Source organism: Barbus barbus, assembly GCF_936440315.1.
Source record: "Barbus barbus genome assembly, chromosome: 26".
Taxonomy (NCBI): domain Eukaryota; kingdom Metazoa; phylum Chordata; class Actinopteri; order Cypriniformes; family Cyprinidae; genus Barbus; species Barbus barbus.
Window position 1 is genome coordinate 3,108,114 of NC_136754.1, and position 144,179 is coordinate 3,252,292.

The following is a 144,179-nucleotide window of genomic DNA, read 5'->3' on the forward strand; positions in this document are numbered from 1 at the left end:
TCACTGTGTGGGTGTGGGTGTGTTCACTGTGTGTGTGTGTGTGTGGTGTGTTCACTGTGTGGGTGTGTGTGTGTTCACTGTGTGGGTGTGGGTGTGTTCACTGTGTGGGTGTGGGTGTGTTCACTGTGTGGGTGTGGGTGTGTGTGTGTGTGTGTGGGTGTGGGTGTGTTCACTGTGTGTGGGTGGGTGTGTTCACTGTGTGTGTGTGTGTGTGGGTGTGTGGTGTGTTCACTGTGTGTGTGTGTGTGTGGGTGTGTGGTGTGTTCACTGTGTGTGTGTGTGTGTGTGTGTGTGTGGGTGGGTGTGTGTGGGTGTGTTCACTGTGTGTGTGTGTGTGTGTGTGTGGGTGTGGGTGTGTTCACTGTGTGTGGGTGGGTGTGGGTGTGTTCACTGTGGGTGTGGGTGTGTTCACTGTGTGGGTGTGGGTGTGTTCACTGTGTGGGTGTGGGTGTGTTCACTGTGTGGGTGTGGGTGTGTGTGTGTGTGTGTGGGTGTGGGTGTGTTCACTGTGTGTGGGTGGGTGTGTTCACTGTGTGTGTGTGTGTGTGGGTGTGTGGTGTGTTCACTGTGTGTGTGTGTGTGTGGGTGTGTGGTGTGTTCACTGTGTGGGTGTGTGTGTGTGGGTGTGTGTTGTAAGTGAAATCCTTGGTTTGCTCACTGTACTTGTGGTGCTGATTTGGAACAATTTAATATTAAAATGGCTATAGGAAAAATTTGAATTTAAAGTAATTTCTTTGACAAATTAATTGATTTATACATAGTCACTAAATGCAGGAATAATCCTTCTGGACAAATGTTGGGTCAAGTGTCTTGCTGAATAGGACAGTAAGTGAATTACCACCATGATAAAAAATATTGATACCGTAATTCTATATAGTTTGGTTATTAATTTTCATATAAATCAATTCAATAAATTGAGCCGGGTTCGCAGCGGTTATACATTACTCTTACAAACATACACCTTTGTTTATGTCTGTGTGTTGCTCAGCAACTACTTGGTTGCAACCACAACCGTTTCTGAGGAACTACATTGTTTGGTGGAAGAATAATGTTTTTATTAAAATCATTACATTTTATTTGCTTTGTTTTATTTTGTGAAACCTTGCTAAAAATATGGAATAATCATTTTATAAAATCCCCATGAAGCTGTGGTTTACAGTGAATTTATAACAGCTCTGGGGGTTTTAGGCACTCTGCTTCACTGTTCACCACAGCTTCTTGCTTTTATTAGACCCTTTTCAGTCTCTCAGTTTAGTGCACAATAAACCTTCTGCCAGGAGTGGGGTTTGAAACCACATGGACATTTGTCTATTGGATTTTAAATATAACACATTAACCACTCAACCATTCTGATCCCATAAAGCTGTTTTTCAAATACTGATGAAATCAAAATGAAGAGGGCGAAATGATCTGAGCAAAACAGGGTGAAGTGAGACAGTCTTGTGCTCTTTAACTACATTTTCATCCTGGATCAACTTAAGTCTGAGGTTAAATCTCACGTTAACCCCGTTTTGATTGGCTTAAAGCTTGTACCAGGAGTGGGGCTCGAACCCACGAGGACATTTGTCCATTGGATCTTAAGTCCAACGCCTTAACCACTCGGCCATCCTGGTCTGAAAAATGACTTGTAGATGTTCGTCTTTCAAATGTAGAACAAAGCAAAGTAAAATAGTGAATTATAAAGTGTCCTTATATAGGATCACCATGTTCAAGCTGGTTGGTTTGGACCAGGGGTTCCCAAACACGTTCCTGGAGCCTCCCCAACGCTGCACATTTTGCATATCTCCTTTGTCTGACACAACCATTTCAGGTCTTGGAGTTGCTACTGAGCTAATGAGTTTTTTTGTTTGTTTTTTGGAATTGTTCTGGCTGGGCCAGAAGGCCTTTGCATGTCTATATGGGTAAGAGGTTTGGAGACCTGATGGATGGATGATGTTACGAAAGTTGGTTTGAGTTTTCTAATCTTTCTTTAAGAGTGTATCAAAGTAGATCTATGGTAATAATAATTCACAAAGTGCTCTTAACTACCCCTGTCCACATCTGATTGATCTGGACAAAGTGGCAGTACTGTTTTACATATATAAGTGTGTCAGAGAGCAAGTTTCCAAAGTGTTAAAGTCAGCACCTTGAGATATTCTATCATTAAAGAGTCAAAACTAATCAAGGAGATGACAACTTATAACGTTTTCTATATAAAATAAAACAATGTAGCACTTCATCTAAAATGTCAGATGAATTATGAAAGTAGGAAATGTTAAAATCACTCAAATATCACATTAAACAAAAATAATTATATATGACAAATGTGGATTAAATGTTGTTAGTTTTAAAATATATATATATATTTATGTACTATTTATTTATTTTTGTTTATTATTATTATTATTATTACTTTTTTGAAGCATTACATTCTCTATTAGCTGCTTTTCTTTAAGCACTGTACTTCAACCTGTGCCAAGCATTCCAGCTGGAGATCTGTGGCCCAAATCTCACAACGTAACTTTAGTCATTAATTATACAAATTCAGGTAACATTTATAAGTCTTTTTATAAACCTTTGCTTCCATTTGAACCCGGTTGTGTAATCTTACTGTCTGCTCCACCAGAGATATTCAACAAGGAATGAAACTGTGCCCAATCCTGGTCTTCCCTACAAAATCCCTAGAAATGGCTCAGTGTTTCTACCAATGCTGTTCAATTATTCACATTTAACAGGCGACACATTCTTTCCCCTGAAACATCTGCCCCCCTTTTTTAACAACCTAAAAAGTACTGTTATATTAAATAATGTGCATCATTAAAAATGTGCAAAAGTAACTTACTTCCACTGAAATCGTCACATCTCTGAAACGAGCATTCAGCATTTCTCCAGATGCATGTCACCAGCAGCTGCTCATATGTTCAGCTGTGAAACTGGGTTACATTTTAAAGTCAATCCGACTGCGCGCGCTCCACGACCCTGTGATGAGGACGCGCATCAGTCGAAGAGAGGATCGAGTGTGACTTCAGTCTGTCGAAGCTGAGCAGATCACTCTGTTTGAGGAGTTACAGGGGTATTCTGTGTTCTTGGGTCTTCACACACTCTTGGCTTTAATATGACTGTTCTACACCTGTGTTTATTCGCGACTTTTTGGAGAGCTGTAAGTAGGCTATTTAATGATACTACGTATTTAATTTATACAAGCGACCATTATATAAAACTAATTATAATAGATTTCTGTCAGAACGAACAGAACTTGCACCGTTGTTGTTAATGTCTTGCTCAGTTTTCTGCAAACTGAGTTGCGCGCATCTGTATGAATACATTTTAGACGCTTATGGTTTCTTGTAAAAATCCTAAAGGAGTCACATTTTTTATCATGACTTTAAACGTAGAATTCTGACAAAAAACCCGCATCATTTATTTTCCACTATAGACATATTTAATAAAAAAGAAAACTGTACCAACCGTTTGATTCCTATTTCATCCCATTACACTTAATTTGAACTGATTTCATATAATAATACAACATTCCTTTAGGTTTTTTTTTCCTGCCTAAAAATGTAGACAAATGTGACTTTATTTTAAGTCATATTGGGCAATAGAGATGAGAAGCATGACTTGTTTAAAATCAGTTTAAAATTGAGGGTTACTTTAAAAAGCTGATGATCCAATGTCCCCCACTCATGTAAACATCTTTTAATCTGGTCTGTAGACTATGCTGGTTACTGTGCATATAGATTCATATTTTTCCCCCCATCAGGTGCATGCTATCCATCCGGACTGTGCTATTATCGCCCAGCTCATACAAGACCAAGAGATCTGCATCCAGACTAGGAAGAGAGAGATCAAGAATCAGTCCCAACAAACAGGTTGTGACAACAGTATCACATATACAGTGTCTATAAAAAGTCTCCATACTCCTTATTTTTTCACATTTTGTAATGTTGCTGCCTTCTGTTAAACTGCTTTAAATGACTTTTTTCCCCACATCAATCTACACTCTGTGCACCATAACGGCAAAGCAAAAACAGGTTTTTAACATCTTTGAAAATGTATTAAAAATAAAAAACTTAAATGATTCCATTGCATAAGTAATCATACCCTTATCTGGGACAGTTGCAATTTAGCTCTGGAGCATTCATATTGCTTGTAGATGTTACTGCACTTCGAGTGAAGTTAACCTGTGGCAAATTCAATTGAAACCACACATCTGGGGAAGAGTTCAGAAACAAATTATGCTGCATTGAAGTTTCACAGAGACATGTAGTCTACGTTACCCTTAATGGAAGAAGTTTGGAACAACCAGGACTCTTCCTAGAGCTGGCCAAACTGAGCAACTGATGGAGAAGGGCTTTGGTTAGAGTGGTGACCAAGAACCTGATGGTCACTCTAGTTGAACTCCATGATCATTTGTCAAACATCACTGCAACATTCCACCGATCTGGGCTTTATGCTGGTGTGGCCAGATGCAATCCTCTCCTCAGTGAAGACATATGAAAACACACTTGGAATCTGCAAAAAGCACCTAAAGGACCCTCAGACTGTGAGAAACTAGATTCTCTGGTTTGATGAACCTCAATCCCAAACATCACGTTTGAAGGAAACCAGCTCTGCTCATCACCTGCAGAGTACCATCCCAAAAGTAAAGTGTGCTGGTAGCTGTTTTTTCGGTGGCTGGGACTGAGGGACTCATCAGAGTAGACGAAAAGCTCAATGCACCAAAATATTAATGAAAACCCAGTCCAGAGCATTCAGAACCTCAGACTGGGCAGAAGGTTCACCTTCCAACAGGACAATGACCCTAAGCACACAGCAAGAGTGGCTTATAGACTACTCTATTAATGTCCTTGAGTGGCCCAGCCACAGCCTGGGCTTGAATGCAATTAAATGTCTGGAGAAACCTGAAAATGTGCATCTGCCCCTATCCCACCTGACAGAGCTTGAGACGTGAAGAGATGAGGAGAAGAATGGTAGATTATTGCCAAATTCTGATGTGCAAAGCTTGTCGTATCATACCCAAGAAGACTTGAGGCTGTAAAGGTGCTTCAGCTAAGTACTGTGTTAAGGGTATGAAGACTTATGCAATCTACTTATTTCAGTTTTTTATGTTTAATTAATTTTATGAAGTTGTGACCATTCTGTTTTTGCTTTGTCATTATGGTGTATGGAGTGTAGATTAATGTGGAAAAAAAGTAATTCAAAGCAGTTTAATATAAGGCTGCAACATAACAAAACATGAAAAAATGAAGGGGCATGAAGACTTTTTACAGGTACTGTATGGTTCTTGTGGGTAGACAGATGGGGAGTTCATTGGTCAGCAGCTGATGTGTTCATGCTCAGCTTGGCCTTAACTAAAGATGATTATGTGTGTTTGCCATGCGGAAATCTTAACAGTGTTACTTTAATTGAATATAGTCAAGGACAGGAAGGAAATGGTCTTCTGAGCAGATCTACAGCATTTACCCACATTAAAGCTGTGTTTTTCAAATGGTTTTGTTAGAGGAAAAGGATTTATAAGTGCTTTCCTCTCCATTTTCCCAGCCAGTATGAGGTTAGTTCCATTTTATTATCTGTTGTTGTTGTTGTTTCTGACTCTTGTCAGATCAGACCATTTTTACTGTTTTATAGAAATACGTCACCCCAAAATTAAAATTTGCTTAAAATTTACTCACCCTCAGGCTATCCAAGATGTAGATGACTTTGTTTCTTCATGGGAACAGATTTGAGAGAAATTTAGCATTACCAATTACCTGCTCACCAATGGATCCTCTGCAGTGAATGGGTGCCGTCAGAATGAGAGTCCAAACAGAGTCCATCAATTAATGTCCTGTAATGTGGAAAGCTGCATATTTGTAAGAAATAAATCCCTTATTAAGGCATTTTAAATTTAAACTGTCTCTTCTGGCCAAAATATGAGGCAATAATCCATAATAACACTAAAAGTCTTTCCTCTATTGTCCTCTCACATCAAAATTCACCCACATATTTGTTTAGAACATTTTGGACTTGTCTCCATTGTAAACAATAGGCAGAAGAGGGTGAGAAAGTTATCAGCAAATTTTCATTTTTGTGTAAACTATTCCTCTGAGAGAGCAGTTCTTTAGTGTCATGTTAATAGATCATTACTAATAATAAAGTATTTTCCTTTATAATGTATAACTTTTGAATAACTGACAGACTAACTGAAAAATTGAATAACTGGGAATAGCTAAGCACTGTGGGAAATATCCCCGCAAACGCTCTTTAGAGCAGTCAAGCATACTCTCTGAAGTGACTTGCAGAGTTATTATTAATCTGAAATGAGTTTTGATTGGGGTTCTGATTGCGTACCTCCCTGAGACTTGTTTAAGTTCCATGAACAGAATTTTGTTGAATGAGACTCGTACAGCCAGACGGTTCAACCCACGGGACGGATGATAATGATGTTACGTGGCAGCTTGAACCTCCGGAGGTCTGTGTTCCTACAACTTGACAATGTGTGAGTGGCAAAGGAGATTGTGTGAAATGGTCTGCTTGCCGCTTCCTGCAGTATGTGTTCAGATATGCTAAAATTCAGCAATATTGTTATGCAAGTTAAGGAACCCATGCTGGTTTATAGGACATTTTCTATTCTCTGTTCGATTTCAAACAAAAAGCAGAACAGGAAAGCTTCACTGCAGGATATTCAATAAAAAATAAAACTGTGATTTGAAGGATTACAATTTAATCAAATTAATTACATAATTTTCCAATTAGTTAATCAAATTAATCACATTTGTACATCTTGTACATCAACATTTGCAGGAAAATCACCAAATAAGTCTTTAGGGGCTATTCACACATGACAAGTTCTTGCATGTAGCATTTTTAAATTACTGATCCATGTACACAGACTGACCGAATGTGACCTGCAGACTTTGAAAGGACATGTTTTCCTCTCAGCAGTGGCATACAGGAACAAAGCTGTCTATGTCTATAAGGTAATATGCAGTACTGTCTTAAAAAATAAAGCTTACAAACAACGTTGTCCAGCCTGATGAGTCATAAAATGACTTTTATAAGATTTTATAATGATATAACCCAGGAGGGATGCATTTTGCCTTCTTTAACAAATAGTACAGTGACCAATCAAACAAACAAACAACAACAACAACAAAAATTTTATCAAGAAAAAAAAAAAAAAATTTGTAATAACAAAAAAAGAATACAATTAAATTATAATAATAAATAAAATTGTATGCAAGAAATTAAAACAATTAAACAAACAAAGAAAATCTCTATAAAGGCTTTAAGGTTTGGTTGACCCCAGTAGCCCCTGCTGGTAGAATCACACCATCAGGTTTCAAAGAGTATCCTTATTGGCATTTATCACTAACCATTTTCAGAAGATCTTAAAAATGTAAAATAGGCATATAATTTTTTCCGGTCTACTGTTTTTCACGTTACAGCTCAGATAAAAATGGCCTCATTAATTTCAGAGAGCATCCACTAAATACTATCCAACACCATTCATACCTGCAATTTAAAAAAAAAATCTGCTGAAGACTTGCAACTGCAAAAACTGTATTCATGAGCAAATTTGCAATGCAGTCATGCCCTGAATTTTTTTTACCTTGTTTTTTTTTTCCCTCAAAGTATTGTCATACTCCCAAACTGAGTATAAAAAATTAATGATGCTATAAATAGCTGTAGGCATCTAGGTCATTCTGCAGCAGAGGTCTTGAGTGTCTTAAAGACGCTGATATAGTATAACCTTTCCCATTCTGTATTGCTCGACTTTATTGTTCCAGATTTACATCATTTTAATAGACTGGAATTTGTATTACATGAATGCATGCACATATTGACTAATATTGCTTAGTGACATTTCAAAAGTGGTTGCATGACTAGCTCATGAATATTTAGTGACATCATAAGGGCACTGATAGTTATCAAAAAGTTGTATTGTGTGCTGGAGCCTATATGTGTTGGAATTAATGTTTTACATGGACGTGCAGTGGAATGCTAATGCTTTCCTCCACAGCATGACAAAAGACACTTGGATGAACTGTAAATGAACCCCCTGTCCGTTAGATAATATCCATATGAACCAGTGCAGAACATATATTGTTGACAGTGTCATGACGGCTCCTCTGTGGTTCCTGTCTCAGGATGTGGGACAGATTGGGATGGGATCCACTGCTGGCGTTCTGCCAATACTGGACAACTCATTAATGTGTCCTGTTCAGACGTCTTCCAGCACATCTCCAACACTCAAGGTCAGACCTATCTATCTATCTATCTATCTATCTATCTATCTATCTATCTATCTATCTATCTATCTATCTATCTATCTATCCATCCATCCATCCATCCATCCATCCATCCATCCATCCATCCATCCATCCATCCATCCATCCATCCATCCATCCATCCATCCATCCATCCATCCATCCATCCATCCATCCATCCATCCATCCATCCATCCATCCATCCATCCATCCATCCATCCATCCATCCATCCATCCATCCATCCATCCATCCATCCATCCATCCATCCATCCATCCATCCATCCACTTATTCATCATTATATTCATCCATACATCTATATATCCAACCATCCATCTATATACCCACTCATCCATCCCTGTCCCTGTCTCTCTCTTTCTGTATTTTTTTTTTTACAGCCTCATTATCATTGCTGTCATTCCTTAATATCCGGCTGCTGTGACAAAGCTTTAGGCTCATGTCTGGTGAAAGGTTTGTCAAACAGCAGCAGACGAGTTGTTTCTTGAGGGCTGGTGCGCAGTAACCGTGGCTGAAAGCTGTCACACTTCTAGTTTACAGTTAGGGTCAGTGCGGGTCAGTAGTCTTTACAGTCACAGGGCTGTGATTCTGCTGAATGTTTGAATATGCAGACAGAAAGTCGCAGAGCCCTAGAGATATTGGGATTCAGCTTGCACTGAGATGACCTGTAAATATGTATGCACTCAAGAAAGGATTTTTGCAATAGGCTAAATTTTGTTAATTAAATTTGCTAATGCATCACAATTTTGAGCTTTTTTCACAGCTTAATTTAATGGCATGCAAGCAATTTAAATTCATGAAATGGAAATTTACTTAATCCATTTCCACTGGGAATACATGAATAATTTTCAGTGGCCAAAACTGCATATATGGAAATACAAGGCAGAGATTTAGTGCTTTACTAAATTAAAATAGATAATAACTTTTTCTTGTTGCATGTCAGAAAAAAGCAAATGCTTCCAAGGGACCAGAATTTGAACCCAGCTCAGTCCTTTACATTTTCATTCTGTGTTAAATGAAATGAAATGAAATGAAATCAATTTCATTTCTTTATAGAAATTAAATTGTTCATACAATGCATAATCATAATCATGTTTCAATTCAGTCTGCAAACTCATGGTATAGATTCAGCAGCGGTGTTGTGGTGGCACTGAGAAGCTGTGAAGGAAACAAGACCAATCTTTGGATTTGAAAATCGATATTGACATCAAATGAAGATTGCAATTTGTTAAAATATCTACGCAGTACCTTATATAAGACTGACCTTTAACTTGTTTCTTTTTCTGCTTGTCGTTCCTGCTTCCTTTAATGGCGCACAAAGAGGACGTTTTTTTTTAAATAATCCATGCAGTTTCATCAAAATTGTCTTACAAGAATGAATTGTAACATCTGTGACTGCCCCTAAAAACTAAACAACAGACAGTAACCTGAAATGTTGGATTAATCTAGACTCACTGGTTTTAAATTTTAAATCCTATGATTATAAATCCTTTGGAAGTGCTTACAGGTCAGAATGCTCAGATGAGTACAGTAGACACTTACTGTTCCAATAAAGGGAATGCATTGACGTCACTTTCCCGCCGGAGCACGGCCCCAAATGACATTTAATTTTGATGCAAAGTTGTGAGGAATGCACACAGATGCACACATAAAATATATAACAACGGCCCAAATCAAAATCAACACACTATGAAAAGCTAATGATTGTTGTATGAATTAATATTTAATTCACTATGAAATTAATCATAATCATGAAATGAATTCTCTATATTTAATTCATTATGAAAATCACAGTGTTTGTAACTGCCTTCCAAAATGCATACATATGTATGTGTGTGTGTGTGTGTGTGTGTGTGTAATTATTCTTAGACATATTTATAGACATTTCCAAAACATATAAAAAAAAAAAAAATCAACAAAACAAATTTTAAATATGAAAAAACAATAATCAATTATACTAATATATATATATATATATATATAGTCATGGCCAAAATATTGGCACCCTTGGTAAATATGATCAAAGGCGGCTGTAAAGATTAATCTGCATTGTTAATCCTTTTGATCTTTTATTTAAAAAAATTCACTTCATTGGAGAATAAGAATTTAAGATGGGGGGAAATATCATTATGAAATAAATGTTTTTCTCTAATACACATTGGCCACAATTAACAGCACCCTTTTATTCAATACTTTTTTAAACTTCCATTTGCCAGTTTAACAGCTCTAAATTTTCTCCTATAATGCCTGATGAGGTTAGAGAACACCTGACAAGAGATCAGAGACCAATCCTTCATCCAGAATCTCTCCAGACCCTTCAGATTCACAGCTCCATGACGGTGCTTCTTCTCTTCAGTTCACCTCACTCATTTTCTACAGGGTTCAGGTCAGAGGACTGGAATGGTCAGCAGAAGCTTGGTTTTGGGCTCAGTGACCCATTTTTGTGTTGTTTTTGAGGTTTGTGTTTGGATTATTGTACGGTTGGAAGATCCAAACATGACCCATTATAAGATTTCTAAAAGAGTCAGTCATTTTGTATCCGTTGGTATTCGTTAGAATCCATGATGCCATGTGTCTAAACAAGATGTCCAGGACCTCCAGTAGAAATATAGGCCCACAACATCAAAAATACAGCAGTATATTTCATTGTACACATGGGGTACTTTTTATCCCTGTGTTCACCAAACCCATCTTGAGTGTTTGCTGCTAAAAAGCTCATTTTTTTAGTTTCATCTGACCATAGAAGCCAGTCCCATTTGAAGTTCCAATCATGTCTGATAACTGAATATGCTGGAGTTTGTTTTTGGATGAGCTAGGAGAATTTTTCTTGAAACCCTCCCAAACAACATGTGGTGATGTTGGTGCTGTTTGACCGTTTTTTAAAGTTTTTCTGACCCCGAGACTCAATTATTTTCCGCAATTCTCCAGCTGTGGTCCTTGGAGAGTCTTTAGCCACTTAAACTCTCCTTCTCACCGTGCAATAGGACGATATAGACACACGTCCTCTTCCAGGCAGTTTTGTAACATTTTATGTTGATTCTTAATTATTGTCCTGATGGTGGAAATTGGAATTTTCACTGCTCTAGCTCTTTTCTTAAAGCCACTTCACTAATTTGTGAAGCTCAATTATCTTTTGCTGCATATCGGAAATATATATATATATATATTTTTTTTAGTTGGGCTTTGTTTTCCCTCCTGTATATATTTCTGTGAAACAGGAAGCCATGGCTGTATAATTTAATTTCATAATCACCCTGGAGTGCTCAAAATTGTGAATATGAATGGGAATATACTTCAGAGACATTTTACTCATAAGAATTCCTAAGGGTGCCAATAATTGTGTCCAATGTGTATTAGAGAAAAACATTTATTTCATAATGATATTTCCCCCCATTTTAAATTCTTATTCTCCAATGAAAGGTTAGATTTTTGTGAATTTTTTAAATAAAAGATCAAAAGAATTAACAATGCAGATTAATTTTCACAGCCTTCATAGATCATATTTACCAAGGGTGCTGATATTTTTGGCCATGACTATATATATATATATATATATATATATAGTCATGGCCAAAAATGTCATAATATATATATATATAGTGCCCTCCATAAGTATTGGAACAGTAAAGACAAAATTGCTCTGTTGGCTGTGGAGTCAAGACATTTGCAAATATGATTAAAAGACGAATATGAGACAAAACTACAGAATGTCACATTTTTATTATTAGCCGTTTCAACACATATGTTTTACCAAATAAAAAGAACAGCACTTTTAGAGTTCATCCCACTCATTGATGTGAGCATAAGTATTGGGACAGTTGAACATAAGGCAGATATAAAAGATTAAAAGCTATTATTTAGTTGCAGATCCCTTGCACACAATCACAGCAGTGAGTCTGTGACCCATAGACATCACCAGACTCTTGGTCTCATCCTTTGAAATGCTTTTCCCAGCCTTGACTGAACTGGCAGGGTGTTTTGGGTCATTGTCCTGATGCAATACGAAGCACTTCCCAATTAATCTGGTGGCATTTTCTTGAATATTGGTAGGCAAGATGGTTTTGTACCCTTTGTACCCAAATTCATTCTGCTCATTCTGCTTGGGGTGGTGATGGCGCAGTGGATAAGACACATGCCTTTGGTGTGAGAGACCCGGGTTCGAATCCACTGTGAGACACCAATGTGTCCCTGAGCAAGACACTTAACCCCCTAGTTGTTCCAGAGGTGTGCGACCTCTGACATATATAGCAATTGTAAGTCGCTTTGGATAAAAGCGTCAGCTAAATGAATAAATGTAAATGTACTGTCATCATGCGTTAAGTCATCAGTAAAGATGAGAGGGCCTGTTCCAGAGACAGCCATACATGCCCAACACCTCCACCATGCTTTACAGATGAGGATGTATGCTTGGGATCATTTGCAGTTCCCTTTTTTTCTTCACATTTTTGCTTTCCCATCACTTAGATAAAGGTTCATCTTTGTCTCATCGGTCCATAAACACCGTTCCGAAACTCTTCTGGCTCACCTTTGTGCTTTTTTGCAAATAATCTAATCTTGCCTTTTTCTAATTTGGTGCTGGTCAGAGGTTTGCATCTTGCTGTGTAGCATCTGTAATTCTGTGTCAAAGTCTCCTGAGGACAGTAGATTGTCAGAGCATCGCCCCAGCTTTCTGGAAGTTGTTGGTGATTTTACTGACATGTCTTTTAGGGTTCATTTTCACAGCTTTTATGATTTGTCTGTCATCAACTACTGTTGTTTTCTCAGCCGATCAGGTAGTTGTTGGTTGCTGGTGGTTTCCAAACTCTTGATTTCTCCATGCCCTTTATTTTTGCTATAGCTCTAATTGACTTCCTCTTTTCTTTAAGCATCAAAATTGCCTGCTTTTCTCTCAAAGTCAGCTCCCTCATCTTCATCCTGGTTTGTGTGTCATCATTGAATGCAAGATTCAGAATGCAGAAGTATTGGATATAACTGATACGACACATTCCCTGCTTTTAATATCTGAAGAATTAATGCAACAGGACACAACTGATCACTTAGAAAGACCTGTGAGGCAACTGTTCCAATACTTATGCTCTCATCAGATAGAGGCATGAAACTCTAAAAGTGCTGAACTTCTTAGCTGGTAAAACATCTATGTGTTGAATCACCCAATAATAAAATGTGCCAACAGAGCAATTTGGTCTTTACTGTTCCAATACTTTTGGAGGGCACTGTATATATATATATATATATATATATATATATATATATATATATATATAAGCATATGAGCCTTATAGCCATATAAGCTTTATTTACCTTATTTGTTGAAAGTCATTTAGTTAGTGTTGTAGCTGTTGGTCAGACTCTCTCACACTGCTGCTGAGGTTAAAGCAGGTGACTTGTGCACTTATGAAGGCTGAAGTGGGACACCTGTTCTGTTCTGCCACAGGAAATGCACCTAGCAGCAGCAGAACTGTTTTGTCCCAGTTCTAGCGCTCATGTTTTCCCCTAAGCATTCTCCAGGCGTCTGTGGGTATTTTTGGAAGTGTTATGAAGTTGGAATTGTGCTTACTGCTCTCTGAAATGAGGGCTTATCAGCAGGAGTCTTTAACAACTGACAAACTTGAGACATATTTGGCACTCAATCGTATGAGAGATTTTAATGACTGCTCATTATGTGATCAGGACAAAAGCCCTTTTACTGATTTTTAAGTGCAGTAGGGTTCTGTGAAATTTTACAAAGCAAATGTTGCAGTTTTGTCATCTTTAAACCATATGCTTTACTGTTTATTCGGCAGGTTTTTTATACAGGAACTGCACGTCTAATGGCTGGAGTGACCCATATCCGCCGTACGAGGAAGCCTGTGCATTTGAAGATGATTCAGAATCTGGGACTGTGGTAAATAATTTACCATAATGCAAACATATTTGACAGTAATGGCCGTATTTCAATAAATATTACTTGTGCAGAAAGGCTCAGTTTGATGAATGGCTTCCAGTGTATGTAGTGTGTACTTGAGCCTCCCATGATGACCACTAGTGGTCACTGTTTTGTTTCCGTGTAATGCTTTAGCTTTAACTGTTCTTCTTTTTGATTAAATCAAGAAACATTGTCTAGGATTAGTTAAAAACTAAGCAGGTCATTGACCTCTATGTTCCTGCTGAAATAAAAATCAAGAATAAAAAAATGTATGTTTAAGTATTTTTTCGGCTTTTAAGAACTGGAAGAGTTTTATATGGAAGCAGAATAATGACACTATTTTTTTTAAACATAAAGCATGCTGAATTCCACAAATCGAAAAAAAGATGCATTGCAATTAACAGTGCTTGCATTTGAATGCCGTGTATTTCCAGGGCTTGCATTTTTAGTTCCTGAAATTTAACATAGTTGTTTATTTAAACTGTGAATATTTCAATTCAAAATATTTCACACACATTTTCATATATAAAAATTCAATAATTCATATTCACCTTACAGAATTCACTTCCAAAATATCCAATCTGTTTAAAAATACAATGTATAATATTCGTCAGGCAAATTTCTGTAATTTTATTTAACTTTCCAAATTCGCTGAGAAATTCAGTGGTTAAAATTCGGCGGAAAATTCAGCAGTGTACATCCGAGACCGGCAGGAATAGCAGTAGAGCACCGATGCATGATCTCCAGCTGATGTCAGCCGCTCACCAGTAGGTGGCGCAAGCGGCTGTTGATGAAGGCCAAATGTGGATCAAGTGATTCATTTACAAAAACTGATTTGCAGAAATGGAGCAAGCGCCAAGTAGAAGTTTTGATTATCGGGGCCTTTATTTCGGTTGCTTATTTTCTGTAACTTTGTATCATGGCTTGTGTGACGCTGTGCTGTAATACTGGGGTTCCCCTCATACGTCACATTTCAGGATTCCCCAACGCCGCGTAACGCGCCTCAGTCAACTAATACAGTGATATAAGACCTCAGATCTCAGAACACACTTTACTGATGATTATGCGAACTATATACAGGCAAACAAATGAGGTCAGAAGAATGCAACGCACTGCATTTCCGTTGCTTTCCCTTACTACTGATCTATAGAGTCAACAGTCCTACAAATATATCAATACCACGATTAGTTTTAACAGTAAGCAACCACTTTATATCGACATAAAAAAGGAGTTCAAAACCGCCTAGGTGTATTGTTGCTGCAAATGTAAATCAGAGAAAGCATTGACGCGCTATCACACCCAAGGGGCCGTCTGACAATTCCACCGACTGGGTTAAAACGTCCAATGTATTTAAATTAAAATGACTTTTAACATTTAAAATAACACACTTTCAAATTGTAAAGCTTGTATTGCTCATAGTGATTTACTACAGATGAGATTTTGCCAATACCGCCCTTTGTACAGTAAAAAAATCTCTGGAAAGATTTATTTTTTTATTTATTTTTTTATCAGGTTCCAATGGTTGTAGTACGTTACTAGGTACAAAACTGACTTACAACAGGTTAGATTTGGCCAATATCTCCCTTATCATATGTACAGTACACAAATATATTTTTTGAAAAAACTACAAAAGGGTTTTTCATGTTCCACAGGTTGTAGTACGTTGACATTTTGCCAATATCTCCCTTACTGTATGTACTGTATGTAATTATAATTGTTTTTTTTTTTAAATCTGCAAGACCCCAAAAAGGAATTGTTCATGTTCCAAAGGTTGTAGTATAAAACATTTATTTACTTTATGTACATTAAGGGAGGTATTAGTAAAATTTCACCTATAGTAAGTCAGTCTAAGTCACTAGGAATGTACTAAAAACTTTGGAGCAAAAAAAAAAAAAAAAAAAAAACCTTTGTGAATTACAGTAATTTCTTAAGAATAATTATTATGCTGTATGTACAGCGAGGAAGATTTTGGCAAAATTTCAACTGTAGTAAGTCAGCCTGGTCACTAGTAACATACAACATTTGAAACACGAAAAATTCCATTTTGGTGAATTACTGTAATTCTTTCTTAAAAATATTTGTGTAGTGTACATACTTAGGGAAAGTATTGTCTAAGGCGAGATATTTGCCATATTTATCTAGTCAGTTTGAGTAAATTATTAATTTACTGTAAACATTAATTTGAAAAAAATATTGAAATTTTATAATTAAATTTAAATAACTAAATAAATTATTACTTCGTTTGTACTGTGAGATAAATTTGCAGACGGTCCCTAAAGCAGCCTAGGCGAATATGCAGCGAATATCAAACCTAAAACTACTGGTGAAACTTGTTGGTTGTGGGCTCATATTCTGGGCTCATCTGCTTAAATGTACATAATATACAGTAACAAATTTTATTAATTAGATACTGAATTTAATCATTTATTCTCACGGAGGCAACAAACCACGTTAAGTGTTTTCTTTATGGGAAATTAACGTGTGGTTTTGCGTGTTCAGTAACTTGCGTTCATATCCTCATCTGTTTGCATGATCAGTAAGATCTGAGTTTGGTCTTTTAATAGGCTTGTTTGGGATGAGCAAAATCTGCATCACCGTGATCACCGCGAGATGCATGCCAGTTAGAAAAGTGTCAGAGTTTTTTATTTTTATTTTTTATTATTAAACATATAACATTCACAGGGGAAATAGTCAAAGCAATAAAATACATACACAGCCAGAATAAAAAACAGTAAATACCTAAATAATATTATAAGAAAAAATAAATATAAAGAGAAAAACAAATAAATAATAGTTACCATAAACATCTTTTAAAATAAATAAATAAAAAGTGTCCGAGTTACGTCCGCCTTGTTCTGATGTCATGCTGACGTGAGCCGTGGGTGTGTCGGATTGCTCTCCACCGACTGTGCTGATCAAAAGCATGATGGGAAACGACTGACTGACGACACAGCTCATTGGTTCACACAACTGTGATGCTGTGTTCTCTGCTAAAATGTTTTATTTATTTATTTAATCTGATTTCATGTGATTGTGTATTTAAATTATTCTTGAATATTCCCAAACACTATGACAGTGCAATCTCTGTGTGAGATATGATTGTTGTCATATTTCTATAAAAATTTGTATTCAAGTAGAAATGGATGATAAATATGCCTTTCTTTCGTATGGGATTAAATAGCAAGCACTTTGAGTGTCTTGTTCATCATATAATATTCATATAAAAGCAACAGAACTCAAATTAGGCTATATCATGTTTATCAGCAGCACAGCACACGAGTGAGAATAACGCTATATCTGCCTTTGATCTCGTAGCTATCTGTTCTACTTCGAGAGGTCAGAACTGTCCGTCTTGACTGCGCTTAGCTTATTTCATCAGGCGAGGCAAGGCGCATCTCAAACAAGCCTAATAATAGCTGTCATTGTCATTGCGTTACGCGTCGTTGGGGAATCCTGGAGTGTGACGTATGAGGGGAACCCCAGTATTACAGCACAGCGTCACACAAGCCATGATACAAAGTTACAGAAAATAAGCAACCGAAATAAAGGCCCCGATAATCAAAACTTCTACTTAGCGCTTGCTCCATTTCTGCAAATCAGTTTTTGTAAATGAATGACTTGATCCACATATGGCCTTCATCAACAGCTGCTTGCGCCACCTACTGGTGAGCGGCTGACATCAGCTGGAGATCATGCATCGGTGCTCTACTGCTATTCCTGCGGGTCTCGGATGTGCACTGCTGAATTTTCCGCCTAATTTTAACCACTGAATTTGTCAGCGAATTTGGAAAGTGAAATAAAATTACCGAAATTTGCCTGACGAATATTATACATCGTATTTTTAAACAGATTGAATATTTTGGAAGTGATATCTTTAAGGTGAATATGAATTATTGAATTTTTATATATGAAAATGTGTGAAATATTTTGAATTGAAATATTCACAACTTAAATAAACAACTATGTTAAATTTCAGGACCTAAAAATGCAAGCCCGGGAAATACAAAGCATTCAAATGCAAGCACTGTTAATTGCAATGCATCTTATTTTCGATTTGTGGAATTCAGCATGCTTTATGTTTCAAGAACTATTGTCATTATTCTGCTTCCATAGTTTTACTATAGTCAGTTTTAATCCAAAGATATTAGATATTGACATATAATGAAATATAAATCTATTGAAACTTAAGCTTGACATACTGTTTTTTTAGGGATGTTAACTACTTTTCTCTCAGACTTTGTTTATTTATTTATTTATTTTTCAGACAACTTACTTATCAACCTTGAAACAGCTGTACACTGCTGGATATGCAACATCACTTATATCGCTTATTACTGCCGTTATCATATTCACATGCTTCAGGTACAGCTCTGTCACACTTATGTATTACAATGGCCTGCATCATATTCGCTGAATGAAATCCATATGATTGTATAGCATTTTTGCATTAGACAACGGCTTGTAAGATGAAGAAATCTTGTATTATCCCTTAATCAGCAGAAAAACTGCCAAAACATGATTTCTCTTGCTTTGAGCCAGTTGCCACTATTTGTTTAATTCTCAGCTGATTTTGGCATATGTGACATTATTTTATGCCTAAACCTGATGTCAAATGTTAATGTCAATTTTTTTTACATTAAATGTTCAAATGTATTTGAACATATTTTTCTGACCCTCTGCAGATTGCAAGTTAAATGATACCATTTGAATACTTGTTTTTATAATTGAAACCAACATTTTTGACATTTGGCTGCTTTTGATATATTTTGATAAGTGCATTAAAGGGGTCATATGATGTTGCTAAAAAGAACATTATTTTGTGTATTTGGTGTAATGCAATGTGTTTACGCGGTTCAAGGTTCAAAAAACACATTATTTTCCACATACTGTACATTGTTGTTGCTCCTCCATGCTCCGCCTTTCTGAAATGCGTCGATTTTTACAAAGCTCATCGTTCTGAGAAGCGAGGCGTTCTCTGATATTCAGTGCGTTGTGATTGGCTGAACCTCAGGCATGTGATGGAAATGTTACGCCCCTTACCATGTTGTGATGCCGTGACGAGACTAAAACAATAAAACCCATTATAAACGAGGCATTTGTTGCATCCAGTGGGGACATAATTACTGATTATAATGACTCATATGGTCTTTTTACGGTCTTTTTTTAAACATAACACCATATCTGCATTTGTGATCGTGGAAACGCCAAACAAGCACTACTCTACACTGCTCAAAACTCGCGTTTGGATAGTCAGTGGCAAATTCTTTAAATACTGAAACGTACTTACAGGCTGTGAGTCAGAAGCACCAGACTGTCCTTGCGATGTTGGAATTGTCCCACTTTATAGTGTTCACATTGTAGACTACTCTCTTCCAGCATCAGGAAACAGTCCTCCGTAAAATGCGCTGCACACACTTGAATATTTGCGTTGCACTGTTCTGGAACAGTGATTTAAATATAAAACACTGTATAAATATAAATATAAAATATAAATATAACTTAACCACCAATTTCTAGTTGTGTACTCATTTGGAAGGCCAAATAAAGTACTTTCGCTTTCACAACGAAACACAGCGTATCCTCTACATGGTGGCGGCAACAACAATACTACAGCAAGAATAAAAGTTACACCTTCATTCATTGCATATACATTTGGACAGTGTTATGCAAATCTTCCCACACCGTGATGTAGACATGTGGGGGCGTGTTTGAATGAGCCGAGGTTTGAGGTTTGAGACTTTAGTCTTTGCAACTTTACAGATCTTATATATGCACAAACAGCGTGAAACACTGGAGGAAAACCAGAAACCATTTCAAAGGAAAACATGAAATCGCATCATATGACCCCTTTAAAGCTGATACATATTTATAATTTGCAAAATCTGTATTCTTATTTTGTGTGTGTGTGTGTGTGGGGGGGGGTGTAATTATATAATATTAGGACTTTTTGGCAAATCAGCTGAATTTTCTTTTTCAAAATGCACAGCTGTGTGATAATGATATCAAAATGTAATTATGATACACAAAATGCATAACAAAGAGAATCAGAAAGGGTGAATGAAAATATCTGCATATTCAGTAGGCAATCTACAGTATAAGAATATGTTACGGTTATAAATACCCATGATGCTCTGTCATTACAGGAAGTTCCACTGCACCAGAAACTACATACACATCAATCTGTTTGTTTCCTTCATCTTGCGGGCAAGCGCAGTCTTCATCAAAGACGCCGTTCTGTTCTCAGATGAAACTCAGGATCACTGTTTAATGTCCACAGTGAGTGAGAGCGTCTGTATACAGAATTCAGTGAATTTCGCCTTGGATAAAAATACATGTAAACTTAAAGGGGACCTATTATGCCCTATATATTAAGTCTCTGATGTCCCCAGAGCGTATATGTGAAGTTTTAGCTCAGAATACCCCACAGATAAATTTTTATAGCTTGTTAAAATTGCCACTTTTAGGGTATGAGCCAAAACGTGCTGATTTTGGGTATGTTGCTTTAAATGCAAGTGAGCTGTTGCTCCCAGAGAAGAGGACGGAGCTTCAAGAGCTCAAGCTCTGGCATTAGCAGTGTTTTGTTTTTCACAGGATGCGTGCAAAACTGCTGTAACGTTCTTCCAGTTCTGCATCCTCACTAATTACTTCTGGCTGCTGGTTGAAGGCTTGTACCTGCAGACGCTCCTCGCCCTCACCTTCGTCTCGCAGAGGAAGTACTTCTGGTGGTACATTCTAATAGGATGGGGTTGGTACATCCTGAAAAACAGATTTCAGGAGAAAAGCTGTGTGTGAACATATTAAAAGATGAACATCGGCAGTCTGCCAAGATTTGAGTACTAGAGCAACTATGAGCATCTATCTCTTCTAAAAAATCTATTACAAATCTTGGTTGTTTTTCTGTGCATTTAGAGAAAGTGAACATGCATTGTCTGTTTTTTGTTTGTTTGTTTTTTTGTAGGTGTCCCATCAGTCGTGCTGATCGTGTGGGTGTTGACCAGACAATTCTATGATAACAGAGGGTATGTCATATCTTCAACATTAAAATTATCATGAAACAGAACAAAATTGACCATATTTCCTTTCTTAATGCAAATTCTTATTGCATGCATATTAAGTATTTCATCAAATAATATTTGGCTTTTTTAAAGTCGGGCTTGACATATAAGTATCATCTACATACTATTATAGTTGTTATTAATATTTGATTTTTTTATTCTAATGTTTTTGTGTATTTTGTCATGTCTTTTTGTCTTTATAGTTTTTGTAAACGTTTATGTTTTAGTTTGAGTTATTTTAGTACATCAAGATAAACTAAATGAAAATGAGAATGTTGATTTTATTTCCTTAGTAGTTTTAGATTTGTTTTAATAGTTGTATTTTTATTTCAGTGTTAGTTTTAGTTATTTTAGTACATCAAGATTAGCTAACTGAACAAAGAGAAATTTGAGATTGAGTTTAAGTAATTTTTTGTTGTGTGTTTTTGTCATTTTGTTAGTTTTTTAAAAATATAGTTATTTATTTTTTTGTTTTATTTCAGTTTTAGCTTGTTATTTCAGTCGAATGAACATAAAAAGTAGCTAAATAAAAATAAATTTAAGTTATTATTTAGTTAAAGTTTATTTTATTTCAAGTACAATTTTTTTATGGTTTAAGTTTACTTTTTACTTTAATTTTATTACATTTCAATAATTTTTCCTTTTTTTTTTTTTTACATAAATTTCTCATATTTGCAGATGTTGGGATGATACAGACAATATGAACATCTGGTGGATCATTAAAGGACCAATCACAGCATCCCTGTTTGTGAGTTATGATGTTATTGTATGTCATTTTTTTGAAAGTTTCATCACATTTATCAGTAGATTAAGTTGATCAGGAAACTTACATGAGACTTCCCCTGCTCTTTAGTAATCATCTTCCTCTCTTTGTCTGTCTGTCAGGCTAATATCATCATCTTCCTAAATGTGATTCGGATCTTGGTTCAGAAATTAAAAAGTCCTGGAGTTGGAGGCAATGACACAGGCCACTTCATGTGAGTCTAATGTGCAAGAAGTGCTGAAAATGAACCTTTGCTAGCCCTGTTAATGCTGCAAAAAATTACAAAAACTACAGAAAGTGCTGACATTATGACAAAGATAAAAACTATATTTTGGGGTTGTTAAGTGATTTACTGGCCCAGGTTAAAAGAATTGTTGCGCAAATATAATTGTTATTTGCTACATAGTGCAAGCCAATTCTAAACCCTGCATACAACACAAACCAGTTTTGACAAACAGTTTATGTAAGTTATGATTGTTCCAGATGAAACCTGGTTAGTCTAGAATCAGACAGATGGCATGTGTTAATGTCAGTGAAATGCATATATCTTCATTTCTCTGCAATGTCTGTTCATTAGGATACAGCTATACACACTGCCAGGTCGTGCTTCATGCATGAATAATATTTCTTTTAACAGTTCACGCTAGGGTGAGTTTCTATTTTAGGTTCTGTTGTGTTTTAATACCTGCATCTCCTGATAATGTGATGTACATACAAAGACAAAGAGAAATTTCATTTAGCCCATTATCAAGAGGCTTATTCATTTCTGAAAGGACAGATCTGTCTTGCCAATTTGATTCTGTGCCATTTAACTTGATATTTGAGGGATTTTTGCATTAAAATGAAATAATCTTTGTTTTAAGCATGTTACCTATTACGTACTCATCTGAAATAAATGAAATAAATCACTAAGATGATACAGATCTAGCTGTGCTCTGAATTGTTTGTGTGAAGGCATGAATTCGGATTCATGATCATTTTTGATAATCTCACAGGAGACTGGCCAAGTCCACATTGTTTCTGATTCCTCTGTTTGGGATGCACTACACTCTGTTTGCCTTCCTGCCAGAAAACACAGGCGAAATAGTTCGGTTTTACATCGAACTCGGTCTGGGCTCTTTCCAGGTACAGATTAATTCATTTCTTTATGTAGAAATGATCTGCTTAGTGTCCGTTTACAGATTCCATAATGAGGAAATGTCTTACTCTTTTTTTTTTCTCTAGGGCTTTGTGGTGGCACTCCTTTACTGTTTTCTCAATGGAGATGTAAGTATTCTCATAATGGAAACATTCAACATGACAGTTACTACTACTGTACATTTTAACAGTTCCCATTCAGGAACTCGAGCTGCGTCGAGACGCTATGGGAACGCCTCCAGCATGACCACGCTCTGAATCACATGTGTAATCTGTCCAATGGAAGGGCGGGTGACGTAATCGACCAGGAAGCATAAAAGCATGTGCGGTGGAACCGGCGTCAGCTTTTTGTCATTCAACCGCTACTCTGTGTGTGTCTGTCGATCTGTGTTGTGAGTCTTATTTAGTGTTGTTTGTCCCTACACAATCACTTGAAATAAGCTCCACAATGTCTAAAGTGCAGAGAAAACTAAAAACGTCGTATGATCTCGCGGTTCCAGTCCCGCCACTGCTGAGGCACGGCGGCGAGTGAGATCGCGGGCATCGCAACATGGATCTGGTGGACGGGTTGGAGACGGGTTCTCCCTATCTCCACCTGCATTACCCAGATCTAGCGCTGTCGCTCGAGGCTGGAAGCCCGCGTTGTGGTTCTTCCCCCCCTTTGAGTGAGAGCTCGCTGTTGCAGCACACGTTGCCGAGGCAATTCTCGTCATTACGTCATTCTCGTTCATTCTATGAATCCTTTTAATATCAGACCGTGTTTACTTGTCTGATTGGTTTTCTGCATTTAATTTTGAGGAATTAAATGGTCTATTTCATCTAACCAGGAGAATGTATATATATACATGATATATGCGTATATAGGAGCCTCTTGGGATATTCTCGAGTGAGAGAGGGGCTGCTGGGCGGAGCAGCCCCAACTGTGTTGCAGCTCCTCATTTAGGGAGCGTCAATTCTCGTACTCCTCAGAATATTGGAGTCAGAGTGGCGCTCCCAACGGAACGGTTCATTCTTATAATTCAGAAGCGGGGTCAGCACCACTTTTACCCAAAGATGAAACCCTGCCCTGGGCTTTTGCGGTGCCGAACTGGGGCCCATTCTACGTACGTCGCTTATTACATCTGAGATTATTTGAAAGATCAGGGGCCTGTACCATGATGGTGTCTGAACAAACTCAGGGTTACAGGATTAGTTTTGAGTTGACAAAACCAAACCAGTCCAATCTGGCTTTGTTGGTACCATGAAGCTGATCATCAACTTTCTCTGTCAACTCAGGCTTGATACTGAGTTAATGAAGCACGTGCACATGAAAGGGTGACTTTCTTATATTTAATATTTAATAATATAAAATAATTATAAAAATAATTTCTAAAAATCTGATGATTTTATCTTTAAAAATGTTTTACTATGTAGTGTCCTTTAATTTAAGGAAAGTGGAGGAGTGTCTTTATTGCGTCAGAGATGTGTCACTTTGCTTGAAGCTGATTGGTCAGATTTCGGTTTGAGATACCATGAAAGTGGTTTGGCTTTTAGCAGTGTTCATCGCCATAGTAACTTAAGCTCCACACCTTACCTGCTCCGGGGCAGTTTATGTTTTGGTTTAGAGATCTCAAACCGAAATATGATTACTTCCGTTTGGAATTCGCCCTTTTTAAATATCCAGGATTATTTTTTAACTCCGGGTAAATTATGAACAGTTAGTAACATGAAGCAAGATAATGCGTGGCTTTTACCAAGGAAATTACATTTAGCATTAACTATTTCAAGTGTGAAAAGCCCTTGTGTGTTATAAAATCAGCTCAAAAACATGTTTGATGTATATGGATTAGATGGATTTATGAAGCTAAAAAATCAGAGCCTGTGTCAATCTATACTATTTCTTGAGAAATTGGTTATCTCTGACTCCTCCAAATTGTAATTGTGGCAAAAATCTGGGGAAAAGGTTGTGTTATATATTTCAGGTTTAATGAGTAACACTCTTAAACAAAAGGTGCGAAACTTTCATTGTGGTGCTTTCAAAAGGTAGCCTACTAATATAGTAAATACACTCTAGGTAGTAATATCTAGAGTAAATCAGGTACAAAGATGCATCTTTTAGCTTTTCTACCTTAGGGATACCGTGCAAGTTTTTCTGAGAGTATCGCAATCAGTATAACCATTTGATATGAATGCATTGTCACTGAAGTGTGTCTCTTTCTCTTTCAGGTACAGGCTGAGTTGAAGCGCAGGTTGTGGACGTGGCAGACCCAGACTCATCTGAGCCCCAGTAAAAAGCATCGGGTCACTCAGATCATGATGCATGACTCCACTCATTCACAGACTGCTGTCTGCAACAGCTACATCACGTCTGTGTGAACACACCTGGATGATGCAGGTGGAAAGACTTGCAGAAGACTTCAGGAGCTTCACGTCCTGCTCTGGAGTGCGGAAGTCGTTCAAAGACGAGGAAATGGGTCATTGTACGGCATTATCAAGGTCATGCTGCAAATACCTCAGAGTTCTGTATTTGGCAGATGTCATTTGAGTTCAGTCAGCATGTGCAGATTTGCAGGTTGCAGAACTACAAGCAAATTGTGACACAGCCAGTGTAAGTGCGTGGAGGTTTGATTAAAGTACAGATTTGATTGGGGCCCATGCTGTAGCAAATGCTTCATTAACATTCTGGTTGTATATTAGATTTGTGGTGTGCAAAAGATATGAAATATTACAACTTTTTTTACATCCTCATTCCATCCAAGTACTAAGCAATTTGCCATAAATGGCAAAGTAACATGGTTCATCAGTTTGGAGGCATTTAATTTTAAAGTGATACATTTGTTATAGCTGATGGTGCGTCGTAAATATAGAGGATACAGCTTTGAATTTACTTATGCCATTGCTTTTTATAGCTGCTTTTAACTTAACACTTTTGAACAATTTGAACATAGATAGAAACTGAATAATATTGCTTCTCAGCAGCATATAGATGTATTTAAGTGGTAATATGGGATATGACCTCATTCATCAGTATGGGGTCACTTTGGGGTAGTAAGATTTTTCATGGATTTTTCATGCATTTTCGTTTTTGAAGGAAGTCTCTTATTCTCACCAAGGCTTCATTTATTAAATATACAGTGCAGTATAAACCATAAATATTATTACAATTTAAAATGTGTTTATATGTCAATATATCTTACAATGTAATTTATTCCTGTGATGCAAAGCTGAATTTTCAGCATAATTACTGCAGTTTTCGGTGTCACGTGATCCTTCTGAAATCATTCTAATATGCTGATTTGCTGCTCAAGAAACTTTTATTATTATCAATGTTGAAAATGTTTAGTGAGAAATGAATAGAAAGTTCAAAAGAGCAGCATTTGTTTGAAATAGAAATATTTTGTAACATTATAAATGTCACATTTGGTCAATTTAATGCATCCTTGCTGAATAAATGTATTAATTCAAAAAAATGATTAAATAATGAAAATCTTACTGACTCTAATCTTTTGAATATTATGTCTGCAGATATTACAGCTGAATAACAATAACTGGAGCAATCAGACTGTAAAATTAATGTAAAATAAAACGCAGGATAGCAATGACTTATTTTTTTAAAAGGGGATTTTCAACTGTTGTACAAGTTATGTTGTAATGTTACACCGAGAACAATGTTTACAGTTTAAAAAATTGTATTGTACTGTATCTGTTATATTAATTAAATTATTTGAACTTTGTACCCCTTTTAGAGATGCCGACAGTTCATTTTTGTGTCTCTCCTGACACTGTTTTTGTTTTCTATTAAATATTTATTAGATCAAATTACAGCTATTTTAATATGTAATATATATCTCTTTCATTCAAGCATGACACACACACACATAGAAAGAACTACATAAATTCCAGAAATTCAAGAGTTTTGTCAAGAATGGAATTCAGACGTACAAAAATGTTCACAGGTCAAACATGGACATCATCTCCACATCAAAGCAGAAGAAACAGCAGGCAGCTTTACAGAGCAGCTGAATGTACGATACAGTTGTTGTCAGGGTGTTACATTCAGATTGAAATGAGTTAGTCCAAAATATGAAGACATCTCAAAGACACAATGAAACATATCAGACCTACACAAGGGACACATCAAATCTCTGCGTTCCTCAAATATACAGCGCTCAAATATACAATCAAAGAAAAAGCGTTACCTACTGGCAGGCAGATGTGTTACAAGCACAAGAAAACACGTCCGTAACAGCTTTGAGACATGGTCGTTACCTTCTGAGCTCACACTCAGAATGACGGCTGGTGTCAAGAACATAGAAAGCAGCAAAAACTGTCTCTTTTTTTGTCTTTTTTCATGCAGATATATCTAGAAAGTGCCACAGAGGGAGCTCGGCCCCTCGTATATCCAAACACATATGAAGCAGTAAGGTCACGTAATCCAAGCAACATCTGGCGATCTCCGTTAGGATTTATTTCTACAGACAAGTTCACTATCACTGAGAACTTGTTCAAGATCATTAATATTTACAGTTTGAAAAATAAAGAACACTTTATTTGAAAATAGGCTCATTTTACAACTCCCCTACAGTTAAACAGTTGAGTTTTACCGTTTTTGGATTCAGCCGATCTCCAGGTCTGGCGGGAGCACTTTTAGCTTAGCTTAGCATAGATCATTGAATCTGATTAGACCGTTAGCATCTCGCTCAAAAATGACCAAAGAGTTTCGATAATTTTCCTATTTAAAACTTGACTCTTCTGTAGTTACATCGTGTACTAATAAAAGTTCCGATTTATAGGCCGATATGGCTAGGAACTATACTCTCATCCCGGCATAATAATCAAGGAAAGTAGTCCCCAGCTAGGTAACTAGTTATGATATAGCTGGGGACTACTTTCAGGCACTGCGTAATATCATTGCGCCTGCTGCACCCATACCCATTCCTAGCCATTTCGGCCTAGAAAATCACAACTTTTCATTTTCCGTCAGTCTTCCGTTGGTCTTGTAACTACAGAAGACACAAGTTTTAAATAGGAAAATTATCTGAACTCTTTGGTCATATTTGAGCGAGATGCTAATGGTCTAATCCGATTCAATGATCTATGCTAAGCTAAGATAAAAATGCTATCGCCAGACCCAGAGAGCGGCTGAATGGATTAAAAAACGGTAAAACTCAACTGTGTAACTCTAGGGGAGTTGTAAAATGAGGCTATTTTCAAAAAAAGTGGAGTGTTCCTTTAAAAAAAAATTTTTTTAATTTTTTTTTGGTCATCAATGATGAGAAATTAAGTGTTTAATTCCCACCCCACCGAGTGGATTTGCAAAAATAATAGGTGTGTTCGGCGGCGCTGCGCAGAATGATCAGTGTATGATATCAAAGCACCGCGAGAGCAATTCGAAAGCATAAGGATCCATCTGCTCTCTTATGCTCTTGCGGTTCTTTGATGTCATACACAGATCATTCTGCTCAGCCGCTTCCAGTCGAAGACACCCAGTGACTCTCCTCATTTGCCATTGGCCAAAAAAAAACAAAAAACAGATAGTACCGCCCCAAACTCACGCCATTGTTTGAGCTAATGTTGCAATTCGCAATGCTCAAACCAAACAAGCTTTTAGCACCAAAGAGCCACAGTGTTTACACGTTTTTTTTTAGAAAAATCCAGCTACGAATTATTTTATAATCGTCTCTGCATATTAAGTACAGAACCAGTATTTTACATCAGAAATATTTGTTTAAAGAAAAACGCAATCCGTCTCAACTAATTGGGCGAGGGGGCGGGGCTATGTTTAATCCGGCCAATGAAAGATGAGGAGCGTTCGAAACCTTCTGTCATTATTTTTGATGATGTTAGTAGCACACAAATTACACACTTCAACTTCAAAATAACAACCAAATGAAACACTTATACATTTTTAAAAAGATCTGTGTGATCTACACGACCATCATTTTACTGTACATTTCAATAATCACCTCAACTCTGCCATGTGATTCACCGACAACTATGAGCTGCAACAAAAGCATATTGCGTTTCAAAATTGGCACGTTTATAATCACAGAAGTTTTACAAACATATTTTATGACCGCAAGTGTTGAGTAAAGAGAGAGTGCTGGTACATCCATCATTTACTGGCACATGTGCATCTTTAACGTATACAGAGAATTTACACTGACGGCAGAGAATAATACTGTACTGGAAATAAACAACACTTTTAGCAGAGACTCTTGCCACTTTGCAAACTGGTGCACGTTATTTTTGCGATCAAACATGTAAAATGTGATTGATGATAACTAATTATGATTGTCAGTCAGTGGTGATGCAGTAAATTTGGTTGGATTCATAGATTGACATCAGATATTGTACTTGTAAAGGGTTGGGGGTTACCTGTCTCTCAAGTATTAAAAGCTTTCACTCAAAAATTAGGCTAATCAAAACCTGTCATCATTTACTCATCTTCATGCCATTTCAAAACTGGCATACTTTACTTGTTACCACGCAACATATAGTGATCACTGGCTGTGAAACTCTAAATATGAACAACAACAACAAAAAGCATCATAAAAGTCATTCATATGTTATGAATTCATATTTCATTTTGGAGCTTAACATTCTTTATCATTGTAAAAGTACAAACATTTAAAATATCAGGTTTGGTATGACATGAAGGTGAGTACATTATGACACACTCAACATTTTTGGGAGAAATATCCTTTTAACACTTTCACATCTCGCTCAAACGTCTCATTTCTCTCACAGTTGAACATGTCAGCCCTAAAAGCATTTATAATGCACCTGATAGTAATGTAATGGCATTGATTGCGCATCTCAAAGCTCTAGAAATGTCTATATGCACTCTAATATTGTGTATAAATTAAAATATATAAACTTGAACACTGAATCTGTCAATCTACACTACAAAATGACTAATAACTAAATCAATACTGCATGGCACTGGTTGTTTAGAGTAGATCCATCAAAGCTATTTTTGTGACCATCAGGCACTTCAGAATAAATCAGAGGGAATTGTGGAATAGCCTCCTCGCTCCGGTAATTGTTTACGGAACTGTTTTTTGACAATCCTTCATTTGCTGATATTGGCTCTGTGTAGTTACAAACCATTCGCATGACAATAAGAAAACACCGGCCAAAAGCTAAATCACAAAACCATAACAACATTTACATATAATCTAAATTCATGAGTCATTCATAAGTCTTTATATTGTTGACATACTCTGTACTTACGGCTGATTGTAAAAAAATATGTTTTACAATCTCTCTGTGGAGAACATTTAATCAAATACACAGCATCTGAACGAGCAACACGAAGTCTGTACATTTTCTTTTAGTGTACTTCTGCTAAACACAGTAGCTTGCAGATAAAACGATACTGAAATATTCATGTTTTGGCACTTTATATTATTATATTTTATCGTAACACTGAAATGTAACCCGTCTCTCTCTCTCTGATATCTTATTTACACTTAAACTAGAAAGCAATGTGCTGTTGGATGGATTGATGTTTCTCTGACTACAATCTAACCACAAACCGTTCACATTCTCTATGGCTCAAAATGCGATATGAAAATTCACTCTAATTTCCGCCGCAATCTCATTTTGGCATTGCGGTGTGACTCATACAGCCCCTGTTCTGCATTATAAATAACATTCTTTTATGCTTGTATTGTTATTTACTCATTAGATTAATTAGAAAGCCTTCAGAAAGTTGAGTTATGCTTAAAGCTTCCTAACCTGAATTGCAGCTTCTAAGCTCGAAACAGTTTTGGCACTATAAATATTTCCCTGGACGAATCGTTTCTAACCGATAATGGGTGACACGTTCTGGATCTTGTTTGGAATCTTTAAATACTATCCAGAGATTTCATTAATTGTTAGCCTACTAGTTCTTCTCTAATTGTGATTGGTCGGCCCTACTGCAGGTGAAGAGGGTGAGTTGGAGGGCGGGGCTTATGGACGGACGGGCCAATCAGGCGCTCAGGTGGGCAGGTTGAGGTTGACCGTCTCGGCCAGAGGGCTGGACATGCGTATCTGTGAGCTGCTCTTGCTGAGGATGGACAGCTGCGTCCCCCCGTTCACCCCACTGCTCGCTAGCGAAGGGTGACGCTGCTGCTTCAGGTCCACAGCAAAGTACCTGTTCACCGTCCAACTCCTCCATTTCCTCTTTATCTCCGACTGCACCTTTAGGGAGAAACTTGAAAAGGTCATTTTTTTAATGTACTCAGCTGTAAAGGTGCACGCGTTCTCCACCAGTCCAAGCTCTCTCTCATGCTTTACACCATGTCCAAGCCAGACGTGACACGTTTGCAGACACAGAAAACAAAATACTGCACAATAGAATAGCCAATCAGAGCATATATTTGATGCTTTATGTTTGGACCAATGAGATTTCATTGTGGGAGGGGCTACTTTGAGCAATGCAACACAAAATATGTCTTGTTGCAATGTGCAGTTGCCTCATTTTTGTGTGAACTATTGCTTTAACGTGGAAGAAACTGATTGTTTATTGCTTAATCGCATCCCACCTGGTCAGGACATTCCTTGGCAGTAACTCAAAATTATTTTTCATGTTGCAATATTGGATAAAATATTGTGGAAACATAAGCTGATTGCATGCATTTGAGAATATCAAAACAAAAGATCTTACCTCTCCATTCAGAAAGCAGTACAGCACGGCAACCACAAACCCCTGTATGTGGTGAAGTGGATATCATTTTAAAGTACTGTACAGTTCAAAAGTTTGGTAGAAATCAATACTGTTATTCAGCAAGGATACATTCAACTGATTAAAAGTCACAGTATAGACATTTATAATGTCACTTTTCTATTTCAAATAAATGCAGCTCTTTTAAACTTTTTATTCCTCAAAGAATCCTAAAAATGTACAATGGCATCTGAAACTCTTTCTAACATTGATAATAATAAGAAATGTTCATAAACAGCAAATTCTGAAGGATCATGTGACACTGAAGACTGGATTAATGGTGGCTTCTTTTACAAGAAAATGTATTAAAAAAATACAAATATATATATATATATATATATACATTCAAATATGAATCAGCTACTTTAAACTGCAATATTATTTCACTAATATTTCACTAATTGTATTTTTTATCAAATAAATGTAGCCTTGGTGAGCGGAATATACCTATTCATTTAATCGAGCTCCAGAACCTAGTGAGCTGCAAAAATACGTCCCAATACTGTGTTAATATGAAGTAATTTTTCATATTAATATTTTATAGATGTTTTAGCTGGATTTTGAAATAGTCATTGCATTGCATTGTGTTTTATGGGTTGAAAGTAAATTTAATATTCTGTTAGAACATTAGCCATTTTCTACTGATTTTTTTTTTTTTTACAGAGTGCCTTGCTCTAAGGCACGTAGGCCTTGACTATGAAGTACCGGCTGTAGAACCCGGACTCTCTTTCATGAGGAGGAACCACCTCGATGGCCTCCTTCCCTAAGAGAGTATCTACTTCTCGTTCCATTACCAGAGCCTGCTCGGGGCCCACCAGAGTGAAATTCACCCCGTTAAATCTAGGCGGAAGAGAACCGAACTGGATTCTGTAGCCTTTCTCTACAGTACGCAGGACCCACTGTGACACATTCACCAGTAGTTTCCATGCTGCGAAATAGTCTACTAAGGGAACCAGTCTCTTGAGACTGGCCTCTGGTGTAATTGGAGCAGCTAGTTCGGCGCCCTGGAACGGGACACCGGCAGATTGGCAGATCAACCTCCTGAGGGCACTGGGGCGAGACGGGCACCGTGTGCTGTGGTGATCGCCGCTCTTCCCCAGCGGGGAACACCGGTTTCACCGCACGTGCTTTTGTACCAGCTGGTAATTACGTCACCTCGCCCGTGACGTCTCGCCCATCCATTGGACAGATTTCACTTGTATTCAGAGCCGGTTACGCTGAAGGCGTTCCCCAAAGCGTCTTCGGACGCAGCTCGAGTTCCTGAAGAGGAACTAGAGTTGACTGCAACAGAGCTTAACATAAGCATGGTGTTAAGCTAATGGCTTCAAACAAATGCGTCATACACTAATACTGGTTGTAGATTTTTATTCAAAACTGGATACTGGATCTTTAGTACTGAATAAAATATGCTTTCTTTTGAATGCCATTTTGAAATAAACTATTCACTAGGATTTTTGCAATGCATTCTGAAGTTGTCTAATCTACAAAAGCTTATATTCTAGCAGCTTTTAATATTAAAGCCCTATGTTTAGAACAGCCCTTGTGTTGGGATCACACCTACTGTATAATGCCATTTCTGGCAGCTCACTGGTTTGGAACAGAGAAATTGTGTCCATGGAGGTGTTTCTAAAATACAGCGCTAAAGTTGCTACTATAAAAGCTGACGCTCAGTACCTGGAAGGAGCCCAGGCCCAGCTCAAAGACCAGTCGCTCCCGCTTGCTGAAATCCTCTGGGGAGAAGGCAAAAACAGTGTAGTGGATTCCGAACAGAGGGATGAGGAGCAGGGTGGAACGTGCCAGACGCCTGTCAACACACAGCACACACAGCAGCGCTTCAAACAGCTGATTACATCTCTCAACATGTCAACACACAGTAACTGTAATGCACTGGAGATCAGAGCCCTCCACAGCAATCCTGCTCCACAGGAAAGAAGGCCTCTTTGATTTATCTACTATTTCTTCTGGACAACAGAAGAGCAAATAGAGACCTTCTCAGATGCTTCTCAGATTTCTCCTGAGCAACAGAACCCAATAATCTCTCACAGTCTCTTCAGAAGAGATTTCAACAATGTCTGGCTGTGCATTACGAAATAACAAAGTCTGCAATTAAAGTGTAGCCTAAGATATGAAATAATAGTCAGAGATATCTATTTTTTTAAATGGAACAGTTTATTAAAACTGTAGACATAATAATAAAAAAAATAGTGGGTCAATAACAAAAACTGCTTGGATGATTAACAGCTGTGCTATAGTCCACCCTGCTTTGATACCAAAATCTGGCTCCAAACAAATTCCAAAATCTGGTTCCAATTTTTTTTATTTTTAACTCAAATTTTTTTTTTTTTATCCAAAATGTATTTAGTGTATGAATAGTGTATGAATAACACTTAAAACACCCCCAAGTTTTGTAAAATATTCTAGTAAATATTATGTTCAATAAAAGTTTTTGTGAAATAAAAAAATATTAAATTAAATGGCATCATCCTTTTAAAACCTGTTTTGGTCTCAGCAGGGCCCTAGGCCAAGACCAAGACTAACTTCCCAGCCACCTAAACCAGATTGGACCGGCCTGAACCACCAGTTCCAAAACAAAAAGGCAACTGTAAACTGGATTTTCCAGCAGGTAAAACTTAATAAAAGTTGTTTGGTGCTAACAACATCAGGGACATGAATTCAGTTCCCAGAGAAAGCAACAGATAGTAATACATTTAAATATGAGTGCAAAGTACTGTAAATCACTTTGGATGAAAGCATCTAAAAAGTGTGTGCATGTAATAAAACTACAGACAAGACCACAAAAACTATGTGCAGTGAATATTCACAGCCTTTTTTCCTCAATGGACAGTTAAAAATGAAAAATGCACATTTGTTGGCCAACACAGAAGCAGATGCACACACACATTCACACAAACACACACACTTACAGCGTGATGGTAGAAAGCTCTGACATCCTGCACGAATGCTGGACGGCCTGTGTGGGCTCACTGAAGCATTTCTGTGCACAGCTGCTAAACACGACAAAGACAACAAACACTCTTTAGGACAGAACACACACACACATACACACACACTCACTCACGCAACTGACCACACACACAACAGACCCCACCATCGAGAGAACTCAAGGACTTCTAATAGCTCAAGCACATACTTTGCATGGTACTGTTTTCCATGCAATTACACTAAATAGCCTTCAAGCTTCAAAAAGGATGCAAAAAGTGGTTTATACAGTACATCTTGTGCGCTAGATTATTTAGGCTATTTATACTTGCCTAAATAATGCTTGTCCAGAAAAAAAAGATTTTTTTTATTTTTCACTGCCACAGAAACCAAAAAACCCCAAACGTGTTGTCTTGATCAACACAGAAATGATTGCATCACTCCTGGAATCAGCACACAACAGATTTACTGAACATAAACTGCAACCATTCTAACAACAATTAAAAATAAATAGATCTGTATTAATAACACATTCTATTGTTACATCCCAATCATAGTGTTACAAATTTTGATGGAAATTCCAAAAGGATTCCTGTATTCATACAAAATTAATGCTTCCACTTATCCCAGTTAAAAAATTTTAGTTACCAGAACAGGAAACCTTATGGATAAATAATAAAACAAAACCTAAAAATAACCATTAGCGAACACTCTTTCTAGATTCGATCTAGGTTTTCACAAAAATCCTCCCAGCAACATTAGTTTTTGATTACAACACTTACAGAGAACATTCCTATATTGTTATTCTTTAGTTCCCAAAAATAATAGAGAATGTCCAATTAAGTTCTATTTAGGTTGTCACAAAATATTCTGGCAAGATTAGATTTTGGATACAAAACCTACAGAGAACGTTTCTAAAATGTTATTATTTGGTTCCTAAAAATAACCAAATGGGAACCATATGTGGCACTGGACTACAAAACCAGTCATTTTTTTATTTTTATTTATTTTTTTTAGATTTATACATCATCTAAAAGCTGAATAAATAAGCTTTCCATTGATGTATGGTGTATTATGTATGTTAGGATAAGACAATATTTTTTTTTAGATGGGACAATAGGAAATGTACAAAATACCTTCATGGAACATGATCTTTAATGTCCTAATGGTTTTTGGCATAAAAGAAAAATCAATAATTTTGAGCCATACAATGTATTTTTGCCTATTGCTACAAATACACCCCAGCGACTTCTGTCATCATTTACTCACCCTCAAGTAGTTCCAAACCTGTATGAATTTCTTTGTTCTGCCGAACACAAAGGAAGATATTTTGAAGAAAGTTTGTAACTAGGCTGTTTTAGGGCACCATTGACTTCCATAGTAGGAAAAAAATACTATGGAAGTCAGTGGTGCCCCAGAACTGCTCTGTTTCCCACATTCTTCAGAATATCTTCATTTGTGTTCAGCAGAACAAAGACATTCATACAGGTTTAGAACTACTTGAGGGTGAGTAAGTGATGACAGAATTTTCATTTTTGAGTGAACTATCCCTTTAAGAGTGGTTTTGTGGTCCAGTGTCACATATGTTAAAGTTAGGTGAACGTTCTGTGTTTGCTTGGATACTATCAAGAAGACTTTCATTTCATTTCAGCCACCATCATGTGATACATTGTATCGACTAATCAAACACAACACAACAACATCACTCTGTTTCCATGGTGACTGAGACTAACACACTCACAGGTAGATGCTGGACTCGTTCCCGCCGATGTCTGGAGACTGCAGCTTCTGCACCAGGATTATGATGATTCCAATGAAGAGGACAAAATTAATCTGAAAGGAAATGCATGCATTTATTATAGTATGGAACATGGCTCCATTCACATACAGTACATCAATTAATTCATATGTTTTATTCATCCACCTTTTAGCTCTAAAAACTAAAACCTGTTTTTTTCCTTACCATGATTGATGCCACAACGGGTCCCTTGATCACCCACCAGAGGGCAGTATTATCATTCATGTCCCAGCAACTGCAGAAATACAATTGATTAACTGCAAGACTGCATGCTTTTGAAAGAAAATAGCATTCAGTGTGTGCCAGATGCCCTACTGCATTTGTTGCTCTTTTTTCAATGAACTTAAAAGGCCTTTTACTTAATAAAAAATTCTAAATTATCAATCAGATGACAGAAAGCATGTAGTAGTTTGTGTACAAGAATTTGTTTAACAAAGTTCGATCATGTTGCCAATTTGCATGTGAAATACGATATAGATTAATAGATGCTCCTGGTATTATTGTGCATGATTATATCACAATAGTAATGACATGTAATTAGAAATGTATGAATCACACCTTTTCATGTTGATCACATTCAACTCGTTACTGACTATTTATGTAATCCAACTCCCAAAAGACAAAACTGGATTAAACCATATGTATTTCTGAGATGAGAAGCAGTTGGCACCCGAATTAAACATGCAACATAGTGAGGTTATGTAACAAAGCAGTGTTTTCTTATTTAAAACATTTAAAAAAAAATAGCATGTAGTCCTTTCCAAACATAGTCTCATTCTAGTGACTAGTGACAATGAAGTTCAGTGCCAGCATATTGCGTATCAAAGCAACAAATACAGTACATCGGTTTCTGTTTATGCGGCATTGCACGTACCCAGAATCATCAAAATGAAGGCGCAGAACGGCCCATATGGTCACACAAATGGTGGGCGTTCCTGAAAGCGCGAGAGGAAGAGGAAATTTGTCAGACCTCAAAGCTGTTCTCCAGTGCATTTAGACCATCAATATGAATGCATTACATATGCCAGCATAACAAATCACATCATAAAGAGCCAGTGGCCAGTTAATACACAAACGCCACACTCCATTTCCCACAATATCTATGACTGTGACACATAATCAATCATAAACATTCCATTTTTTCTATGTTGCATCACTGTGACATACCCCAGCCGATGATGGTGTACCAGTAGAAGTAGCGTCTCTCGGGAAAGAAGGTTTCCACCAGGAGCGTGAAGAGATAGAGACCTTCGATGAAGAGCCAGAAGTAGTTTGACATCACACAGTAATGGAAGAAGACCATCACTGCCTTACACCCCACCTGAACACAGAGAAACACATTCAGGTTTGCTTAAAATCCAGTGGATCCCATTATAAGTCCATTTTACATTCACTCTTAAAAATAAAGGTTCTTTATTGGCATCTGTGGTTCCATGAAGAACCTTTAACATCCATGGAATCTTTCCATTCCACAACAGGTTCTTTGTAGTAAAATTTTTAAAATAAGTAAGATTATTAAAATATTCCTCACAGTAAGAAAAAAATATATTCTCACTGTTCACTGAAAGGTTCTTTGGGGAACCAAAAACAGTGGTTCTTATCACAATGCTGTGAAAACCTTCTTTGGAAAAAATAAGGTTCCAAAGAAGGTATATATATATATATATATATATATATATATATATATATATATATATAGTGCCCTCCATAAGTGTTGGAACAGTAAAGACAAAATTGCTCTGTTAAATGTGGAGTCAAAACATTTACAAATATGATTAAAAGATGAATATGAGACCAAACTACAGAATGTCACATTTTGTTATTAGCCGTTTCAACACACAGATGTTTTACCAAATAAAAAGAACAGCACTTTTAGAGTTCATCCCACTCATTGATGTGAGCATAAGTATTGGGACAGTTGAACATAAGGCAGATATAAAAGATTAAAAGCTATTATTTAGTTGCAGATCCCTTGCGCACAATCACAGCACCAGACACAATAGACATCACCAGACTCTTGGTCTCATCCTTTGAAATGCTTTCCCCAGCCTTTAATGCAGCCAATTCCAATTGTTGCTTGTTTTGGGGAGTTTCTGCCTTTACTCTCCTCTCCAGCTGGTGAAATTCATGTTCAATCTGATTTAAATCTGGAGATTGACTTGGGCAATCTAAGACTTTCCATTTCTTTACCCTTATAAACTCATTGACTGAACTGGCAGGGTGTTTTGGGTCATTGTCCTGATGCAATATGAAGCACTTCCCAATGAATCTGGTGGCATTTTCTTGAATATTGGTAGGCAAGATGGTTTTGTACCCTTCAAAATTCATCCATAAACACAGTTCCAAAACTCTTCTGGCTCACCTTTGTGCTTTTTTGCAAACTCTAATCTTGCCTTTCTATTTTTGGTGCTGGTCAGAGGTTTGCATCTTGCTGTGTAGCATCTGTAATTCTGTGTCAAAGTCTCCTGAGGTCAGTAGATTGTCAGACCATCACCCCAGCTTTCTGGAAGTTGTTGGTGATTTTACAGACATGTCTTTTAGGTTTCATTTTCACAGCTTTTATGATTTGTCTGTCATCAACTACTGTTGTTTTCGCAGCCGATCAGGTCGTTATTGGTTGCTAGTGGTTTCCAAACTCTTGATTTCTCCATGCCCTTTGTTTTTGCTATAGCTCTAATTGACTTCCTCTTTTATTTTAGTATCCAAATTGCTTGCTTTTCTCTTAAAGTCAGCTCCCTCATCTTCATCCTGGTTTGTGTGTCATCATCGAATGCAAGATTCAGAATACAGAAGTAATGGATATAACTGATACGACACATTCCCTGCTTTTAATATCTGAAGAATTAATGCAACAGGACACAGCTGATCACTTAGAAAGACCTGTGAGGCAACTGATCCAATACTTACGCTCACATCAGATAGAGGCATGAAACTCTAAAAATGCTGAACTTCTTAGCTGGTAAAACATCCATGTGTTGAATCACCCAATAATAAAATGTGACATTCTGTAGTTTTGTCTCATATTCATCTTTTAATCATGTTTGTAAATGTCTCCACAGCCAACAGAGCAATTTTGTCTTTACTGTTCCAATACATTTGGAGGACACTGTATATATATATATTTAATTATCCTTAAAAGTAAAAAGCTACGCTGATTACTTGGTCGCTCAACTATACCACAATATGAATAACTACAGTAATAATCAACTAAACAATAACAATTGCAAAAGTACTTTTTTGGAAAGCACATAATTTAAAATGACCTTAAAATGCAAAATAATATGCTTAAATAATACGATAAAGACAAAATATATTCAATTGTGAAAATGAACATATTAGTTATTAAGATAGAAAACGTTAAATAAATGTTAAAAACAGTTTTATAATATGCTCTCATATTTCTTTGATTATGTTTTTGTAAATTGTGTATAATTTGCATAATTGTGCTATAATATAGTATATATAATATACTATTTTGATCTGTCTGCTATTTGCAATTTTCTATTTTTCATAGCGTGATTTTTGGTAAATGGTATTAATACCAGTTAGGCTCAGTTTGACTTGCAAATGTCATACTATTATAATAAAATTATGTTAAAAACACAATTGAAAACAAAAACATACAAAAATGTCTTGTCCTCATTTTTTAATTCCAAGATTATAACAAGTGACATTTCAATGATGTTTTGACTACTAAACTGTTGGAAATGTCTCTGGTTTCTATTTCATGAATCTAGACACCTTCATTTTGCATTCCTATTCTGACATATTTTATGAAACAGTTTATAATAAATGACAGGACTTCATCCAATAGGAAATGATTTAAGTACAAAAACTGACACTGGCTATTTGATGTATGAATGAATGCAAACGGAGAGATTTCTCTTTGTATTATAGACCTTCTTGGGTCAAACCAGTATAAGCTGGTCAAGCTGGTTTTTAGAACATAGCTGCTGATTTGTTGCTGGTGCATAGTAGTCTGCCAGGTAGTTTAGCTAATCAATCAAGCCTAGTGACCATCTTAAGCCAGCTGTAAGTATCCATGATATATCCTTCTGTCTGACAGACTTCATGTTTATTTCCATTCACAATTTCTTGCCCGCTGTGTGTCAGAACACCCTAAAGTCTTTAACCATGTTCATCAATTACCCTCTGATCCAATTCGGTGCTAAGTGATGTCATTAACATGGCCTCTGATTGGCTGGGAGAAAGAGCTCAGAGCCCTCATTCAGGTGTATAATGAGAGCGTGCACATTTTTATAAGCTATTCATATGCTAATACGGAAATAATGGAATATTTCCAGAGCGGCTTCATGATAATTATGGCTGTTTGTCAGGCACAGACGGGGAAAACAGAACGTGTTGCTGTTGAACGTGGGGCGAAGGCTTGAACATAAACGGAGGGAGTTATTATTAGTCTCTGGATTTCACATGCAAATAGCATCCAGCCAAACTCCGGCCCTACAAACAGTTTCCGTTTATGGGTGATTCACTCTGAAAGCAAAGCCTATAAAAAAACTTTAAACCACACACACAAAAAAACAACTATTACCAGATTAAAACCAAATAGTTTTATATGCTGATGGTACCATAAAATATAAAACTGTTAATATTTATAATAGTTAAATAAATAAATAAATAAATAAATAAATACTGAAAGAAATATAACATAATATAATATAATTTAGTAATAGTTTATTATTGTAGTATTGGTATATTTAGTATTTAGTGGTATTATGTTATATATTTTATCAAAAAATATGCATTATATGCAAATCATATATATATATATATATATATATATACACACACACACACACACACACACACACACTACATGGAACATATTAAATTAATTGAATTTAAACAATTTTTAATACATTTTCTTCAGGCATAAAAATAAAAAGGTTTAGTGAAGCTTTAATCCAAAACAAGATATGTGCATTGGTGCATGTGCATTACTCACAGTATGAATGAAGCAGTGGTCACTGTCCTCCTCAGCATACAGGACCCCGTCTTTAATGAACACAGAGATGGCTCTCAGGATGAAGGACACAAACAGGTTCATGTGGATGAAGTTCCTGGTGCAGTGAAGCTTCCTGTTGACAGACGTTCAAAGGCAGGATTAGGGTGGTGTTAGGAGATTGAAATTCTAATGTGTTCAGGTGGGCAGCTGAGGGTCTGTATCAATGTGCAAACACTCATCAATGCTTCTTTGAAGCTCTCAACATCTTATCATAATGTACATCATACACAGGTTCTTCAGATAACTCTAAAGCACCACTACACAGATGCTTTTCTAAATAACTAAAGAAAACAAAGTACTCAAAAAGCTTCTTCATTTGCATCAGGATGTAAAATCCATTTCATTGTAATTGGGAAACTGTACTACAAAAAGTTAAGAGGCCAATCTCATGTCTGGGTGATAATACACACCAAAAAAGAAAAAAAAAAAAAAAAGAAAAAAAATATATATTTTATGAAGAAAATTAATTGGCAGTTTTGTACTGCAGTTAATATTTCTAGTAAAATACTCCTTTTTCCTAACATAATTAAATCACTGCCAATAAAGTAACAAAAATGACATACCATGTTTTGACATGCATCATGTACAACCCGAATTCCAGAAATGCTGGGACGTTTTTTAAATTAGAATAAAATGAAAACTAGAAGACTTTCAAATCACATGAGCCAATATTTTATTCACAATAGAACATTGAGAACAAAACAAATGTTTAAATGGAGAAATTTGACACTTTTATCCAATAAATTAGCTCATTTCAAATTTGATGCCTGCTACAGGTCTCAAAAAATTTGGCAAGGGGGCAACAAAGGGCTGAAAAAGCAAGACATTTTGAAAAGATTCAGCTGGGAGAACATCTAGCAACTAATTAGGACATCAGGTCTGTAACATGATTAGCTATAAAAGGGATGTCTTAGAGAGGCAGAGTCTCTCAGAAGTAAAGATGGGCAGAGGCTCTCCAATCTGTGAAAGAGTGCGTACAAAGATTGTGGAATACTTTAAAAACAACGTTCCTCAATGACAAATTGCAAAGGCTTTGCAAATCTCATCATCTAAAGTGCATAACATCATTAGATGATTCAGATTTCTCTGAATCTAAATTTTAGAGTTTTAGAGCAACATATGTTCCCCTCCAGACGACGTGTATTTCAGCAGGACAATGCAAAACTACATACTGCAACTATTACAACAGCATGACTTCGTAGTAGAAGAGTACGGGTGCTGAATTGGCCTGCCTGCAGTCCAGATCTTTCACCTATAGAGAGCATTTGGCGCATTATTAAATTAAAAATACGTCAAAGATTTATCTGAGTCTGAATTCTTCAGATTCAGAGAAACTGGAGAAATCTCTGTGCGTAAGGGACGAGGCCGAAGACCTTTGTTGGTTGCCCATGGTCTTCAGGCCCTCAGACGACACTGCATCACTCATCGGCATGATTCTGTCACTGACATTACTAAATGGGCCCAGGAATACTTCCAGAAACCACTGTCGGTAAACACAATCTGCCGTGCCATCTGCAGATTAAACTAAAGCTCTATCATTAAGAAAGGAATGCCTTATGTGAACATGGTCCATAAGCACCGTCGTGTCCTGTGGGCCAAGGCTCATTTAAAATGGACTGTTTCAAAGTGAAATAGTGTTCTATGGTCAGATGAGTCCAAATTTGACATTCTTGTTGGAAATCACGGACACTGTGTCCTCCGAGCTAAAGGGGAGGGAGACTTTCCAGCGTGTTATCAGCATTCAGTTCAAAAGCCAGCATCTCTGATGGTATGGGGTTGCATAAGTTCATACAGTAGGGGCAGCTTGCATGTTTTGGAAGGCACTATGAATGCTGAAAGGTATATAAAGGTTTTAGAGAAACATATGCTCCCCTCCAGATGACGTGTATTTCAGCAGGACAATGCAAAACCAAATACTGCAATTATTACAACGGCATGACTTCGTAGTAGAAGAGTCCGGGTGCTGAATTGGCTTGCCTGCAGTCCAGATCTTTCACCTATAGAGAGCATTTGGTGCATCGTTAAACGAAAAATACATCAAAGATGACCACAAACTCTTCAGCAGCTGGAAACCTATATCAGGCAAGAATGGGACCAAATTCCAACACCAAAACTCCAGAAACTCATAACCTCGATTCAAACTGTTTTGAAAAGAAGAGGAGATGCAACACCATGGTAAACATGCCCCCGTCCCAACTATTTTTAGACCTGTAGCAGGCATCAAATTTGAAATGAGCTCATTTTGTGCATACAATTTTTTTAATTTCTCAGTTTAAACATTTCTTATGTTATCTATGTTCTATTGTGAATAAAATATTGGCTAATGTGATTTGAAATTCTTTTAGTTTTCATTTTATTCAAATTTAAAAAAACGTCCCAACATTTCCGGAATTCGGGTTGTACTTAAGAGTTTCATCAGTATACGTTAAACTTACCGGAAGCGGCACAGAATGACCATAGCTGTGGTCAGAGACACCAGAGACGTGCTGTAGCCCACCGTATAGAGAGCTTTCACAGACGCATAGTACATGTCCTTGGGAAGGGAAGGGAAGATAAAACTACATTAGTCTTGGTTGGCAGCAGTTTAGCAGAGCTTTTTGCTTTCTTTCATTTCTGTTTGTGCAATACTTTGAATGCTTTTTTTTTCGACAAGAAAAATAAACATAAAAAAGGTAACTGTGACTTTTTATCTCACAATCACAGTTTTGCAGTTCTGAGAACAGCAAAATATAAACTCACAATTGAAAGAAAAAAGTTAGAATTGGGCAAATCGAGACTAAATGCTTGTTTCTGCAGGGAATAAAAAAAATAAAAAAAAGGTAATTGCAACTTTATCTCACAGTTCTGACTTCTCAAAACTTCGTCAGGTTAAAAACTTGCATTTCTGATTAAAAAATACTTGTGAGTTTATATCTTCTGGCTTTTCATCTCACAATTTCGACTTCTTGAAATTCTTTGAAAAAAAAAGTCAGAATTGCAAGATATAAACTTTGAGGTATTAACTTTTAATTTCAAGTTTATAATTCGCAATTGTGAGATATAAACTTGCAATTATGAGAAGAAAAGTCAGAAATTGCAAGAAAAAAGTCTCTGTCTATGTCTCATTATGTCGGAATTATGAGATAAAGAGTCGCTATTGCCTTTTTAATTAATTTTTTTCTTGGAGGAAATCAGTCAGATGCTGAAAATCCAGCTTTTTCCCCTCACAGGACTGTTAATTAAAATAAGTCAGAATTGCGAAAACTTACAAACTTTTACAATTTTAAGAATCTGTCATATTGGTGGACCATTAATTACAATTTTTATTACTCTTGTAATGACGATGGTCTCCTAAATGACTACGGTGCTTATGACCCTCATATTCTCTCAGTATACAGTTGTTCTGAGCTTGTCTCCAGATGATTTATATCATTAGTAGTTCAGTCAGATGAGATACTCACAGGCTTGGTTGTGTTGTAACCATTCATACAAGCATCAACATAGTGCGGATACGGTTCAGACCAACCGAACTCTGTACAGTTTCTGCTGATCTCGCCGAGTCCTGAAAATCAGCCAAGCAACAAGTAGAACAACGATAAATCAAACATGTTTTCCGCTTTAAACATACTGTAAGCAGCTGCTGCAATATGCTGCTGTCAGCAGAACCGCAAGAACAAAAGAGTACATACATCACATGTACATTTATAATGACTCATGATCTCATGTAAAGCCTCTGTGAGATCTCAGGCTGAGCTTACGCCTGCTTCAACAGTGTTGCTGTTAAACCTGAATTTTAGATTATTTATTTCTCTCAACATACCAAGCTCGCTAAAAATAAAGTACCATGGTAAAACCATGTTTTTTTGGGAGATGTTTCATGGTCGAACACAGAGATTCTACTGTCTGTTTGTATATGAAGGATTTCTAAAGGATCATGTGACACTGAAGACTGGCGTAATGATGCTGAAAATCCTGCCTTTTCCCTCACAGGATAGTTAATTAAAATAAATTATAATAAATAAATGCACTAAAAAATATATTAATAAATATATTAAAATAAAAAGTTATTTAAATTGTACATTTTAAATGCAATAATATCTCTCTCTCTATATATATATATATTTCTTTCACTGTATTTAAAATAAACACAACAAACAAATAATATAATATAAATAATATTATTTAGTATTTAATAAATACTAATGTCCCAATAAGGCCTGCATTAACTAACATTAAATAAATACATTTGTTACAATACTTATTGATCTTTGGTAACATTAGTTAATAAAAATAGAATTGTTAGGTACTGTTAGCTCAGGTCCATTAGGTAATATTAACCGATACAAACCTTTGAAATGTATTAGTAAATGTTCAAATTAACATTAACAAAGTATTTGTCATTGTTAGTTCATGCTATTGCTAATTACTTGTGGTTAAGAAATATTAACAAATGGAATCTTACTGTCAAATGTTACCAATACTTTTAATTTATAATTAGTTATGAATATAATTAATTATAATACTATAATAATTTATTAGCAGGAATGCATTATAAATGTCAGCGTGCAATGTCTCTCACCCTCCTCTGGACTCATGAACTCGAAGAGCTCGGGACAGCTGACCTTCACGACCTCGCCGACACTGGCCGCCTGCCAGCAGGTCAGATTGTCCCACTCCCACGGACACTCTGAAAACAACACCACCACCAAACTCAGATTAGTACACCTCGCATCTCACAGCAGTTAGGTTTGTCTAGCAGAGATTTGAGTTACTATGGTTTTATTTGAACTTCCTTAGAGTGCCAATTGAATAGCACGTCATAGAATTACAATAATAATTCAAAAGCATATGGAATATCATGGTATTGCCAACTGAAACAATATCTGTACCACAGCACCGATAATATCCTCTTTTGCATATAAAATAAAATCTCATAAAGCCAAATTACATCTATACTTGTGACACTATAACAGATGTCTCCGTTTAATTCTCAATTATACTGAAGTCTTTCTAAGATTAGCCTGCGAGAGGACGCCAAGAGGGGCGTGACTGTGACCAGCAGGGGGCGTGAGCAGCGGTTCCTGCACGAGGACTTCAACATGATCAATAGGTGATATGGATCAGAATCCATCACTTTCACAATTGCATTTGACTCCTCGTTTCCCTCAGCTCATTACAGAAATGATTCTGGAATTAATTACAGAAATGACTCTCACTCAGTCTGGTGGCAACCAGCAAAATGATGCAAAAGATGAATGAAAGAATGTGGAGATACCTGATCGCGTCAGAACATAAAAAACAGATTTTGGGCAGATTTCGAGTACAGATGTGTCTATTTCTGTTCATTAAAATGGTATGATACATTCATTTATTCTTCTGTAAACAGTTTAGTTTTACTGAACAATAACAATCAAGAATGAAACGATTATATTTCAGCTATAGACAGCAAATCTTCAGAGTTTTAGAAAACATATTATTGTCTTCAACTCAGAGACCTCTAACTAAAGTCAGAGTTATGAACACTTTAAAAACAAATAAAATGAATACTAAACAGATTCAATAAATAATTCTGTAAATAAAATTTGAACACTGTAAATAAATAAATATTCAAATAAATATAAACTAAATAAAAAGTAACAAATAAATGAATAAATAAAAATACTGGTCTCAATATGAACATTATAAACACAAGCGAAATAAAAACTAACAAAAAACATTAAAAAAATAAATATTACCCAGATTCTATAAATAAATTCTATTGAGTCCCACTATAAAAAATATAAATACAAATTAAATTAAATAAATAATGAATAACTGAATAAATGTAAATACAATTCTATAAATGTATAAATTAAATAAATACTATTCAATCTCACTGTGAACACTATAAATAAAAAATTAAATAAACACTACCCAGATTCTATAAATAAATTATGTAAGATACAATCGAGTTTCAATGTGAACAATGTGGAAATGAATACTATTCAATCTTAATATGAATACTGTAAACTCAAACTAAATAAAAATGAATATTGAAATAAATATTAAAATCATACAAATTAACAAACACTAATAAACAAATGAAATAATACTGTTGCATCTCAATATTGTCACTATAAATACAAACTAACTATATAAACAAATAAATATAAAATCTAAATAAAAAGTAAACAAACGAATGAATAAATATCCAGATTCATTTTACTCCGACTCTGATATTTGTTGTATTTGATTCATAACTGAAGCAACGTTTCAGCAATCATTTTCCTCTGCGAACTCTCCAAGGAAAAATAACATTTCTCCGCAGCTCATTTCACAGAATTGATCACTGAAACAATAACATAATTCATGAACATGAGCTTAGATGTTTTGCTAACTTACAGGAAGGAATGAAGTCATAGTTACTTTGGCCGAGAGCCTGATTAACTAGACGCTGTACATTTAGTTTGATTAAAGTCTCTAGAGCGACGTTCGGTTTCTCCGTCTGCAGCCAGTCTGCTCTTTCTAGCTCGAGTGAATATGCGAAGTGAAGGTGGAGAGCAGTAGGTTTTGTCTGTCTGATGGTGCATGTTCTTTCTCACACATCTCAAATCAGTCCGGACACAAAGCCAATTATCTGAAAGGCCAAACAAGAACTCTCTAAACCAGTGGGAGAGAGCGAGAGAGAGAGAGAGAGACGGAGAAATAGCGAGCTAACCGGATGCAGATAAAAGTGTTCATACTGACACGAACACTGCTTCTCTGAATCATTTCTAGCAGCATACAGCTTCAGATGAACACATGTGCTCAGACTGACTCACTGCTATAAATGTCATTGCTAGATCGTAATCAGATTTATTGGTGAGATTTTGTCGATTGGACTCACAGACTAATCAAAGTGTGACGTCATTGATGCGTCAGGAGCCCTGAGGATGTACGGCTGCTCGAGCGCAAACATCATTACAGCTTCATTCATACTAAACAACATTTTAAAACAGATACCCAAGTGTAGAATATGCTATGTTAGAATACTAACACACTATGCTTACTAAAAAATAGCATGCAAAGAAGCATTCAGTACGCAATAAGTATGTCATATTAATGCTGTTACTGTTAGCTAAAACTAATAAAAAATGACTTTTAATTGGGAAAAGGCTGAAATAAATTAACATATCAGTATTAGATGAAAAATTTGAAATGAAAACCCTTCAACTGTAAATTGATGAGTGAAAAGTTTTCAAATCAACTCAAACTAAAACTTAAATAAAAATAAACTAAGCTATATAAAATATTTTTAATATTCAAAAACGAATAAAAATGTCAAAATTAATAAAACTTTAACTTCAAAAATAAAATGAAACCTAGGAACAAATAATAAAAGCTAATTCATTAGCTAATATTAATAGATACCAGAATAGTATAATAAAACTTTAATTGTATATAAATAATACTAAAATAACAATGATATAGAATTAAATGTGGCGTCCATTTGTCACTTTTGCTATAATATTTATATATATATCTTTTTTTTTTTCCAAATTGAGATTCATACATCATCCTGAATAAATAAGCTTTCCATTGATGTATGGTTTGTTAGGATCGGATAATATTTGGCTGAGATACAACTATTTGAAAATCTGGAATCTGAGGGTGCAAAAAAATCTAAATATTGAGAAAATTGCCTTTAAAGTTGTCCAAATGAAGTTCTTAGCAATGCATATCGCTAATCAAAAATGACGTTTTGATATATTTACAGTACGAAATTGACAAAACATCTTCATGGAACATGATAATCCTAATGATTTTTGGCATAAAAGAAAAATCAATAATTTTGACCCATACAATGTATTTTTGGCTATTGCTACAAAGATACCCCAGCGACTTACGGTTTTGTGGTCCAGGGTCACATATATGATATAAGTCTAATATATACAATCCCCTCCAAAAGTATTGGAACACTGAAGCCAATTCCTTTATTTTTGGCTTTGACATCAAAAGATGAACATGAGATGAGAGATTAACATTTCATCTTTTATTTACAGGTATTTTCATTTGGATCTGATATACACATCTTATCCTCTATTGCACAATTTGTTTGAACCCACCCATTGCTCATGTTACCAAAAGTATTGGAACATGTGACTGACAAGTGTGCTTTGTTGCCCTGGTGTGTCCTATTAATTGATTATTCAAACAATAAATAGCACTGAATGTCTACGCTCAGCTTCAGATCCGTGCAGACTGCATTTATAGTTAGTTAGACGTGTAACCAACATGAAAACTAGAGAGATGTCTATGGGTGAAAAACAAGCAATTGTGAAGCTGAGAGAAGATGAAAAATCAATCAAACCATTGCACAAACACTAGCAATAGCCAGTAGGCTACAACCATTTGGAATCTCCTGAGGAAGAAAGAAACCACTGGTGTACTAAGTTACACACCTCGAACGGGTAGATCAAGGAAAACATCAGCAGTTGATGACAGAAACATTGTGACAGCAGTAAAGAAAGACCCTAAAACAACTGTTAGTGACATCAGCAACAACCTCCAGAGGGCAGGAGTGAAGGCAGGAGTGAACGCATTCCAAAGTGATGGAAAGGCTAAAGTTTGGAGAAAAAAGGATCTGCTCATGATCCCAAACATACAAGCTCATCTGAAACACAGTGGAGGTAATGTCATGACTTGGGCTTGCATGGCTTCTTCTGGGACAGGCTCATTAATCTACATTAAAGATGCAGCAGCAAAATGAACTCAGAAGTCTACAGAAATATTTAGTCTGCCTACAGAAAGATGCAACCAAACTGATTGGGAGATCCTTCATCATGCAGCAAGATAATGACCCAAAACATTGTGCCAAAGCAACAAAAGAGTTCATCAGGGGCAAGAAGTGGAAGGTTTTAGACTGGCCATGTCAATCTCCACATTTAAACCCTTAGAGTATGCATTTTATCTGCCCAGAACTGAAAGAGGCTGCAGTGAAATCCTGGAAAAGCATCACAAAAGAAGAATGCAGAAGTTTGATTATGTCAATGTGAATACCTGGAAATAAAAGCTGAAATGCTAATCTCTCATCTCATATTCATCTTTTAATGTCAAACCCAGATGTCTTCAGTCTACAGCAAAAATAAAGGAATTGGCCTCACTGTTCCAATACTGTATTAAAATATTACTAATATAATATTTTTAATATAAATATTAATGATATATTTTAATATTATAATATATTATTATACTACAATAATATAGGAACATTATAACTAATAAAATATTAATATTATAACTATTCATAATAAAATATTATAATAGTATAATAGTACAAAACGTATATAAATAATACTAAAATAACAGTAAAATTACATTGCATGTTTAATTCAACAAGTGTATCATCAACACGTTATTATCTTTTGAAAATAAATACGTACTGTATATATTTATTTAGCATTTTTAACCCAATTCTGTGTCAAATATCTGACCTTTTGGCCATCCAATTTAATAATTAATCAAGATGAAAATCATAAACAAACTGCAGTTCATACTGCTTTCTTTTTTTGACAGACAGCACTGGTGACGTAAAAGTTCAGTGATTATTCATATCTGTGTTATTTTGCTTACGTCATGACATGTTCTAAATGACACTAGCACCACTTTCGCTCACTTTTTCTTTTGTCTCAATTTCTCTCCCACACACTTTTGCTTTTTCTGTCTGCGTCTGTCAATCTCTTTCTCAAGCCCTTCTTGCAAACGTGGCTGTTTTATTTCCGGCTGAATGATTTTCTGTCTGCGCAGCGATGAGCCTGCTGTGCTTTAAGGAACAGGAGAGGACGAGGATCAATGAAGCAGATGTAAACAGGCTGAACACAGAGGTCATTCCTCCAAAATACTCCCAGTTCAAAAACACAGAGACACTAAAGTCGCACGCAAAAAGGTCACTGCATTACATGCACAAAATATCAAAGCAAGCAGCATTTACTCTAAAGAAAAACAGCTCAAGCTCACAATTCAAACTAAATATTTCACAAAAGATGTTTGTTATATCATGTCAATAGATTAAATACGTTTAAAGGTATAAATTAATATTGAATGACCTTGAGTTCACTAAATCCATATTTTGCAGCTACTGTACAGACTCTTTCCCACCAATGAGAGCTTTGAGTTTAGCAAGGGTTTTAATTACTGGCATTTTAATGGTTTGCAGATATCTTGAAACTGATGCTTAATTCTCTGCTGGTAAGCATGTTGCTCTCCGTTGCGGTTGAGGATACTATTGTCGTCTAATTAGCTTAACCGCCCCCAGAGGATGCTGATTGGATGGCTAAAATTTGCCAAGAATTTAATGGCTTTGAAGCGAGGCTGAAAGACGAGATGTCTGAACACACATAGTCAAACACTTTACCCTCTTCTCATCAAGTTTGTTCAAATGAAGTTTCCTTCATACCTTACAGTGCATTTTCAATTTAAAACTGCTAAGAAAAACATTTATATTATTTATGACTTGTTTTTAGGATCATATACTCGTTCAAAGGTTTGGGGTCAATAAGATTTTTTTTTTCTTATTCTCACCAAGGCTTCAATTGTTTGATAAAAAAATACAGTAATATTGTGAAATATTTTTACTATTTAAAATCACTGTTTTCTTTTTAAATATATTTTTTAAGTAATTTAATCCTGTGATGTAAAGCTGAATTTTCAGCATTATTACTCCAGTCTTCAGATCCTTCAGAAATCATTCTCTAATATGCTGATTTGACAAGAAACTTTTCTTATTATTATAAATGCTGAAAACAGTTGTGCTAATCAAATTTGTTTCATGAAAACGTTCATATATTTTCTATTTCCAGGATTCTTTGCTGAACAGAAAGCTCAAAATAACAGCGTTTATTCAGAATAAAAATCTTTTGTAACATCATAAATGCCTACTGTATTTTGTATCAATTTAATGCATCCTTTCTCAATAAAAGTTTTTTTTTTTTATCTTACTGAGTCCAAACCTTTGACAGGTAGTGTACATTTAAACCTGCACATCTTCTGGCTTCTTAAAATGACTAAAGAACCATAAAAAAATCTCACCCACTCAAATTGAAAAAAACAAAAACAAAAAGATTGCCTATTTGAATAAGACCCTATTCTGCTGATTGCTCTGAAAAGAATAGCAATAACAACCTACAGCACATCTGGATTTGGATTGCGGTTGGTTATTATGAATATGAATAACACACAGGATTTGGCACTGAAATGTAAAACTTTTACTGTTTAGTGAATTCGCCCCCAAGTGTCTTTCTAGCAACTCAAGCTGTTTTACACCTTATAATCTGTTATTTTCTGCTCCAAACAGTCAGAACTATCTGGAGTGTCCTTGAGGCTGCAAACACATGAGTCAGAGTCAAAGTGCTTTCTCTCCATCTTCCTCTCAGCCCATTTATCCACATCCCGCTGGATGAGTCCTCCAGCTCTCACAAAAATAATTTTCTTCTCTGTAATCTCTGACAGGTGTCACAGCCCTGCTTCCTGTTTACCACAATACCTGAATACCTCTATAGGGGACGGATGACACATTTAGTACACGCCGAGCGAAATGAACCAATGAACACAAGTTCTAGTTAGTTTAGTATATTGAGGCTCTGGAAGAGATGGAGAATCATGACTCATTCTTTCAGAAGAAGGACTGAGAGCGAGATGGGAAGACAGAATGTAGAACACGCTAGATGGAATGTTGCATGGTAACAGTTCCGAATCACTTCTGCTGTATGAATTGAACTGTTTAATTCAATTAATCAGTTTAAAAAAATGGTTGCTGACATCCGCTTCTGGCATATTACATGCTCCTAATCATCAGTGTTAATTAAGCAGTTTTACTCTCCGTTTACTCTTAAGGAGTTAACTTAACAAAAAATAGTGAAAAATGCCCCCTAGTGTTGGTGAAAATGATCAGAGTTGAATTCTGCATTGTTAATTTTACTGTTTTTACTGCCTTTTAATCTAATAAATGGATGGTTAGCGTAAGAGCCTTCTTTCTATAACAATATCTTATCGATCCCAAACTTTAGAACACTTGCGTATGAAAATGTAATTTAATTCAACTATATTTATTAAAAAAATATATTTTTTTTTTATTGAAATCTACGGAAGTTCTAAGCGGCCATGCATTATTATCATTTTTCTGTCTTGTTTTCTCGTGATCACGACTTAATTTTCTCGTGATCTCGACATAACGAAAGTTGTTTTGTCGTTATCACGACTTAATTTTCTCGTGATCTCGACATAACGAAAGTTGTTTTGTCGTTATCACGACTTAATTTTCTCGTGATCTCGACATAACGAAAGTTGTTTTGTCGTTATCACGACTTAATTTTCTCGTGATCTCGACATAACGAAAGTTGTTTTGTCGTTATCACAACTTAATTTTCTCGTGATCTCGACATAACGAAAGTTGTTTTGTCGTTATCACGACTTAATTTTCTCGTGATCTCGACATAACGAAAGTTGTTTTGTGGTTATCTGGACATAACGAAAGTTGTTGATCTCAACGTAAAAACCGTTTTCTCACGACGTAATTGTAGCTATCATGAGAAAATCAGGGTCGCTATATTGTCTTCGACGATAAAGTTGCAGACCCGACAGCCTCCTTCTCAAGTGTCGAACACTTATGTGTAAGTCGTCAATCACTGACAGACACAGAGCTATTTCAGTTTGAGTGAGTCCCTGATCAAAGTAAAAGCGAATACGATCATCCATGATGCTGCAATGATGCTGCTTCTATAGCATTTTCTCATGCCGAATACACAGAGAAAATTAAGTCGTGATAACGACAAAACAACTTTCGTTATGTCGAGATCACGAGAAAATTAAGTCGTGATAACGACAAAACAAAGACAGAAAAATTATAATAATGCATGGCCGCTTAGAACTTCCGTAGAAATCAGCTATAAAAGTACCTTATATTTTGCCCCATTAGTCAAAATCTTTGTTTACAAAAATGCTCTTACTATCAGCTCACTCATCAGTTCACGGTTCATTGTGAATCAGGCATGTGCAAAAGATGCGGCTCTCACTGTTTGATGCAGTAGAAAATTACTCTAGAAAACTGTATCTGTTATCTTTTCCTGTTCATCTTTCACATTGTAATTGGAAGATCAAACACAACGGTTTATGTAAGAGAATTCCATACTAGATTACCACACTTCATCTGGCTATTCCTTGCATTTTCTCTGTATACATATTATACTGCATATAAAAGACACTGTAAATGTGTTAGATAGCCTTTGCTCTCTCTTACCAAGCTTTTCGTCATCTTTAGTGTCGTGCAGGGCAATTCGCTCCAAGCATCTCTCCTCCTCACGTTTGATGACGCAGTTGGAGATCTCTGAATGTATGGGCCACATCTGAATCAACAAACAGATAAAACACATAAATAAACCAGAACAACACAAGAGCAGGATGAATAAACAGCAGCAACAAACAGGATACATCTGCACCACCAAAATGTTTCCAATATCAATAACTTGCCTGCATATAAACAAGATGAAAAATCGACCTGCAAAAGCTGTGCTAGTTCCGTCTATTTATCCCTCTGGGGGTAAATAAAAAAACTTTCAAAGACTTTATCTTTTATAGAAGTTGTGTTATTTCTGTCTCTGATATCTATAGGGTTTGTTACTGGGTTAGATTGAATGTCCATCGCTGTAAAAATCCAGCTAAAAATGGTTGTCCTAAAAAACACCCTCAGGCTACCCAAGATGTAGATGAATTATTGTAGATGAGAACAGATTTATAGAAATTTAGCATCACATCACTTGCTCACCAATGGATCCTCTGCAGTGAATGGGTGCCGTCAGCTGATAAAAGCATCACAATTATCCACAAGTAATCCACACCACTCCTCATCTATTAACGTCTTGTAAAATAGAAAGTCGTGTGTTTGTAAGGAACAAATCTATCTGTAAGACATGCATAACTTTAAAAGTATCCTCTATCCATAATTTTGCTTTCTCCAGTGAAAAAGTCATCTCGTCTGAATCAAAAGAGAAACACAGATCAAGCACCGTTTACAAGCAAAAATATTTCTAACAATATATTGGTATATTTTGATGTGTGAAGACAACAGGAGCTGGACTTTTTCACTGGCCAAACGGTTATTATGCATTATGGACTCATATTTTAACCCAAAACAATGACTTCAAGTTAAAACGTCTTAATGCTTTTTCTTCACAAGATGTTAACTGATGGACTGGAGTGGTGTGGATTATTGTGATGCTTTAATCAGCTGTTTGGACTCTCATTCTGACGGCACCCATTCACTGCAGAGCATCCATTGGTGAGCATGTGATGTAATGCTACATTTCTCCAAATCTGTTCTGATGAAGAAACAAACTCATCTGGATGGCCTGAGGTTTAGTAAAGTTTCAGCAAATTTTAATTTTGGGCTAAAATATGCTCTGCTGAATTGTATAGAAATGTGTAGAGCTGAGGTTCTGTTGCCAAATTCTTTTAACACGGACAGATATAAACAGCAAATGCGGTGTCAAAAATGCTAAACAATGATTTGTCTGTAGCAGGGTGTGAATTACACAGCACAACTGAAGGGGATCAATTTAAATCTATAATAAAGTGCCAAATAATGACATCACGTCATCTACTGTCCATTGATCCTAATTGAAAGCGCTTGGGCAGCCAACTGTTGCTATGGTTACCTCCTCCTGCAACTTACTGAAAATACGCACTCTGAGTAACTTGTAATCTAATGTTTGTGGTTACTGAAATGTTATGAGAAAGTCCTAAACTTTTGTATGTAAAATGAAGCATGTAATATTTTAGATATAAACTTGACCACCTTTCCAAACCTTTCACAAATTGGAGGGGTCAGGGGTCAAATTCACCAATCTAAAACGATCCTGTCTGCGTTCTGGATTCCAACGGAAATAAAAACCTTCCCAGAAACACAAATAATTTAATAAATAGACTCAAATTCTAGATTTTAATTTGACTCAGTGTGTCTTTATTTTTACTCAGTTCATCAATAAACACATGCATGAAAAATGCTGCACTTTAGCCTTCAAAAATGAGAAAAAATACACATACACAACCATTTTTTCTTAGTATGAAGAACATTAAGAAAAACAACAACAACTAAAGAACCTTTTTTCCACTATAAAGTCTTTTTTGTGCAACTGAAAGGCTTTGTGGGTTTCAACTCTTCTAAGACCAATTGATTTAATCTATCCATATTCACTTTATACCGTGCCTCTATACACTATATATCAATAATTGGCTCATTTGTGTCCGTAACTTTAGGAGACAATGTTGATATTTCAGGCAAATTACATACATTGTATTTCCTAAACTATATAAGAGCAACATCTGAGCAATATTTTTCAATGGACTTATTACGCAAATCATCCAAACCCTCCATTCCCACCATTCAGACGGGTTTTTATGATAAGATTTTCTTGTTTATTTCCTCACTGTAGGGAAATTACCAAGAACTAACAAGACCTTTATCTCACAACAGTTATCACAAAACCTCAGGATGTGTTTTTCTTCTTCTTTTAAAAGTTAACCTTTCAGATATGCTTTGAAACTGGCACTAAAACAGAACTGTTTTTTGTGTTTTCAGCTTGCCTGTTCACGGTGCTACTCTAAAGAAACACACTGTGAACAGTCAAACAGAAAATACAAAAACTAGTTCTGTTTTAGAGCTACTACCTGTTTCTGAGTGGCTTTTAATGCATTGCTATGCGGTAACAAACATTTAACGAAAATATTAACCAGAAAATCCCTAAGTAAACTATGATAAATGTTGCTAAAGTAAAATAAGTTTAAGAAAAAATGGAAATGGGAAATTATCAAAAACTAAAACTGAAATAAAAATAAATGAAACCTAAATAGTAATAGTGTAAACAAAAGCTAAAAAACTGACACAAAAATGAAACTAAAATTAAATTGAAAACTGAAAGTATTATAAAAGCTAATTCAAAACATTAATATAAAGTATATAAATAATACTAAAATAACACTTGTGGTTGCTAGGGTGGTCTGAATGGTTGCTAGGACATTAGTAGTTGCTTTCTAGGGTTTTCTAGATGGTTGCTTAAAGTCTTTGGTCTCTAAATATGGTTATTTTATCGTCTACTGTGGGCAAAATCGTGATACCCAAAGTTTAATAATGAGAGTTAGGGGTTTGTTCAAAAACTAACTTTAAACAGGCAGCTGCAATAGTGATTCTTGCCTCATCAAACTTCAATAATGGTCACATGTGTAAAATATAATCATGTAAATCCATGTGAATACAGGCCCGAAGCACACACATACAAGCCCGTCTCTGCTCTTACCAGGCTGATGATGAGGAAGAGGACGAGGAAGGTCTCTCTTGTCGCGTGTCTATGCATTCTGCTCACGATTATTCCCAGAGATCTCACACACAACCTCATAAAGCCTGAAAGAGAAGGAACATTTTTTTTAAAACACACACACACACAGAGAGAGAGAGAGACAGAGCTGTTTTAGTACTACTGGCCACATTGTAATATACTGCAGCACAGTGGCTCATGCTCAGTCTGGACCCACAACAACACCGAATCACCCTTACATTCTTTATTATATACAACCCCATCCAAAATAATCAAATCTCTGATCGCTGAAGTGCGCAGGGCCAGTGCGGAGGGAGGGGCGAGTGGGCAGGGGTTTACGAGAAATGTGTGTCGGCCAGATTTACTGATCCACAGCGAATCTAAAGAGGTATAAGATCCCTTAAGATGAGACCTGTGTGAGGATAGTGAACGGTCTCCGAGCCCCCGCTGTCTTACTCATCCTTATTAGAATTATCCCAAAAAAAGGAATAAATGGATGAATAATAGGGAATAAAACACACATAGACAAAAACGAGCAGTGATTCAATTACATGCAACTGCAGAACTTGCATGCTCAGAAAAACAAGACTCAGATTCAGTTCCGAAAAGAATCAGATATTACACTGTTTTCCTCCAAATGAACGTGCGATGATTTGATATGTGAATGCTTTGCAGTTCTCAAGTCTAGAAATGCCAATTTCAGTAGAAAATGTACATCTAAATGTTTCTTCTTACATATTCTCTCTCTTCTCCGTGCTATTTTTGTAACCCTTGTGGGATGCAAACAAACAGGCACTTCAAGGAGAGAAAGACACTATTGAGTGTCAATCAAACAGAAGGTTTTTTTATGGATGCAAAACACACACTGTGGCTCCGATAACCATCATAATGAGAAGCACAGGGCTGAACGCGGCTCTGTTTCTGAATGGGCTCTGTGCTCTTGAAGGCACAACAGCATCTGGTAATAATAATAACGGTCATTTAACATTGCATATTCTTGTGTATTTTTATACCGCTAATGCTATTGTATTGCTATGTTGATTCCATTAACGGTGATGCATCTTTTCCACAAAACAAAAAGCAACACTGTAACAAGAGAAAAGCATCAGATTTTCAGCACCTAATGAATTGAAATGACTTAATATGGTTCCCAATGTCAAAACATTACAAGGTCAAAAGTGTGTATGGCTTCTGAATAAAATGGAGGTCATTGCAATACATGCACTTTTTAAAAATCGGATTCATTTTGAGGCAGTCGTTTGAATGGGAATGTACAGTGGTTGGGTTTGTTTTGCATGAATGTGCTGTGACTCACTGCATGCCTTCATATTCACTGCAGAAATCTGGATTGATTTACTGATGATGGTGTGAGGCGTTAGAGAGAGACAACAGACCTAATGCACGAGAGAAACCATCAGAATTGCCTGATTATTGGCTTTACACGGGTGCTTTGCTGTAAATGACACTGTCAACATTTTTTTCTGGCTCAAGACATACAAGTTTGCTTCATGAGGTGAATATATTTCACCCCAAAATAATAATAAAAAATGCATAATGTTATTGGCTTTATATATATTTTGCATCATTATCAGTACAGTTCAACCTATTTTCTCCCTAGTTTTCATTGCTACGTCTCACGATGTTTAACTTTTGAGGTTTGGCTGTAATTCTCATTATTCTTAATGATGGCTCTCATTAGATTCTCATTACTGTAACAGAGTAATGTAATCATCCTGTCTGGTCAGTTTATTTTTATTAAAATGAGTAAACTTTGAAGGTAGTACATCAAACAACAGCCTTGATACACATTAATAATTAACAATATTAGTGTTTAAATAATATATAATTATTTTCTGCATTACAGTCAGTGGAAACGTGACGAAAATATTTATGCGAATATAATTTCGTATTATTTTCTTTTCATTTTGGGGTGAAATGTGACATATTCTGGAGAAGCTTCACGAGATTCATCCATTTACAGTTGAAACATGCTCAACGAGGATTTGCGACAAATATGTTTTGGATGCATTCAAATGCACCCTTTTAAACTGATAATGTGGATGAATCGGTACATTATAACCCACAAATCATCTTTAAATTCCTGAACTGAAAGTATATCCAACAAAGCAAGCCCGATAATCTCTGCGGTCTCTAAATATTCACTCATCTCATATTAATAATTAATCCGTCCATAGGAACACGCACGCCGTTCACTACAGTGTATTATTGTGAACGGAGGTCGCCCGCATTCAATGTATCGCTGTAGATCAATGACTGAAGAAACGCGAAGAAAGAAGATGCGCAAACTCACCATCACAGAATGGCTCGCGATATAACCCCTCTTCTTCGCTGCAACGTCTGCAAATGGACGGTTCGATTCGTGCACCTGCGATTCAACTTTGTCATCCGCGTCTCACATCGACAGACTGGAGTAATGAAGGTCTGTGGAGCTCTGGAGGAGCGTGAGGGTGAAGAGCGGTGATTCCCTCACTGCTGCTGGCAATCACCTGCACTGAGAGACACCAGCATCACTGAACATCACAGCACAGCATTATTAAGCCATCACACGCTATCACTCAACCCTCAACGCTTAGAATTTGAATTTTTCACCAAATGGCATTATGCATTCAATGCATTTATTGAATTTTTTTTTTCATTTCTTTGATTTGTGAGATTCTAATTGTGGTTTATAATCCATTAACTAGTGATCAATCCTACTTCACTAATAAGGCTCTCCAACACTGAACCACGAATCACCATTATTTACCCTCATTGCATCAAAAGTGAACACTATTCAAAAAAATTCACCAATTTGTAGTATGCATCCAATGCATTTTCTTGTCTTTATTTTGTGAGTTTCTAACTGTGGTTTATAATCTATTAATAAGTGAACAATCCTACCATTATTCATCACTAATATCGCTCACCAACACTGAACATCACTTGCATAAATAAACCACCAATCATCATTATTTACCCTCATTGCACCAAAAATGAACACTATTCAAACAATCTCACCAATTTGTATTCAATGCATTTCCTTGTCTTTCTTTATTTTGTGAATTTCTAACTGTGGTTTTTATTAATAATTGAACAGTCCCATCACTGATATTGCTTTCCAACACTGAACATCAGTTGCATTTAACCATCACTCATCATTATTGATCATCATTCACCGAGAGTGAACTTGTCACACTTTTACACCAGTTGGCATTATGCATTGGCTTTCTTTGATTTGTGAGATTCTAATTGTGCTTTAAAATCCATTAACTAGCGAACAATCCATTATTCATCACCAACACCGAACATCACCTGCATAAATAAACCATCACTCACCATTATCTATCATCATTCACCAACAGTGAACATGTCACAGTTTTTCACCAACTGACAACATGTATTCAATGCATTTTCTTGTCTTACTTTCATTAGTGAGTTTTTCAATCTTGATTTATAATCTATTAACAAGTGATTAATCCTACCATTATTCATCACTAATATTGCATCACTCACCATTATTTACCATCATTGCCCAACAGTAATCACTTTTTCACCAATCTAAATACGATTTCTTTGAAAACTGTTTTCTTGTGGTTTATCATCTATTAACAACACAATCCTGGTATTATTCAGCATCACTAATATTGCTCTCCAAAACTTACATAAGCCATGACTCACCATGTCATTTCACCAAAATTGAACATTATTCAAAAATGTTCACCAATTGGCATTATGCATGCTTATTGTAGTGTAGAATCCAAATAACTATTGATAAAACCTAATATTATTCATCATCACTAACATTGCTCTCCAACACTGAGCATATTAATAAAACATCAGTCACCATTATTTATCATCGCACCACCAGTTAAACCTTCACAGTTTGCCACCAACTGGCATAATGCATTCAATGCATTTCTTCTCTTTCTTTGTTTTGTGAATTTTTACCAACACTATACACTATTCCCCAAGTGAGTTTTTAATTGTATTCCTACCATTCTTACCATTATTCATTATTAACACTAATAATGATTCTAACACTAAACATCACTCACTGTTATTTACAACATCATTTATATAAATAAACCATTATTTACCATTATTCACCATCATTGATCCATCATTCACAAACAGTTATGCAGGATTTGCTACCCGCCGTATTGACAGAGATAAAAATAACACCATCTTCCACTACTAAGTTCTCACCGTTTGATATACTTTCCCAACCCCATGGGTTAAAGGCCGTGCTGGCATTACTTCCTTAGGTGATCTGGAGGTGATACAGGAGGACTACGTAACTTCCCTCATTGAGAAACGTAACTCTATATGTGTTGATGTTTCTCTATGTCTTCCCCTCCCCTCAGACAGACCTACTCACCCTTTTGCTCCAGGCCAGAAGCCAGCGAAGGTGGGAGAACCAAAATACCTCGGACCGGCTGTTATGATAGCGGTAACCTGGACAGGAGTCTTGACAGATTACCAGCCAAGGTGGATACATGCCTCAAGACTGAAGCATTATCCTACAGGAGAGCAGACAATCTCCAATTCAAAAACAGAATCTCAAAAGAAGATTCACCTTACTGCTTAACAGGGAGGAGGAAAAACACTGATTAAGCCGAGGAAGGAACGGCCTCTTATAGTGAGGTGGGGGTTGTCCAAGGCAAAGAAGATGATGGCCCGTTGAGTCAAACAAGTGCTAACTCCTTACACAACCCATATGCACTAAGGGTCAAATTCTAGTAATTAATGTACCGCTGCTGGAAAGTTTTATGCAGTGTCCAGTCGCAGAAGCGGTAGCAGAATTCAATGAACAAATTGTTTATCTAGCAAATACCTCGCTAGAAGAAGACTCCAAATTGGAACACCTAATTCTTCAGAGAGTACATCCAAATAGAATAGCATTCTATCTGTTCACTGCAAAATACGGGGCATTCAAAGTATACATAAGCGAAGTATACTGGGACCCCGAAGCTATATAGATCAGAATACTCTAAATTACTAATGTCAGTATTGGACTTGTTAAATGAATGGACAATAGTACAAGGACAGAGGTGGAGTGAAGTAACCTTAAAAGCATTAGCTAATCTCAGGTTACCAGCAGAAAAGGTTGTTTTTGGTACAGTATATACGTACCCACCGGATGGCAGAACGGATGCGTGGGCACTATTACAATCCAGATTAGCAAGAAGACACTGTCCTAGTACATGTAATAAACCCAAAGGAGGCACAAAAAGGAACACTTATCTTATATAGAATAGATAAAGTCAGGAAATCATTGGTTGAAGCACACTATTACTTCTTATGCAGAGAAGAGTAAATACAGATTCAACACCGTGACACCCATTTAGAAGGCCAGGGATGTGTGGAATAAAAGGAACAATGTGTGTCCTAGTGACAATAGCAGTAATAATTGTGTCAATAACTCTATTACGGGAAGTGGAGAAAGTTAGACAGAATGTCACAACCCCTCGGTAATGTTAACGCATTACAGTTAATGTGTCGTGTACATATTATTAGTTTGCACAGTTCACTCTGAGTAAATGTGACTAGAATAGTCTCTATGCTTTCCTACCAACACAAGTCTACTGTAAAAAATACAACAAATACAGATTGTTGCAGTGCAGGTTTGTATATTTGTGTGAGGTCTAGTTATAAGGGAGTCTTGAGGTTTCTTTTGAAAGTGGCTGATGTATGAGCTGGAATTTGTTCCACCACTGAGTCCAAGAATTAAGAGGCTGTACAATCTGGACAAGCAGGAATCCATCATGTGGAGAGAAACGAAGCGGATCACAGCGGTCCGGCTGGGCTTTACAGTCTCTGATCAGTCATATAGAGTGTTGTCTTCTTTAAGTTCTGTCTAGCTGTGCTGGAGTCAGAGATTCTCTCGGTCAGCACACACTATTGATCATGTTTTTTTTTACTATTATTCAGCAAGGATGCATTAAACTGATAAAAGACATTTATTATGTTATAAAGGTTTCTATTTTAAATAAATGCTGTTCTTTTGAATTTTCTATTCATCAAAAAATCCTGAAAAAATGCACTAAAATATTAAGCAACACAACTGTTTCCAGCATTAATAATAGTAACAAATGTTTCTTGAGCAGCAAATCAACATATTAGAATGATTAGATTTGTTACTGTATTTTTAATTCAAATTAATGTAGACAAGCTTGGTGAGCATAAAGACTTCTTTCAAAAACATTTTAAAAAATCTTACTGACTTAACTTTTAAATGTTAGTGTATATAGAATGTGAAAATGCAGGAAATAAAAATCGGGTATAGTATAAAAATATGAAAAATCAAGCAAGTATATCCATTTGAAGCAAATATACTTTTGTTAAAATCTCCAGCTTCTCAGATTTTTCTCTAGACCCCAGTAAACTTAGCTGTGCCTCGAGGTTTTGGTGGGTAAAAAACAGGTGACCACCTGAAACAAAATAATTTGTGAAACATTGATCTAGATTTTCAGAAAAGTCTGCAATGAAAAAACTTAAGATGTACCTAAAAAAAGATCAGAGCTGCTATAAACATTTTATAGCTTCATTACTGTATGTCAACATTTTGTGTCTATTTTTATCCCTCCTAACAAATTTTAGAAAAACATCTGGGACAATGTTAACATATCCATTAAAAGAGCAATCTTTGAGCAATAAATGATCCTCTGAGAGAATCTGCCTCAAGTTTCTCCATCTGTTAATAGATTAAAGGAGCAGATTAAAGGAATAGTTTAATCTGAAAATACACATAAAAAGATGGGTTTGGAACGACAAGAGGGTGAGTAAATAATGACAACGTTTTCTTTACAATTTCTAAAGGTTAATCCCCCAGTTTCACAGACAAGGCTTAAGCCTAGTCCTAGACTAAAATGTAATTCTGAGCTGTTTCAACTGAAAGAAACTTGCACTGACTGATCTTTAAAAAAATATCAGTGCCTTTGTTTTGTCTCAAGATGCACACTAGTAATGTTTTTTCTAAGACATATTTTTATAAAAAAAAATACTTAAATGTCCTAATTGAACTATGACCTAACCCTGGCTTAGTTTTGCCCTGTCTGTGAAATCAGGTCATAGTATCCTTTTTTAATTTTGCTTGTCAGTTCTCTCTGTAAGCACGGAAACAGTCGCTTCAGGTTTTTGTCTTGTAATCAGCAAAATAACAATAGCAACTGCTCTCACCCCGGCCGCATGACCTGTGCAATGAAACACAATGCTGGAGATGACAGCAGGAGCATTATCCCACAACCCAGTGTCCTGCTGGGATCTGTTCTCCATCATTTTACATACTGTCTGAAATAAGGTGAGGGGGAGCAAACTAACTCATGACAACTGAAGAAAGGTCTACATATGCACACGGTATCTGAGAAAACACACTGCTTAACATGAAGAGTGTCTATGGTTCAGTGCATGATGGTGTGAGTATATTTGGCATTTTTCATGAGTCGAGTGCAAAGTAGGGTCTGGAACTCCTAAAAAGTGAAATATTTTATTTTATATTTTATATTTTTCATTCCAGCAACTGGGAAAAGAAAGTGCTTAAACATGTCATTGATCATCACCCGAAATAAAGTTTAAATACCGATTTGTGATTTTATTATTATTAATATGTATATATGTGTATATATATATATACATATTTGGAGTGTAACAGTACACATATTCGTACCGAACCATTTCGGTACGGGTCTTTCGGTTAAGTTGTTAGGCCTAATTGTAACCTTATAATGTAAAAGTGCTCCCTATAAGCATAAGCTGAGGTAGTTTTTTTATCACTATGAACATTTTAACTCTAACTTAATGTATTTAAAGAAAGAGCAACTTGTTCAGTAAACCACTGTTCATTCATAAAAAAAAGTTTAGTTTTTCCCCCTCTTGTACCGTGACGTTAAAACCGAGGTATGTACCGAACCGTCATGTTTGTGTACTGTTACACCCCCAATATATATATAGATTTCTTTATGACATTAAAATATATTAAAGATATATAGACAGATAAAAATTAGTGCTGTCAAATGATTAATCGCGATTAATCGCATACAAAATAAAAGTTTTTGTTTACATAATATGTGTGTACTGTGTACATTTATTATGTATATATAAATACACACACATACAGTATATATTTTGAAAATATTTACATGTATATATTTATATACATATTTAAAATATAAACATAACATATTTTCTTAAATATATACTGTATGTGTGTGTATTTATATAAATATACACAGTACACACACACATATATTATGTAAACAAAAACCTTTATTTTGGACGCGGTTAATCGTGATCAATCGTTTGACAGCACTAATAAAAAGATATTGAAATGTTACTTTTTAAATCTTTCTTAGTTATTATTATTATTATTAAATTACTCTAAGGTGGAGCAGGTCAAAACCATCACTTTGGTATTCGTTTAAAATGGTTTTCATGCTAGGTTAATTTATCTAACATATCTAATGGTTCTCACAAAAAAAAAAAAAAAGTAATAATATAAAAAAAAAAAAAAAAACAGGGCATTTAGCGAATAATGATTAAAAAATGCAGCACCAAAGTGTAGCATATTCCTAGAAAGCACTATTATGAATTAATCTTCTCAACAAATAGGAAAACATCTCAAAATCAATAGCTGCTGAAGTTTTTCCATGGAAAAAAGGAGGAAAAACACAAAACACTCCATTTCCAGTTGTACATCAGCAGGTTGAGAGAGGCATGTCCTAATTGAAGACCTCACCTCACCTCACAGCAGAGCACTATATGGTCTCAACAGCATCAAAAACCGCAATCTCATTATTGAGAAGAATGCATCAGAATTTTAAATTAAAGCTTTTTTGATGTCTAATATCTCTGTATTGTTCCAGGGCCTCTTCACTGCATCCTCGCGGCTCTGCAGACGTCTCAAACAGAGCGGGTGCCTCATTCAGGGCCCTGAGCGCCGCTATCGCCATGGTGATTTGGCGGTGACGCAGAGCTGATAAGATACTTGAGGGGCTGAGCGCTGAACTCCTGCGGCCCCCCGTGAAGAGCGCGCCATGGGGAGGCGAACGGAAGGACTGGATAATGGCCATCAGCATCCACTCTCATTAAGAGGAGGAGAGCACTGGCGCTCACACATGTGGGACGATGCCAGTCGCAAAAGAGTTCACTGCAATGAAGTCTGTCAATGTACTCCAGCTTCATCTTTAAGAGTGAAAAGTTAAACACACGTGATATTTTGTACTTATACTGTGCAGAAGTTTGGGAGTTTTGGGAAACAAATTAATACTTATTTTATACTACTAATAATTAATTTATTCAGTAAGGATGCATTAAAATGTTCAAAAGTGACATTTATAATGTTACAAAAGATTTCTATTTGAAATAAATGCTGTTCGTTTGAACTTTCAATTCATGAAAGAATCAGCTGTTTTCAGGAATCAAGCAACACAACTGTTTTCAACACTGATAATAATCAGAAATGTTTCTTGAGCAGCAAATCAGCATATTAGAATGATTCTGAAGGATCATGTGACACTGAAGACTGGACTAATGATGCTGGAAATGCAACTTTGCATCAAAAAAATAAATTACATTTTAAAATATATTCAAATACAAAACAGTTACTTTAAACTGTAATAATATTTCACAATTTTTCAGTATTTTTGATCAAATAAATGCAGCCTTGGTGAGCACTTGGTAACTTTTTTCAAATCTCAATGACCCCAAACTTAGTGTAACTTAACTTGTACATAAAATAGCTTGAAAGCTACATTTCAATTTTGTACCAGACCTAGTTTCAATATACTGTTTTTATTAAATATGTGGTGAAATGTACTGAACGCAAGTCCAACACATTGCAATTGTGCAGTTATACAGGCCGTACGCTTGTTCTGAACTTCTGTTCAGTTTCTGTGTCATTATACCAAATGCATTCAGGGCATTAGCGCCAAAAATACTGTTAGTATTGAACTAATTTATTAATTTGAACTAACTTACCTAGCAAGTTTCTCTTCATACTGTTGCTCTTCCCTGACAGCAGCCGATCTGAAAAAGAAAATAATTAGAGAAAATTAGCTCACTTTAATGCTGAGATTGCAATGAAATGCTGAAAGCTTTCAAAACAATTGTGCTTATATATTTGCATAGAGCCTTTTGGCCTTAACATCTGTTTTACAGGCAGCATTATAGGCATCCGAGACACACTCACAGCCAGACATTAAACAGATACAAATACAAGCAGTTCAATCTCATTTTATTTCACTTAGTATTTGTCTGTTATGTGTTTGTTTGGTCCAGACGGTGCAACATCAGATTCAACTCATGAGGATTAGTCAAGTACTTTGTGTATAGGACAAGCAGCCTATGATTAACATTCAGTTCACTTTGGTAGTTGCCTATGTAGTCGGTGAGGCTGTTCACTAGATTTTGGCACAGAGCCTGACACACGTCGAGGCAAAGCCTCCCTCGTGTCCAGGCTGCGAATCTTTTTGCAATTCAGGCTCACAGCAATTTGTCTGTTTCATTTTGTTCCATTTGTCTTTGACAGGTCCATTCCACAGCCGTCCGGCAGCGCGAGCCGAATGACATGCAGAACAATAACTTTGTGAAAAGCTTTCTCATATAATTATAGTACGACTGAAATCAGTGACACACACAGGCACATGATTGACACGTGTCATTGTGTTTTCACTCTTGTCTGTTCTTAAAAGAACAAGTCGTTTCACAATATAGTGTCAGCAGGGTGTGCGCTTCAATTTTTTATGTATGTAAGAAATTAAAAATGATGGAGAGAGACTAAATAAAGTACATGGAAAACTGTATATATATATATATATATATATATATATATATATGTACCTATTATGTATACATGCACACACACACACAAACAGCTGTGATTTTTGTCAGTACAGTGCAGGTCAAATGGGGTTCAAAGTGAGTTAAGCTAACAATCACCAATTTATCTTATTTTTCAACCCCTCCTGCTAAAGTCCTTTTATATAGAGACATTTTCCACCATGCAATAAATTCCTGCTGATTAAAGAACAAGTCTCTACATTTGTATCTCACTGAGAAAATTTCCCTCGTTTCTTATTGTTTCCCTTGTTCCTTATTTCTGGAAAATGTGACACTACTTCAGTAAAATGGACTGCGAATGCAGGTTTATCTTTGCTTTAGAACATTGTATGCACATGTCCAGTCTTTCAGTATGAAAATACTTCCGTCAGAAAAAAAGGCTAGATGTTTTGTGTGGGAAGAGCATTTCAATGGCATCCAGCTGAGATGAATGCGAGATTCTGAGAGGCTCTAAAACTCTGAATACAGACTTTACCATATAAATCCATAAAGCAATACTCACACATTGTCTGGATGTTTTCTGTAAAGCATTATTAAAATGCAATAGTCCCCAGATAATAGTTGTTCTCATGTGAACAACCACTGACAAAAAAGCCCAAAACTAAAGCAGCTGGTGGTGATCTCCCATGTCGCTGTGGTCTGGCAGGGTTCCTCAGAAATGTCTCTTTGAGGCTAATCAAGATCAGGTTTTCAGCTTACCGTCTGGATCCAAGTTTTAGTCACATGTGGCCAAGGGTTCATGTTTATCAAAAGTCTGAATTCATTTGGGAGTGATTGAGTCCATTCTCACAACAAATATGAAATTCCATTTTATTAACCTCTTGGAGGATTTTCAGCGGAGGTTAATAGTCAGTGAAACAGTAATGGTTCTTAAGTAAATGTGTGTATACTGATGATTACAGTGTGTGACGTGACTACATGCACATGCAAATGCAAACACAAATTTTTACGTTTGTTGAGACCTTTGAATATTTTTGTCAGAAGTCTCTTGCTCACCAAAGCTGCATTTTTTTTTTATAAAAATGCAGTAAAAACAACAATATTGTGAAATATCTTTACAATTGAAAAAAAGTCTATTTAAATGTATTTCGAAATGTAATTTATTGCTGTGATCAAAGCTGAATTTTCAGCATCATTACTCCAGTCTTCAGTGTCACATGATCCTTCAGAAATCATTCCAATATGCTGATTTGCTGCTCAAGAAACAGTTGTGACTTTTATCAGTGTTGAAAACAGTGTTGCTTAAAGGAATAGATCATGCAAAAAAATTAATTTTAATAAAAATGTACTCATTCTCAGGCCATTCAAGATGTAGATGAGTTTGTTTCTTCGTCAGAACAGATTGGGAGAAATGCAGCATTACATCACTTGCTCACTAGTGGATCCTCTGCAGTGAATGGGTGCCGTCAGAATGAGAGTCCAAAATAGCTGATTAAAGCATCACAATAATCCACAAATAATCTACACCACTCCAGTCCATCAATTAACATCTTGTGAAGTGAAAAGCTGCATGCTTGTAAGAAAGAAATCCGTCATTAAGATGTTTTAACCTTAAACCGTTGCTTCCAGCTAAAATACCCCAAGTCCATTATCCATAAAATTGCTTCCTTCAGAGAAAAAGTAATCTCTTCTGAATCAGGAGAGAAATATGCACAGATCAAACACTGCTTACAAGCAAAAACAGTCCAAAACAGTTGTAAAAAAATATGTTGGTTGATTTTGATGTGATAGGACAACTGAAATGGTTCATTTCACTATGGGAAGCAATATTATGGATTATAGACATATTTTTCCCGAAGAGAGAGTATAAAGTTAAAACACCATTAACTGATGGATTGGAGTGGATTATTGTGATGTTTTTTCAGCTGTTTAGACTCTCATTCTGACGGCACCCATTCACTGCAGAGGATCCATTGGTGAGCAATTGACGTAATGCTACATTTCTGCAAATTTGTTCTGATGAAGAAACAAACTCATCTACATCTTGTATAGCATGAGGGTGAATACATTTTGCTATTGTTGTCATGTTATAAAAGCACAATAACACAGGCAAAGCATTACATTAATTTTACCATGGTTAAAAGGATTTTAAGCACTCTGCTTCATGTCGCTATCACTATACGGCCTCAAGTGGCTTATTGCTTTAACAGGCTCCATATGTACAAATGTTTCTCATATTCTTTCTCAGATATTTATCCATTTGTATGTTTACAAGTTTACCACCTAATATCTGAATCGATGCTCACTAAACCATGCAGCATGTCTTGCGGTTGTCATGGTTATGCTGCACTCAAACGCATGAGTCACATAATAAGCGCAACACAGCACATGTCCATTTCGTGGTTATGATTGTGAGAAACACTGTCCAAAAGAACAGAGTGATGTACAGTGTTGCCGGGAAGAGTTTGGAGTCAAGTGGGCGTTCTGCATGTACCCTGTCATTTCCTGGCGATGCAGAGCATGAGAGAGAGAGAGAGGGGGGGGGGGGGGTGAGAGAGAGAGAAAACTGCTCAATTGGAAAATACATTGACGATGCATTGCACAATAAAATCGGAAAGACTGTTTCGTTGGGTAAACCAGCTTGTCACTATACAGATTAAGAGGGTAATAGTCTGTCTATAGCCTGTCAGCAGCAAACGCATGTCAACCTGTACAGATTGTCCTCTCAGACAAGTATGCATTATTAATGTACAGTACCATGACAGAAAACAAGCTCCTTCCAGGATATGACCTGACTGCAACCTCAGGTCTCCTTCCGTTTAATCCCACATTACCCTGGAGTCATGCAAACTGGATCCATTCTGCTGAAATAGAACAAAATCACCAGTTAAATAATATTAATAAAAATGTAGAAGGGGAAGATTATATTGATATTTTTTGGTGCTGTAGCTGATTACCATTTTCAAAGTATTTTTTGAACTTTTTAGCCACCATTTTTCAATTTAGTTTAGTAATCAAATGGTAACATAGAGTATTTATTTTAGTACAAATATTTAATGTATTATCTCAATAATAGCTCAAGAAATTTCAATCTTAGCCAAAAAAATACAGTAAGTGGCGCCCCTTCTCCCCGTTTGTTTTTCACGTTTTTTGAAAGTCTTTTATTTTCCGTTTTTTCCTCCCCGCGGCATTAAAATCGCTGAAAGATTCTCCACCCTAGCCTGCAGAGATCTCCCGTTTGTGGAGTTCTGTGGGCTCGCCATGTGTACGGCGCTAGATGATGCCACGCTCAACTCTCTGTTCTGGATCGGGGTCAATTACTATCGCCCTGTGGATCTACCACAGGACTGAGCTGGAGGGAGGGGATCCTGAACCAGCTTACCGTCAAGTCTGTCAGCTGTTCCCCAGTCAAGCACGCCGGCTGTTCCCCAGTCAAGTCCATCAGCCATTCCCCAGTCGAGCCCGCCGGCCTGTTATGAGCCTTCATCTGGCCTCAGAGTTCGCTCCAGTGTCGGCTCCAGCCCCAGATTTCGCTTCGGTGTCGGCTGCAGCCCCAGAGCTTGCTCCAGTGTCGGCTCCATCCCCAGAGCTCGCTCCACTGTTTGTTCCAGCCTCAGAGCTCGCTCCAGTGTCGTCTCCAGTGGCCCCGGATCTGCCATGGCCTCTGAGCTCCCTGCTCCGCCATGCCTCTCCGAGCTCCCTGCTCCGCCATAAGTCCCAGAGTGGGCACCTTCCGTCTGGTAATCCTGTCCCTAGAGGCCTCCGGAGCACCCCTGGCGGGACGCGACTTCCAGGATGGGGGGAGTAAATGTCAGTCCTGTGTCCCCGTGTCCTGCGTTTTTCTCCCCAGTGTGCCTTCCCATTGACCAAGTTTCTCCCTCATGTTGATTAGTCCATGGTTTCAGCTATGTTTTATTAATGATCTTATTTAATCCCAGTACTTAAACTGTGTTTCCCTGTCTCCAGCGTCCGGTGTTAAACGTCTGTTCCCCATGCTACGTGTGCGTTCATGCCTGTCTGTTAGTCTTTATTTGGATGAATAAAGATTGTTCCTTGTGAATATCTCCAACATCTCCTCTCCCTCGTTCCTACACAGCAGCAGCAGCCGAAACGTGACAGTAAGATATTTTATTTTATCTTATGCTAAATCATATAGTAAAAACAGTAATATTTAAAATAGTGTTATAATTTAATGTATAAGTTTTTTATTTGAATATGTGATGCACAGCTGAATTTTCAGCATCATTAATCCAGTCTAGTGTCAGATGATCCTTCGGATATCATTCTGATATGATGATTTGCAGCTAAAGAAACATTTATTATTATTACTAATGTTGAAAACAGTTGTTCAGTTTAATATGTTTGTGGAAACCATGAAGAAAACATAAAACCATAAAAAAACGGGATATATTTATGAATACAAGCTTTAAATGAACAGCATTTATTTCAAATAGAAATCATTATAAGTGCATTTATTGACATTTTCATCAATCTGCAAATCTAACATCATTTACTCAGCCACATTCAGCTCCAAACACATATGACTTTCTTCCCTGAAACACAAATGGTCCAAAAAATTGGTCCATACAACTTCTGCACTATATTTCAAGTCTTTTGAAACTGAAAATCTACATCATATCTGCCAAATATCATTTGTCCTTCAGCACTTTCAAACCTTTTGACTCCAGATGCTTTATACCTGGATTTACAGAAATCAAATACACATATCTTAACTTAATTATGTCATCATTTTTTAACATCAACTTAAATAAGCTCACAACATGCTATATAATTCAGAGCATTTCTGGAATATTGTGCTTTCTTATAATTTTTCTTTGAATACAGTAAAAGCTCCTACACCTCACTGCTGTACTGTGGCTATCTGTAGGATCTTTTCCTGTATCACGGATCCTGCTGCTGCTATGTGTTTGTAGTTAGAAACATCACAGTAATTACAAACACACATGCATTCCAGCCTCATTCTGTCAGCCAACATTGTCATCAAACTCAGATATTTGTCATTTCAGAGAAACCATCTGTTTCCAGTGTGCAGGCGAGGAAGGAACAAGAAGCCGCAATCTACAGAAAAAATATAGATTATGTGGGTTTTCACATCCAACCGTCAACATTTCACTGCTCTTCAGATCTCACCAAAACAAGCTTTACCTGCCCTCTGTGTCTCAGCAACAGATCACAAAAGTCTCATGGTTACAATTTCCATGGTAACTATGACCAGGTCATCTATTCATCAGATGAAAACCCAAAGAGCTTCATGCAGATCCGAGCAAACCTGAGACTCTCCAGTACAGACAGTTCATGAGCTGATGTTCCAACACAACACACCTACACACACACATCTGTAGTTTGCTATTATGTACATGAAGAAACCAAGCCCTTTTTATATTAATATTATATATATGATTAATAAATTAATATTAATATATCAAATATTAGCAATTCATATAAATTGATATTTATATATTAATATGTAATAAAACTAAATATATATTTTATATATTTGATTAATCTTACATTTTCATTAATTATGTAAAGATTACACACACACACACATATATATATATTATAATAATGTTAAAGAAGTTAATTAAAGAGAAAAATGTAAAATGTAAAAAAACAAAAAAAAAACATGCATATTAGCTCTGTTGGAAAGTGTCAAAATATGATATTTTAAAATTATTTTATAATTATAATATACAGGTTGAACAACTTTAAAATAAAAAAATTTACGTCTATATTTTGATACTTTTCAAATAAACATCTCATGCATGCATTTTTAATTTTAAACATATTTCATTAATTATTCTTGTACATGAAAATAGAAAGAATGTTATTTTATAATTATGTACATAAATGAATAAATAAAAATACATTTAACATTTTCAAGCTGTTGAAAAGTGTCTAAATATTTAGTTATAATAATATTCTATAATAATATAACTAATATTCTGTTATAATAACATAATAATTACACTTATAATGTCATCTTTAGTTAAAATATTGGAACCAAACTTTTATTACACTGACAAAGTCAAATCTGTTTCTTAATAGCCATAAGTATAAGCAACAGTGATCTTTCCATAGCAACAAAAACAAAAAAACAACAACAAAAGGAAAAAGTTAAAAGAGGTCTGCAGCAGTAAAACATGAACTTATGTTCCTGCAGCTCATAACAGAGAGCTGTGAGTGACGTCAAACAAAAGAAAACCAGTGGACGAGAGACACACTTTTCTCTCCGCTGAGAGTTCCTCTGTTCCACCATAAACTCTTTTGTCCTCCACGGTCAGATTCAGGCGTGCAGTAATGATGAGTGGCAGAGAGCAGCGGGAGTCGTCCTCCTGCGGTGAGGGGGAGATCTGTAAGGACCCTTCACACCAGAAAAGAGTGAAAAGATTCGACGACCCTTCATCCAAAACACACCTGTCTGCGTGAGAACATGTCTCTGTCCACTCAAGATTCCCAGAGAAATCCCAGCGGCGGCTTTACAGACAACTTACATAGAAAAACATCACTATTAATATTTATGGAAGCCGCATAATAATGTATATGTAATATATAATATAAGTAATTGCGAATGTTATCTCACAATTCGGACTTTGTTTCTTGCAATTTTTTGAAAAAAAGTCATACACTCTTAAAAATAAAGGTGCATCATGATGCCATAGAAGAACCTTTGGTTCCATAAAGAACTTTTAACATCTAAAGTACCTTTCTGTTTCACAAAAGGTTCTTTGTGGCGAAAGAAGGTTCTTCAGATTATAAAAAGGTAAGAAAGAGATGGTTCTTTAAAGAAACTTTGATTGAATGGTTCTTTGTGGAACCAAAAATGGTTCTTCTATGGCATCGCTTTGAAGAACCTTTTAAGCACCTTTATTTTTGAGAGTAATTGCAGTAAATAAACTAAGAATTCTGACTTTTCTCTGAAAATTCCAAGTTTACATCTCACAATGTTTTTTTTGTTGTTCAATTCATTTTTGCCTTTATTTGATATGACAGTAGTTAGACGGGGAACGAAGTTAGAATGAGAGAGAGGGGGAATGGGATCAGCAAAGCTGGGACTCGATCACGGGATGCCCGAAGCACAACGGCGCTACATGTTGACGCGCTGCCTACGAGGCTAACGGTGCCAACCACAATGTTTTTTCTATAGGAATACTTAGTTTACATCTTGCAGTTCTGATTTTCTCTAAATAGTTTACATCTCGAAATTCATTTTTTTGAAGCCACATAAATTTCCTGCAAACTTTTTTTATCTCATAATTGAGACAAACTTTTTACTTACATCTCACAATTCTGTTTTTATTTTTGTTTCTGCCACTGTATATAAAAAAGGTAATAGTGGATTTTTTATCTCTCAATTCAGACTTTTCTTGCAATTCCAAGTTTACAGTTCACATATTATCTTTCTCTAAATAAGTAATTAATTACTAAGTTTCCATCTATCAATTTCTACCTCTAAATACTGAGTTTACATCTAATAATTCTGATTTTTGTTTCCAAAAAAGGGTTACTGTTATTTTTTCTACAACTCTGACATTTTTTTCTCACAATTGTGACTTTTTTCTCACAATGTACCGGCAACCATCCAGAACACTATGATATAAAGAATGTCTTTTTTTTATATAATGGAATATGACAATAGAGGCAGAAATAGCATGAAAACGTAAAATGATTTGCATTTTAATGGTACTTTGTTAATTATAGACTCAGAAGCATTTGTAATTAGAAATTTAATTAAATCAAAATGGCTGTGTCCAATTTCTTATAATCTCTGGTTTCCTGAGATCTGTTTCCAAGAGACCTGTGTATCACTTTAAATGAGCCACTTACCAATATGACCCACTTTACATGGTTTCAATCAGGACGGTAAGATCAAACCTCTTTCCTATTGCATTCATCAGCACAGAACAAGAAGACCCTTCGAGAAAGTCACAGTACAGCCACCTCCACATTTCTCTGAGATGAGTTCATAAACACCTGCATTCACATTTAAACACTAAAACACAAGCATGTACTGTAATATCTGATGCATCAAAGCATATTAAAACTAGTGACAGAGTTCAGAGAAAGTAAAACGGCTTTCCTCTTAAGTCAGTATGTCTGACAAATGAAATGATTATACGTGCGCCGCGTCTGCAAGTTTAAATCCCACTAATTAGCTGGGTTAATGTCTACGGTAATTTCTCAATTAGATATTTTAATTCTACTGAGAGCAGGTGGAGAGTGCTGCACCTGTTCACAATAATTGAATGTAGGAGTGCAGAGGCAAGATGTCAAAGTTAGACTCATTAGACTGTTCAGAATGGAATACTAGTGCTCACTAGATACTGTGCACTATATAGTGGTAAAAATTAAAATAGCACACTTTTTAGCATAAGTTTGGAATAATTAAGATGTTTTATGTTTTTGAAAAAATCTCTTATGCTCACCAAGGCTGCATTTATATGATCAAAAATGCATTATAAAACATTATAATTTAAAAGAACTGTTTTCTATTGAAATATTTTTAAAATGTAATTCATTTCTGTGATTCAAAACAATGTTTAGCATCATTACGTCAGTCTTTAGTTTCACACGATCCTTCAGAAATCATTCTAAAATGCTGATTTGCTGCTCAAGAAACATTTCTTATTATTATCAAGTATTATTATTGAAAACAGTTGTGCTGCTTCATTTGTGTGTGTGTGTGTGTGTGTGTAAACCGGGATGCATGTTTTCCAGAATTTTTGGATTATTAGAAAAAAAAAAACACAAGATTTATTTTTATTTGAAAAATAAATATTTTGTAACAAATGTAAAAGTGTTTAAAAGTAAGTGTATCTTTGCTAAACAAACATTTAATTTTTACGTTTTCAGCATTGATAATAAGAAATGTTAATTCAGCAGCAAATAAGCATATTATAGAATGATTTCTGAAGGATGCTCAGCTTTGCATCACAGGAATAAATTATATTTTAAAATATTCTCAAATAGAAAACAGTTATTTTGCATTTTTAATCTAAACTTGTATTTTAAAATTAAATCTTTTTGTTGTTCAATAAAATAATGTTTACATGCAAAATCTTATATTAATTATGCCTAAAAAAACAACATATAAAATCATGTAAATGCATTAAACAGTGTTTTGTAATTGTGTAAAAGGCATAAATAGTTTAAGCAAAAAGTTGAGATTACCCAGATTTCTCTGGTGGCAGGGAAAAATAAATAGTAATAATTTATTGTTGTTTGGTGATGAGTTTTTGGCTCAAGGTCTGCACTTAAAGTCACACCAGAGGTGTTCAGCTGGGATCAGGACTTGGCTTTCTGCAGACCAGTCAAGTTCTTCCACACTGACTCAATCAATCATGTCTTTTTGAACCGTGTCTTATACACAGAGACACTGTCATGTTAGAATAGAAAAGGGTCCTGTCCTAACTGTTGCTATAAAACCAGAAGCACACAATTCCCTAGAATATCATTATATGCTTAAACATTAAACATTATACTCATGGAAATTACTAAAGTAGTCAAACCTGTTCATTAGAAGGGGGTGACCCAATACTTTTGGCAATATGGTGTAGCTGTATGTGTTTGTAAACAAACTCAGTGGGACTGTTAATCATTCTTAAAATAGAAAATTTTGGAATGCAGTATTAATCCCAAATGAGGCCTGCTACTAATTTAAAAAAATGTGCAATATGCAGTCAGGAATAATGCACATTTTAAAACATTGTATTAGACCACTGAGTATTACCTCCATACAGTAAATCTGCATACTGTCCACAGTATAAATACTGCTACTATATTGTTATTCTAAACATGCCCACACTAATGGCAGCAATGCAGAGGTAAACAAGACAGTGTTTTAGAAAATGATATGTCTTCTGCTAAGTCATGAGATGTATCAAGCAGTGAACTCTGTGATGTTCTTCTAATCAACTGTTCAAAGATCAGCTGCTTCCTTTTAAAAATGACATTCAATTAGCTGTCCAATGTAGGCTGTTGATCACTATTAGCTTCATGATTGCCACTAAATTAAAGGCAGTGATATATATTTGGATGTGCAGTTCTGTACATAACGAGGATGCGGACAGGTACGCTGAGCGCAGCAGCAGCTCTGTTGAAGCATGCTCTCGCTGGCTGATGCTCGGCTGTCTAATGGAAGTCAATGACTCGCATTAGAAAGGTTCCAGAACAGATGGAGTATCCATGGAAACCAGTGCTGGAGAGCATGTCCGTCCCAGTGCCTGCAGCGATATATTGTAATTACAGAGCCATTTATTCTGCACTCGGGAAAAAAAAAGCCCTCAGTGATGTTCGTAATCACGGCTGTCTGAAGGATCCGCATGTAAGTACGGCAGCCTACGCATGACCTGATTAAAATTCCAACTAAGTCAAGTCCTTCTGGCCTGTGAGAAAATCTCGTCTCTGAAGTGACACATGATATCATGTGTGCCGTCACGCCAACGTGTCAGAATAACCCGCTACATGGCAGTACATGTGGTGGGCCACAACCTCTGTGTGTAAGCAAATCTAATTTATCACTTTGTTGTTGACCATGAACACTCACAGTCTCTTCCTGTGATATTTTACATGTCGAACATCTTATAATGTAATGGAATACATCATACTGAGCAATACTAATAGTAAATTGTAACAATATAATATAAATAGATTTTAATGTATTTTCTGAACAATTGCTACACTCTATAAAATGCTGGGTTATTTTTTAACCCAAATGCTGGGTTCAGCCTGTTGGGTCATTTTATTGGGTTATTTAAATTTTTTTTTTTTTTTTAACCAGGTGCTGGGTCGTTTTTCTGTAACTAAGCTGCTGGGTTATTTTTTCTGCCCAACCGCTGGCTTGAGCTTGCTGGGTCATATGGTGGGTAGTTTTTGTGTTACGCAGCCATTGGGTTTGTGGCTGGGTCAATCTCACTGACAGCTGAAACTACACACTTCTCCTCTCCCTCCGAAACAACCCAGCAACAACAAAAACAACAACAACATTTATTTATAGAGCACATTTAAACACAACCCGAGGTTGACCAAAGTGCTTTACAAAGAATAAAAAAAAAAAAAATATATATATATATATATTACAAAGAAAGTAACAAAGAAATCAACAGACAAATAAAATCAACAGAGTAAAAAAGCCCAGGAAACATACTCAGGAATGTAATAAGCCAGGGTGAAAAAAATATATCTTTAGTTAAGACTTAAAAATACTAATAGATGGGGCACGTCTGATAAAGGGAGGAAGGCTATTCCAAAGCTTCGGTCCCGCAGTAGCGAAGGCACGATCACCACGATTTTTAAGTTTAACTCTAGGGACTATGAGAAGGCCAAGGTCACATGATCTCAAGGTTCTAGACGAGGTATATGGAAGCAACAAATAGTATTGAGGAGCCAGATTATTGAGGGCTTTGTAAACAAATAATACAATTTTAAAATCAATCCTATACTTGACAGGAAGCCAGTGTAGGGACATTAAAATAGGCATAATATGTTCATATTTTCGCTTCCTTTCAAGCAGTCTAGCGGCTGCATTCTGAACTAACTGAAGACGAGAAATTGAAGACTGAGAAATACCAGAATACAAAGAGTTACAATAATCAAGACGAGATGTTATAAAGGCATGGATAGCGGTTTCAAAATTTGTCCTAGACAGGAATGGCTTAACTTTAGTGAGAAGGCGAAGTTGATAAAAACATTACTTAACTACAGCTGAAATCGGTTTATCAAACTTTAAACTGGAGTCAAATAAAATGCCCACGGTCCTGGCACACTGTGTATTATATGGAGTAAGGAATCCAAGATCAAAATTAAAAGCAACATTTTCCCAAGGACCAAACTAAATAATTTCTGATTTGTTTTCGTTCAGGTGTAAAAAATTGCTTGAAAGCCATAGCTTAAGTTCGTTTAGGCAATTTAAGTTTAGGCAGTTGAAGAGAATACTTATTATTATGCTGTAGGGGAAGATAAAGCTGGGTATCATCAGCATATAGATGAAAGGAGACACCGTATTTTAAAAATGGAGGCCAAGGGGAGCAAATACATTGAAAACAACACAGGCCCAAGGATTGAACCTTGCGGAACACCACAACCAAGAGAAATGTCAGTAGAAAAAGTGCCCTATTTGAACAGTAAAACACCTATTTGACAAATAAGAACGAAACCACTGTAAAACCATACCACTAAGTCCTACACAAGACTCCAGGAGTGACAGAAGAATGTTGTGGTCAACTAAGTCTAAGAGGACAAGAGCCATGGGTTTCCCTGAATCTGTCATGAGAAATAAATCATTTAAGACTCTTAACAGAGCCGTTTCAGTACTATGTAGAGCTTTAAAACCTAATTGAAAGACTTAATTAATGGAGTTTTCAGACAAGAAAGACTGAAGTTGAGCCAGTACAACTTTCTCCATAATCTTTGAAATAAAAGGAAGATTTGAGATGGGCCGAAAATTGGAAAGAGATGTAGGATTGAGGTTCGGTTTTTTAAGATATGGTGTTACAGTAGCCTGCTTAAGGCAGACTGGAACAGTACCAGTTTGTAAGCATTTATTAATTACTGATAGGAGACTTACTTCAACCCAGCTGCTGAGTTACAGTCGGAGCATGGGCTTTTCATCCTCTACAGGAGAGAGCGGCTCTCAGCGACACTGATTTAGTGCACTTCTTCAGCGAAATAAAGGTTTGTATACATTTTTAGTTTATAAAGTCTTTACTTGCTGTAAAATATATTATTTTATGCAACGCAACATACAAGGACAAGCTGTCAGTCAGCTAAATGTGTTAGCAGCGGTCGTTTCGCATGATGGAAATGCCTTTTACCTTGCATAACATAAACTGATTTTATTCGATATAATACTGAATATAATATAATTTAATGTCAAAATACGTTCTCTAATCTCAGTATTGTTTGTTTATGGGCAGGTTATGGAGTCAGTCACGTCATCTTCAGCCATGAGTGAAATACGAGGTGGCAGTCTGAAGTTCGCAGTTTCCTCAGCTAACAGCAGCCCATCACCGGCTCAGATTTAGCACCATTTCGGTGAAACAGGATAAGAGAATGATTGAATACACTTAAAGGGGTCATCTGATGCAAAATTCACTTTTATATGTTGTTTGAACATAAATGTGTGTTGGCAGTGTGTGGACACATACACCCTATAATGACAAAATCCACCCAGTGCTTTTTTTTTAAATCCTGAGTTCGAACTTTGGAACGCAGCGAAATGCAGAACGCAAAACTTTTCACACATGCTTGCTTTTCTGGTCTGACGTATTCGCATGCGTATGAAGTCAATGGAACGAAAAGTTTGACCGCACCTTGAGCCACTGAAGACACAGGCAATTACGTTTGTTTTTGAAGGAAGTGTGCCCCCGATCTACCTAAATACATCTATGTTCGCGCGAATCATTTGTGATCCAGCTTCACCTACAGAAGAAGTGAGTATAATGTTTTATTTATGAATCATTGAAAATCGCCTTTCCTAATAATGTGCTAGTTAGCAAGTTCCGCAGCTAAATACTACTAAAGTTTACAGTCTCTCTACAGGCTCATCAACCCACAGAAGAGAGGGGTGGGTTGAGCAGAGCTCATTAGCATTTAAAGGGACATGCACCGAAACGGGTCGCTGTGAACAGAGCTGTTTTTGACAAGGTACAAAGGGTGTTGTTATACACAACCAATGAGAAATTTTAACCAAAGTATGTTACATTTACATTTATTCATTTAGCTGACGCTTTTATCCAAAGCGACTTACAATTGCTATACATGTCAGAGGTCGCACGCCTCTGGAGCAACTAGGGGGTTAAGTGTCTTGCTCAGGGACACATTGGTGTCTCACAGTGGATTCGAACCCGGGTCTCTCACACCAAAGGCATGTGTCTTATCCACTGCGCCATCACCACCCCCTAAACGCCTTTTGTTATAGACTTTTCATTAAGACCCTAAAGTATCATATCAACTTGTGGAAAATGGGCATCCGGTATGTGTTCTATCCAATACTCACCCACCGCTGAGTTGCCAAATAACCCAAGTTGTGTTGTTTTTAACCCAGCATTTTTTAGAGTGTAGGCTTGCTGTGCAGTTGCTAGGGTGTTCTGTTGCTCTAAGCGGTTTTTAGAGTGTTGCTATGTGGTTGCTACTGTGGTGTCTAGGGTATTCTGGCTGCCAGGGTGTTGTCATGTGCTTGCTAAAGTGTTCTGAGTGGGTTTTAACACATTGCTATGCAGTTGCTTGGGTGTTCTGGTTGCCAGGGTGTTGTCATGTGCTTGCTAAAGTGTTCTGAGTGGGTTTTAACACATTGCTATGCAGTTTCTAGGGTGTTTCTGGTTGTAAGGGTGTTGTCATACACTTGCTTAGGTGTTCTGAGTGGGTTTTAACACATTTCTATGCTGTTGCTAGGATATTTCTGGTTTCCAGGGTGTTGTTATACAGTTGCTATGTCAATATAACAGCTAAAAATATCGTACAGACTTACAGTGTTGCTAAATTTTGTTATGCTGTTGCTAGGGTGTTTTTGGTTGCCAAGGTGTTTGCTAATGTGTTCTAAGTGGGTTTTAAATCAAGGAACTTTGCTGCTGTACCATGGGTGCAGCAGGCGCAATGATATTACGCAGCACTGCTTGCACAGGGAGCGTGCCTTGCAACCATGGAGACATTTGTGAAAGGCGCTGTGTAATATCATTGCGCCTTCTGCACCCATGGTACAGCAGCAAAGTTCCTTGATTATTACGCCAGAGTGGGAGTATAGTTCCTAGCCATATCGACCTAGAAAATCGTAACTTTTCATTTTCCATCGGTCTTAATACACAATGTAACTTCAGAAGAGTCAAGCTTTAAATAGGAAAATTATCGAAACTCTTTGGTCATTTTTTGAGCGAGATGCTAATGGTCTAATCCGATTCAATGATCTATGCTAAGCTAAGCTAAAAGTGCTACCGCCAGACCCGGAGAGCGGCTGAATGGATTCAAAAACGGTAAAACTCAACTGTTTAACTCTAGGGGAGTTGGAAATTTTGCCTATTTTAAAAAAAAAAGGAGTGTTCCTTTAAGACATTGCTATGCTGTCGCTAGAGCATTTCTGGTTATGAAGGTGTTGTCATACACTTGCTGAGAGGGTTTTAAAACATTGCTATGCTGTTGCAAGGGTGTTTCTTGTTGCCAAGGTGTTGCCATATGGTTGCTAGTAAAGTAAAATACAGTAGTAAAGTAAAAAGAACAGGTTTTTACAACTTTAATGTGTAATTCATAGTAACAGCACACCTCTCTTCAACAAGCTGCATGATGGGATGAACTCCTCTCAGATGGTTAATGCTTATAGGTTTATTCAAAGCAAGCACCAATAACTATTATTACCAGTATTATTTCACTATTAATATTTTCTTCATCATGATGTTGGCTGCCTATTACCGCAACACAGATGGACTGACAGGGCTGTCTGTCAAACTCTGCTCATATTTAGACATTTTTTGAGAGGTTTTGAGCTACAGCACGTTGTCATGGAAACAACAGATAAAACGGCTATCAATTGGAAAGCTAAATGAGCCGGGAATAAAAAAAAAAAAAAGGAAGAGGAGAAGTGGAAAAAAAATTAATCAATCTAGAAATGAATGAATATTTTCTAAAATTTTAACAGGAGACAATCAAATATAAATCTCATTTAACTAGGACTTGTAACACTGGTAATTTTCTATAACTAAGTCCTTCAAACCACCAGATGATTTCTCAGAGTAAAAGTGAAAACATTTCTCCTCATGAGGTCTGTCCACTGATCCATCATTAGAGCAGAAATATGACATAAGATCTCAGAGACATCTATTTAAATTCCAGAAGTCTTGGGAAGAAACATGATGGATTGCAGAAATGAGACATGACGAAAAACGTGACCACAAAACCACTGTGAAAACATTTTAGTGCTGTTAGCTTAGGAAAACATCAGTATTTCCTATACTAGGGTTAACTGAGGAGAGGTGTGCTAGTACTTCTCTAAATGAGATCATACATACTATTTTCATCGAACAGTCAATAAAACAGCTGATTTTTTTTTTTTTTTACAAACTTATTCGTTCACTTAACTTATTTGGTTCACACCAAAAGTGAAGCGAATATTCGCATTACTCGCTCTACATTACTTGCGGGATGTTTTTTCCGTCACTCACGCAAATAAAAATATAAAAACAATAAAAACCATTTTCTGATACAAACGGATGTGTCATCATCCGCTCGAGTTGAAATTTTTCAACTTGTGTGTCTATTCACGTCTTTGCATTGACTTTGTATGCAATCTACTCATGCAATTAAATTGGTTTTCACACACTATTAGAGTGTTTTATGTGGTTAATATGGGATTCTGGTTGCCACGTTGTTGTTATGTGGTTGCTAAGGCATTCTGAGTGGGTTTTAACACATTGCTATGCTGTTGCAAGGATGTATTTGGTGGTCAGGTTGTTGTTATGCAGTTGCTAAATCTATAAAAGAGTTAAAAATATCTTACAGACTTACAGTGTTGCTATGTAGTTAGTCGGATGTTCAGGGTGTTGTCATGTGGTTGCTAAGGTCATCTGAGTGTTTTTAAACACATTGTTATGCTGTTGAAAGTGTATTTGGTTGTCAGGTTGTTGTTATGTGGTTGCTAAGTCTATCAAACAGCTAAAAAATATTTTACAGACTTACTTACGGTGTTGCCATGTGGTTAGTTGGGTGTTCTGGTTGCCAGGGTGTTGTCATGTGGTCGCTAAGGTCATCTGAGTGGATTTTTACACAGCTATACTGTTGCGAAGGTGTTTGTGGTTGCCAGGGTGTTGTTGTGTGGTTGCTAAGGTATTCTAAGTGGGTTTTAACACATTTCTATGCTGTTGCTTGGGTATTTATGGTTTCCAGGGTATGCAGTTGCTAAGTCAATAAAACAGCTGAAAAATTGTACAGACTTACACTGAAGGAGGGAACCAAGTCATATCTAGAGACCAGAATTTCAAAGCGGACTCTTTTGATTTGGACCAGAAACGCCCCTAACAACCTGCTAAAACCACCTTAGCAACCGCATAGCAACATATTGGTGAAGAACTTTTTTTTTTATATATATATATATATATATATCAAAGTAAGAGAAATAAGTCGAGAAGAAAACAGAGAACAGAAAATATAGGGAGGAAGAGAGAAGTGAAATTAGATGAGACACAGAGAGCTGAAATGAACAGGAGGTCTCGGTTGCTGCCTGACAGGCGGAAGTTCGTGATGAACGGCCTCTGAGGACTAAAGCAACCGCTCCGGTGAAATTGTGCTTGATACCGACAAACACTAGGAGAAACGGGACACAAACGCATCTGTTCTTCAGCTCTCTGTCACGCTCACATAAATTCACTTTGATATTGATTAGCAACACTGGCATATTAGCAGGAGAGAATCTGAATAAGTGTAGGCCTACTCTCAGTGCTCAGGAGAATAAAAGTGTTCTGCTGTTCTTCATTATGCTGATAAAATTCACACACTGATAATATACTACATTTTTTTTTTTTTTGCATTTTTTCTGAAGAAAATGAGCAATTTTTGTATCCCATTTTGCTAAAGTGCTACACCATGAAACAGTGGGCTGAATGGAGCTGAGGGTGAATTTAATGGGTAATATTAGCTGTCCAAAAATAGCTTAAAGAGAATTATGAGGAAAAAAAAAAAACGTTATCTGGATACTTGCCTCTGTTTTCTTGCAGTCAGATTTCAGACATAAATTGGCAATGCATTTTCTTTGAAGTCATGCTTCGGCAGCGCTTGACTTTTTATGAATGCAGTTTCAAGAATCAGATATAATAAATCAAATCAGTGCAGTTCACGGGTGTGATTTTTGACAGTAATGATTGTAATGTGTGAGTCTAAGACTGCCACCTTGTGCTCATAACCACACATACAGCACATCAACGACATCCGTTTACAATCAAAGAATGTCCTTCGCCTAAAACACATTAAACATATGTTATGCATTTTGCGTCATTTTCATGCGTCACAATAACTACACAGGTAATTTTCAAGAAATATTCCTGGTTCAAAACAACGTTTGTTCCATGCAGTTATAAAATATGGGTTTTGCTGGAGCTGAACTTGAATTAAACCCAAAAATACCTTAAACAACAAACGATAAATCGTTCAGATGTAAGTTATAGGTGTTCATTATATTTCAGAGCCACTGTGGACACAGGTGAGGAGAGCGAGCTAAGATTTATAGCTGAGCCTCATAACCACAATCAGCCAACGAGTGCGCAAGAACCCCTCCACTTCCTTAAGACGCTGGTACACTGAATATAGGTTGGATATTGGCTGGAAACAAATTGCCATACTGTAAGTTACTCATACGATTTGTGCAGTACACAAGAGCACACTGCATGGAATAGGCTACTAAATCACAATGCATTCTGCTTTGGTGTAAATCTTGACTCATTTGACTGGACTGCCAAAAAATATATATTTTAGTAAAAATTAAAATAAAAATGGAGATCATCTGTATTTATTTTTAAGATCTTCACTCACATAATGCAGAGTATTGGGATCATGTGACAACACAGCATAAGAATCTGCAAGATGTCTGTTAAAGGTCGCTTCATCTGGAAAGCATCTGCTCTGTTTAGACATCTTTCAGATGTCAATTTTACATACATTCTAAATCATAAACATCTTAAGGACATCTCCTAAACCTCTATTTGACATCTGATAGGAAACGTCCTATATCAGGGGAAATGTTTGTTGATGTAGGCTATTGGCTGTCCCAAGTTAAATAAATACATACATAGGCCTACATAGCAGTATGCTATAATGTGCAGTATGCAGTATGTTAGTAGCTATTCAATTTCAAGCCAGGAAACACTGGATGGATAGAACTTTAATGTACCCAAAAACAAAAGTGATCATTCATGAACCATTCTGAATCAATTACATGCACTGCATTGTGGAAAACGGTACTCAGCAGTATGCTCATTTTTAGCAAGTCATGGTTGTCTATGCATGCATGCAGATAATTGGCATGCTATCCCAATCTTAAAATGTTGTTCGAAATACTGTCAGTTTTTGTTAAAATCATAAAATAAAGTTGCTTCTATAAAGTTTACATTTTTAAAAATTCTGTGCAATTCAATAATGCGGCTAAAAGCCGACTTATATTAAAGAGTGCAAAAACATTTGAATTTGTAATAAAATTGAATTTGAAAGCGGAGATTTTGTTTTATATCAAAAGTAACAAAGTGTATGCTGCAAGTAATGTACGCTACAAATAAATTTAAGTGACGTTTTGTTCACACCAACTAAAAACAGCAGAGTAAAATATTGATTTTGGGGATTTAAGAATCAATATCAGTTTATCAAATCGAGAATCGATTAAAACCGTGAAATCAGTATTTTAAACCCAACTCTAGAAACATAAACAGTGTCACAATATCAACGCTGAATCAATTTGCAAAATTGAAACCGAGTTCTAGAGTGATTTACTTGTAAATAAATGTTGAAAAACCAGCTGGGGTATGCACTATACATACTAAATACTGCAGAAATAGTGAGTAGTATGGCAGTAATCCATTGTGAACACAGCCACTGATTCATATTACTTGTTGAAAAACCAATATGCATTTTTTAAAGGTCATTTCTTAAATAATCACATCTGTTTCCCTGAATCCTGAATATGTAATTGCAGGCTGGTGTGTGTATATGTGTGTGAGCTACGACTTGATATTCAACTCACATTTTTCTACACCCCCTCCCCCAGCTCTCTCTCTCTCTCTCTCTCTCTCTCCCTGTATGTGTGTAAATCTCTGATCATTGCAGGCCGGTCACAGGATGTGATCTGATTTACAACGGGTTCATTAACCTTGGGAAATGGTCTGGACTCTGCAGCACAAACACGCTGTGTTCAAATGGACTTCACGGTGAGCTCAACGGCACTCGCCCTCTGCGGCACAGCCGTAACCACGGGCAACCTGCATCTGAGCATGACTGGATGCAGCCCTGGCAAGGAATAATCAATATCCTTAGTGGACACATGCATAGAACATACACATATTCCAGGAGCAGATGGCAATGCCACGAGAGCGTGTTATTTTACTATGGTTAAGGGGTGCTGGTGGTCTGTGGCCTTCAGTGTTTTAGTATAAGTATAAGAGCATTGTTAATGTGAACTAAAATTACAACTGTTAAAACTGTTTTTGTTCATTAAAATAAATCTCAAAGAAAAGTACTGTATTAGATGAATCAACACAAATTACAAATGTTGCATTACTGGCAACAGGGATTTTACACTTAACTAAAACCATGTTTAATTAAAATAACTGAAATTAAAACTTGAAAAAATTACAAATGTAAATTAAATAAATATATTACATTAAAAATAAATTAAAACAATCACAAAACCACAACAAAATTACTAAGGCCTTAACTCCAATTAATTTGAACGCAGAAAATACAAAAATAAAAACTAATTCAAAATATTATTTAAAAATAATTTTCGTTCCAAGTATTAAAATTACTAAAATTAAAAATAGAAAATAAAAAATAAATAGAAATAGATCTAAAAAAAAAATGAAAACATTCTAAAATTTAAGCTAATTCAAAGCATTAATAATGCTATAATATTATATAAATATTACTAAAATAACATTTCAAGGTATACCCTCCATCGTATGTGTACTACTGTAAAAGTGTGTGTGTGTGTGTGTGTTTGGTCAAATGAAAGACAAAACTAGTTTCTGTTGTCATTGAATGCCTCAGATACGGTAAATTGAATTTAAACAATTAGATATCAATTGTAGGCCTGAGGGAGAAAACATTAATGGATACACAGTACACTGGGTCAAACGTAGAGTCACGCCACCAAGTAGTTTTAATTCAGCTCCATTTCAAACTAGTTGTAATATAACATTACTGTTATTTCACAACCCTTTACAGTAACTGCACATAAAAAATGACTGCTACAGTACTCTGATCAAGTGCTGTCATCAGCCTCTGAAACACATTCAGAAAGTGCAACAGTGAAGAATCAATGCTTATTATTCAAATTAAGCCATTACAAAAATTGCCATATACAATGTCCACCTTCTTCAGGCTGGAGTTATCTGTTATTGCACTGCCAATCTTATTTATGCAAAAAACACAGTCATTGAGTTATTGCTTATAAATTTTTCCCTGCTGTCAGCCGAATGAAAAAGCATTTTTTGGTTGAAAATAAACAAGACGGCCAGGAAATGGAGTTTCCTCTTATTACTGTGTACTCGTCCCTTCAGAATACAGATTATATGTCTGCAAAGTCATAGCTGACTTATGAAGCTGTGAAAAATATCTACCATGCCCGTATTATGAGAGACACACTATGCAATCTCATAAGAAAATAGATTAGTTTCCTATATTTAGATTATTTATAATTATTTTCTATTTATGTCAGCTTAAAATTCCTGATTTTTTTCCCCATCTGTTAGACTTATTTTTATTCCATATATCTAATATCCATATGTTAAAGATGTCCCTGTATGCAAGTAACCTGATGAAGTATAAGCATTTCCTTCTTATCTATATGAATAATTTCATTAAAAAACACAGTATTAAAGCTTTTCTGTAGTGCATAATGCTATAAAAACCTTTATCTATCTACTGACCACAGCAAATTTCAGGGGGCTTTCCTTCAATGAGTACTTTTTTTTTTGGCTGTCCATTTCCGAGATAAGTTTGTCAGAGATATTGTACCATTCTGGCTATTAGTGTTCGCCAAGTGTGTATTAAAATCATTCATAAAAAGGTTATGAATAAAGAGCAATCGTGCAGCTTTTGAAGTACATAGAGAGTGAATCTCACAATATGTCCAGGTCATATTTCACCCCAAAATCAAATGAACAAAAATAAGAAACTATTATTTTGCATAAGGAAGATGTATGTATTTATTTATTTAGACATACATTTTCTTGACAAATCCACACATTTCTCCCTCAAATTCTCACTAATGTAATGCATATTGAGGTTCATTTCATTTATTTTTTTAATTAGATACGTAAAGATTTTATTTACTTGCAAATATGTGATTTGATTTTTGCATGAAATAGGATAAGGGATTCGTGGAGAAAATAATGTCTTAAAATGTACTTTATTTCATTATAAAGTATAATTTCTCATTTCTTTCATTTGATTGTGGGATTTAGACATGTTTTGTGAGATTCACCATGTAACTCTTTGAAAGCAGCATTACAAGTTGGGCTTGATAAACAGCCATATTCCTGGACAAGCCATACCGTGACCTGGTACAGACACAAGTGTGTGTGATTCTATTTCCTATGAAGAACAATCACTTCCATTGCAGACCTCTGGCTTCTCTATACTCAGTTTGTACTGGACTTTCTTCGAGAGGAACCTGCAAACAGGAAGACCAAAAAAACATGAACAGAGTTTAAGAGAGAACGACAGAAGATCTGCTGGAGGAATTAACTGATCTCAGTACGAACCTTGAGAAGGAGTTGTCGAAGATAAGAGTATATTCTCCAGAGTTCCTGACCTTCAGCTGACCCTGAATTGTTTCTTTATGAGAGTTACATCTTGTCAGAGGGATCAGAACCTGAAAGATAAAAAATAGGTTTGAGGATCCATTCATTATTACACTAAGGCTGTCTGGACATCATCCTCTTCTTATCAACGCTTTGACAGGTTATACAGCAAAGGCTGCATTTATTTGATCGAAAATACAGCAAAATTGTGAAATATTATTACAATTTAAAGTGTTTTCTATTGTAATATATTTTAAAATGTACAATGTTCAGTGTCATTCTAATGATCTGCTGCTCAAGAAACATTTCTGATTATTATCAGTGTTACAAACAGTTTCTGCATTCTTTTATAATATAGAAATGTAGAAAGTTTGAAAAGAACAAAATGTATTTGAAATGGAAATATTTTACAACATTATGAATTTCTTCACTTTTGATCAATTGAATGCATTATTACTGAATAAAAATATTCATCTATTTTAATTTCATCAAATCCGACAAGCTTTTGACCGGCAGTGTCGTTTGAAATATTTAATGTAGCTTGTTTGGATATGCCTAGTAATATGATGTTTTAATATAATAATAAACATATATCTTTTGAAAAATGCATATGAAAAACATATATGAAAAAAAAATAAGTATTGTAATACCACATCTAACACTGAAATCACTAAATTCTGGGTGCAGTAACTTAACTGTTAACTAAGTGAAATCAAAGAACAAAAAGAGAAACATTGCTTCGTTTATTTCACGTGATGTGTTATACAACCTACAACATAATATAAGTCATCGACTGGTATAAATATACATAGTTAAAACATAGCTAAATTTCTAACCAGAAAACTACAAATATAGAGCCAACAGAATCAATTTTGTGTGCAAGCGTATATAAATTGGCTGGACAGCAGCGATATGACATAAGCTGGCACTTTGGCAGAGTTCATTTCCAAGCATTTTAATAGCGGGGTTGGCACATGGAGCAATAAACTGAGAAATGCTGATAAATTTATGGCAAAGGCTGTAAGCGTCACAGTGCCGTATGTCATGCGTATGTTACCTTGGCCTGTTCTGGAGGCGTATCTAGGTTCTCTCTGTAGACCACGCTGAAGGCGATGCTCTTGGGTTCGGAGGAGAAGACCCAGCTGATCGTAAAACCCGGTTGTGCAGAGGTTATGAGAATGACACTGTAACAGTTGGACCTGATGAAGAGCTCTCTGGACTTATCGCCAAACTGAACCACGTCCTCCACACTGAACGGCACAGACAGCCTGTGAAACAAAACACAATGGTGAATAAATAAATATTGCCATTCTGGATTTATTTTATTGCTACAATAATAATATTTGCATTTAGTCATTCAGCAGACGCTTTTATCCAAAGCAACTTACAAATGAGGACAATAAAAGCAATCAAAATCAACAAAAGAGCAATGATATGCAAGTGCTATAACAAGTCTCAATTAGCTTAATGCAATATACGTAGCAAAGTTTTTCTTATAGAAAAAGAATAGAGCAAGCTAGTGTTAGAGGCCTTTTTTGCTTTTGTTAATTGTATAAATAAAAAGAAAACAAATAGATAAAATACAAAAAGATTAGAAAAGCTAGTGCAATTTTTTTTTTTTAAAGAATAGAATTAGAAAAGAGAGTGCTAGAGTTAGAGGGTCAAATAAAGATGGAAGAGATGTGTTTTTAGCCGATTCTTGAAGATGGCTAAGGACTGCTCGGATAGAGTTGGGCAGGTCATTCCACCAAGAGGGAACATTTAATTTAAAAGTCTTTGGGATGGCACGATAAAGCAACATTAATTTGCAGAACGCAAGCTTCTAGAGGGTACATAAGTCTGAAGTAATGAATTTAGGTAAAGGGGTGCAGAGCCAGTGGTGGTTTTGTAGGCAAACATTAATGCTTTGAATTTTATGCGAGCAGCTATTGGTAACCAGTGCAAATTGATAGAACTTGCTGGAAGATCTGCCAAGAGAGCATTGCAGTAGTCCAGCCTGGACAGAACAAGCGCCTGATCAAGGAGTACATTTACATTTACATTTATTCGTTTAGCTGACGCTTTTATCCAAAGCGACTTACAATTGCTATATATGTCAGAGGTCGCACGCCTCTGGAGAAACTAGGGGTTAAGTGTCTTGCTCAGGGACACATTGGTGTCTCACAGTGGATTCGAACCAGGGTCTCTCACACCAAAGGCATGTGTCTTATCCACTGCGCCATCACCACCCACAAGGAGTAAAGCATGTTCCGAAAGAAAGGGCCTGATCTTCTTGATGTTAAATGAAGCAAATCTGCAGGACTGGGCAGTTTTGGCAACGTGGTCTGAGAAAGTCAGCTGATCATCAATCATAACTCCAAGATTTTTGGCTGTTTTTGAAAGAGTTATGGTTGATGTGCCTAAATGGATGGTGAAATGTGTTTGATGAAACCACAAGCAGTTCTGTCTTAGCAAGCTTGAGTTCAAGGTGGTCCTTCATCCAGCAAGAAATGTCTGTTAGACAAGCTGAGATGTGAGCAGCTATCGTCGGATTATCAGGATGGAATGAGAGGTAGAGTTGAGTGTCATCAACATAGCAGTGATATGAAAAGCCATGTTTCTGAATGACAGAGCCCAGTGATGCCATACAGACAGAGAAGAGAAGTGGTCCAAGAACTGAGCCCTGAGGCACTCCAGGACCTATCTGATAGGTAAGACTCAAACCACTGGAGTGCGGTTCCCGAGATGCCCTTTGCCAATAGGGTTGACAGGAGGATCTGGTGGTTAACAGTGTCAAAAGCAGTGGACAGATCCAGCAAGAGAAGTATTGAAGATTTGGAATCCGCTCTTGCTAGTCTTAGGGCTTCAACAACTGAGAGCAAGGTAGTCTCGGCTGAATGTCCACTTCTGAAACCAGACTGGTTGCTGTTCTGTGTGAGAATGGCAGAGACTTGGTTGAACACAGCTCATTCAAGTGTTTTTGCAATGAAAAGGGAAACCAGTCTGTAGTTCTCTAAAAGAGATGGGTTACGGGTGGGTTTCTTAAGTAATGGGGTTATACGAGCCTCTCTAAATGCTGAAAGAAAAACACCAGTGTGAAGGGATGTGTTAATGATGTGAGTGAGTGCAGGTACAACTGCAGGAGAAATAGCTTGAAGGAGATGAGATGGAATAGGATCAAGCAGAAAAGTAGTAGGATGATTAGATGAAATCTAATTATTATTACTATTACTATTAACAATTATTTTGCAAAAATCAAAAAAGGCCATCAGAATCGTTTTACAAAAATTATAAGGGCACCAGGATCCATCTTGATCGCTGTGTGTCTTACATGAATAGGAATGACAAAATATTGCAATACCAGATTTATTTTATTTAATAATAATAATAGATTTTATTCAATACTTGATTTTTTTAATAATAATAATTGTGCAAAAATCATAAGAACATCAGGATCAATCAAGAATGTGACGTGTCTTATTCACTGTCAAAACACTAGATTTATTTATTTATTTTACACCAATAATAATAATCATAACAAATAATAGTGCATAAATCATAAGGACCCATCATGAGTGTTGTGTGACTCACATCATCTCTCCAGATTTTAGCAGGCAGATCTCAGCGTCCTGAACGGAGCCAATCAGCTCATCTGAATTTTCTGTGCTGGTGATGTCACTGCTGCTTCTGCAGATATATATGCACTTACATGTCATTTCCTGTCGTATCCTTATTTAACCCGAGACTACAGACGAGTGCAAATCATAGCAAGTGACAAATGAAACTGAAACAAAGCCAGCAAGTTTCGATATTATGTTTACTTAGCAGTACATTAAGATACACTGGCAGGCACCATGTGTTCAAATCAGATTTGCTCTGATAAATGAAAATAAATCCAATGATGAAACTGAGTTCAGCTCAGCAGGAGCAAATTTAATTTTACTTCTTACTTCAGCACAAATTCAGCATGTTGTGTTAAGTGCAGACAATCTGGGTTAACATGACAGGTAGGTGTGTGTGTATTTCTCACAGCTGCTGTGTCTCTGAGGGCTGCACAGCAGTGTAGTATAAGGAGTTGCTGTCATGGACACAGTTCACTTCCTCTTCTGTGATGATGTCATATGCTGTGTCATCAGGCCGAGGGGACATCAGTGCCCCTGTGAGGACATCATTCACATTACACAATGAATTACAACCCATTATCTGAAGAAAGATCAGATGATATTCAACCAGTATGCATTTTCATTTTACATTTAAGGCATTTACAATAAATTCACAGTCAATATTAAATCACATAAAACCCTTAATGGTTGCAAAGTATGTTTGTTATGCCTTCTGTAACACCTTACCTGGGACAGGTGTGCTCGTTCGTGTGGGGCTTGATATTGGGCTGTGGGCTGAACGTAAAGGACTGCCCAGGTCCCCTTGTCCAGAACTGCGCCGATTAAAGCAGTCCTTACAACAGCGCATGTTGCTACTTGCATCACGAACAAGGCAGTGATAACAGAATGGGCGACCACAGAACCTGCTCAAAACATAGAAAATACAAATATATACATGACCGTTTAAATGTCCAGTGGGAGTAAAGCATCTAGAATTTTAAAAAAGATTTAAATTTCAAAAATCTCTATTTTTGACCAAATAAATGCAGCCTTGTGAGCATAAGAGACATCTTTCAAAATCATTAAAAAATCTATAGTGTAGTGTTGTGTAGCTATATTTATTTTTTAATGATATAGGCTAATAATATTATTCTTTTATGTCTACATACAACAACAATCAAAAACAGAGCAAATAGTCAACAAAATTTGTAATAACTTTTAAAATATTATATTACAACTATTTGCCAATATTATGCTACAACGATGTGTTTTGTAGTTAAAAACAAGCTGCTCTAATCAGATGGATGATTTACCAATCAGAGCAAGTTGGGGGTGGGATAAGTATATTGAATGTTTACAATAGTAACTTTAACAACTGTCACCACAAAAATCAGATGAAACCCTTATGAAGGCCTTGTCCATTTATCTTAAATCCTAAATTTAACATTATATATATAAAAACAACATGACAACCTTTGTCAAACACAGCTTGGACAAAATGACCTGTCACTGGCAATTTCAAGGGTAAAAAAGTAGTAAATACTCCATTGCCTCTAGCTACTGAATGCAAGAAGAACATAATTTACCAAAAATGCCATTTCCCTTTAAAGTTTTACCCCTGACCTGCAGCTATGCTTGCGCAGCATCCAAGTGAAGTGGCTGTGGCAACTCAGACAGTATGTGACATCTCTGTCTGTCTGTTCCTCAGCTCTCTGTTTCTGTTCAAACTCCAGTGCATCAGACTTCTGCCATAAAGCATCTTTGTCCCTACAGGGGGTGCCAGAGTTCTATGAAAAACTACTTGCAACAATTTAGCAGATACAGGAATTTTCAAATGCATTTCTTTGGGTTGTAGGGAACATATACTGTATTCTGATGTGTTAGAAAAGTGGAAAACCATGGTAGGTAACTACTGTGTATAAGTCACCTTATGAGCTCAATGAGCCTCTCCTCCAGATTCTTTTTGGTACGATAAAGGTCATCTATCTCAGAAGACATCTTCAGTTCAATGGCTTGTGTCTCCATCGCACTTCTGCTTAAGTTTACACCCAGTTCATTACAGGACTTCTGAGTAAGAGCCAGTTCCTCCTCAGCTCTGACAAAAAATAAGAATCAGGCCAGCGGATGTTCAAAACAACTAGTAGAAACTGAAAACCCTCCTACATGTTAGTACTGCATTTTTAATGTATGGACCAGCTCAAAAGCAGTAGAGAAATCTCTTACCTTGTTATGTCCACTCTAAGGCTTTTTATCTGTTCCTCTTTCTGATTAATTACAGTTTCAGAATCATCAATGAGGGCATTTTTCTTTTCGATCATCTGACTGTAATCACTGTTGACAGACTTTTAAACACAAGGAAACATAAGGATGCAAAAATGTGTTGATTTTCCTGCATTTAAAATACTACTGATTTAAATAATTAGGGTTGGGGATCTTTAACCACCTCAACATTTACTTTAGAGTCTAACATGCTTAATACTTTAAACAAAAATGTCAATATCATTATGATTGGAGATGCTAAAAAAGCAGAGCAACATGTCGAAATGTCTCAAAGGCATCCATCTAGAGCACATTTGCATACAAAAACTATTAAAAAGCAGCGCAGTGGAACGAAAAAGCATGTTCCACATGAACAGCCCCAAAACTAGGTTGTTTAACAGTTGCCAGAATTATAGCAAACTATTCAATGCATCAATATAGGGTAGATTTGATTCATTCACAGGTTGGTGTTTATCATTCATCTTAGGTAATGAAATGGCAAGTAATGTGAATTGGCCTCAACAGCCATCTATGGTAATAAGATCAAGATACCTCAAGCTCCAAAACGTTGGACTCAAGGCTTGAGACTTTCTCTACTTCATTCTCCAGCCTCTTCCTTAATGCATCCAGTTCCTCATTCAGACCCTTCAGAAAGACATCCATAAACAGCCTGAACAAAACAGAACAAAACCAACCAACCTATGAGATTTTTTACTTCAATTACCTGCACTTGATTTTGATGGTGCACAGCTTCATCGCTCAACTGGGACCTCAGTGTATCCACTTCCCTTTGTCGTATCTCTTGGACACTTTTGGCTTCTTCTTCCACTTTTTCAAGTCTCTCCTGCAACTTCTGCATGGCTTCTGGGAGTCCTTCAGTCTGCTTTAGCTGCTCTTGGAGTCTTGCATTATCTTTTCTCAAGGCCTCCATTGAATCACTTCGAGTTTCCACCTCTTCCTGCGCCTCCATCTGTAGCTCCTGTAGTTTGGTAGAAAGCTCTTCCCATCGCAACTGTGCCTCCTCGTTCTGTCCCGTCAGCATGCAAACGTGAACCCCAAGCTCTGCTGTCTCAGTGTTGGCCCTGTGTAAGGCCTCACAAGCCTCTCCATTCTCAAGTGCAAGGGTGCTGTTCTGCGTCTTCAACATGTGAAGCTCTTCCCTCACGGCAGTCAGGTTTGTTTGGATTTCTGCCCGCACATGGGCCTCCATATCCCTCTCCTTTACCAGAGCGTTCTCTCTTTCTCGGCAACGCAGCAGTTCCTCCACATGCCTACGGTTTAGCTCCTCCACCTGGGATTTTAGTTGCTCCGTCTGAGCCCGGAGATCTTCTCTGGAAGCTTCCGTCACTTCCTGCAGAGCCTGGATCTTTATTTTCTCCTCTGAGCTCACCAATAGCTGCGACCGGAGCTCCATGACCTCTTCCTGGAGTCTAGAAACCTCCTTCATGTTGAGTTCAAGTTGGGCCTCAGCCAGAGCCAACCTTAAAGTGGATTCTCCATTATCTGTTCTTGAGGATTCATTAGCCTCCCGAAGGTGAATAGAAGTCGCCTTCTTGTTCTCCTGGACTGCAGGTCTCTCATTTAGTTCTTCCAGGCTTATTATACTATTCTCTCCAAGTTGTTTGATTTCGGTTTCCTCGCTGTTCGCCTGGCCATTCTGTATGCACTCCTCAAGATTTTGGTTATCCACTGTCAGCCCAGCTGACTCTAATCTGGTTCTCAGTTGCTTCTCAGAGGCCTGTGTGGTAATCAGTTCTCTTTCTAGAGCGGTCTTGGCTTGCACCAGCTCCTTGCTGCACTCTTCATTTCTCTTCACTGTTTGGATCAGCTTGGCATTGATCTCCATTAAACTTGTGCACTGGTTCTTGTACTCTTCCAGTTTCTTGGCTTGTGTTTGGAAGCTCTGACTCTCCGAGGTCAACCGCTGATTGAGATTCTCCAGTTGCCGGATCTTTTGGGCAACAGAGGACAACTCAGTCACCTTTGCATTTAGTTGTTCTTCAAGCATGCTTTTATGTTGTAGCTCCTCTTCTATCCTTTTCTTGTGCTCCTCCAGTTGACCGTCCTTGGTCTCCAGTGCTCTCTGCATGTCCTGCAGCTGAGTCCGTAGGTTCCCCGTTTCCCGCTCCTTCAGAGAAAGTGCTCCTTGAAGGCGGTTGATGGTCATCTGCAGGTCATCAGCCTGCTGCATTGCAGTTGTTTGGTCTTTGTCGGCAGACACTCTACAAGTTTCCAGTTTGTTTTCCATCTCCTTTAGTTTCTCTTCCTGAAGCTTCAGCTCCTGGGCAAGTCTCGCCTGATCTTCCCTTTCTCGTTTATACTCAATCCTCTCTTCCTCAACCTCCTTTAACTTGGTCAGGAGCTCTTGGATCTTCCAGGCCGAGTCGCAGTAGTTGGCGGCCTGCTGTCCTTTTTCGCTCAGAGCTCCATCGAGTTTTACTAGCAACTCCATGTTTCTGTTCTCTGCAATGCTCAGTTTGGCTTCTAGGTTGCGTTCTGATGTCTCTGGAGCCTCCAGTCCCTGTATGGTAGTATGGAGGCAATCTGTGAACTCTCTAACAGCTTTCACCACCGCCTGATCTTCTTCTTTCTCTTGATTAGGAACATGAGCCAAGAGTTGCCCCTGTAGGTCTTTGACCACGCCCTTTAGATCAGCTGCTTCATTGGTGAGTTGCCTGATCTTCTCTTGGAGCTCTTGTTGTCTCACCTCTGACTGGTCAAGCTCAATGCGCAGGTCCTCAGAAGCACTACAGGACAACTCACCTAATTCCCCGAGATCACCTAAAAGACTTGAGCCAAAATCTTGGCCTGGAAGAAACTCTTGAGCTTGCTGCATGAGGGAAAAGAGATTTAAATTAATTGACAGCGACTATGTGACTGCATAGCATTAGGTAAACAAATCTAAACCCAAAAAAAAGAAGAAAAAAAACAAAATGCATTCACTCACATTGGTCTATTTGTCAATACTGACATATCAAAATACTGGTATTGTGGTATTAAATTGCAAATTAGATTGGTGGTACAAACAAAGGAAAATAGGCAAAAGCATATAACAAAATCATTAAAACAATATAAAATAGTATTATATATTAGGGCTGGTCCAAATACCATTTTTTGAGCTTTGAAGCTTCGATAGTAATCAACACTGAATATTCGAAGCTTCGGAGGGAGGGGCTGAACATATTCTTCTCTCTAATAAATGCAGGAATCTCTGTGCGTCTGTCTGTCTGTTTGCATTTTTATTGTGTCGAGAACCGTTCATCCAGTGACTTCAACAGTGGCAGGTGTGGCAGAACAGCGCGAGCCGGAAGCGGTGCGCTTCACGAGGGCAGGGCTTATATGCTCAGAGAATAGACACTGCACTTCATTTATCTTGTGATACAAAACACACACAGGTCTGTTAAGAGCAATACTTTTAATAAGGTAGCCCAGTGCTTAATTTGTAAATTGAGAGGTCCCAGAATAAAGCGTGCAGTTGCTTTTATAGGGTTCGTACGGTCATGAAAAACCTGGAAAAGCTATGAAATTTTAAAACAGCAATTTCTAGGCCTGGAAAAGTTCTGTAAAAGTCATGGAATTTTACTTCACAAATCTCTGTATAATAGAGTTATATTTAATCAGGTCATGAATTTGTGTGTATATCGCATAGTTTTACTCATTCCTGCAGCTTTCGAGTTTGTAATGAGGGAAATTCCTGCAAACGTTTATTGAATATAGCATGTAGGTTAGATGAGTGAATAAATCCACACAAAATATCAGATTAAATCAGTCATTTGAAAACAGCATGAGTGATTCAGCTGTATCGTGTCTTCTCTTTTTCACTCTCTCAAAGCGGCTTCACATCGGCGCATCTCGTCCGCACTACAAGAGCTACTGCACGCTGACCCAAGACTTTCGCTCACATCTCGGGACAGTTGACTGAAAGAAAACACATGCATCGCATTCGGTTTTGTGATAGCAGAGGGTCCGTTCACATGCTGCGTCTTTTGTGCGCTTAAGTTCATTATTTCAAATGTAGATGTGCGGCAAGCGGGCTCATATATGCATGCTAAAGGTCAGCACGAACGTCTTTCATTGGCGAACGGTCTGTTGCTGGTGCAGATGTTCAGCCAGGCGGCGGACAAGTTGAGAACCTTTTCGCAGGGGATGCCAGGTGTGCGAAAAAAAAAAGAAGGATATTCGAATCTCAAAATTGAAAATCGAATGCAAACCCACCGAACGAATATTCTGGTCCAGCCCTAATATATATATATATATATATATATATATATATATATATATATATATATATATATACACACACACACACACACACACACACACACACACACGCATATACATATATATACATACATATATATATATATACATATATATAATACACATACATATAAAACCTATACAAAATATTAATAGATACTGTCAATATAGTATATAAATAATAATGAAATAACACTGCTCTATAGTGGAGAGTTAGGTACTGTACTTTTTTGGGGTAAATAATGAAACACATTACTTTTTAAAGCTAGAAAAAGAAACAGAACGAATAAATTAACTGATAAATCTGCCAATGTGTATTTATGTTTATTATATATTAGGTACAGAACCAGAGATAAGGATATAAACAGAAGAGATCCTTTTAATGATGTTTCTAAAGTCTAAGGTGTTTCTAATGTGTTACCAAACCTGTGAATAACTGCTAACCAGACTGTTGACACTAGAGCAGCGACTGGGTGGTTTCCACACATGGGCGGGTGAGATAGCTGATCCCAGAGTCTTTCTGTATGTGTGATGTGCAAATAAAAACCATGTCATTTGTTTTGCTAACATTAGTTCATTCACAGCTTATGTATGCTGTAATGTTGCTATTAAATCTGCAAAATACAACCGCTTAAACGTCTTACAGTCTAAATGTGTTGCAATAGGGACTTTACTATTGTAACACATGGGTTGAATTCTCATGAATTACCTTGCAAAAGTGGGCCAGTCAGAGTCAAGGTCGTGACCTCGGGATGCTACATCAAAATGGACCTCATTGAGTTCATACAGGTGGTTGATGATATCAGTCTTCAGATGGGACTTCAGGAAGGGACTGCGTTCATAATACCACTCACTGTGAATAACAAACAAAAATCATTGACCACTTGTAAACAAGACTGGAGAGAGAAGTTATAACTTGTGCATTTCTAAATTTAAATTTAGCTTTGCATTTGTAATATAACAAAAAATACTGGAATTTGGATAACTGTGTTGTAAGAACTATAATAAAAAAATCGCTGACATTACATGTATGCATGCTACTTTGAGACAAGATGTTTCTTGTTGCAGAGAAGTGAAAGCGGAGGGAGGAAGAGAAATTAATGTGTGGATGAGTTCGCACTGAATCTACACTTTCAGGTCTGTTAAAAAAAAGTAGCTTTGCATTAATGCATTAAGATTCTCTATTCAAATGACTATGTTGTGTCATGCAAAAACAAAATAGATACAAATTACTGTTAAAATTAATTATTTGCAATTAATTGTAGACTAATTTGCTGAAATCTAAACCTTCTAAAGTTGGCCAGCAGAGCATGCAACACTTCATGCATACGCTTTGTTTTCGCGTGACATTTTGACCACACTTTAAAGCCAAATGTGGTTGCAGTTTCCACCAAAATGGTTGTTTACATGTCTGATTGTAAGTCTGAGGCATACATGCACATCAGTTTTATTTTAGTGTTATTTTTAGTGTTATTTTATTTTTTTTGCTTTTTAAATATTTATTCTTTATTACTTTATATGTTTTTTTTTCAGTTTTAGTTTTAGTTATTGTGGAACATCAAGTTAAACTAAATTAAAATGAGAAATAGTGCCTTGGAAACTACTGCTAGTAAAAATCTTTAGTATTTAAGTTCATGTCAAATCATAAACATTTTACTAGTCACTTACTGAAAATACAAATGATTTTTGTACTTTAGCAAAGCTATGTATTTGGAGCAATGCATCAATCATCCTGTACAAGTTCGCACTAAGATGTTTTTGTTGAATATATTACCATGTGGTTTTGTAGTTCATAAGACATTGCTGAAGAGTGTCTGCCAGCCTTTGGTGCACCAGACAGTAGCGAATGAAAGCCCGTCCTTTTCCTAATGATGTCTTCAGCTAAAATCACACAAAGTAAACAAAAAGGCCTTGCATTTAATAAGGATTAGCATGTTTTGAAATGAGACCCGAGCATGAAATATGTTCCGGTTAACTTTGTATAAATTACACAATTTCTGTTTGACCACAACACTACAGCTTCTCATTTTGTTGATCACATCTGAAAAACACACAAGGTTCTTATGATATTGGAATGAGATGACATGTTGCATAACGATAACAACACGTATGAACATCACAAAAGAGCAAGAAATGGCTGACAATCATTTTTGAGAGTTCAAAGGTTAGTGTGCAGATTATCTGCTTAATCATAAACATCACTATATTATAGTTCATGTTAATTCATTATTTTGCATTTTTATTCCTTTTTTGTATAAAACCATCAAACTGATGGCAGTCTGCTCAAATAATGAATCAAGAAAAGATTCTGATTCTGTTATGTTGATTTGGCACACTGATTATGAAGGTGAAGCTGAGTGCACTGCATCATGGGATACAGTATTCAATGCAGTGTGATCTGGTTTTATGCTGTATATTTGGGCAAATGCAGTAATATGTCATTTCTGTATTTCATACACTAAATACTGTACCTAGTATGCTACACAGTGCATGCTGTAAAATACTGTTTGAGAAGGTATGGTAATATGCCAATCTAAACACAAACAATGTCTGTCAGTGGGACAGCAGATGGAGGATTACAGTGGGTGGGTGACCAAAGAGCATAAGGACACCAGATGGAAAACGTACACTACAGCTGATGCTGGATTTCTGGATTTGTGACTCACAAAAAGCAGCGTTTCAGTACAAAATGAATTCTGAAGACTTTTTGTATGCATTAGTAAAAGTTGTTCTTGAAATTAGAAAAAAAGGTTGCCCTAATAATAATGAAATTATAATCTGAGTAATACAAGTTAATGTCTTAAACTGATTATATCGGGAACAGTACACAAAGAGAATGATCACCTTTAATCTATACAGTATAAGTGAGTTTGAAAAAAATCTGCATGTTGTGGGTGACTGCTAGGTGGTTTTTAGGGTGTTCCGGGTGGTTTCTTACAGACTAAGATCCAAAAATGAGTCAAAAAAAGCTCTACACTATAATATTCTCTCAGGTCCCTCCTTCAATCTATGTGAAAAGTCAAGTATGGTCAATTAAAAAAAGTAACAGCACACATCTACAGGCATCTTCAACAAGCTACAGAATTTAAAGTACTATGTCAGTAGCACAAACGATGCAGGATAAGATGCACGGCAAAATTTGATACTTAAAGTTTAATACTAAAGCTTAATAGTTGACATTTACATTTACATGTATGCATTTAGCAGACGCTTTTATCCAAGTGCATTACAGTACTATACATTTTTTGTCAGTATGTGTGTTCCCTGGGAATTGAACCCATGACCTAACACAATGCTCTACCACTGAGCCACAGGAACTGGAAGTTTACGTAATACTTAAGTTCCATATTTTAGCTTAGTGGTCGTCTCCCACAGTGTGCCTTTTTAAAGGAATAACATGTCTGTCTGTATAATGTAGTCTCTACTGCTAGTCGAATGCCTATAACACATGACCAACCTGAGGCTGAGTGTCACTGCTTCCTGCTTCAAACCCTCCAGAGAGGTGCAGATAAAAAACGGATGTAAAAAAAACAACAAAAAAAAACACCTCAGAAAACCAGCAACATGAAAGTGCAAAAGACAAATGAGAAGGTAGTCTGGAGCCAAACACGCACTGGCTGGGCTGAAGAGATGAGTTTTATAGCAGAGTTTTGGGCTCGTGCAGTGGATTACCTCGGGGGTTGATTTGACAAAGCGAATGCCATCATTAGCTCCTTTAATCTTGGCCAAGCAGTCACAGAAATAGTCCCAGTAGTCTTTCCTGCTGCCCAGAAATGTGGTTCTCTCTTTCTGGTCAAACTGGACACAAGTGTCAACATGTTAATCTCAAAGTAGCTCTAAACATGATGTCTTGTTAAATATGAATGCGGAGATCCCCAGTCATCCAGGTCACCATCATATTAATGTTAAACAACAAGAAACTAGTTCATTGGTAACATTTTGGTGACATTGGTCATTTTCACAGGAGATTCTATAGTAACACTCTTGACTAGTTGCTTATTAGCATTCATATTACTAGAATATTAGCCATTTATTAGTACAAATTAAGCCCATATTAATGCCTTATTCTACATGACCTTATTCTACACCCCTAATCCTACCCAATACCTAAACTTACCTAAACCTAAACCTTAATAAGCAGCAAATTAGGAATTTATTGAGGGAAAAGTCGTAGTTAATTGTGAATAAGTGTTCCCTATTTTCTTTACTGATTGTGAGCAGAAATCTGCAGAATTGATATACATTGCAGTTTTACTATAACTATTTTGGGTAACTGAAATCAAATTGAAAAATAGATATAAATATTACACAAAAAACTTAAAAAAAAATTAGAAATGCTGCCTTGGCAACTAACTGAACTACAAGTTGTAAATCAAGTAGTAAAATCATTAAAACTCAAACTGAAATAAAAATTAAATAATTAAAGCTACTGTATATAATAACAATGGCAAAAGCACGTATCAAAATTTCTAAAACTTAAATTAAAATGAAAATTTAAAATATAAAAGAGTTCATTCAAAATATTGATAAATACTATAACAGTATTTAAATAATACTTAAAAACTCAATTAAATCAAAATAAATGTCAAATTAAAATGTATTTAACCAATTAGTTAAATAATGAAATTATGTCCACTGGTTCATAATAAGTGCAGTAAATGAGCAATTTTATGTTTGTTTGTTTTTTCCTCCACAAAATAATTGGACCCTTTTTAAATTGTTCAAATGTGCACTATATACTATTATTGATAGATAATATTTAAATCAAATCAGTGAAGACACAAAAGTCAAGGATGTATAGAACTTTGTGAATGACAACTGTTACAATTCTGTAGAAATTTCTGCAGATTTCTTTAGCTGCAGATTACATGCTGGCCTAGGTATAACTTCAAGAAAGAGTTCCTGATGAACAAAGAAAACTCAAGCATTAAATGTAAAACGGCCTTAAAGACGGTGCCGTACCTGCAGTAGGTACTCCAGTTTATAGCAGAACTTGTGAAGGCTGGAGCTGTCATCGGTGATGGGTTCGCCATTCTCACAATGTTCTTTGCTCAACTCAGAAACTGCATCTGCACAAACATATTTGAATCTGAGCTCCAGCAGGGTGTTTAAATGGTAAGCAGTGCAATATAGATTCAAACATATTATTTGTACAGTCTAAAAAGGCTTGGTTTTATTTTATAGGAAACTGTATTAACATTTTAGATTTGGGTTCAACCATTTTCCAAATTTCAAAAACATTTGAGGATCTCCATGACTTATGAAGTTCTGGAAATCACAAGTTTATGTTTTTTCTAGATATCTCTATGTATCTCTTGAGTAATTAACTGCATGTCACAATTATAAGAATTATTAATACTGAATATTCAACACCAGAGGATCAAATTTCAAAGATCATGATCACAACTATAACTACACATGGAGATACATGCTTGCTGAATACCTAGATATGACTACATTTCATGTCCTGTGATAACAGAGGATTCAGAATATATGGGGAGATTTTGCGGTGTCTCTAGTATGAGCTAAAAAAAAAAAAAAATCACAGTGTCAGGAGACTGATGAGTGCACATGCAAATACATCACACTGAGTGTGTGATTTTACCATGCAAATCTCTGATTATCCTCTGCAGCTGATTTTCTCCCACTGTACTCATGGTAGGCTGCATGTGTTAGTGTGGATGATTCATAAAGTCAACATTATGCCTGTAAAAGCAAAGGGAAAAAACAAGGTTGCACTAAAAGAATAAAGACAACAATAAAACAGTAAACTGTAACAGTTTATGATGGTATAGGAAGCAATGTGATAAAAAGCAACAACAACAACCCATACTTTTACCAATTTAATTCTAAACGTATTTGTATCATAAGATAAAACTAATAATATAGTGGAGTAATATTGTGTTGTGACCAGTTTTGTGTGTCTGCACTTGAGTTTTACTTTTGTTTCACAGCCCAAAATTCACAATTCCTTACAAAAATATTATGATTACAGACTAAACTATAAATCATATTTGTAATACTTAAATATTATAATGAGACTAGGTAGACAGACGCACCTGTTAAACTTTAACGTTACAACTTTAGCGTTTTATCACATTTCTGCCACAACCGTCAACCTATCGTCAGTATAAACTAATTTATATTTGATGAACATGTGTATATAATGACAAATAGATGAAAATAAAGACATACTTAATACAGAAAGATGAACTTCCTCATCGATTATTTACAGTTCAACCCTCCGTGCTGCCATTAGAGGGGCGGTACTAAGATTGACTGACAGCAAGCTAATCCAATCAGAGGCGAAACCGGAACACTAGACTCCTTCAGAGCGCACTATGTGTGGTTGAGCGATAAAAAACGCAGTAAATAAACAAGTAGTGTCATGTGATGATAAGTAATGAGTGGATCACCACTGAAAACACATTTGTAACCCTAGACTACAAAACCAGTCATATGGGTCAATTTTTCGAAAGTTTTATAAATCTGAAAGCTGAATAAATAAGCTTTCCATGGATGTATGGTTTGTTAGGATAGGACAATCTGAGATACAACTATTTGAAAATCTGGAATCTGAGGGTGCAAAAAAATAAAAATATTGAGAAAATTGCCTTTAAAATTGTCCAAATGAAGTTCTTAGCCATGCATATTACTAATCAAAAATTAAGTTTTGATATATTCACAGAAATTTACTAAATATCTTCATGGAACATGATCTTTACTTAATATCCTAATGATTTTTGGCATAAAAGAAAAATCTATAATTTTGACCCATACAGTGTATTGTTTTCAGCGCCACCTTTGTGCTTTCTATTATCCTTTTTTTTATCTATTATTTTTTGCTCGCATATCTCCAACAAAATATTTGTACTGTACTATGTCTGCCTGTAGTTAAAAAGTCCTCAGAAATAATCATAAGGCTATGTTTTGCTTAACCTATTTATGTGCAATTATTCTAAAAAGAATTTTAATGTCATGCAAAAAAATAAATGTCATCATCAGCCTGAGTAAATTGAACCATTATAGAATTGTGACTGCACAAGTAGTAAGCTAATTTAGGAGGTGAAAATACAAATGGCAAAAAATTTGAAAGCATAGGCCTAACAACTGTTTACAACCATATATTTTTCAATTAAAGAAAACTTAGAGAATGTGGGCTGCTTCTGGTGCTTAATTTGTTTTTTTAAATGTATTTTCTACCCCTCTGTTATTAACAGCATTAAAGGGATAGTTCACCCAAAAATGAAAATTGTGTCATCATGTACTCACCCTCAAGTAGTTCCAAACCTGTATGAATGTCTTTGTTCTGCCGAACACAAATGAAGATATTCTGAAGAAAGTTTGTAACCAGGCTGTTCTGAGGCACCATTGACTTCCATAGTAGGACAAAAAAAATACTATGGAAGTCAAAGGTGCCCCAGAACTGCTCTGTTTCCCACATTCTTCAGAATATCTTCATTTGTGTTCAGCAGAACAAAGACATTCATACAGGGTTGGGAACTACTTGAGGGTAAATGATGACAAAATTGTCTTTTTTATGTGAACTATCCCTTTAACTTACAATAGTGAAAGACGTCTTCCCTCAGGCTCAGGTAGATTGAATGTTTTCCTGCCTTGCTGGATGTTGGGCTCATAATCAATAAGTTGTTTGCATTCGCCCAAACTGATTTGCCAAAATCAAAACATGTACGCCGGTGAAGGGAATTGCCGTTAGCGAAAAATGCTACCTGTTAAATTATGATTTATTAATGTCTACACCTGCCACAACTCTAAACCTACCCTTACAGTTGTGTATATGCAGTAATTATGTGTTATATTCGTGGTTGTGGCTAGAAGGGATACAGCTACCAGAAACCAACAATAAATAATTTTTTCTACCTATTAGATTGTTTTATTAATGTCTACACCTACCCCAACCCTAAACCTACCCTTTACAGTAATGCAGATGCATTAAATATTGCTGTTCAGCGTTAGAAAAAGGACAAAATATTGATGTGCGCATGCACAGTAAGCCCCGGTAGGAAAATCTGATGGGTAGGATAAAATGTCAGGACACCAGCAGAGGATTCTGCTTGGTCTTAAAGCCTTCCTCAAATGCTACACTTAAATATGGGCATACATATTTCAACTCCATTGGCATGGCATGACCCGTGTTGTGCCAAATTCTGCACCCCTGCCAGATTTGCACCCCTTCATTGAAGTCGTTGCCTAATCCCAACCCCAACCCTAATCCTAACCCCTCCCCCAAACCATCTCCTAAACCTCTAAACCTACCAGTACTAGGGGGTGCATAATCTGCAGAATTCGTCACCACATCGGCCCTTGGAGCCAAAAAACCCCCCCAAAAAAACAGACCAGTTGGGCAGAGTCAAATTGCCCAACTAAAGCAAACACGTATCACCATAATGGTGACATAAAACCAAACTATTACTTTCAAACAGACATCAACATCTAAACCACTTCTTAATAAGAACTTTTGTAAATGTCTGACAGAAATAAAGTCAACCTGGTTTATAATAACTGAAGCTGGTAATGCTGTTTTTGGAGTTATTTAATGAAGTTGGAATGTCATCAAACAAGGGTTGGGTTACTTTCAACCAAAATTAGACATCTGAGCAACATTTGAGTCCACATCCAATGTCGAATGGAAAGATTCCCACTTAAATCTTAATTAGAATGTTAGAGGATAATGTTCTAATAATGTTATCAATAAACATTTTTAGAATGTTTTTATAGAATGCTATCCTACCTTTTAACAGAACATTCTGGGAACTTTAATAAAACTTGCCGCTGAAAACATTCCCAGAACATGAAAAATTTCTAGATGGGAATGAGGCATTACATCACGAAAGGGCGGACTCAGAGGAAGACCGTGAGGGTTTAGGGTGCCATTTGGGACAGGGTCTATATACGTCTATGGTTTTATCAATTGCTTCTGAAGAATAATTTTATGAAGCAGGTGCTCAAAAAGAGATGATAGGCTATAACAGGGCTCATGTAGGGCTGAGAATTTTATTATCAGTAGTTTTACTTAGTTTTATTATAGGGGCAGATGTGGCTTAATGGATAGAGAGTTGGACTTGTAACCTGAAGGTCGTTGGGTTGAGTCTCAGATCCGGCAGGGATTGTAGATGGGGGAGTGAATAACCAACACTCTCTCTACCTTCAATACCACGACTGAGGTGAGACCCTTGAGCAAGTCACCAAACCCCCAACTGCTCCCCGGGTGCCGCAGCATTGGCTGCCCACTGCTCCGGGTGTATGTTCACTACTGTGTGTACACTTGGATGGGTTAAATGCAGAGCACAAATTCCGAGTATGGGTCACCATACTTGGCCACTTTCCCTTTAGCCTACTTTTTATTTTAATTATACATTTAAATATATCCATGTTAATATCCGTGTTAAATATATAGGTCACCTCAGTGTGATTTTTATTAATCTTTCTTGATTCAAGTCCTTTTTTGACTACGAATCGCAAGGCCTCAGGATCTTGCGAATTAATTTATGGCAAGGAACAGAAAATAGGACTTGAACCTCTTTGGTGGGTTGTACTCTTTACTAATAGGAACAATAACTGATCTAGAAAGTTTCATAGTTTTTTTATTTAACACTCGCTAACTCTGCGATCAACCATTACAGTCATATTTTCTCTGGAGAATTTCAGAAAGGTAAGTGATAACTCAGCAGACAGAAAACAGATGATAAATTCCACTGAGATATTATAGTTTTGTATAATATAGTATAAGAAATGTTATATTTGCACTTATTTTATGCTCTCAATATTTTTGAAGTGCACATGAAGAATATGTTCAACAATTATCAATGCAATCATTGATTATTTCTTAATTTGTTTAAGGTTTAATATTTAAGTTATTAAGATCAGATAGAGAGATAGAGATAGAGATAGAGAGATAGATAGATAGATAGATAGATAGATAGATAGATAGATAGATAGATAGATAGATAGATAGATAGATAGATAGATAGATAGATAGATAGATAGATAGATAGATAGATAGATAGATAGATAGATAGATAGATAGATAGATAGAATCCCTAAACAACACATTTCTGTTAAATCTGGCTCTCACTGATCTGATTTTCACCTTTGGCCTGCCCTTCTGGGCCTACTACTACATGTATGGCTGGACTCTTGGAGATCCTGCTTGCAACTTTGTGTTCTACACGGGATATTACAGCAGCATCATCTTCCTGACGGTTTTGACCGTCCACTGTTACATGGCCGTGGTTCATCCCATGTCGGTGGTCATGTCTAGAAAGAGCGTGCACTGTTATGTGACATCAATAGTCATCTGGATCATCAGTCTTTGTGCTGCTATCCCACAAGCCAAGTTCAACTCGGTTGTGCACAACCCCACTGATGTATTCATTGATGCTCAAAACAACGGCAACAATGCAGTTCTGCTCTGTGATTTTGATGGTGAAATTAATTGGAAATTGTCAAGTACATACTTGCAAAATTCCTTTTTCATTATCGCTTTTGTGATAATTGCTTTTTGCTACTCTGTGATCTTGGGACGGCTGCTTCGACCAACATCTCACACTCGTAAAAAGACAGTGCAGCTCATCCTTTTCATAGTGGTGTTTTTTTTTCTTGGGATGGGGACCGTACAATGTGGCTATATTTCTGGACTCTCTGATTTCGTGGAAAATCTCTCCTTTTAATGATTGTAAGCTGAATGAATCTATAGACTATTTGATGTACGTCTCTCGGATGGTGGCTTTCTCACACTGCTGCCTGAATCCTGTGTTTTATGTTCTTACAGGGATCATATTAATCAAAAATTTCTGTAGGAACAACACAGAGCCTCAGAATCGACAAAGCATGCTTATTTACTCCAATGGTGAAGAAATATCTATGTTTTAGCTCCCTATGCTTAAAAAGTGTCTGTACAATAAACTGATTACTGGAATTGCATGTAAATAGCTCTAAAAATCTGCAATCTTACAAGTTGTTATATACATTTACTGTGTTAAATTGATTTGCATTGTATATTTGCTTTCTTTTACACATTCATAATTGATGCTGCAAATGATGAACAAATAACTTGGTGTGTTTATACAGTAATGAACATGCTCTTTACTGCGTATGTTAACTTTAAATAACATAATGAATTGTTATACATGTTTTTCAAATTATTTGCACTTTTCCAATTAGATTAATTGATTTTAGATTAACAGCACTGTACAATTAACAAAATGTTGGAAGGGCAAAAATATTTAAGTTGAGCAAATTTCATTGCTTGGGCTTTGTTGAGAAGACATATATTTTAAAAACATTGAATGAAGGGTTATTTTCAAATCCAGTCAACAGTTCAGAATGTCAATGTTGACTAAACTAATAAAAACAAATCCAGCCAATACTGAGGTCATTCTGCAACTGCTCGAGCCTGAGTGCCTTTGCAGGAGAGACAGCAGCCACCATCTTGTCAAGTTCACGCGTCATGTAAGTGCCACTAAATAAATGTTATTTTTTTAGACTAAATTTATTGACAAAAATGTACAGCATATCCAATGTTTTTGAGTGAATATTTAGAAGTGTTTTATAAGTCATATGTTCAAAGAAAAATGTTAAGTGTGTATGTCAAGTTAATGCGTCAGGGGTGAAATCATCCAGGTAACCACACCAAGGGTTCCCAAACTTTTGAAGGCATTTATTTGAATAAATTCAGCTTTTTTTTTTTTTTCATGTGGAATAAATGTAACATTTTTTTACGTAAAATATCTTACTCAGGACAGTACTAAATAAAAGTTAACATGCATTTTGTATGATCTCTCCTATTTTGTTAAAATTATTCACAGATTCTGCAAGGGGTTCATAAATTTTCGCATGTATTCCACTGTATGTATGTATGTTCATATATATATATATATATATATATATATATACATATATATATATATATATATACATACTGTAAAAAAATATGTGTGTGTTTGTGTGTGTGTATATATATAAACACATAGTGTAAAAACAAAAGTTGTTTTTGTTGACAGTTGAGTTTTACCGTTTTTGAGTCCATTCAGCCGATCGCCGTGTCTCCGTGGAGAAGGCGTGTCCGCTGCAGCGTGTAGATCGCGGTGAGTAGTTCTTTCTTGATAGGCTTCTTGCTTCTCGTAGAAGGTTGGCTGAAGAAAAAGCACTGCCTTATATAGAGTGGGATTCCCTCTCATATTTCACGTGCTTGAACGCCATTGGCCAGTTTCACTGGCGTGATTCAATAAGGCTTCAGTAGTATTCGAGGACAATGTATTTCCCATAGCAATGTAGAGTGACCGAATTGAAGGGGAACGGTAAAACTCAACTGTTTATCTCCAGGGGAGTTGTAAAATGAGCCTATTTCCAGAAAAAAGTGGAGTGTTCCTTTAATATAATCATAGCCATAGGTAACTGTCTAGAGCTACAATTGTATTTTTTTAAATAATGCAATTTAATTTCAGTTTATTTAATTATTTACTAAGTTCTAAGTTCAAAATTAACTTCTATTTTGATTCATAGAGTAGGTGTTTTTTTTGTTTGTTTTTTGCTTTCATAATATTTGAGGGAGGGGGCACAACAATACAATCCTGCTTAGGGAACCCATTTGGCCAGCAGTGGCGCTGCTGTTAACTCTAAAACACAGTGCAATGAAGTGTAAAATTCAAAATACTGCTAAAACACCTGTAAAAAAAAATACAGAAAAATTCATTCAAATTATACAGTATAATGTGCCCTATTTTTACATATTTTTTTAGAGTGCTGACGTCTCAGCTTCTCCTTTCTAAGGCTTTTCCTCCAAGTTTGTTCACCCTCAGAAAAAAAGATACAATGCCATCAGTTTTAAAGTACATATTATTACCTACATTGTTCATATTAGTACATTTTGAAAGGGTACCACCCCAGTGACAATTTAGTACCTATACCTGAGAGTGTAGAGTGAAATATGCCAAAAAATAAATTGCGTGAGATAAACCTGTGTCAATGCGTACAACCACCATCAGGTAGGAAACATCTGTCAGGATGTGCTGTCACCATTTCAGTGAGAACTAACCTAATAACTCTACCCTGATCTTACAATTATGCCAGTATAGTATAAGCTCTGTTTTGCAACTAAATAAATCCAATGAAAAATGCCTGCATGTTTGCTGTGGCCTCATGCACTCAATGCGTATGTGTTTCCTGCAAGCAACGTTGATCAACAAAACATCTTGGAATCTATGCATTTCGCATTATGTGCTTTTACGATAATAACAATAATAATAATAAAAATGTTTTTTTTTACTTATAATTAAAAATTATCAAAATGATCAAAGTTCAATATAAATGATAGACTGTATTTACAGACTTGAAGACTTCAATTATTTGAAAACGTGAATGAATTATTTCACTGAAGAATGTTGCTTGGCCTTTTTCTGTCAAAACTTTAATGAGTCACAAAAAATAAAAATACATTTTACCCAACATCATCACTGCTAGTTTCTTGTAATTGCAGCAATTCTGTATTTCTGTTCACCGCAGCTTTTACACTTTAGTAAGCATATGTGGTTGGCTGATTCCGTGTGGTCATCTGGTATGTTTTTTTTTTTGTTATTTGTTTGTGTTTTGATTTTATTGGTAATATCAGAAGGTCCAGGAAATAACAAAAGACGGCAGTGAAGATTAATCGGGTGAATTAGTTTACCTTAATTTGTATGCTTTATTATGGAATTAGTGTAGCCTTGTTAATAAATTGTCTGTGTTACCACATGCAGACTAATCATCCAATATCTTAAAGGTGTAGTGTGTATGTCTGTGCCATTAGCAACAGTAACAAAATCACACAGTAATGACTGTTATGATACTGAACCATTTATTTTTAGTGAATCAAACACAGGAACTATAATTGCTACAATTCAGCAAAATAAATATAGACAAAAAGTCACCACTGAAAAATATATGTTATGATTTAACATGTGCTTAGTGTTACTGTATAACTAATTAATATATCAAATGTTTCTGTAGAGTCATTTTATGAAACAGGTGCTTTCAAAAAGAGATGAGAGTAACAGGGCTGAGGAATAAAGTCTTATTTAAAATGTTATATTAATAATACATTTAACCCAATCCATATTTGATATAGATAGGCTAAGTCAATGTGTTTTTTATTTATCTTTCATGATTCAATTAATTTTTGACTAAGGACAAGGCCTTTCCAGAATTCTATAAAGGTAAGTGATAACTCAGCAGGGAGAAAACAGAAAAATGGCCTCCACTGAAATATAGTAAAATAAATGTTATCTTCGCATTAATGTTATGCTCTCAAAACTCATGAAGTTCACATGAAAAATATGTGCAATAATTATCAGTGCAATCATTGATTATTTCTTCAGTTGGTTAATGTTTAATATTTAAGTAATTAAGACCAGATAGATAGTGTTACTTGCTGTTTTTCTTTGTTTTATTGTTGTTTTTTTGTAATCGTGTGTGAAATTTTCTGATTGAAAATTCTCTCCAATTTGTTTTCAGTGTGCATTTATGCATCAAGATGAAAGTCCAGCCAATCACTGAATATCTGTATGAAATACCTACCACTTTAGACTATTATGATTACAATTTAACCAATGGAAGCTTTGAAGATGACATCTGTATCAAGAAAAATGCTGTCCAGTTTGCGACAGCCATCACTCCAGTCATTTTCATCATCATCGTTCTGTTCAGCTGTGTGGGAAACACTCTGGTCTTTTGGGTCCTTGTGAAGTATGAAAATCTGAAATCCCTAAACAACACATTACTGTTAAATCTGGCTCTCACTGATCTGATTTTCACCTTTGGCCTGCCCTTCTGGGCCTACTACTACATGTATGGCTGGACTCTTGGAGATCCTGCTTGCAAAGCAGTAAACTTTGTGTTCTACACGGGATATTACAGCAGCATCATCTTCCTGACGGTTTTGACCGTCCACTGTTACATGGCCGTGGTTCATCCCATGTCGGTGGTCATGTCTAGAAAGAGCGTGCACTGCTATGTGACATCAATAGTCATCTGGATCATCAGTCTTTGTGCTGCTATCCCACAAGCCAAGTTCAACTCGGTTGTGTACAACCCCACTGATGTATTCATTGATGTTCAAAACAACGGCAACAATGCAGTTCTGATCTGTGATTTTGATGGTGAAATTAATTGGAAATTGTCAAGTACATACTTGCAAAATTCCTTTTTCATTATCTCTTTCACGAGTTCACACTTACATATAATAATAACGGAGTAAGTTTATGCATATTTGGCGTACTGTCCAGGGAGAGGGCTCCGAGCTCAGTAATCATTCCCGAGCCCGGGGGTACTCCCCTCGACCAGGGAGAGGGTACGAGCTCGGCATTTAGCCCGGACCCAATATAGAAAAAGGCTCCTGCAGGAGTAGACACTGCTGCGGCAGTGGAGGAATATAGAAAAGGCTCCTGCGGGAGCAGACACTGCAGCGGCAGTTGGGAAATACGGATAGGGCTCCTGCGGGAGCAGTCACTGCTGCGGCAGTGGAGGAATATAGAAAAGGCTCCTGCTGGAGCAGTCACTGCAGCGGCAGTGGGGAAATACAGATGGGGCTCTTGCGGGAGCGGTCACTGCTGCGGCAATGGAGGAATAGAAAAGGCTCCTGTGGGAGCAGTCACTGCTGCGGCAGTGGAGGAATATAGAAAAGGCTCCTGCTGGAGCAGACACTGCACCGGCAGTGGAGAAATACAGATAGGGCTCCTGCGGGAGCAGACACTACAGCGGCAGTGGAGAAATATATATAGGGCTCCTGTGGGAGCAGACACTGCAGCGGCAGTGGAGAAATACAGATAGGGCTCCGGCGGGAGCAGACGCTGCTGCGGCAGTGGAGAAATACAAATAGGGCTCCTGCGGGAGCAGACACTGCAGCGGCAGTGGAGAAATACAGATAGGGCTCCGGCGGGAGCAGACGCTGCTGCGGCAGTGGAGAAATACAGATAGGGCTCCTGCGGGAGCAGACGCTGCTGCGGCAGTGGAGAAATACAGATAGGGCTCCTGCGGGAGCAGTCACTGCTGCGGCAGTGGGGGAGTACAGACAAGGCTGAATGTAGTGCTGTTGGAATGAATGGAGTGGGGATGGGCCATTGAAGGTGGATATAGGTGATGTTAAAGAGGGGTTGGCTATGGAGGGTCTGGAGTTCGGGTTCCCAGGAATGTATGTCATTAGAGGGGTTGGCCGATTAGTGTTTGGTGAGCTTCCTTGATGTGGGAGCAGTCCGATCGAATATAGCTTTTGAAAGCTTCTGATGACCAGCGACCGAGTGCTTGTATCTGCTGCTGGGAAAGGCCTTGATGGGCCGCTGTGGTTGCTGCGCCTATTCGGAACGAATGGCTGGAAAAGTTTTCGGCTGGGGTACCAGATAGGAGCAGGACTGACTTAAGGTGCTTTTGGAACCAGAAGCGAGTGACAGGGCGGTTGGAGTCGTCTGTAAACAGGGGGTTGGATGGGAGTTTGGACTGTGATTTCCTGAGGTGGAGGAAAACTAGGAGGGCTTGGTATGGTAATATGGGCGATAGGAGGTTGAAGATGTAAATGAAGAGGGTGCGGCGTTGGTAAGTAATTGGATGTCGACTGGGGAAGAAATCAGGTTATTGTAAAAGAAGTAGTGAAAAAGGATATCCATAAGCTGAGCTCATTGCAGCACGAGTCAGTTAGAGCTATTTGATCCTCAAGTGTGTGGGCGGACGACGCGAGAGAAAGGAGATGGGGGATGAAGGGGTGGCCTTGCAGGATGATGCGCATCGCAAAATTTAAATGCCCGAGAATGGATAGCAGTTCGCGTGAAGAACAGCTTGGGTTGGCTAAGAGAGTGGATGCTACTAGAATTGTCCTGTCAATTTTTTTTTTTTAGGTAGAGAAGCCTGGAATTTTTGTGAATCCAAACTGATACCTAAAAATTCAATGGAAGTGCTAGGGCCCGTGGTTTTATCTTGGGCGAGGGGAATCCCGAGCTCTGAAAAAACCAGGAGATGGGTTGGATGAGACGTTTGGAATGCTTGGCACGTAGCTGGTGGATTTGGGCTGAGATGATTCTGGGCAGGGGGGAATGGATGAGTTGATGAAAGGGCATATGGTGGTGGAGTGGGAAATGGATCGGCAGACCATGCATGTAATGTCACGGCAGCCTAAAAATACTCTGTTATGGAGTTCGGTGTCCAGGGCTCCCCAGTAAGGGGCTTGATTCCGCTGGGCCACTCGAATGGCGCTTTTAGCTGCAAATAGTTTGTGGTACGTATAGAAGTGGGAGCCTCCGTATGATAATGCGAGTTTCTTGCGATAGTTGCCGAGCTCGCGTCTCCTGAGGGGAAATTCGGTGCAAATGACTTCCGTGTAGCAGTTGAAAGCGATCGTGAATTCTGTGAATGATAAGATACGTGACGGGTTGTTAGCTGTTTTTTTTAAGGTGACGGAAAATTTGCCGCAGTCAATTTGGCGATCAGCGGACGGAGGTGAAATTGGTGACAAAAGGGAAAAAAGGTCTATATCCGCACCTGACAAGATCTGTGTCCTGATGGAGTTGGCTACGGGGGCTGGTTCCAGTGAGAGCACATTTGGCGGGATGGGTAGGGGTGTGGCTGAAGAAAGTGAGAATGGGCTTTGGGGCGGAGGGAAGGGGAAAGTTAGCCACCGAGGCAGCTAGCGGAGGCATGCCTGTGCTTGGGAAATTTTGAGGATCAGAGGAAAGGGACGGGAAGAGAGGGGGAATGCGCTGTTAGCGGCTGCGTGCTCGCACTTGGGTAAGTTCGGTGAGCAGAGGAAAGGGAGGGGAAGAGAGGGGGAATGGCGGGCGCCGGGGTTTGCACCGATTGCGGAGGCATGCTCGTGCTATACGTGTGTGGTGGGGCTGCTGGCCATGGGTAGGGGAGGGGATTGGGAGTGGGGTGGGCCCGGGGCTTTGGGTGGCTTCGCCAGGATGGGTTACTAGCTCGGTGGCTCGAGGTGGAGGGTGGGGGCTGGTGGCAGCGGCATCCGGGGTGCGGCCTAAACTTGCTGAAGGCCTTCTGGTGCGGCCTAGTGGCTGGAGGCCCGTCCCCGAGGGAGTAGTGAATTGTTCTGGTCGTGAATAAGGAACGCCACGGCCCTGGCTTGCTTTAGTCACTGCTTTGGACGGAGGTGAAGAGTTTGAAGGCTCCCCGGACTGGAGAGAAGCGTAGACGGCGAGGAGATCCGGCTTTGTAGAACGACTTGGAATGATGACGCCGGCGCTGGTGAGTACCTGGCGAAGTCCTGCCACAGTCCAATTTTCCGCGGCTGGGGCGTAAGAAATGGCTGACGTGAAGGAGGATGCTGGAGAAGCTGGCAGACACCTTGAAGATGCAGGTGATGGCGTGCCGCGATGCCTGGATGTATGAGCGGGTGCTGCGCGGGAAGGCTGGCGGCCCTGTGTTGCAGCCATGGGCTCGAATGTGATGTCCTGCGGAGCGCTGGTGCAGAAGACAGCTGCTGGTGATGTAGGAGGATCCGTGGCTTCAAAGGAATTTTCGTTTGCGAAAAGTTCTATCTCTGACATGATTCTGCGATTGGGTGTACCAATGCTGGAAGACGAGAGATAATGACGGTAAGACTGCTTGGTTATTTATAGGGATTCTCTCTCGTGCTGATTGGATAGGTGGTGTAATTGCTGATGATGAATTGGCCGTGTTAATTATCTGTGCGTGCTCCTCCCTAAATTTGTTAATAAAACATCACTTTGTGATCATTGCTTTTTGCTACTCTGTGATCTTGGGACGGCTGCTTCGACCAACATCTCACACTCGTAAAAAGACAGTGCAGCTCATCCTTTTCATAGTGGTGTTTTTTTTCTTGGGATGGGGACCGTACAATGTGGCTATATTTCTGGACTCTCTGATTTCGTGGAAAATCTCTCCTTTTAGTGAAAAGCTGAATGAATCTATAGACTATTTGATGTACGTCTCTCGGATGGTGGCTTTCACACACTGCTGCCTGAATCCTGTGTTTTATGTTCTTACAGGGATATTATTAATCAAAAATTTCTGTAGGAACAACACAGAGTCTCAGAATCGACAAAGCAGGCTTATTTACTCCAATGGTGAAGAAATATCTATGTTTTAGCTCCCTATGCTTAAAAAAATGCCTGGGTTGGAACATTGCATGTACTGATTTTCATCAACGAAATGAATGCAATGTAAAGTGTCTGTACAATAAGCGGATTACTGAAATTGCATGTGAAAAGCTCCAAAAATCTGTGATGCAATCTTACAAGAAGTTGTTATATATATTTACTTTTAGATTGTTTTGCATTATATATTTATTAATTATTGACACAACAAATTATGAACAAATGTTTATACAGTGCGTGCACATGTTAGCTATTTACTGCGTTTGTTAACTTTAAACAATGAAAACACAGAACTGAAACTTAAACAGAATGAATCATCATCATATATCCTTCATGTTTTAGGAAACATGCATTAGCTATTTTACTGCAAAACTTCTGTCATTAATTTAGTAATTTATGAGTCATAAACAAACAAACAAAAAATTGCACGCAACCACATTGCTGTTGGCTCTGTGATCTATGTCTGATGTCTTCTCCTTTCTAAGCCTTTTCCTCCAACTTTGTTCACTCTCTGAAAAAAAAATACAACGCTCTCACCTTTTTAACTAGGCTACATATTATAGCCTAATTTGTTCATATCAGTACCTTTTGAAATGGCATGGTGAACATGGTGAAAAATGAGGTAGGAAACATCTGTCAGGATGTGGTGAAAATGCGTATAAATAGTACGCCAAATAAAAATGAAAACTCGTGGTACTGATAAGCAAAAATGGACTTTGGGCTTCATATGACACGTGTTTGACGTGCATATACGCAGTTTTCGCGTGCATTTGCAACGACATTTTTTGGCGTGCATATGATACGCATCTTACCCATCCAGTAGCATATGCACGCTTAAGTCCATTTTTGCGTATCAATACCACGAGTTTTTGTTTTTATTTGGTATACTATTTATACGCACTTTCATGAGATCGGGTTGGGTCACTGATGAGGACTAATAACTTTACCCTGATCTTAAAATTATGCCCGTATAGTGTATGTTCTGTTTTGCAAGTAAATAAATGCTCTGATTGTGGTTTATTTGGGTATTTCCTGCAAGCAACTTTGATTAACAAAACATCCATGCATTTCACATTATGTGCTACTAGAACTGATTTTTTCCCAATGATTTTTTCTTAAACAACAACAACAACAATAATAATAATTATAATGTTTTTGGTTTGTATATAAATAATCAGTAATCACATTTTCCAAAGTTCATGAACTGATTTATTTACAGACTTGGCTAACTGTATCCATTTTTTCAAAATGCTTACACACAGTTTTTGAAACCATGGCTCCATTTCTCAAAACTCTACATACAAAACCACAAAACACACACACACACACACACACACACACACACACACACACACACACACACACACACACACAACTTTCAAAACATCACACACATCTTGCAAAATCAAACACTTCTTTGAAAACTATTTTAGCTCTTCTAAAAAAGGTATATTTAGCCACATACACACCAAACTAAACACAGATGTTAAAAATGTAAAACATTACTCTCGTGTGTCTTTTGCTTGTTCAGAGTGCAGGGAAGAACAGGAGTTTGTCACAACACTCGCACATGCATGCATGTGCACATATACACTGTATATACTTTTTGTATGAAGAATTTTACACATTTATGCAACTGAACTGAATCAATACTGAACTGACTTGAGCTGTGGAATGACACATTTGACTTGTTAGAGCTGCTTTACAGCAGAATGTGAAATTGAAGCTGCTGTGAAACAATCTATATTGTATAAAGCACTTTAGAAATAAAGTTGACTTTATGACTTCACTTGTTTGCATGTTCAGATAATAGATAGACAGGCAGGCAGGCAGGCAGACAGATAGATAGATAGATAGATAGATAGATAGATAGATAGATAGATAGATAGATAGATAGATAGATAGATAGATAGATAGATAGATAGATAGATAGATAGATAGATAGATAGATAGATAGATAGATAGATAGACAGACAGACAGACAGACAGACAGATATACACTGATATATGTATACAACACAGATGCATATTCAGTGTGTGTGTGTGTGTGTGTGTGTGTATACACACACGCTGAATATGCATGTAATCCATCAGAAAGTCAGCTTTATTTATAAATGTACAATATAGAGATGATGAAAACAGAAATGCAAGGGGGTAAAAATAATTTATTTCTAAAAAAACAAGTTTTGTTTACTAAGTGAACAAATTACGTATGTGTTTTAACACATGATTACTGTGTGTAGGTCATCAGTAAATGAGTGCGGCATGGCAATGGTAGTGTTTCCCAAATTAAATAAAAAAGCTTTTAGTTTGCTAAATGACAAAAGTAAAGAGTGTAAAGACCATCAACTCCACCGGGCAGGGACACCTGGCACCGGGCAAGGGATAGAAGTATCGCTTTTTATTTTAGTTTTTTCATTTATATGTTTATTATTGAAATGTTGTTATATGCATGTGTCAATTTGATTTCATTTCTTTATTTTCTTAAATATGTGGGTATATAGTATTTATAGAGTTGTAACTTTTAGTTTTAGTTACTTTTTCTTATTTGTAAGTCGCTTTGGACAAAAGTGTCTGCTAAATGACAAAAGTAAAGTAAGTAAGTAGTTTCGATTGATGTGTGTCATGTAGAGAACTGTGTTTAGAGTTTTGCACAAAGTTTGTTTTACAATATCTCAAACTGAGTTTAAAGCAATATGCTAGTTTTGCAGACTTGGTCTAAAGATTAGGTATATATGAGTGAATGGTTCCACTAAGTGGGCCTCAAGTTTCACTTTTTTAAAAAACTGTAAAACATGTGCATGAACCATTACACTAAAGAATGTTTCTGAGAATTGCTTCTGTCATTACTTTGATGAGTCACAACAAATTTAAATACATTTTGCCCAGTTAGTTTGGACTTGCAGAAGTTCTATGGTTCATTTCACCACAGCTTTGACACGTTTGTAGTCATGTGTGGTTGGCTGATTCACTGTGGTAAGGGTTTCGATTTGATTAGTTCTTCAACATCAGTCGGTCCAGGAAAGAACAAAAGACGACAGTGAAGTTTACTCAGGTGACATATTTTACCTTCATTTGTATGCTTTAATATGGAATTGTATGTGTTTCCATGTGCATTCTAATAATCCAATATCTTAAAGGTGTAGTGTATGTCTGTGCCATAAGCAACAGTAAACAAAATCACAAAATAATGACTGTTACGATACTGCAATATGTACTGTTATGAGACACTTATTTCTAGTTAATCAAATTCATATTTGTCAAATGTAGATGATCAGGTTAATGTGATAAATGTTAATTTTATCAATAGCAATTTTGTAAACATGAATGAATTTAATACATTTGTGTGTATAGTATATAGTTTTAAAACAATATAAAGACCTGTTATTCGATTGTATTTACTGTATCCTGCCTCTAAAAAGACTGTGAAAATCATTCAAATCTGTACTCATACCTCAAGCAAGAATTTTTACTATTCATATTTTATTGAAATGGAAAATGAAGCAATGTAATTGCATTTTCCCCCCGAATATTTATTGAGAATCATTAAGGAAATGGAATCGCTAAAAATCTGTCAAATAAATACTTAAATATAAACATAAAGGCAACTGGCCAAAAGGTTTTTAAACTTCTCAGAAAACACATGCTGCAATGCCAAGCCACATACGGTTTATTCATTGTGAAACTGCATGCATTAGCAAAAGGGAATGATAACACTAACAGAAGTGTGATTTCTGTTGTCACTTAGACTATTTTCCTTAAGCAGTTATACAACCCGGTCAACCAAGATCTTGAGGTAAGCATTTCATGTTCTTTCATTGATTCTTGCTATACTATACTCTATACTGTATACTGTACTGAAGATGCAATATGCAATAGTTGCTTTTCTTTATGACTGTGGAAGTTTGCTTTGAAATTTTCTACATCATGCAAATATCAGAAATTGCATTAGAAAGTGCTGTAAAATGCTCATTTGTTTTTATGCTAGATGTATTTCAACTCAAACAGCAGCTATGAGAATGACTCATTCTATGATGAAGATGTGTTAATCTCAATGTGTGAAGTTGAGGACTATAATAAAACCACCGGCGTGTGCTACGCCACGATCTTCTGCCTCAGCATCCTTGGAAATGGCTTCCTCGTGTTTGCGCTCACCTGCTACGAAGACCTGAAAAGGGTCACCAACATTTTCATGTTCTGTTTGGCTCTTTTCGACCTTCTGTTCACACTGACGTTGCCTTTCTGGTGCGTGGAGCTTCTTCATCACTGGGTTTTTGGTGACGTTGCCTGCAAGATCATGACCGGGGCCTATTTTGTAGGCATCTACGGAAGCCTCATCCTTCTCACAGCCATGACCCTCGACCGTTTTGTTGTAGTTGTGGTCAGAAGTTACTGGCTAACACGGCGTCGAAGGCTCAAATGTTCAAAAGCTGCCTGCGTTGGTGCCTGGATCATAAGTTTGATTGCTTGTCTGAGAGATTCAATAGCCGCAAAGTCACAAAACATACATATCGATACATACGCTTGTGAAAGCCCCAATATGTATGATGAAACCGTTGGATATTACGTACAACTCATTCTGCTGTTCCTCGTACCGTTTGGCATTATTACGTTCTGTTACATCAAAATCATTTTGACCCTCATGTCAACATCGACCAGGCAGAAATACAAGACTGTGATTCTGGTGCTGTGCATTGTTATCGCTTTCTTCATATGCTGGGGGCCGTATCATATCATCATCGTGTTGATGTCTATCTATGATCCCTGCGAATATTATAAGCTGCATGTTGCATTTATCGTCTGCAGGATTCTGGCATTTTCCCACTGCTGCATAAACCCGGCCTTGTATATTGTCAGAGGGAAGTACAGAAATCTCTTGTCAAGCTTATTGTTCTGCTCGCCTGAACTCAGGCAGTCGGGGCTCTTCAGAGGAGCAACGGATCCCAGCGACTCCAGGATTCATCCGTACACCAATGAAGGAGCTCAAGAAAATTGTGAAGTGCAACAAACAAACGTCACAGAGCTGAACACACTGAAATCCCTGTAAAAATGGAGACCAAAAACATACCAGACCAGAAAAATATTTTAGTAATGGAACGGTCAGTTAAAAAAACTTCTTCTTTTTTTCTTGTTTCGCCTCTTAAAGTGATATCGAGGATGTTTTATATTACAGATATTTAGAACTGTAATGTATGTGTGTGGGTGTGCCCATACATGTGCCTTTGTGTATATATGTATTACAACATTTGTAGCTAAACTCCAGCTTTGCTGATTATTTCTGCACTCTATCACTGTATTAGAAGTTTAAGAATTTATAGGCTATTGGAAAATGTTTTTTCTATTTTGTTCAACGATGTATCTGTTAAAGAAAATGTGTGTTAACGTGTTTGATGTAAATAAGTGGGCTGGACATTCATGTGACTGAAGGAAGAAACATGTATAACATTTATGGATTTCTTCAGTGTCTCTTTGAGAGACAACACTGATACTTTAAGGAACAAACCACCACAGCAACCAAGGTATTTCTTGTATTACATATTTATTTCCTTCCTTCTCTCTTTGTTTATTTCAGATTTTTTATCATTCAGAAGAAAAGTGTCATTATTTACAGTATTCACTGAAAAGCAACATAGAATTTTGTCCATAAGAATCATGTGCCATTCTCCAAATCATTAAAAGTCAAACGGAACCTTTATATAAGGAGAAAGTTTATATTTTCAAAAAAATGCAAAATCTGTATTTACTTTCTGTTCCTAAAACAAAACTATTGCATGTTTTCAGAAGATTTGGAATTTCATCATAGTGGTCAGATTACAGTGTTTTGTTTTTCATTTTTCATTATCAGTAATAATTGTATGGAAAAGAATTGTGTAAAAATTCTTTAAAATCTATAATTTAGTATTACATAAACATTACATACAGTAAATCCTACGAATAAATAAATACACTCTTAAAAAAAGATTTTTTCTAATATGATCTTTATACATAATTTTTGACATTATTCAGTCTGTGTCTTTCTACAGACGATATAATGAATGGAGAGACTTCGCACGAGGTTTTCAATATCAGCTATGATTATGAATTCAACTACACATATGAGGAATATTATCCTTTGGTGGCATTAGAGGAGGAGAATTTTTCATTTCGGATAATCAACGCCATTTGCTACATGCTCATCATCGGCATCAGTCTACCCGGAAACAGCTTTTTGCTTTGGGTGGTCTTGAAGAAAGTGGGTTTGAGCAGCTCTGCTGATCGCTTACTCCTCCATCTGACAGTGTCCGACCTCATCTTCACCTTTACGTTGGTTCCCTGGACCATCAATCATATTTGGGGATGGATTTTTGGAAATGTGGCCTGCAAGCTGTTCACCTGGGGCATCTTTTTGGGCCTGTACAGCTACATGATGTTCCTCACAGTCATGACAGTCCATCGATACGTGGCGGTGGTGTATCCGGTGTTCGCTTCGTCTGTAGGGAATCGTAGCAGAAGTTACACGCACATCTCATCTGCTGTGGCGTGGTTGATCTCTGTGGGCTTCAGTCTGCCTGAAATGATCTTCTCTCGAGCTGTGGATGGACCTGATGGCGTATTTTGTGTTCCCAACTATAACTCAATGTTTGTGGAGTTGTTTGGATATTTCACTCAGATAATTCTCTTTTTCCTGCTGCCGTTCCTGGTTATTGTGTTCTGCTACACACGGATGGGATTTGCCATCCTTCAGAGTCGCATCCCAAGCAGAAATCATGCCTTATGCATCATCCTAAGCATCGCCGTGGGATTCTTCATCTGCTGGGCTCCGTATAACATCTTCCTCTTCCTCTTATCCTTGAGGTCTCTAGGTGTTTTTGCGTTGAAGGAAAGCGTTTTGGAGATCATCTACTGCTTCACTCACGTTCTAGCGTATTCCCACTGCTGTCTGAATCCGCTCGTCCACATCTTCGGAGGGAAGAAGTTCAGGAATTACCTGCCATGGAGCAGCGGTTTCCGTCGGCTCTCACAGAGGTTCAGCACGCAAACGTTTAGCAACCCCAGCAGCATCTCGGGCCAGTTTCATCTCTGATCATGTCAAAGGTCATGATATAAATTTTTTGCGGCTCCAAAGCGAGTCACATGACGTTTACAGTGCAGATGATTGGCTCAAAAATTTCCCAAGTTATTGAGATGAATAACAGATGGATAGAAGAGGTTCAAGCCACAAAACAAGCTGAAATAAAACAAAGCAAAGAAAAAAATTGAAAAAAGGCATGCGTCAAATTCTTAGAAATCCAATCTAATTGGCATTCATTTTGATTTCATTTATTTAAAAAGTTTAGTTAAGTGGTGTAACTATCAATTAAAAAAAATGCCTTTGCCTGAAAACTGAATACTCAATTATTTGCAAAAATATATTTAAAAAAGTTTTTGTTTTTAGTCCATTTGACATTAAACAGTTGGAATTAACCTTAAAGAAACACTTCACTTTTTTTGAAAATAGGCTCATTTTACAAGTCCCCTAGAGTTAAACAGTTGAGTTTTACCGTGTTTGAATCCATTCAGCGGGTCTGGAGGTAGCACTTTTAGCTTAGCTTAGCATAGATCATTGAATCGGATTAGACCATTAGCATCTCGCTCAAAAATGACCAAAGAGTTTCGATACTTTTCCTATTTAAAGCTTGACTCTTCTGTAGTTACATCGTGTACTAAGACCAACGGAAAATGAAAAGTTGCGACCTATTTTCTAGGCCGATATGGCTAGGAACTGTACTCTCAAGTATATTGATTTAAAAAAACATGAGGCACAGCATTTTATTATTATAAAAGATTTTATAAATGTCTTTTTTTCGAGAATTTAAGAAATTTCTTTGTTCATTTACTGGATAGTTACAACACCTACATATTTTTCCTTTAAACATATTAAGCCATCAAACAATCAGATCACAAATGTGTACTAAAGGAGCCTAAATTGTCTGTATGAACATATTGAATGTATTTTTTAAAAAGTGTTTATGTACAGTTTTGTAATGTATTATTTGTGTGCTTGAGGATGTTGTCTTTGGAGAAATGTAGAGAAGTTACACAACTGTAATGTAATGCGTCATTAAAAATTCCTGAAAGAGGAACAGAGACAAAAAAAAAAAAAGCAGATTAAAAACCAAGCGTGATTGCAGAATGCTGAGAAGGAATTTTCCACTGCGCAGTAAAAGAAATCAGAAATTTGGAGGAAATGTTGTGGCCATACAAGCCATAATTCATTCTGGCACTCTCACACACACACATTCTCCTTTCACATTCATATATTTCTATTCTCACACACACACATTTCTACTCTCTCATACATACATTTCTACTCTCACACACATACATTCTCCTTTCACATACATATATTTATTCTTTCACACACATACATTCTCCGTTCACATACATACATTTCTAACTTTATTTGGTATCTATTACTTCCTGTTTAAGCAGGAAGTCACTCTCAGACCAGGAATTACATGTGCAAGACTTGCTCAGCTCATCCTAACACAACTATACTTATGCTATTCAAAGTCAACTTGTTTTCTTTTCAAGTACATTTTTTTTATCTTAATTTTAAAATATCGTTATGTAACCCACTTGCTCTACAGATCTGTGCACAAAGGAAGCACTGATCAGGATTTTTCGTGACCAACTCCAATTGGCGATATTTTTTACACTAAAATGGGTCGATTCCCATACTCGTTGTAAAGTTTATCAATTATGAAATGAGTTCAATTGGGCAATATAGCATTGTTTACTAGAATGAAGCCTTTTTAACAAGCCTTTATAAAAATAATGGTTAGCACATTTGCTTGTACGTAACAACCTTAACAGCTGTGCTGAATTAATATTCAATGTTTGTCATGTGACAACTAAGCATACTACTCTGAAACATTTGTTGCTTATTGTATGCTGTTTCACACACTATTCTTTAAAAAAAAAAAAGTAGGTAGTATGCACTGTGTACTGGGTAGTAAGCAGTAGGCAAGTATGCCATTTCAATCACAGCCAGTCTCTGGCAACACTGCTGAGGCTGCCCTAACCTGCCTTTACATATACATATTTTCTTTAGACATACATGCATTTTCTTCTCACACACATTTATTTTTCATAATATTAAATGTATTCTTTGAATACATTTGCATAAGAGCAAAATGTATAAATGTGTGCGTAAAATATATGAATATAAGAGGTAACTATATGAATGTGAGCGTTAAAATATGTGACTATGAGAGCAAAAATGTATGAATGTGAAAGGAGAATGTAAGTATGTGAGAGCGCCAGAATGAATTATGGCTTGTACGGCAGCTCATAGCCTCGGTCTTGGATGCAAATAAGCTTCAGGATGGTAATTCCGTCAGTGTCCAGTAGGTGGCAGTAGTGGTCAACAAGTAAGGCATCTATGAGATAGCGCTTCGAATTGCACTCTTCAAATGTCATTTTTAATAAAGTGATGTTTTTCCCAAGACCATTTAGACTCACAAGACATTAGTGCTTTGTTTTATTTTTTCTGATATTTACTTTAGTAAAAATATTAGAAGAACTGGACAAAAGGCAAAATAAAATCACCATAAAAATAATCTGTTACTTGTGCACTAAATCATATGATAGATTCTGGTCTGTTTTTCATACAGATTTATTGTATATGCTATAGTTGTATAAAATTGCTGTAATTTTTTTCTGTTTGAAATAAGATTACTTACACCATTAGCAGATTATTTTGCTTGATTCAAGCAAAAACTCACTTAATTTTGACTTTTTTTCCCTGAAAATAAGACTATAATTTTTACCGATTCAAGAATTTTTAGATATTTTGGCTGGAAACAAGACAAAAAAAAGTAAGAAATGCATTTTGTACAGTTTAATGTGCAAGAAACAATGAAACATTTAGCAGAACTTTAGCTTCTTAATCTTGGTTAAAACTGTTTGAAGTTTTTTGTTTAACAGATATTTTCATGTGTATAAATGAAACAATAATTGTGGACTCCCTGCAGTACTGCTGCGACCCCCTGCTGAAGACCCCTGGAATCATTTCAATTCTCAGTGGTAGTTTGGATTATCTGCCAGTAAACCGTCCAGCCCAGATGACCAGTAGATGATTGGCAGCTCTGATTCAGATACACTCTTAAAAAATAAAGCTTCCAAATAGGGGACACATTCTTAAAAGAACTGCTTTTTTCTTATTGTGAAAAGCATTTTAATAATCTGAAGAACCTTTTTTTCCTCTTTTTGTGGAATAGAAAGATTCCAAGGATGTTAAAGGTTCTTCGTGGAATCATCACTGATCGATGCCAGACTATATGCTCCTCTGACAAATATACTCTGAGGTATCTTTAATATAGCACCTAATGTGATTATGCGAGATATCTGTCTTAAAAAGCTGATTTATGTCATTCAGAGTCCCACGCCGTCCCAGTCCTGATCTGATCTCATTACACTCCCAAACCACAAACCTCTGACAGACGGCAGTCAATTGCTCCCTTCTAGACAAGGCATCAGCTTATAGCTCAGTTCTGGCGTGATTCACCACAACTTTATAGCAAGACAAATATGTCTTTGAGGATTCTGTATCAGAACCATCCAAAATTAATTCATAATCCTGCACTTTTAATAGCATGCATAATGATTCACGTTTCAAATTACATCAACAATAATGTACACTACTGTTCAAAAGTTTGGGGTCAGTTTGTTTTTGTTTTTTTAATACTTTAAGGAATTAATACTTTTATTCAGCAGGGATGCATTAAAGACATTTATAATATTATAAAGATTTCAAATAAATGCTGTTCTTTTGAGCTATCTATTCATCAAAGAATCATGTTTTTCACAAAAATATTAAGCAGCACAACTGTTTTCAGCACTGATGATAATAAGAAATATTCCTTAAGCAGCAAATCAGCATATTAGAATGATTTCTGAAGGATCATGTGACACTGAAGTTCTAAGCTAACTGAGACTTGCATTGCTCTTTTGATGATATCGATTGCTTCCATTGTCCTCATTTGTAAGTCGCCTTTGGATAAAAGCATTTGCTAAATAACTAAATGTAATGTAAGTAATTTCAGCTTTGCATCACAGGAATAAATTACATTTGACAATAAATTCACATAGGAAACAGGTATTTAGAATTATCAGAATATTTCACATTATTAATGTTTTTACTTTATTTTTTATCAAATAAATGCAGCCTTGGTGAGCAGAAGAGAATATTAAAAAATCTTACCGACCACAAACTTCTGGACAGTAGTGTATAATTTTTCTTTGCAAATCCCTCCATGAGACGAAATGTGGACGTTGTCATAATCTGACATGCCTGCTTTGACATTTCGGCAGTGTTAAAATGACTGTTTATAGCACTGACATGCCTCGCTAAATGTCCTCGATCGTGCTGTTTCACCCACATCAAATATAAACATGGACAGCATTTCAGAGGAGACATTGTGACTAAAGTCTTGCTCATAACAGAATTACTGCACAAATTTGATTTATCTTCCTCAGTGTTTTCAGAGCGCCAATAAACAGAGATAGCAAAATAATATTATTTCCTTCAAAGACATCTGAAATCTTCTCAGCTTTGAACAGAAACAGTTCATCACTGGAAAAGTTGAGAACAGACAAACCTGTTCACTGCATCTGTTTACAAGTTTCTTGAAAGACCAAGGTCTTTTACCATACTGTACCTCTCTGGCAAATGTGTGCTCAGATTATAGCCAGGAGCCAAACAGATGTTGTTTTCTGCTCAGTAGAGTCTCATTAGACCTTCCTTTTCTTACCTGCTTTCCTCCTGTCTTTATTTAACATACTGTGAATTTTTTTTTTTCATTTTATTTTGCTGCCTTTTAATGTCCTTGTTTTCTGAAAGTCTGTCGTATAGATAAGCAATCTCCTCCCTTCTTTGAAATATTTTTTTTTACAAATGCCAGGTCTGGAAAAATGTCACGTGTCACATTAAATCGGTAATATTAAGGTTTTGACAGCCTAAGTTTGGTTGTGTTGTTATTGTTCCCATTTTTGTTGTTTTATGATCTAATACCACTGCAAGCAATTTAATGGCATAGTCCCAGTGAGACAACTTACCCCATATAGTGTGACAAGATGTTACAATATTAGGTTTGATGAGATGTTCACTGAAGTAAAAAGTGTGATTAGCTTTCTTGTTTCAATTTTAAAAACTCTTATTCTGATATTTTTATCTTGCAAATAATATACATAATTGTATTATAACAATATAACGTATTTAGATAGATAGATAGATAGATAGATAGATAGATAGATAGATAGATAGATAGATAGATAGATAGATAGATAGATAGATAGATAGATAGATAGATAGATAGATAGATAGATAGATATTTACTATCTATGCTACAGTAAAAACCTGTTAAATGGTTAACGGTAAGTTCCCCTAGTGAAAAACTGTACTAATACTGTTTTTGGAAGTGAAAAAGAATGTAAAATTTACAGTGAAAAACCATAAATTGACATTCCCAGAATTCCCTATGTTGCATTTCAAATTGGATGTTTTTTCTTTGAAATAACTAACTATGCTTCTTCTTAGTTTTTTCTTATCAGTTATGTTTATTAGGGTTGTATGTTACATCTAATGTTGTTAAATTAATGTTTATTGCATATTTCAGTTTAATGAGTCTCACCATGATGGTGTTTAGTGTTTGTGTGAATGGCACTGTGCACCTTCTATACATTACTTCATTATCAGTGTATTTCAAAGGTACAAAACAACATTTTAGGTTGGTATATTAACATTATATCAGTTAATGAAATTACGGTATTTAACTGTAAATTTAAGTTAAAAGCGTAAAACCTAAAATGTTGCTACCGTATTTTTTTACGGTAGAATTCCATCAACCACAGCTGTCGTTTTTTTACCGTAAATTTTATGGATTTTTTTTTTACAGTCTATCTATCTATCTATCTAAATACGTATTTATATTTACTAAATATAATACAAATCTCTAAAAATGTAAATAGCTACAGTTTAATACATTTTACAATGTATTTGCAGATACAGCGTGCTTATTGTATATGAGAGGGGAAGAGGTGCATATGCCGCAGGGAAACCTCGGAGGACGTCTGGATTAATTGAGAGCAGATTGGAGTGAAACACAGTGTTCAAATCATCCTTGATCAAACCAAAAACACGAGTCACACTGCACAGCTCCTCTACAGGGTCAGAGTAGAGAATTATGATATACAATCTCAAACTACATTCATGTGTTCATAAAGCAGCCCGTTCGTTCTCAGCCTCCCGTCCAGCTGAGTTTTTTTTTAAACCTGTGATGTTCTGCACAACAACAGCATCTCTTTATTTACATGATATTAATTTAACTCCTGGAACAGAGAATTAGAGTCTCATCTTACTAAAACAAAACTCTTCTCTTCTAAATATCAAAGGAATTATTCTCTGCTCACTCAAAGGTCTTGCTTATGAAACGATGCATTTTAATAACCAGGTGTGGCATCGATTGGAGCTGATAGACATCTGTTCTCTGAAGGATTTTTATACTAATCTCTTCCTCATTATAACCAGAACCGTCTAATTTATTAGCGCTTGCTAAGGCATACTTAGAGTTAGGGATTTGAACAAACCCCTAACACTTTGCCGCACAACTCGTCCCGCATCATTTGTGTAACAGAGAAAAAAAATTACCACAAGTCAAATGCTTTTACTTTTCTAAATGTTTGGACTTGCGATTTTTGAGTAGCAGACGTGTAACATCACTTGCTCACCAATGGATCCTCTGCAGTGAATGGGTGCCGTCAGAATGAGAGTCCAAGCAGCTGATAAAACATCCCAATAATCCACAAGTAATCCACACCACTCCAGTCCATCAGTTAACATCCTGTGAAGTGAATGAGAAACAAATATTAAGGAGTCAATAATCCATAATAACGCTTCCTCCAGTTAAAAATCCTTCAATCCCTTGTTGTCCTCTGACATAAAAATACACCCATATATTTGCTTAGAAACATTTTGAACTGTTTATGCTTGTAAACAGTGCTTGATCTGTTCATATTTCTCTCCTGATTCAGATTAGATGACATTTTCACTGGAGGAAGCAATATTACAGACGAGGATTTTAGCCAGAAGCAATGAAACTAAAAAAATTACTTGATGGATTTATTTCTTACAAACATGCAGCTTTTAACTTCACAAGACATTAATTGATGGACCGGAGTGTTGTGGATAATTTTTTTGGGGGACTCTCATTCTGACGGCACCCATTCACTGCAGAGGATATATTGATGAGCAAGTGATGCAATGCTAAATTTCTCCAAATCTATTCAGATAAAGAAACAAACTCATCTACATCTGGAATGGCCTGAGGTGAGTAAGTTTTCAGCAAATTTTCATTTTTGAGTGAACTATTCCTTTAAGATAAAGCAAGTTCTTCATGTTCTTGTCTACTAGTTACGAAACCTAAGCTTTCTGTTCTGGCACATGTTTTAAAATAACACTAGCCATCCAGTGACCTCGTAGACATAAGCTACCATCGACTCGCTCTGCTTAAACACATGCACACACATATGCGTAACCTCTTGCGACCTCGGCGGTTTTGCACACCATTCCCCCACTGGGAGCAAAACTTTTGTAGAAATAAATAAATAAATAGAGTGGACAAAGTGATTTTAAACTGCACTGTTCATGACTAATGGTAGAAACATGTTAAAATCATTGCAGAAATGTCCTTGGGAAGACAAATGAATTTTCAGCAGAATAATTAACTTAATTAACAAATTTGCATGCATATTCATCAGGGCCATTGAAGTCTCTCCAGCTCAGTTTGATGAACGCGGCTGTGCAATAACAGCCTCATTTACATTCTGTCTTCCATTGCCATTTCTGTGGATTATGGCGGCACGGGCCTGCATGTTTGCGCATATATCTCACGCAGCATCGTCGCAAAGTCTCAAGAATTGATTGGCTGTGCAGGTACATGTAGGATCCGTGTCGGTTCTGTTCAAATCCCCCCTCTCTGTCCTTCATGATAGCTGTGGATGGGTACCTCCCTCACCCCCTCTTTCTCTCTCTCTCTCTCTGGTGGGCACGTCTTGGCATGGCTCCCACCTCGTAACTCTCCAGGGCTGCCCGGCTGTTCAGCGTTCCCTGCTGTCTCTGCAGGGCAATCTTTAAAGGCAGTAAGGTGTGACGATACCGACTGGCAGCTTGGCAGCAGTGCCCGAGGATATCGGAGCTCTCTGAGCCGTGCGTGGATCGACCGCCGCCATTGCGATCATCACACTACCTATACATTAACATTGGAGGGTGCGAGCGTGGAGGAGCACTCTCATGTGCAAATGTGATTGGTTTTTTATGCATGTAAAACCATATGCCCTTGCTTCCATTAGCCTATAAGTTTGTTTGCAAAGCACAAAGAGGCCATTCAAATGCATAAATAATGAAGCCAGGTTCACATTACTATGACAATAACCCTGGACAGCATCAGCTCCTCTCTTAAGGCAAGACATCACAGGTGAATAAGACTAATAGATATCGCCGTACTTTTCCGGCTGACTAATCACAGTGCATTAGGACAGTTGTTTTTCATTACAAGTTTTCTGAAATGTTATGTTTAAATATGCAAATCAGTCATCTTCCAATGAAATATGCACTAATTTGCATACATTTCCAAAACAAAAATGTGAACACTGGATAAAGCCAGGTTCAAAATTCTTGACATTCACTGAAAAAAATGATTAATTGAATTTACTAAAATTTTTAAGGTGGTTGAAATTAATTTATTTTAGCTACAATTAAATAAAAAAAATTTAGTTGACTAACTTTCAACATTTTTTTTTTAAATTAAATGTAGCTAAAATAAAATTTTTGCGACCACTTACCTTAATTTTTTAAATATTAATATTTAATATTAATTAAAAAAAAAAAATTCCAGTGTATTAAAAGTTTGTACAGAAGGAATTTTGGGTATCTCTATATTATATACAGTAAATCAGAAATTACTGTCAAATTACTGGGATTTAGGAATGAAATTATATACAAGTGAGGTGGCTATGGATAAAAGGAATAAAACTGGAAAGTTTAGTGTATGTAAATTCTTCTTAAGTGGAGATTTCTGGCTCAGTGCATTAGAAAAAAAATCATTTTGAGAAAATGACCTTTAAATGTATGAAAATTAAATCTACATTTAAATGCCTGTGTGTTGCCTTGAACTCTTTATTTAGATAGTGCTTTGAATTATAACCATACACTGTTGCTTTCCTGTCAATAAAAAACTCCTACTAGAGTGTTTTAGTAGCTTCACAAGTTGTTTCGACGGTATTTTGGTTCCGTACTAGCCCAAGTAATAATAGCCTGACTTTAATTCTCCATGTCAGGCCAATCTACAGCCATTTGGCATGTTGTGCCAGCGTTGTGTTGCCAATGAAAACCTTATAAAGTCATATTATATAATATTGTTTCTATCTGACAGTGTTTTCTGTTGAAAATGCAAAATTACTGCTAATTGTCTTGAAAGCATCAGTAAGTCTAATCAGTGTAAATCCTATTGATCATCCTGTGCCAGTGAAATATTGGCAGGGCAAGTATAAATTTGAACCCTTATTATTGAGATCTGACACATCCAGAGTTGCACTATACAACCAGACTAAAATCTGTGCTTATAGTGAAGTATTCGAGCCTTCTGTATAAACAAAGAATATCTCCAATTTTACAATAATTGTTCATTTCGAGTAACTACTGTTCAAACAAAGAGCAAGTCTCCTGGAAGCCCTACACAGCACCTCATAAAAATGGTGGACTCTGATTGAGTCAGAAAGTTTAAGCAATTCACACAAAACGTGAGATGTAGGATAGTGGATTAGTGGATTGGTGGGGGAACACAAGGTGTAAAGACACTTTTTTTGTTTTTGTTTTGAATTTGAACTTATTTTAACTGTAGTGCATCATTTCTGAAAAACAGTTATCAGTCGTGAAGCGCTGCAAAAGACGCAAACAGAAGCACAACGGTCAAACATGTCCGTCTAGAGCAAGTTTACATTAAAAAAATACATTATACAAAAAATACATTTACATTAAAAAAATAATCAACTGACCCTTCGCAAAGACCCGCCCCCCCCTTAGTTACTGTTGCTATGTCCAGCAAGCTATCCCACACATCATGTTCTCACATAGTGAAAAATAGGCCTGCATCGCAGAGCAAAGAGGAAACTGACAATGTGCCGACAGACAAGACAGAGTAGGTTACTTTAGGTATGAAACAAATTTTGTCATTTTTTTAAGAAATTCAATAAATACCATTTTGTGGCTCTTTAGTTCAAGCAGCATGTGAACCGATTATCTTTTAATATTTACTTACAGCATGAAAACAGCATGAATACACATAAGAAGGTATTATATTTCAAGATCTTAATACAGACCATTGTTGAAGTTGAAGTCCACCGACGTTAATCTACTCTCCTGTCTGATTTGTTTGTCAGACAAAATGGTGAATTGTATGACTACATTTGACTATTGTAGACTAATTTTTTTTTTTTTTTGAGAAAGCATAGATTTAATTAATTCCAGCACAAGAAAACAGGTTTATCTCACTACGAAATCAGGATTAGAAAACAAAGAAAAGAATGAATAAATAAATAGAAAAAATGAAACAAATGCACAATTTGCCACCATCCCCTCCCACACAAGGAATTACACTTTTTAGATCCAATATGTTTTGGCGCCCTGGAAATGTATCTGGCATAATTAGCACCTTGTTACTCTAAGCAAGATTGACAAGAGAAAATCTGTTTCATAAAACAGACCTGTGAAAATGTCTCACTCACTCACGTATGTGTTCATATGTTGCTGTTGTCTTTTTTTCTTGCTGAAGAATAAAATGTCTTCAGGTATGTTATGCCAGCGTATAGGCCTACAGTGTATGCAAACCAAATTGTTTTCATGTATTGATGCTTTAGTTTGCAGTTAAGTGGCTCTTTAGAGGAGTGTGTTTTTCTCTAATACACAAATTACATGTCAGCAAATCTTAAAACCTGTAATCAATTTAGAAACAGTATAATTAAGCAATAAGTTGCAAGAGGTTGTGCTTTATTATGAGTTTTGGCTGTGTCTGAAACCAAAGGCAGCTGTATTTCTGACGAAATGACGAAACAGGCAACGTTTCTGTATGAGACTGGCTTCACATTTACATACATACATGCATACATATATACTGTGTGTGTGTGTGTATATATATATATATATATATATATACATTTTTTAATGTGCTAAAAGGAAAAGAACAAAAAAGGGTTTTTGTTCTAGATGCAGCTTCTCGTGATTAAAAATCAACAGAATTTCTGGAAGTTGGACTGTTTTAACTTGTCACATCATCTTAAAAACAATGCTCGTGATGTGAGATGCTGAAAAAACAGAAAGAGGTGTTGCAAACAATGATCAAATATATCTATCTAGCACGTTTTTACATGGAAAAACGGATGCAAAAATAGGTCCCGTTTGAACGGACCCTTACTTTCTAAAAGATCTTTGCGTTTAAGGCTGCGTGGAGTTTTGCAGGGCTCTTACGGCTCCAGAGAGTGTGTGACAGCCGTGAGGTGCGGCGCTGGCGTTTGATGGCACTATTGATGGGAAAGTTGTGAGGAAAGTCACAGAGCCACAGAGGAATTTGATTACCTTCATCCATTATCCGCACAGTGAGCGACGGAGAAACTCGCCATCTGTCATCCGTTTCATTAGCATCGTCAACACCTGCCCTGCCTGTTTACCACTTCTCTCGCTCTCTCTCTCTCATACTGATTTTTTCAAACAAGCTTTTAATGAAATAATAAATGTTTTTCTTTGCTCTTGTAAATATAGTCTTATCCTGTTTAGGTGAACATATGTGCTTCATATATGAGATCCGCTTCACAAGTTCGTCAAAAGAAGTTTACAGAAATAAGGAAGATTTAAATACATAAAGCGGAGTGATTTAATGAGTTCAGGTTCATTACGCCATCTGCATAAAATAAATCAAAACCAATATGAAATAATCTATCTATCTATCTATCTATCTATCTATCTATCTATCTATCTATCTATCTATCTATCTATCTATCTATCTATCTATCCTGAAAAAAATGGGTGTAGAAAACATTTTGACTCAGAAATTGCTAGTAAATCTATCTATCTATTCATCTATTGTTCTATCAGTCTTTCCAAAACCAAGCTGTCAACCAGCAGCTAATGACAAACAAACATGACAGATTGCAGACTACCACCTTGCGTTTCAAAAGTAAGGTAACAAAAAAGTGGAAGGAGGAAACAGTCCTTCTGGTTACCGAGGCATTCTGAATTCCTCCTCCAGCCCTCTCTCCAAAATCCCCAGGTGCTGCTGCGGGCCCCATTAGCGCCCGAGTCCCTGCCTCCAGCAGGCCATGCGTGTCCCCAATGACACTTTGTTGGATAGGAACCAAGTTTTTTCCCCCTCTTCAGTCAGATAGCTCACTTCTGTCCAATCGCAGGACAGGGAGAGATGGGGGTGGAGTCCTGGAGAACAGGGCCGTCCCGGTGGACAGGTGGAACAGAGGAACATCATGAGCTGAACAACAGTAGGACAGGAGGACAGAGGGTGAAACATGACTGTCAAAAAATCAATGTACTGTTTATTAGGCCACATGTGTGCTTGAAGCAATAGCGCATGCAAAAAGAAAAATTCTGTCATTTACTTACCCTCATGTCATTTGAAACCATATGATTTTCTTTACGCATCAGTTGGTCGTATAAACGAGCAAATGATGATCAACTTTTCCTTTAGAAAGTTGAGAACTATAAAATGAAATTAATAATCATAAATGCACTTTGTACCAGGGTTATTATTAACTAAAACCATAAAAAAAAACTTTCAGCTAGCTGCCAAGGCAACATTTCTCATTTCCGTTTTGTTAAAATGTAATAAAAACTACATAAATACACATATTTAAAACATATATTAAAATGCAAAAACACAGGATAAACTGACAGAAAATTTTAAAGTAAATGGAAAATATTAATAAAAACTACTAAATCAATGCTACTAAAATACTACTGCTTTGTACTGCTATTTTTTTTCACTTAATTTCTGCAATGCATATATTTCAAATGACATAGTTTTGTAATTTGCTTTTCAGTATTTCTCCTTAGGGTGATTCGCATTCCTCATTTGTAAGTCTTTTTGAATGTAATGCACTAAGTGAATAAATGTGAAAGGTGTAAAACAGCCCTGAAATGCATTGTTGTTGAATTTGTGTGAAATGTAAACATTGCATTTGCTTGTAAAGACCCAATAGTGCAAAATAAATTTGCATACTAGATGAACATCAAAAGATGCCCAGTATGAAGCGTGTCACAATGCTCCGCCTTCATTCTAATTACCTGGCTGGTGAATGTTGTTTTGAAGCCATGCCACACTGCATCTTACGATAGTTTCATATATATGTACAAATAACATGTAATGCAAGACTTGTATGATGATTTTTGAAAGTATCATGCAATACAAAATAGCAAATGACTTTGAATGAGTCATTTCAACAGTTCATAGTTCAGCGATCAGCAGTGTAAACACACCATTACACATCTGCTGTTGAAGCTACGGGAGCTCTGGGTCAAGAACACCTCCACCTTGAAAAAATTACTTGCAGCCTACGGGGCAAATGCCCCAGTCTTCATCAATTCACCCTGCTGTTGTGTTGTTTACTCAGAGGCCATGAAAGTAATGCATGGATTGTTTTCAAAATTTTTGTCTGCCTTCTGTAACCGGCACATTACTGCTATATGGTAGTGTCAGAATGAACTTTTGACAAGAATGAAAACAGAGAAACAGAAATACAGTGCATTCAATGGATTCTACAGTTGTTTAAATACATACTCACTGATCAGCTGATAAACATCTTTCCGAAAAAAAAAGACAAAAATAACTTTCAGTAAACAAAAACATAAAACAGTTTTGAAATGTGTGAGTTGGTGAAATTACCAGTTGGTGAAAATTTATGCATTGCATGCCATTGTAAAGCCTATAAGTCTATCTCTCACCGCCTCATTTTCATCTGTGTTCAATTCAATATGGTGTCTAACCTGACTAAAGTCTATTTGTGTATACAGTAACTGTGTGTCCACTGTTGTGGAGCGGGCAAGTCAATTCATTCCTATCAGAGTTGAGCTTCATGCTCACATGGTTAATTGTGGGATTGACAGCGGACCGTGTTGAGAGAAGTCCAGAGCGTCAAAATGTTGGGGAATGCTCAACTTCATCAAATGTCAAGCAAAAAATGTGGGAAGCAGCCAATCGCTGTGAGGTAGCGACGTCTGACTTTTTTAAGAGTTTAAAAATATGATGATTGTGCTGGCTTTCTTCAGTCCACTGTCAATCCCACAATTCACCCCGTGAATGTGAATCTCAGCCCATGTAGAAATGAATTGTAAATGCTCGCTCTTCTCTGATCGCTCTTTGCCAGCAGACACGCACCATACTGTAAGTGTTAAAGGGCATTGTTAGCTTACATTTATATGACAATGATGATGATACTATAGCATTTTTGGAAAGTTTCACGTACACAGTGATCACCGTTCAAATGAATCCACAAAAACATAAAAAATGCTGTATTATGACTGTCAGGCCAGTAGTTGGCAATGTCATTTTGTATGAAACACTATAGACGGAATGCATAACACGCATGCGCATGATGTCACCATTTTCACACATTCGCACTTTCATAGTTTACACACGATAACAGTATAATTTTCAAAAACTTGCACTTTTTTCTGTTAATGTGCGAGACTTCCGGTTCATTAGCCGCCATAGGGAAATAACAAAGTGCAGTAAACGGTAAAACTGTTTGCACTACAAACCAGTGTGTTCATTTAGATAAAACAATAAAATAATATGGAAAGACACACCAATTAGCAATTTCAAGCAACAAAACCAGCTGTTTTGCACAGCTAAAAATAGCTGAAGCGGACACCATGATCCACACCCATAAAATTTACAAATCTCCACAGAAGGGTATGGTCTCAAAATTAAAGATGAATGAGCAACATAACACCTGCAGTGGTTACACTTTCTTCATTACATAAATAATAAACAGTCACGTCGGTTGAAATTCATCCACTGAACAGCTTTTTTTAATAACATGGTTTATGATGTTAAAGGTGATATATCATTCAAATCTGACTTTTCCGGATTTTAAGTACTATCAACCAAGGAAACGTGAAAACGGTAACTTTGTTTTTCTGCAAGCAAAACCAGCGCATCTAATTTCGCTCCCCTAGTGACATTGCAATGGGATTTCATTATAATATTACCGCCCCTTAATCTGTAAATTTCCACCCAAGTCACCGTCATTTTGATTTCACAAGCGACAGCGGTGAACCCATTCTAATGCCATGGTGAAAGTTTGAGCAAAGCATGCTAACTGTTCTGTCTTTGGCTGCACAGACGAGCACAGAACAATATTTAATCCCAGCCTCAGGTGACAAGAGAGCAGTGGATTTATTGATTTATCGACTGTTTTTGTAACTCGTGTGTTTTTAACATAAACTTGTGTGTCAATGAGAACTTTGTTTTATTGCTCACATGCATGTGACAGCCACTTTCTGTCTGTGTGCTTCGGATGTATGCACTCAGAAAGCCTTATATCAGAAGTTTAAACTAATATGGTTTAAAACGCATGATTTCAGCATGATAAACATGATAATCAGAACCAAAACAGATGTTTTTTTAGCATGTACCAGGTTTCTCTTCTGGAAAAGGGGGTGGAGAGCAGCAGCTCATTTGCATTTAAAGAGACATGCTTTAAAACAGTGTTTCTGCTTCCACTCAAAATAGGCATTTTCAAAATGATATAATAAATGTTTTGTGGGGTATTTTGAGCTGAAACTTCACAGATACATTCTAGGGACACCTGAGACTTATATTACAAATTGTAAAAAGGGGCATAATATGTCTCCTTTAAGGGTTTTGGTAGTCGGCTACCTGTTTAGAGAAGCGGTTATAGCCATTCTTGCTTTATCGTAAATAAAACAGTCATCGACCAATCAAGAACCAGAGCTATCCATTATTTCCTAAAACAAAATATTTTTATTTTTTCTTTAAAATATATAAATATATTGTAGGCCTAGTCTAAGTGGTTCTGCTTGTGCAAAACTCCTGCCGTTTGGATTATTTTGAACTAAAATAATTGCGATGCTGGCAGATACTTCACACTCGAGCAGTTCAGATTTTATTTTCCAATAAACTCCACGGCCTGATTTATTTTAGATTTTGATATCAGTCTGAACAGCAGGTGTGTTTCTGGGTAATGGCAGTTGGATCATCTCCCATTTGCTCACAGACAAACAGCACAGACAGACATGGACACATAGAAAGCTGCTCAGTTTAATGTTCATTTAATGTAGGCTTATTTTCTGTGATTGGACTTTAAAATTACTTTTATTTCAAATTGCTGACGGCAGGAAGAGGAAAAACCCACTATGAATTGTTGCACTGTCCCTCAGGCATGCAGGTCTGTTAAAGTCTTTTACACATTCACTTTCTTTTCTAAATTCTCTTATGCGGTGAAACGTGACTTTGGACAAAATGTCAACAGAATATGAAGTTCTTCGAGATGAACTCTTTAATAGCTTTGAGCCTCTCAGCAAGATCCACGCTATTATAAATGATCTGTCATCGCTTTTTACTAATGGAAGTTAAATATGTCTCTTATTAGTCTTTCTGGGGCACCAATAAACTTATGATTTATATAAATGAAGGGAACTCATAAATGTTTAATCAATGACTGTATCATGTTCATTCCTATGAAACTGAAACTTCATACAGTATGGATATCTGAA

At 36.7% G+C, this 144,179-nt stretch overlaps 6 protein-coding genes and 1 pseudogene across 10 annotated transcripts; 5 read left to right on the forward strand and 2 right to left on the reverse strand.

Moving 5' to 3' along the window:
- Positions 1–3,094: 3,094 nt before the first annotated feature.
- LOC306845769 (pituitary adenylate cyclase-activating polypeptide type I receptor-like) lies at positions 3,095–25,463 on the forward strand (the record flags this gene model as incomplete). Its single annotated transcript, XM_079378747.1, has 13 exons — positions 3,095–3,139; positions 3,743–3,851; positions 8,112–8,219; positions 14,032–14,132; positions 18,418–18,515; positions 20,297–20,429; positions 20,745–20,898; positions 21,112–21,172; positions 21,887–21,956; positions 22,094–22,185; positions 22,967–23,096; positions 23,196–23,237; positions 25,314–25,463. 13 exons carry the CDS (start codon positions 3,095–3,097, stop codon positions 25,461–25,463), a joined length of 1,293 nt encoding a protein of 430 aa, XP_079234873.1.
- A 1,532-nt stretch (positions 25,464–26,995) lies between these two features.
- Positions 26,996–60,450, reverse strand: LOC306846111 (pituitary adenylate cyclase-activating polypeptide type I receptor-like). Of its 2 annotated transcripts, XM_079379231.1 has the most exons (15): positions 60,177–60,266; positions 57,848–57,951; positions 54,796–54,901; positions 46,123–46,230; positions 45,005–45,105; positions 44,000–44,097; positions 41,505–41,637; positions 37,706–37,859; positions 37,413–37,473; positions 36,704–36,773; positions 36,482–36,573; positions 34,725–34,808; positions 33,475–33,604; positions 31,744–31,785; positions 26,996–31,277 (listed from the first exon to the last, which is right to left on the reverse strand). In XM_079379231.1, the coding sequence occupies exons 2-15, from the start codon at positions 57,944–57,946 to the stop codon at positions 31,074–31,076; spliced, it is 1,482 nt and encodes a 493-aa protein (XP_079235357.1). In that variant the 5' UTR covers positions 57,947–57,951; positions 60,177–60,266; the 3' UTR covers positions 26,996–31,073. The 2 variants fall into 2 exon arrangements, with proteins under 2 accessions (XP_079235357.1, XP_079235358.1); XM_079379232.1 differs by lacking the exon at positions 34,725–34,808 and having other exon boundaries at positions 27,006–31,277; positions 60,177–60,450.
- A 29,019-nt stretch (positions 60,451–89,469) lies between these two features.
- Positions 89,470–107,580, reverse strand: LOC306846086 (FYVE and coiled-coil domain-containing protein 1-like). Of its 2 annotated transcripts, XR_013782042.1 has the most exons (19): positions 107,445–107,580; positions 106,855–106,955; positions 106,212–106,318; positions 104,922–105,047; positions 103,024–103,130; positions 101,959–102,102; positions 101,676–101,769; positions 97,714–99,819; positions 97,542–97,634; positions 96,954–97,072; positions 96,658–96,825; positions 96,354–96,497; positions 95,478–95,653; positions 95,159–95,285; positions 94,720–94,815; positions 92,207–92,417; positions 91,111–91,220; positions 90,839–91,019; positions 89,476–90,464 (listed from the first exon to the last, which is right to left on the reverse strand). XR_013782042.1 is itself a non-coding variant. In XM_079379193.1 (18 exons), the coding sequence occupies exons 2-18, from the start codon at positions 106,916–106,918 to the stop codon at positions 90,941–90,943; spliced, it is 4,071 nt and encodes a 1,356-aa protein (XP_079235319.1). In that variant the 5' UTR covers positions 106,919–106,955; positions 107,445–107,580; the 3' UTR covers positions 89,470–90,940. The 2 variants fall into 2 exon arrangements, 1 of the variants encoding a protein (XP_079235319.1); XM_079379193.1 differs by having other exon boundaries at positions 89,470–91,019.
- Positions 107,581–111,310: 3,730 nt separating this feature from the next.
- LOC306845770 (chemokine XC receptor 1-like) lies at positions 111,311–112,142 on the forward strand (annotated as a pseudogene). The gene has a single exon. The product of its transcript is annotated as a chemokine XC receptor 1-like (transcript).
- Positions 112,143–115,779: 3,637 nt separating this feature from the next.
- LOC306845771 (chemokine XC receptor 1-like) lies at positions 115,780–120,354 on the forward strand (the record flags this gene model as incomplete). The annotated part of the gene is made up of 2 exons (XM_079378748.1): positions 115,780–116,470; positions 119,978–120,354. The coding sequence occupies 2 exons, from the start codon at positions 115,780–115,782 to the stop codon at positions 120,352–120,354; spliced, it is 1,068 nt and encodes a 355-aa protein (XP_079234874.1).
- Positions 120,355–123,387: 3,033 nt separating this feature from the next.
- LOC306846123 (chemokine XC receptor 1-like) lies at positions 123,388–126,313 on the forward strand. Its single transcript, XM_079379247.1, has 3 exons — positions 123,388–123,416; positions 124,110–124,157; positions 124,350–126,313. The coding sequence occupies exon 3, from the start codon at positions 124,350–124,352 to the stop codon at positions 125,406–125,408; it is 1,059 nt and encodes a 352-aa protein (XP_079235373.1). The 5' UTR covers positions 123,388–123,416; positions 124,110–124,157; the 3' UTR covers positions 125,409–126,313.
- On the forward strand, positions 125,094–128,542 carry LOC306846118 (chemokine XC receptor 1-like). 2 transcript variants are annotated; one of them, XM_079379241.1, is made up of 2 exons: positions 125,094–125,880; positions 126,385–128,542. In XM_079379241.1, exon 2 carries the CDS (start codon positions 126,393–126,395, stop codon positions 127,422–127,424), a length of 1,032 nt encoding a protein of 343 aa, XP_079235367.1. In that variant the 5' UTR covers positions 125,094–125,880; positions 126,385–126,392; the 3' UTR covers positions 127,425–128,542. The 2 variants fall into 2 exon arrangements, with proteins under 2 accessions (XP_079235367.1, XP_079235366.1); XM_079379240.1 differs by having other exon boundaries at positions 125,281–125,880; positions 126,368–128,470.
- Positions 128,543–144,179: the final 15,637 nt, after the last annotated feature.

Bases quoted from the DNA above. Each gene is read 5' to 3' on its own strand.
- LOC306846118 (XM_079379240.1), top strand. From the start codon at position 125,810: ATGGATTTCTTCAGTGTCTCTTTGAGAGACAACACTGATACTTTAAGG. The intron at 125,881-126,367 runs GTATTTCTTGTA...GACATTATTCAG, and splicing joins AAACCACCACAGCAACCAAG to TCTGTGTCTTTCTACAGACG.
- LOC306846111 (XM_079379231.1), bottom strand. From the start codon at position 57,946: ATGAGGTTGTGTGTGAGATCTCTGGGAATAATCGTGAGCAGAATGCAT. The intron at 41,638-43,999 runs GTAAGTTTAACG...GTCTGTCAACAG, and splicing joins GTCATTCTGTGCCGCTTCCG to GAAGCTTCACTGCACCAGGA. The intron at 36,774-37,412 runs GTACGTGCAATG...GTATTTCTGCAG, and splicing joins CTTCATTTTGATGATTCTGG to TTGCTGGGACATGAATGATA.
- LOC306846123 (XM_079379247.1), top strand. From the start codon at position 124,350: ATGTATTTCAACTCAAACAGCAGCTATGAGAATGACTCATTCTATGAT.
- LOC306846086 (XM_079379193.1), bottom strand. From the start codon at position 106,918: ATGCAGCCTACCATGAGTACAGTGGGAGAAAATCAGCTGCAGAGGATA. The intron at 97,635-97,713 runs GTAATTGAAGTA...GTCTTTCTGAAG, and splicing joins ACCATCAAAATCAAGTGCAG to GGTCTGAATGAGGAACTGGA. The intron at 96,498-96,657 runs GTGACTTATACA...CACCCCCTGTAG, and splicing joins AGGCTCATTGAGCTCATAAG to GGACAAAGATGCTTTATGGC.